Here is a 123,599-nt window from a genome sequence, read left to right as displayed (position 1 = left end):
AGAGAGAGAAGGAGAGAGAGGAGGAGACAGAGAGGCAGGACAGAGAGAGAGAGAGAGAGACAGAGACAGAGACAGACAGAGAGACAGAGAGAGAGAGAGAGAGACAGAGACAGACAGAGACAGAGAGAGATTACGCACACACAGTGTTACCAATACACACTGTAATCAGAACCATTAACAAATGAAAAGGCTATTACTGGTAGATCCACCACAGATCAAAAGGCTCTCACTTGTCAGCAGCCATGAAGTCAAACTGATAACCACAGAGAACAAAGAAAAACCACCACATCTAAACTGAGTCTGACAACAGCTCTGCAAGTCATAGCCTCATTATTTATGAGAGTTAGATAAAGATAATTCACACCAGCAAACATGTCAAAGTTCAACCCCGCCCACATATTCCAGGTTTTTGACCAGAATACACGTAAAATAGAGATAAATTCCCTTTTTGATGTCGACCTATCCGGGCCTTCATGGCTTCAATTTGACTATTTAAAGGATGTCCAATATTGTATATCCGTTTTCTGTTAGTTGTATAAACCAGTGATTGTTGTGGACACGTGGCCAATAGGAACTATTATCACCACAGCTAATTAGAAATACCTTTCTAAATACAATATTTAAACCAAAATGCATTACAAATAATAAAACTACTTCCTGTTTGCATTCCCAAAGCATTGTAGGAACTGGAGTCCAAACGTTTAAAGCATAATCATCCCACAGAATTAAAGTAACATAAAGAAGATAGTTGGGTTTTCTTTCTGTCTGGTGAATAAATAAATCTAGCAAATCTAGCAGTCACTGCTTATTTTACCAGCATGAAGATTTCAACCCCTTAATATAATGTTGCGTTGCAGTTTAAACACAATCACAGAAAGCAGATCGACCAGTTAGAGTTAGACAGTGCAATATCCATACATTAAAATGAAGGTAACTTGTTGGGTAATAAACTGCTCTACATGAGGCTCAAGGAAGTAGCCTACATTTCTGGCAGAAATATAGACCAAAGTTACCGAATCATCACATTTCTTCTCGGTTAGTATAATGAATATGAACACACTCACCTATTTGTGTTTACGCACAGCCATAAACAAAAGTAGTTTCACTAAATTGCAAAAGAAACGGGAGAAGAAAAACATTTCCTTCGTCTGAATACACGACAAAAAGAAATCGAAAGTAAAGGTTGTACAATGGGAGTGTGTGCGCGCGCGTGTGTGTGCGTGGAGTTCAGCGGCTGAACATCCATCTGTGGTTGCCCGTGTGTGTCATTTGATTTCACTTTGAGGTGAAGGCTACAACTCTCTGCGGAGATGACCTAGACACACAGTCTGACTCTTTAAAAAGATCCACCCAGCCCATAATAGCAATGATAGTTTTTTGTGTGAATTCAATAGGCAGATTATATTTAATATGATGTTACACTGCGCTGCTACAATCTTGCACTAATGTACATTTCTCAAAGATATTGAAGTGACTGTTATTTTGTTGATTGATCCGTTTTATTTAGGTCTTAATGTGTGCATAAATGTGTCCTTTGATTGTGTGTGTAGGTACATGTTTGCATAGGCCTACATATTTTTCTATATCTTTGTTTTTATATTCGGGATTGTGGGAAACGGTATTTCGATCTCTGTCTGCACACACAAACTGAAAGATTGAAAATAACGTTGACTTTGACTTGACTTTGATAAGGAGAGAGACGCCGTGCATCAGAGGGAGTTCCCTGCACAAACATCCTCGGCGGAAAATCGCACGTGCTCCACGGGCTTCTCTGCGAGTTACTCATTTCTGTCTTCATAGCTGCCGCCTGCTCTCACAGCTGTGCACTCCCCCGCCCATTGGAAGCACCATGAATGCGCCCATTGGTTGTGTTGGTGGGCGGAGTCTTCTATCTATCTATCCGGCTTTGGAGGAAACACCGTAGTTCACACAGCACCACTCCAACAATGGCAGCTCTTACATTGCGTGCTGCTCTCTTATTTATTGTCAACCTTACTATCGGACTAACTCTCGATACAATATTAGGAGACAGAGTTCAGTTTCCAGAAACCGAACACTGCAGCGAGAGAGGAGCGAAACTCCAGTACACTTTGACAGATGAAAGCAGTCAGAATGTGGCTCATCTGGAGGGTGTTTGGAAGCCGGCAGACGGTTACGAAGATCGGATGAGTCCAAACGAGTCCGTGATCTTAAACAGGAGCAACATCAACGACCAGGGACTGTACAGGTTAACCTGCGGCTCAGAGAAACTTACCCAGCTGAATGTCATCATATCCTCGGAGATATCAGTGACTGCGGGAGAGGCTGCTGGATTTACCTTCCACTACTTTACTGCAGGAAAACTCGGGATGTACAGAGTGGAGAGAAACCAACAGCTTGTGTTTGAGCTGGACCTCTCCTCCGGAAACACCTCACAGGGCTCAGGGTTTGAGAACAGAACATCTGTAGCCCCTCACTGGAGGTCAGATGGAGACCTGACTCTGACCCTGCAGGGGGTGAAGCCCGAGGACCGAGGAGATTACATTTTCCACGTCTTTAAAGTCAACAAGAGGGGACATTTTCAGGCTGTGAGGATGAGGGTCAGCCCTGCGCCGAATACAGAGGACAGGAACCCGGAACAGATCACCGTCACCCCCCAGCCATCATGCGTGAGTACAACACATACAAATCCTATTGATTATTAAATGCAGTTTGTAGATTAATTTTAGACATGACGCTACTGTGTTGTGTTCGGAGCCCCCTAAAGGGACATGAAAGAAAAAGAAAAAAAAGAGAGCCTACTAACCCGTTATCCCGACTTTTTTTTTTTAAATGAAACTAATGCTAAATCCCGACTTTTTTTTTCTTCGAGAAAGTTACTGGTGAGCCAAGTGGAGCACATGGAGACAACCGTTTCATTGCAGACTGTTGTGTTTATGTGGGGCAAATTGCGATGACAGTGCATAGCCAGAGACGTGCACACATAGACTCTAGGTAGTGCTTGAGCACCTGCCCGTTTTGCCCTCTTGACAGCAATGTGCCCTTTTGAAAGTTCATTTTTTACAGTTTTTTTTTTTTTTTTTTACAGTGTACTGTATGTGGCTCATGGTAACATCGATCAATTCTGGATTAAAAGCTTCTAATATATACAACAATGCCCCAAATGCGCGTTGTAATTTTGTCAGACATCCCCACACGGGCCCCGCGGCACTCCCGTACGTGCTCTGGCTGCAGCCCCTCCCTTCCCTGCTCTCAAAGTGAGAGCTGACAGTCAGTCAGTCAGACAGGCCACGGCGGGTGTGTGGTGCAGCAGCGCGCAGCAACACGATTAAAAGTGCCCTAGTGACGACCAAGTAACCACCAGGTAACAAATACAACGAGTGTATTGTTTAATCCCCTAAATCAGATGCCAAACTAAACTATACAGGGTTCGTACGGTCATTGAAAACCTGGAAAAGTCATGGAAATTCAAAATGCAAATTCCAGGCCCTGGAAAAGTTATGGAAAACAATATTTTTCCCAAAGTTTTGAAAAAGTCATGGAAATGTAACTAAAGTTGCGTCAAATATAATTTACATTTTATCTAATCGCCGAAATAATCTGCGGTCGCGAGCTGTTATGTGCCATCATGACGCGCATGGTGTTATTTTTTAATATATGAAGCGCGAGCTGTGTGCTCGAGTCTTCTTGCCTGCGTGATGTGAACTGAAAAGTTTTTCTGTCGCAATATCATTGTCACTATCTGCTAACGTTAGCTTTAGCCTTCGTTTTCTAATAGTTTTTTTCATAGGCTATAAACAGAGGTGGTATAAGTATAGAGATTGTAGGCTACTAGAGTAAAAGTAGAAGTACTCAGATCTTGTACTTTAGTAGAAGTACTCAGATCTTGTACTTAATAAAAGTAGAAGTACTCAGATCTTGTACTTGAGTAAAAGTAGAAGTACTCAGATCTTGTACTTGAGTAAAAGTAGAAGTACCAGAGTGTAGGAATACTCTGTTACAGTAAAAGTCCTGCATTCAAAATGTTCCTCAAGTGAAAGTAGAAAAGTATTATAAAAATACTAAGAGGCATGAAAATACATTTTGAAAATGCTCAACAGTGCTGCCAAAATTATAAACTGACTGCTACACAATTAAAATAAATGCTTTTATATATTTCTATTAGATGTAACTCTTTGGCGTTTCTGTTATTATTACCTGCTGCTTTAGTTGTTCTGACTGCTAAAATCCTCTGTTATTCCTAATTTTAAAGCCGATATTCCGTGGGGTCGGGGGGCTCGGATCCTTGTCACCTTTTTCATACCTGATGAGTTTGCATCCCTGACTACAGTTGCTTTAGCGTGTAGAAGCTAGTAAGCCTATTTGATTTGTTTTAGATAGGCATCTGCATCAGACAGCATATGGTTATTGAAATAAATATATATGCAATTACGACATACAAGATGTGCCTTTAATAAATCTCACACTACTAAGGCAGCCGGCGGTTCCACCAGGGGCGTCAATCCCGGGGGGAGGGGGGATTTCTTCCCCCCCTTAGCTTCAGATTGGACCCCTCTAGGTCATTTAGAATAATAAAAATAAATGTTAAAATAATTAATTTTTTGATAATAAATCAGTAAAATCAGGCAAAAATAAGAATTAAATAACATAACCCTAACCCTAACCCTAAAACCGAAATAAAGTAACCAAAAACCGAAAAGAAACTAACAAAATCCGCCATTATCCGGCAAATTTTTGCGCACAATTTCGGAGCGCACAATTTCAGAGCGCACAATTTCGGCGCGACCGCCACGACGACTCAGAAGGTGCCCTTTTTTTTTCTCGAGCACCTGCCTCTATAAATGTCTGTGTACGCCACTGTGCATAGCCTATATTATTTGAGATAGGCCTATATTTCGAACTCGGACTTCATTTTAAGGACAGTCTGCCTTGATCTATCAATTCAAGTCTGTGACTCTCACAGTATTCTTTTTTTCCAATTTATAGCAATAAAGTCACTCGTTATCTAGATTTTTAAAAACAATGTTTCATGTCCCTTTAGGTCGGAGCTCCGTAGTAGTGCCATATAGCGGTCTGATTGTTTTTGTCCCTCTCTGTTGCAGAAAGAGAAGATCGCTTTGATCTGTGTCTCCGTAGCTGCTGTGCTTTTGATTGCTGGAGCTTTTTACTGTGGTCAAAAAAATCCGAGAATCTGCGGGTCAAAGGTCTCTGGAGGAGCCGCTGCTGGAGGAGCTGGAACAGAACTTGAGATGCCACCTTACACCGACACTCCTGTTCCGGTAGTGAATGGTCATGCTTGATGACGGTGTTTAATGTGATGTAATAGCCTATTGTTTTCAATGATATTCACACATTATTACGTATATTCTGTACATGCTTCTCCCGCCGTGGTGCGTTTATTTAGTTGTCTGCAAAACACACTTTATTTTTCTACCTTCTCTTCCTCGACCCTCATTAAATAAATATTTAACAACAACAATACATGTAACCGGTGCGCGCTCTCTCTCTCGCTCGCGCCACACATACACACCTTATTATACATCCATGATACACACCCTCCCGAGCTTGAATGACACACAGAGACCAATCAATGGCTTCAGTGTATGATCTGTATGAAAGTGGCCATGTCGGCAGGCCACATCATGTAGACAGCCAGTCATCCTCTGTGAGGCAGAGTCAGACCCACATTTACGCAGCGTTGCGTTCACAATAGCCTATACATAAAAAAAAAAATCCTCAGGCCAGCAGGCCACTTAACAGGCCTGGCCATCGGGAAACCTCCCGGTCCTCCCGATGGCCAGTCCAGGCCTGGCTGCCAAGCATAATATCTGTTGCTTGTTTTTTTCAATAATGACCGCCAGCTGCATATTATCACTGATTTAAGTCTGAAACGTCCACATTGATCAGGATAACTCAGGTATGCAGATTAAACAATAATCATAAATGTATATAGAAAAAATGATAATAAAAAAAAACTGGTATAAAACCGGTTAAAATGTCTATTAAATCCATCACCTTTAAAGTGTATTATAATGTCCACATTCAGTATGGAATATGGTTTTCAATTATATTTACATTATTATTTATTAACTTAGTTATTTTATAATGCTGCTACTTTGTTTTAAATCATGGATGTGCACTTTTTTTATTTTTAATAACGTGTGCTTGCTTTTTAATATGTTAATCCATTCATTACAATTGTGTCTTTATATCTGCACTTTCTCTTTGCTGCAACTGTATTTCCTGCTGTGCCACAAATGAAGGATTCTTGATACTTTGCCAATAAAACAAATGTGACCATAGGTTCGTGTTTTTCCCTGTGTGTGCTGGACTGGTTTCGACGTATAAGGTTCATGGATTCTTCTCAACATTACAAATACAATATATAAAAAATAAAATCTGCAAAGCAAACTAACTGGACAATATATGCTTATTGAAAAGTCTGAAAGAGGTGAAGGTTAAACATCGAAATAAAAACACAGCTTCAGATTTAACTTCCCTTTGATTTATTCCGGGAATGTGAGTCAGAAGCCATTTCGACTCATCATTTGGTAATGATGCAAATAAACATAACTGCCCTGTTCTTCTTTTGTTGTACTCGTGCGCATTTATCAGCAACACACAATGACCTGAGTGCATATGGGCAGGATTTAAATGTTGTGCAACATTAACATCCCTCCTGTTATTTGTCAATTTATTTACAATTGGCATACCAGCTACGAATATGTGAATCATAACAGTGATTGACAGCTGATAGGATGATTGTTAATAATTGTTCATTCAAGTTATCTGCACTTATTGTAAGTCGCTTTGGATAAAAGCGTCAGCTAAATGCAATGTAATATTATCATATTAATTCAGACAAACATAGATGAGACAGTTCATTAATGTACTTATTGCAGCAGTCTGCATAGATTTGGTACCCCTGCTGGTCTTTTATTTGTTATTGTTCAGTTCAAATTCATTAAATTATGTCTGCAAGTTATATATTTCTATTTAAGGCTTTGCTGATGTGCCACAATAATGTCACCTAACGTTATTGAGTTAAAATATCAATAGTGTGGCTTTCCAAGTTAACATTGATTGATTTGACTGCGATTAAATCAGCATACTTCTGCCAGGGGATGCCACCCCTCAAAGTCTCCTGCCACCCTCTTGCCACATGAATATTTGTCTAGATCCGCCCCTGCCTACCCCACCTTTAATAACTCGAGCATAGTTATTTTTTGATATGCAAGTCAAGACCATCCACAAATACAATAATTCTGATTGAAAGCCTTTATAGTCTATTTTAAATCCTCACGTCATCACGTCAACCAAATCTACTGAGGTGAAACCAATACGTTTCAAACTGAAATACTTATTTCAAATGAACTAGGTTATTAACAGCAGCTCCCAACAACAAAGAGATCTGAGGTTTACAGAGTCAGAGATAAGCCACACCTGAACAAACATAAACGACACATGGTTCTGACTGCATGCCAACACATTGCCTCATTATTCAGTTGTCATTTTACAGCCACCGCGTGCCTAAAAAAGAGGCCATGTGTGGATCATGACACAGTCGATTTACATTGAGGTGCACAACAATGGGCAGGATTAAATACCTTTATGTATTAATTTTTTAGAAGAAAATGTCCCATAATCAGCACGCCAACCCAAATCTAATAAGGGTTAAAGGCAAAATATGAATGCGGGAAAATCTTAAGACATGTTGGACTAATATTCTTTTTTTAAATGTTTTTTAAAATTATTTATGCTTTTTAATGACTGTTTTTAAAATGCCATTTTATAATGTATTTCAACTGCACTGTTTCTTAATTATCTTAAGCACTTTGAATTGCCTTAAAAGGTGCTACATAAATAAAACGTGCCTTGCCTAAGGAGAAACGAACAGGTAAGAAACGTAATTATTTCCTTGAATCAACAAATCAAAAGGCTATTACAGCAGTTCATACAACATTACACACACAAGTGGCAGGGGTGAGTCTACCTTACATATTTCTAATGACAGAACAAAGCCAAAGTAAACAACCACACACAAACACAATATTACACAAAAGTATCTGTTTGTCATCATGCAGCCACGGCGGGCTTAAAACTAGTTTATCTTACCATGTGAGGAAGGTCGTTTTACATCAGGTAAAACATGACGTTTGGAGGTGATACAGTTAAAAGTTAAAGTTCATTTAGGGCCTTTGCTGGATCCTTTTAACCCCAGAAACTGTCTCTCCACTGGGTCCAATCTGCAGGAAGTAAGGCTAAATGGAAGCTTGAGTGATTTAATATCTTAAACTCATGCTTATCCGTGATTAAACTTCACTATATCTTCATTTAAGGGTGCTAACTCCTCACTGATCCGTTCATTTCTCCCGTATTTCCATCATGTGTATAATTACACTGGTTTATTGTTGATCTTCTACAGCTGCAAACATTTCGCAGCAGCGAGCAAACAAACATTTTCAACTTTAAAAAACACACAAAAGTCAAAGTTCAACCCCGCCCACACTGATCTGATATTCCAGGCTTTTCATTGGCCAGGATTTACATCAATACAAATACATATCCTGATTGGATCTGGGCCTATCCGGGCCTTCCCTTTGCTGCGCCTTCAATGGTGAGTTGGTCCTTCTTGCAGTAACAGATGTTACAACTGAATCTGTTGTGGGTAACATTTCCACATTAAAAATATCAAACAATGACTGGACCTATAGGCCCAAAACCTGCGTTAGTGTTGTGTACCATTCTTTACTGTTTCTGTTTCTGATTTTATGTAAAGCATCTTTGAGCACCAGGAAAAGTGCTATAAAACTTAAATGTATTATTATTATTATTATTATTATTATTATTATTATTATTATTATTATTATTATTATTATTATTATTATTATTATTATTATTATTATTATGGTGGAAGGCATTACAGTCCTGACTGCTCTGGGGACTTAGCCATTAGGCCTATAGGATTTGTTTTCTTTCTAAAAAAATGTAAATGTTGGTGAACATTTTGTTGTTGTTTGTTAGATTCTGCACAAATAAATATACCTGCTGTAAGTTATATGCTTGGTGGTTTGTTCCAATAATTGGTTAATAAAAACTCAATCAAAATGAATAAATTCCACACATTTACTTATTATAATTATGTTTTATAAACTCAATTTATTCAGGACTTTCTAATCAAATTGTTGTGATTAAAATCAATTTAATTATATTAATTGTCACTTTGTTTTTTTTTAAGTAACTATTGGTCACAGCTTTTACAGTGCAGTAGCTGTTTTAAAATGTATTCAATTGTCTTATTGTGCCCCCTGGTGCCCAAATTTGAAATACTGTTGCTGGTGTTGTGTCAAATGATGCACCCCCGTCGTGAAATGCACCCCTTGGCCTGCCGTAAAAAGCACCCCCCCCCCCCCAAAAAAAGATGCTTCTATTAATCCCACCCTCAAGAACTTTGGAGGATAGTTGTAGGACTAGTACCAATTAAATGAAGCAAGTTTCCTGTATGTGGCACGTTTATTGTCAGAGATAGCGAGGGGTGCATATCGTGGCAACCAGGCTGTTCATAAAAAGCTACCCGCAAAATAAAAATAATTATATTAATCCCACCCTCAAGCACTTGATGTAAAAATAAACAATACATTGTAAAGCACCAGTACAAGCAATATACAGACAGGACGTCACAATTAAATAAAAACATATATTAAATAAAAAATTAACTGAAAAATAAGTGACGAATGAATGCAACATCCAGGATTCGACAACCATCAAAAAGATAACATAGAATAGCGGACTATACGTTCAAATGCGCGTTCCCGTGTCAAGGGGTGCATTTCACGACGGGGGTGCATCATTTGACACAACAATTGCACGGTATAGTCTTCTTATGGAAAGTGTGTGCTTATAGAAAGTCAATATCATATCAGGTAGCCTGTTTAGTGTCGGCAGAGTTTCCGACAAAATAAGAAAAGTGCCGCTCAGAGGTCTTCTTTGTTATTTATTGAGCTTTAAAACAAATTGATAACGACATATATAATAATAATACAAGAATAATAAACGGAGACTCTCTTTTCCTCCCCCTCTTCTGACAGCCCAGCAGCTGATCTCTGAGCAGGAGGTGGGGAGTGGGAGGGGGGGCAGGAGCTCCAACAAGCCGTTTAGGACAGAGAGTGAATACACATACTATACAGAGATGCTGAAACCAATGTGAGTTTGGAACATTGCACAATATACATTTATTTTAGTATACCTCAACAATGGAATTATGATCAGTAGAAATGGCCATGACATGGGACCTTTAAAGCATTTTCAAGTGTCAAGAATAATTTACTTATATTGGATTGATTTTTCCAATTTAGGCGATATACCTCTAGTGAGTGGCCCAGCCCTTCGTATATTTTTCTGTATGTGGCCCTCGTTGAAAAAAGTTTGAACACCCCTGCTGTAGCCCTCAAACCAGCCAGTCCACCAGGTGGCGCTACAGAAGAAGAAGAAGAACCGGAAGTCCAGTGACGACAGCAGTCATGGCGTCGACAGCAGCGACCCGAGCTGCCGCTGGAGCTTCTAAAGTTGTCAAACCCATTTTCAGCCGGGACCTGGACGAGGCGAAACGGAGGGTCCGCGAGCTGTACCGGGCCTGGTACCGGGAGATCCCCAGCACCGGTATGTGGCTCTGTGTGGAGGGTAACATGATATAAACTGACAGAACCGGCGTCAAGGTCGTGTCTATGTGGAGCTTCAGCTGTACGTTAGCCGCTAGCTAACAGCAACACAATCATAACAATACACTTTGCTTCTTCTATATTTAATATAAACGTTCGTGGTGTCACTTAAGCTAATTGAATAATGAGTAGCCATGCAATGTAAGAGTCCATACCATGCAATATGTACTCCTTCCGATATTAATTCCATAGGCTATACATGTTGGAAAATACTACACTGATATTGGTTTTGAATATACTACAGGGAATCCCTCCATGCTAAGGTCCTTACTTTAATCTACAGCATATGGCTTTTACTATAAATATGACATGTTCATCTTACTTTGGATTATATCTAAAACACCTCTTAAAAAAAGGTCATTTTGAAATGTGTGTTTCCTGTTTATAGCATGTTGTGTAAACTGTCAACATTTAGATCCAGTTAATACACAAGTTACATTGTGTGCCAACTCAGCTTCGATACTAATAACAAACGTGTGCATTTTATAAAAATCCCATTAACGATGCTTTATTTAAAAGACATTGCAGTAGCATTTCATTCTTAATATGAGCATAAATAACACCTACACATTTGATCTGTCCAGAGGCACTCACCTTAGCATAAGAGTTGTAAAATATATCATAACAAACGTGTTCCTGGAACAGGTTGCTGAGGTGGGAAAAGGTGACTTATAGTTTGTCTCTCTCTACAGTGGCTCTGTTTCAGCTGGACATCAACGTGCGTACGGGCAGAGACAAAGTGAGGGAGATGTTCGACAAAAACAAGCACGTCAACGACCCCCGAGTGATCGACATGTTGGTCATCAAGGTGAAGACAGCTCCTTAAATACCATACAATCATATTTTCTTTTAAAACGATACCTATTTAGTGCATTTAGTACCACATTACATTACATTAGACTCCAGACTAACCACACTTTTTTTTGTCCTGAAAATGTACTTTGTAAATGTGATCCTAAATGTAATTTATATCACAACATACAAGTATATTTATTGCTTTGGAAAATTCTCTTTAAAACACCTGAATCTATTCAGGAGCCTAAATTACAAGATACATTCAAAACACATAATGGTGAAATGTACCTTTGCCCAATACTTTATTTGTTCTGCTAATGAACAGAGCTTGAACGCGTCATTGTGTGTCTCCTGCATTTACCCTAGCAACAGTACTCGGCTATCGTAAATAGCCCACATTTTGCCGATTTAAACACAAATGTGTCATTCTATTAAATCTGCACTGTTGATTAGCTGCACAACAAACATGCGCAGACAAATTGGTGTGAACAGGCCGTCTGTTAAACATAGCCTTGATGCAAAGAATATACTCGTCAGTTTTGAATTATCAAGTTTTTCCAAGCTCTATTTCATCGGCTGACCAGCTCCTCATCTCAGTGTTGACGGATCATTAATAAGACTTTCCCATCACAACTGAACAAATAAATGTGTGTCTGCTACTTCCTCTCCAGGGGAAGATGGAGCTCCAGGAGACGATCCACGTCTGGAAGCAGAAGACCCACATCATGCGATTCTTCAACGAGAGCGAAGAGCCTCGTCCCAAGGACTTCCTGTCCAAGTTCTACAGCGGACACAACCCATGACCCTCTGCTGACCTCTGACCCGGCTTTGCTTCGTCCTCTGTGACATATATTCCCCTTTATTGTAAATACACACTTACAAACCCACACACCTGTTGTGTCTTTTGTTCTGAAGTGTATCTTAAAAGGGACACGAAAAACTAAAAGGGTGTTGCTGTTTGCATCTCAAACGAAAACTATGAGTGTTTTGGGATTTATTTAGATTTTCATTTGGGTTATTCTTTGATTGGTGGTTCATTTAAATGAGTGTTTATGACCCAGTCTCACAAAGAAACGTGTAATGGCTACGTTGGTCCACAGGGCAAAACGTAGTATATTCACAAATAACTAGGGTTGGGAACCGAAACTCGGTTCCAGATGAGAACCGATAAGAAAATGCCGGGTACCGGGTACCCGTACAAAATACACCTTTTTGGTTCTGCTTAACGGTTCCTAAACGCGGTAGACCCTGTATTCCAGCGGGTCCGTCTGTACCGCGGCGCCCCGGTGGAATACAGGGCGGACCTGGAGAATCACAGAACGGCCGGTCGTCAGCGGGCCGTTGACGGCCGGCTCGGTACGCTGATGGCCGGCACCGCCCTTAATTTTTTTAAACGGCATCATGTAAGTTGCGCTGACAGGCGACAGAGGTCCACAGTTGCCCCGCAGCAAGGCTCCCCCCGCCCTCCCGTAGACAGTTCACGAGCTCAGTCACTTCATAACACCAAAGATGGGTCGCGGTAAACGCTCTGAAGTGAGGCTCCACTACACTAAAAAAGAAAAAGACAAGGCACAGTGTAATGCCTGTTAATAGCTTGCCACAGGCATAGCTCAGTTAAAATAAAGCACAGCTATTGTGCAATACATTTGTATTGCATGTATATTTTTTATTTGTTACAATTTCAGTTAAAGCTGAAAAGAATAAAGATATTTTTGTTATCTAAACGTTTGACCTCTTTCTTTTACAATTTTGGAATCGAAACGGGGAAACGATAAGAACCGGAATTGATAAGCAGAACCGGAATCGGAATCGATAAATTTCAAACGATACCCATCCCTACAAATAACCCTCTCGAGACGTGACATAGATACAATATTTTGTAAAAAAAAAAATGGAGCTCAAATAATCTTCGTAATATCTATCAAACCATGGATCCTACACATCCACTGGACATAAAGTACAATATACACTTCTCGCTAGAAATGTAATCAAAAAGCATTTTAACGGCCAAACTATCAACAATTTAGGATTTTCCACTCAAAATAAATCGGGTGTTCACAACGGGTTTTTTTTTTTCACGCTAGGAAAGTATGCGATCACGTGACACGGACACTGCTCATTAGAAATAAATAGGAAACAAAACATTATATCCATGTCACATCTTGAGAGGGTTATTTGTGTAATAGCTACGTTTTGCCCTGTGGACCAACGTAGCTATTACACGTTTTATTGTGAGGGTTGTGTTTAATTTGTGATCAAGCCCCATTAACTTGCAGTTAAGTCCAACATGTGCTGTTTAAATGTCTTATTCTCTTTAAGAAGACAGTAGAGTAGTGAATGTTAATACAGTAGGATACGCTCAGGGGTCAAAAACAAAAGCAGAAATTCAGCACAGATGGATGCAACTTTTAAATTGCAGTAGAAGGAAGTTCTGAAGGGCAAGTTTCTGCTCATAGACCCGGCCGAGTGTTAGTGGAAACACATCATTACCTGAAGACAAATGAGAACGTTTCTCTAAACCTGGAAATTGTACTAATATGGCGTGGTATGCACCGCAGTTTTACGAAGAAAGGTCATCTCTTAACCAAGAACTCTGAACTTAAAGGTGGGGTGGGTAAGTTTGAGAAACCGGCTCGAGATACACTTGTTGTTATATTCCATGGAATGCTCTTAACATCCCGATAGCAATGAATATCTGAAGTGCTTTGACAATAAATACATAAAGAAAGGTCATCTGTGGAAGCCGTGGCGCTGTAAAAAGCACGACCAATCATCTGAGCCGGCCCGGCTAAAGTAACTGGATGGCCTACCTGCCTGTCAGCCTTCCATCTGTGCACAAACTTATCTCGTGCCCTCATTGGTCATGAGCGCGTTCGTGTGTGTTGGAGGAGGGGCTCTGTGAGGAAGTGGCAGATTTTTTCCGGTTGTGTATTTTCAAATTCTAGCGCACTCGAGCTGGTTTCTCCTAAAGTACCTCCCCCACCTTTAAGAGCTTTCGTGCAGTATTGGGAATAGATAATCAATCGCAACAGCCCGATTCAAATACAACAACATTGAGACGGTGAAATAAAGGACACACGATGCAGCCAGAACTGATTTTCATTCTTTCTCTTGCGATATGTGAAGTTGCAGATTACATTGAAATGCCATAACCTTTAGCAGCCACATATTCAGAGAAATAAAACAAATGGTTGATTATATAACCATACAAAATCTCACATCAGAGCATCAAATGAAACAATACACATGTTAAAGCAATGCAATAAATACTGTACAGCATTCAATATTTACAGTCACCCTATAATGCTAACGTGATGAGCAGTCAGAAGAATATTAGTGGCTTTGATATGACACAAAGCATGACCAACTAAATGAGAAAAGGGCCTTGGATGAAGCATAGGAGAGCTGAAAACTGTAAACACATGGACATGTTCTTCCATCAGGATTATTGAGCTTCACCATCAAATCCAAACAATCGGAGAAATATTAAGGACCTCCCATAACTTAAATAAACATGTCATTGTACCAACATAATACAAACAATAGGACCAACACATTTTATACAGAAAGGAAATCTCAGGTACCGTAAAATAAATGTATACTTAGTGAACCAAACAGGATGTATGTACAGCTCCAGGTGGATCCTCAGTGTCTCTTTATTGCAGAACTCTCAACAAACGTTAGTCTCTTCCAGCCGTACGTGATTTCCTCAAGAGGCAGCACTTCATCACTAAACAAAGCAACACACAAGAGAGATGTAAGAGGTGCAGGGATGATGTATTCTTTTAAAGGTCACCTATTATGCAAAATCCTCTTCTTCATGTCTCTTCTACATCAACATGTGTCCCCTCTTCTTCGTGTCTCTTCTACATCAACATGTGTCCCCTCTTCATGTCTCTTCTACATCAACATGTGTCCCCTCTTCTTCATGTCTCTTCTACATCAACATGTGTCCCCTCTTCTTCATGTCTCTTCTACATCAACATGTGTCCCCTCTTCTTCATGTCTCTTCTACATCAACATGTGTCCCCTCTTCTTCATGTCTCTTCTACATCAACATGTGTCCCCTCTTCTTCATGTCTCTTCTACATCAACATGTGTACCCTCTTCTTCATGTCTCTTCTACATCAACATGTGTCCCCTCTTCTTCATGTCTCTTCTACATCAACATGTGTCCCCTCTTCTTCATGTGCTTGTGTAACCATTAGCCAATCAGCAACCAAGGTAGTCCCCCCCTCCCCTTATCACCTGGATGTCCTCCTAGAGCACCATTGTGTTCTTTTTAACCAAATCTCTCTCAGAGGGGCGTGGGGAGGGGCTCCTTATTTTCATCTAAAGTAACAGACAGAGGGTGTTTCTCAATGTCGAGGACGCTTGCTTCGTAGCACATGTCTTCCGAGTCACTTGCTTCAGAAGCGCGAGGCAAGAATCCTTCCTATCCTCGGAAACGAAGAATGGTGGAACAGGCTAACAGGTGTGCGTCATATGCGAGGCCCCGCCTTAAATGGAGCGTGATTTCCGCCAAAGATTTGGAAATTGGTCCGTGCGCAAAGCATTGTGGGGATTTTAAGACCGCGGAGTCTACACATGTGCAGCCTCGAAATATCTCGCGACGAAGTATGCTGGACATTGGATCAGTCCTTCGGCGGGACTCGATGACGTAGTATGCTTGAAATAGTGGCTCTGGAGCATCCTTCCTCGACATTGAGAAACACCCAGAGAATCAGCACTTTTTAAACAGGGCTGAAACAGAGGGGATTATGGGTAATGCTGCAATGATGTGTTTGGTATTTGGAGCCAAACACTTCAGAGAAATGTTTTGTATCTGAGACCTATAATATATTGATGAAAAACAGTATAATTGGGGACCTTTAAGTAAGCGTCTCAAGGGCTCTTTCGAAAAAAGACAATGGGATTTTTCCATTGTCTTTTTGAGGAATATCAGTTCAGCAGGATCATCTCCACCACGTTAATGATTTCTGAAGCTCCAGGAGTAAAAAGCTAACGCTATAACTACATCCTGGTCACATGCGGTCACCACCGCTAAGCTAAAGGTGGCTAATGTTCGGGGTGATGACGTTTAGTCACACTTGTTAGCAACTGCTGTTTTTAAGACATGTAAAAACTTTAGACATTCACCAGTGGGGTGTTTAATGAGGTATTTTATGTTGTAGAACAAAATGTGAAGATGTTGTAAGCTCAGCTGGTGGAAAGTCTTGAAATTAACTCGTCACAGAGATGTCCTTCTGAGTCTGTAATCTTTTGCAAAAGAGGCAAACAACATGTAGAGCAATGTCTCCACAGCCGAGTGCAACTACTCACACTGAAGAGAGAGCTTTTATACAGTTACAATGAATACACGCTTAGTCAGGAGATAACTGACCCATGACCCTATCAATAGACCCATGATCAGATCACTGGCACCTTGTGACTGATTATGAGTGCTGAGATCTACTGTCTCTTGACATGTAAGGCTTACAGAATATTATTATTTATATATAGGATGAACAATTAAACTGTCTTGTTATCTGAACATGGACTTGTAGGATTTGTTTTACTTTTTTTTGTATACGTTTTATGCATATACGTTAAATAACATCATAGGATTACATTCTCTGATAATCATAATTTCCATGACCTTTGTTTTAACCACAGACCGTATTTCAAGCTTATAACAAGAAGCTCAAAGGGTTTAATGCTCACTCATGTCTGACTTTAAGACTCCTGCACCCAGGGGCGGACTGGGACTACAAATCAGCCCGGGACTCTCGACTGGCCCACTTCGGTACCGCCGGCCCACCGCGGTGCCGCAAGTAAATACCGCAAGTAAATACCGCAAGTAAATACCGCAAGTAAATACCGCAAGTAAATACCGCAAGTAAGTACCGCAAGTAAATACTGAAAGTAAATTGTCGATGGGGGGGGGGGGGAGGGGGATGGGAGTGCTAGTGACTTACCGCAGAGGTAGACATTAAGGATAAAATGGACTTGTATTATCACTGGCCCCACCATTGTAACCACTGGCCCGGAGCATTCGTCCAAAATAGAAATCGATTAATAATGAAGAAAATTAACACATTTGTTGCAATAGTAATTTATGCACTAACTACATTACTACTTGTAGGCTACTACAACATTTGAATCATCAGTTCTTCCTCATTTTCCTCAATTGTTCATATTTAGTTTATTAAAATAATGATATTGTGGTCATTGTTAAAAAATGTCTGCTATTATTATGAGTATTATTATTTGTATAATGCGCTTTCTGCCTTCCTGTCATTAGGAGTTAGACATGTAATGGCTATGTAATTGATTAGATTAGAACCTTCATTATCCTAAACTGCTGGGACATTTCCCTATAGCCAATACCTTTATATTGTCTACTCTTCACTTACTTGTCGGCAATGAGGTACAGAGCCGACAGAAGACCTTGTTTATATTGGCATCATATTGAGAGGTGCAGCCAGTGATGCGTCCTAAAACCAGGAAGTAAACTGCTGGTTCCCTCGACAAAAAGCAATGGGATTTCTCCACAGGGTTTTGGAAAATAGCTGGAAATAAGGTCTGTGGAAAACAAACCTGTTTGATAAATGCACGTTTTGTTCAGCTGGATAATCTCCACATGTCTACCCTACTTTTATAATTTTCGAATCATAAATCTAATCGATAGATTATAAAAGGGTTTTAGGATGCGTCACTGCACCACCAGAAGCCAACTCCATCGATCAAGCTGGCTGAAACTTTCTCTCCCTCTTCTTCTCATGCTCCCTGTCACTCTCCTTTAACTCCTCCGGTGACTTTCTTTTATTTGAAGATTTTGCCCGGCGCTTGGCCGGTTACCGCTGGTATTAAAAACATTTTGGCGAATGGTTAGGTGGCGCGATAGTCTGTAGTGAAGGAGCGCGCTCCCGCTCACGGGAACCTGCTCGCGCTGCGCTCCGCAGCAAACAGCTGTTTGCTTTTCACCCAACAACGACAACCGACTCACGGAACGCTATGTTGTAGCGCTGATAAACGAAACAATTTAACTAAATTGCTAGTCAAAATACCAATACCACAGGACAATATTTTTAAAGCAATATTTTTAGTGGCCCGAGCGGGCAAGTGGAAAGTACGTTATGCTGGCCCGGTGTCTAAATAGTGCTTCCGGGCCAGCGGGCCATTTAATGTCGAGCCCTGCCGGTTACCGGCCGGCCCACATTGTCCGACCGGCCCACTTCAGTACCGGCCCATCGGGATTCGTCCCGAACGTCCCGATGGCCAGTCCGCCCCTGCCTGCACCACTCTATTACACATTACTCAAACAATCTGTGATCTCTCACACGTGTGTCTTCCTCACCTGGCGTTTGAAGGTCAACCCCCTGAAGAACTTGTTGATCTCGAAGGCGCTGGGTTTCACGGGCTGCCCGGGCTTGCTGCTCTCCTCCAGTCTGATCGTTTGTCCTGTAGTGATGGCCGCTCGGAGGCTCATGCTCTTCACTATCCGGGCGCCGGGCTCTGAGTCGGGCGTGGGTCGGGAGGAGACCGTGATGTAGGAGGCGTCCTTCTGCCGCTCTTGGTAACTCACTGCAGGAGAACATAAGAAGTAGAACGCGTCTTTAACTTGAACATTATGTCGGCATCGTTTTCAGCTGCTTGGTCATTTGAGTTATTGATGACGATTATGATCAAAAAAGCTATCCTTTAACCGTGCCTTATCATTGCACTTTGAGCTGCAGCCAGTAATTTATCGCTTTTATGAATTGTCTTTATTTTGTTAGTGTTATATGATAAATCTCTATGTGAAGCACTTTGAATTGCCTCTGTATCTTAACATGTGCTATACAAATAAACTAACCTTGGACCTTGACAACTCACACCAAAATGTAATATTGATAAATAGCACTTGCAGGTCTCCCTTGAAAAAGAGATCATTGATCTCAATGGGATTTTACCTGGATAAATAAAGGTTTTGAATTGAATTGAGCACTACGTTTTGGGGTGAACTGTCCCTTTAAAAGACTTTAACCCTCACCTGCGGAGGTGACCGCGGTGTCCGTGGTGCTGGTGAGCTCCAGCAGGATGGTGGGATATGCAGGATGCAACAGGAAGAGTTTTCTGATGAGCGGCTCGGCTGTAGCTACACCTGGAGACACCTGCACGACCAGAGGGGACAGGTGAGTGTGGGGGAAACTTCTGAAGCAATAGGAAACAGGACTCAGAGAGACACGATGGAGAGCTGGAGCTTTGATGGCAAACACTGACGGTTTATTTGGAGGTTCGGCCGGGCCACGAGTTGACCACACGGTAGAGATGCCACAATCAATTCTGAAGAGCCCTCCTGTAGCTCCAGGTTTGAACTAGTTCAGAGTGTAATAATCAACATTCTTCAATAGACTAAACAGCTGAGGACACTGATTCACATTTGTTGTCGCTTATGGCTCGGGGTCATCTACACCCCGAGAAGGATGTGTTCCAGGTGTCCCACAACAATAACTATCTCTGACCGAAAGTTGCCCGGTCACAAACTGGTAACAACAACAACATGCTAGGGCAGCCCCTCCTTATGGGAGATAGCGGCTGCCTTAGGCTGGGCATCTGCGTCAGAGGGCGAAGGAGGACATGCAGGGCAAATTATTCCCTGACAGTGAGTGTTTCATTATTGGGTTGAACTAAATAAACAACATATGGTGCAGGAATGAGTCCTTAACCCAGAAATACGTTAGCATTTTCTGGCAGACTCACGGTTGTCTTGGTCCCATTTTTCAGAGCTCTGATTGGATCGCTGGCCCAGAAGAGGAAAGCTGATTGGCCGGTTGAGGTGGAGATTGCAGAAGTTTCCAAAACTAGACGAGGACAGACGAAGTTTGCCGACCAGAGGAGACGCCCGTTGTCCCCGTCAACAACCAGCGCCTAGTAACAACAATAAGAGACAACAAAGAGGTCAGTTAGAGATGTCTTAATGTTATTTTATCCTCTCAACTTCATATTTCCAAACAAGAGCAGTTTGACAGCAGCATGTCAGCCCTTCATAAAGCTTGAGTCTTAATGTACGAATGAATGGTGTGTTTGTTTTACCGTCATGGTGCCATTTGTTGCATGCGTGATGAAAAGATCCAGGACTCCATCGCTGTTGAAGTATCCCGGGGCGGGTTGGCTGCGAAAGACGGAGAGATATATTTTAGGATCATTTCACAAAATAGCGATACACAGTGGTTTCAGTGGTTCAAACATATGATAGATTTTTTTTTTTTACTTCGTTTTTATTCCAGTTTTTGCACCTTATACACTATTCACACCTTTTTACTACTTTTCCATTTTCCATTTTCTTTTTGGTATTCATGGGTGTTGTTTTACATGGATTGTCAATCTTTTCACCCCCCATAAATGAAGACAAATGTATCTCTCTATGCTCAGTAGTGACATAGTGAGTGTCGGGGCTTCACCTGTGAATGGGATCCGAGTTGAAGGTCCACTCTTTCTTGATGTCCTTCTGCCGGAGCACGGACAGTTTGCTGGACAGTTTGCCGGACAGTTTGCCGGACAGTTTGCCGGACACCAGCGCCCAGTCACTCCGGCTGGAGTTCAGGTTGGACACCGGGTCCAGGCTGTTGTGGCTGTTCCCAAAACCGGCCACCAGAGGGAGCAAGAACTCCACCGGCTCAGATCCTCTGTGGAGAAAGACACAGAATATAGGGATTACTGTAATATCAGTTGTAAATTGTGTTATATACTTATATATTTTTAATCGCTGCGTATGCAACCTAGGAAACTGTTCCATTGTCTTAAACCACAAAGCATTTTGTTATGTGAAGATAATAAATATATTCAAATATCAATAAAAAACACATCCCAAATAATCACAAACTGAAGAAATGGAAAATAAAATCTATGTAAATAATACTCCTAAAACCTAGGAAATTGAACAAAATGTTTCCCCTAGAAAATAGTTTGACATTAGATCAATATTTTGACCACAACTTAAAAAACGCTACCAATATATTTTTGATTCACTAAGTCCCAAAGTCTAAGTGACTAAGATCCATGTGCGTACCTGTAAATGTGTATGAAGGACGAGGAGTTGGTTTTCTTGAGAGCCTCCCACCCTGGATCCCTCCTGCTGAGAGCCTGAGTCAGAGGCATCTTCCCAGTAGCTTTCATATAGACATCACGCAGAGAGATGGCCTCCACATTACCTGAGGGAAAAAGACAGTGACAAAAATCTTCAGTATTTAAAGGTAGGGTAGGTAAGAATGAAGAAACCAGCTCGAGTGCGCTAGAATTTGAAAGTACGCAGCCGAAAAAAATCTACCCCTTCATTCAGACTTCCTCACAGAGCCCCTCCTCCAACACACACGAACGCGCTCATGACCAATGAGGGCACGAGATAAGTTTGTGCACAGATGGAAGGCTGACAGGCAGGTAGGCCATCCAGTTACTTTAGCCGGGCCGGCTCAGATGATTGGTCGTGCTTTTTACAACGCCACGGCTTCCACAGATTAAATGTTTTTATGTATTTATTGTCAAAGCATTTAATCTATTCATTGCTATCGGGATGTTAAGAGCATTGCATGGAATATAACAAGTGATTCTGAAGTGAATTACCTACCCCACCTTTAATTTGTAATGTAGATTACATAAATCAATTCCCTCAAAATACCAACGACAGCCTGAACACAAGAGTGGTGTAGGAGTGAGTCCTTAACCCAGACATTAGGATTTGAATGTTCTTCTGGTTGGATGCCTGAAATAAGGTCTGTGGTTAGCACAAGCTGAAGAAGGGTTCACGATTTGTTCTAAAATACGTCAGTAAATACCCCACTGATGAATTTAAAAACAGCGGTTCTTAACAAGTGTCTAAATGAGACGATTAAACGTCATCACGCCCATCACTAACCGCCTTTAGCTTAGCGCTGGTGATGTGAAGTCATGTGGATAACGTTAGCTTTTTACTGCTAGCCATTGCATTTACGTTTCAACTACAACGCTCCCATTGGCTTTTTGTGGAGGGAGCCCTTGAGATGCTAACCTCCAGGTCGGCCTAGAGAGATACTTCCTCCCTAGTGGATTCCTTTACCTAGTCCAAAGAGGATGTAGTAAGCCCCCTGTTGGGTCTCATGCAGCAGAGGACCAATCAGCTTCCCTTGTCCGGTGACGTTGAAAGGCACGGGATGTCCGAGCGTGGCCCCCGACAGCCCGGAGATCAGCGTCAGGGACAGGTCCAGAGCCTGGGAGTGAGAAGAGCAGAACACTGAAGGCTAAGGTGTGGAAACATGAGCTGTGAAGTAATCACTCAGAGAGGGAGAGGAACCTCGTCTGCAGGCAGGGTGGCGATGAGCAGATCTGGGACGGAGTCGCCCTGCAGGTCTGGGAGTAAAACCGCCTGGGACTCAATGTTCTTCAGCAGGACGAACCACAGCTGATTCCCTGGGGGAGAGAAAGGAAATCAGACCTGTTTTAAACACGTTGGATAACACCTATCAAGTTTTTAAATACTTTATTTTGAATTTTTCTTTTAGTAACAATAAAGCAAAGACATACACCATATACAGTAGGTAGGTACCCGAAACCTTCACATGGCGTACAAGAGGAAATGACATTGACAATTCCTGAGAATAGTCTGAAGCCGCCAGTCGACAGCATCGTAGACAAAAACAAAAAGGCCAAGGGTAACATACTACCAACAAATAAAATAAAAAAGAACTACCGAAAGGAGGAAAAGAGAAAACTAAAATGTTTTAGTAACTGGGGATGGATTGCCAAACATCCAGTCGCCTCTCTTAATGGAGTACTTCTTCCCCTCCTGTGATCTTGAACCAGACATTTTGTATCTTGCTGGTCTCTCACCTGTGGTGCCGTTGACGGCCATGATGATGGACTTCCCGATGAGCAGCACCACGGGGCCCGGCTGGCTGCTGTACTGCAGCCCACACTGGATGTACATCACACACTCACGCATCTCCTTCGTCCACAACGTCTGACCGGTGACCGCAGACAGGGCCACCGCGCGGTAAACTGGACGGAAGAAGGAACATCATAAAAAGAGTGTTTTTATCTAAACACACCTGGAAGATAGCGTCAAAAGGTCTCCCTCGACAAAAAGCTGGGTCTGTGAGAAACAACTGTATGAGACTCAGCAGGAACATCTCCACATATTAACACCGCTTCATGAGTTTCGAAGTGTAAATGCAATGGCCAGAAGTACAAAGCTAACGTTAGGCTATAAAGGAACTACATCACCACCGCTAAGCTAAAGGTGGCTAATGTTGGGCGTGATGACGCTAGGGAGTCTCATTTAGCCACTTGCTAGCAACCGCTGGTTTTTTTAAACAGAGAAGTTAAGAGATATTCACCAGTTGGGTATTTACGGAAATATTTTATGTTGTAGAACAAAACCAGAAAATATATTAAGCTTGTGTTAACCATAGACCTTATTCAGGCCTCTTACCAAAGACTCGTTCAAAAACTGCTGGATAAGGGACCAGGACGTGCTAAAATGCTAAATAATGTTCATGTTTTAGGACTACACCACTCTTAGGAACATTCTGAAACATAAGGACAAAGAAGGGGAAAGAAGATAGGTGACATACTTTTGTTTCCTTGCATTGGATGCGTATCATTGGTCCATTCAGTAACTCCCAGAAACACGTCCGCCACTGAATCCCCGTCAACATCCCATAACGCCAGCGCCGGTGGAGTTACACCTAGAGAGAAACACAACAAAGTGAACACCACCTGCAGCCACTGTTTGACTGAAGCTTAAACGACTAATAATAGGAACAAATGTGTGAATCATAAGAGTCACAAACACTGATGTGGTCATTAAAAGACACAGTCCTGTCTAGTTTGTGTTTATTTTCACTCCACAATGCTCTTAGTGCATGCTGAAACAGAACATGTGGTGGGTAGACTGATTCTCACAACCCTGTGTAATTACAGTTTACAAATGAATGAGTCTGCGGTGTCTAGCCACAGAGACTCCCAGTAAGTCTTTATAAAGTGAGCGTTATGAGCATGGCTGGACTTTGAGACAATGGGGTTCTGGACACAGATATGAGAAAGGCCCCTCCACCTTTCCTACATTTGAGCAAGAACCACAGATTGTATAGTTGTTAAGCATCTGTGTCTCTTGGTAACAACCTGATGTCTCTTTGCACGGTTAACCCTTACAATTCAAGAAGTTTGGAAGGACTTTCCAGGCCCATCTCCCACAATTTCAAGGACTCACATTACTTGACACACAGGAACAGGATTCACTGAGAATGTGTGGAATGAGAAACAGCCGGATTTTCTACGTTTTTAAGAACCACTGAGGAACAAATAGTTGTTTTTGGTCACTCCATGGTGGTTTTGCATCTATTTTGTGAATGTCGCCTGTGACACTTTGGACCCCAGTGACCCCTCCATGATTAGAACTGGTGTAAGGCCACTAGGCCTATGTGTAGCCTCAACAAATATTACAGATCAGGGGGGTCCAAACTTTTTTCATCGAGGGCCACATACAGACAAATATATGAAGGGCCACTCACTAGAGGTTTATCGCCTCATCAGTTCAGTTATAAGTAGGGATGCTCCGATATCGATCGGCCGCCGAACAAGCTCATCAAAATGGCTTCACCGGTCTGGCAGTATTTTAAGGTGTCTGAAAAAGACAGTAAAATAGCGGTGTGTGTGAAGCAGAAATCCTGCAGCTCCGCCCGCTGTGACGGACCGGTGAGTGGAGCAACACACACTCAGAGTTAGACCTAACACACTTAGCTAGTTTATCTACCTCTGGAACTAAACTAGTTATACATATATCAGGGTTCATACACTTTTTTACAAATGATTTTCCATGACTTCTCCATGACCTTTACCTAATTTTCCATGACCAACAAAGTACTCTCTCAGCGGTTCCTATCTAAAACAAATCAAATAGTAGGCTTACTAGCTTCTACATGCTAAAGCAACTCAAATCTCTCACCAGCAAAATACCTCGACAGTTAAATGCCATTTTACGTTTCATTACTATACCATACAGTATTTATTATCATTATAGTATTACTATGTCGGCGATTAGATAAAATATAAATTATATTTGATGCAACTTTAGTTACATTTCCATGACTTTTCCAAAACTTTGGGAAAAATATTGTTTTCCATAACTTTTCCAGGGCCTGGAATTAGATTTTTGAATTTCCATGACTTTTCCAGGTTTTTAATGACCGTAAGAACCCTGATATATTTATTCTTCACTGTCGGGTCACTCATTACTGGATCAGTGAGCTGCATGAGACGATACTGACTGGCTGTCAGGAGAGAGGGGGATAGAGGAAAAGAGAGCGCTTCCGCTAATTTCTCCCGTGTTATTCTCCAAAGTTAATGTAAACTTGAATAATGTACTTCATTTGAGTGTAATAATTATGTTGGTTGTTGTTTGTGGAAGCGCCAGTGAATGAGCCCCATTAACTGAGTTTTACACATCACTTTAAATGGAAGATCCCCATAGTAATCTTGGGTGCAAGTTCATCAATGTTTGGGCTCAGGCTCTGAGCGGAGGAAACCCTCAGGATGGAGTGAAGGTGTGCGTGCAATATACCGGCGGGCCAGATCTAATAGTAATTCGAAATTATCCTGCGGGCCGAAATTAAATCCACCACGGGCCTTGAGTTTGACACATGTAGTTTAAAGTCAAGCTTCAGTTTAAGATTCACCCTGCAATAGATGTAAAACATGTGATGGAGCATTACTAACCTGACCATCTAAAGCTCCATTGGAAGCCATTTGGAAAAGGGCAGGCACTTTCAAAAATACTTGACAGGTGATTGGATCAATCTGTCTATCACCTTCTATCATGGGCCACTTCTGATTGGTTAACAATGGCTGGTACATGTGGAGCACAGCACTTCTGATGCCCACTCGATCGGATCGGCGAGCGGTCGGCCGATACTGATTCCGGCCATCGGCCCCAAAATTGGCGATCGGAGCATCCTTAGTTATAAGTTAGCAAAATCAATCAAATGTAGGTAATGATGCTTAATCAGCCTAAATCCCAGCTCTCCAGAGGGTTTCAATTATTTTGTGAGCAGCTCATTCCTTAAAACAGAAGCAGCAGGTTGGTTAACATAAGAGGAAATAGGAAGGGTTTATTTCAAGCTTGTTATGAAAATAAGTTATGGGCTGTTTTCTTATCAACTTAGATTTGTTAGAAAACGTTTTCAACTTGAATTGACTGAATTTGAAAAGTGATTACTAGTGATATCTGTTTTCATGTAAGAGACAAGAGGGCCATACTCCATTATACTTTTTGAATTTGCTGAGGGCCGTAGTTTGGACACCCCTGATTTAGGCAATAAAACATGGCTGACTATCATCTTTACCTCCGGCGTCTCCCAGCGCTCTCTCCCACGTCGGCCTCTTCCCCAGATCTCCCTTCCTACAGGGGATCAGGAACGCACAGAGCAGCACGAGCAGCGCCGCGCAGACCAAGGGCACCAGGAAGAACGCACTTCGGATAGCAGTCTTCATCCTCATCCTCTTCTCCTCCGCCTCAGTACTGTGAACCCCAGTCCCAGCCCCCCCTAACGTCCCGGGCCCCCCTCTGTCCTCCCCCGACCTGTCCCTCCCCGGGTCTCTGTGGCTCCAGTACTGCATGCCTTTCATTTCCTCTCTGTCCGGCCTGGATTTGCTGGGCAGTCGTTCTCTCCACTCATCGTCGTCGTACTCCTCTTCCTCCTCCTCTTGAGCCTCATCTTCGGCCCCCACCAGTCTTCCCGATCGGGCCCCCCGCAGCTTGGAGGGTCCCGAGCCGAGGCAGCCGTCCCTGCCCAGCCCGTTTCGGGGGTAGTTGAGGACGAGGTCATCCTCCTCGCTCTCGTCCTCGCTGTCGGCCTGGGTCAGAGGGTCGTACTCCCCCAGCTCCGAGCCCTTCTTCCCTGCACAGACACGTCAGAGTCAACGTCAACTTTATTGTCAGTCTTTCAGTTTGTGTGCACAGACAGAGAGATCGAAAATACCGTTTCCCACAATCCCAAATACAAATATGTATAAAATATGTATATCCTATATCAACAGACACATTTATACATATGCACAAATTAAAGGTGGGGTAGGTAATTTTGGAGAAACCAGCTTGAGTGCGCTAGAATTTGAAAATACACAGCCGGAACAAATCTACCACTTCCGTCAGACTTCCTTACAGAGCCCCTCCTCCAAGACACACGAACGCGCACATGACCAATGAGGGCACGAGATAAGTTTGTGCACAGATGGAAGGCTGACAGGCAGGTAGGCCATCCAGTTACTTTAGCCGGGCCGGCTCAGATGATTGGTCGTGCTTTTTACAGCACTACGGCTTCCAGAGATGACATTTCTTTATGGATTTTTTGTCAAAGCACTTTAGATATTCATTGCTATCGGGATGTTAAAAGCATTCCATGGAAGATAACAAAAAGTGTATCTCGAGCCGGTTTCTCAAACTTACCTACCCCACCTTTAAGATAAAAACACAACAATCAATATATACAAAATAACAGTCACTTCGATATCTTTGGGAATGTACATTAGTGCAAGATTGTCCATAGCAGCGTAAAAAAGTAATAAAAAAATAATGTTGATACACAAATACTCATATGGTCTCAATAATAGATCCCATTAATCCATATACTGATGCATTAGAGATGAGTCCTCTTACAGAGGATGCTGAGGGCGATCTTAAAAACACTTACAGTAAGAATAGGTTGTGATCCCTTAACTGTGGCTACTAATAGTTTTCCTCCTCTGTAGGTAAGGACTTAGTGTCCAATTCCACATTTTTCCAAAGTACTTCCCCTTGGTACTCAAACATTTACACTAGGAATACCATTTTACTTCCCTTGAAATTAAAATGGTTCGCTTTGTTCATATTTTAGGGATCGGGGAAGGTCCTACTCTCACAAAGTAGGTGAGTCAAAAAAATAATCGTGGTGCTGTTATCGTGGATCAACTAGGTGGTACTTTATGTTGTTGTTTTCCCATAGGTGTATTACAGGGGCTACTCCCATACATACTGTTACCTGTATCCATGTTATAATCATATATGTCACATTTAGGTAAGTTAGTGTGAAAAACAAATCTGGCATACACATTTTATGTGGGGGTCTCAAGTTTCCTGTAGATTGTTGTTGTTTACTTTTTACAGTTTAGGAGACGGGGAAGGTCCTAGACCTACGAGGCATCTCACAAAGTAGGTGAGTCACCTCAGTAAGCAGACCTTTTCCCCTTCAAAAATACTTCTCGTTATGTTTACGAGGACACGGGCGTCACCCCGCGTCGTTATTTTCCTTACTCATCAGTTTAAGGCATAAGTAGTAACTGGTCAAAGACGGGACTACAGACAAGGCCCGGGTCTTCTGGGTCACGGTGTCAACCAGTTGTTTATTGAATTCTTTGTTTTTAAATGTTCATTTTACTCAAACACATACCTATAAATAGTAAAACTAGAGAAACTGATAATGCTGCAGTGGTCTCTTAAAATACCACTATGGAACCCTGGAGCTAATTCACATCACTAGTTCCAATATATACACTTTTTTTCATGTCATTTTTGTCTCATTTGTCCTACAGTGGGGACATTTATAGCAAAAGGGACAGTGCAGCTAAAAGATTAAAATAAGATGAGTGGAGGAATTCTATATAATATTGAACAGAATTAAAAAGAGTATTTTATTTATATCTTAATATGTTTTGGCTTATCAGAATTACAATCCGAATACTTTACTTATCCAGCGGGGAAATTGTGATTTGTGACAGATTCTACCTTTTAGAATAAAATAAAAATAAAATATGTATATAAAAACATAGGAACTTAAACTAGAAATGTGTAATTTGAAAACCTGAAAGGACGTTATATAGGACACTAAAAACAATGTAATACTACAACTAGGCTTCTTATACATCTTATAATGTTTACCTTATTTTGGAGTAAATAACATTGAAATAACAAAGTATTACACAAAAGTACACTCCCATGTTTAAAATAAAACGCAGCACCATAATAAAAAGGAGTGAAAAAGCAGCCAGTACCAATAATAATTTGGAAAAATACTACAAAAAATACCACTATAAAAACACTAGTGCTAATTCACATCACTACTTGCGACGTCGTCATGTTAGTATATATATACTAACGTGTTTCCTCGTGACGTCACGTATAGTTTTTGTTAGCATTCATCGCTTGTTTAGCCTTCCAGCAGCAGCTCGGTGTGTTTAGGTCAACATCAGCTAGCAGCTAGGCTAAGAGTCAGAACCTAGGTCAGAACCCAGCAGTGACGGTTTGAATGAGAGATGTCAACACACACAAATCTTGAATGACATCATGTGCGAAAACCTGGCGAAAACATGTGCATTCATCTGGGTTTATTTCATAACAAATGCGTGCAGTGCAGACAAATCAGTGCTTCAAATGAATCAATGGTTTTTGAGCAGAGGAGCAAGACATAAACACCCAGTCCTCCTGACTGAGACATGTTTCGCTAATGTCTGTTTTTAAATGTTTTTCTGGTCATGTAGAATACACACAGAGCATCTTACCGGGTAATTTGAGGGCACGGGACAGTGCTGCAGCCATTTCTCCTCTAACGGATCCGAGAGGCAGCGACGAGAGGCAGCGGTCGGTGATAATCAACTGAAGAGAAACACCGCGCAGCAGGTTAGAGCTGCCCCGCTGCATCATGGAACATGGAGTTTTTTGTTTTTGTTTATTTTGCCATGCTTTTTTTCAAATATTTTGTTTTGTTTGTTGTTTACAATACAGCAAATGTGATATAAAAAACGAAGCAATATGCAGATGTAATTCCAGGAGATGATATTGAGGAAAATCTGTATCTAAACTACACATATAACTTATACACAAAAGTATTTTTAGTTTTCCATATTTTGCGGTCCTGACACTATACAGAACATGTTTTAATGGTAGTTTACCTTATGAAAGAGGGCAGTACTAAGAATAAAGGGACTGTTTATTTGTTTGTACCATATTTTTCTTACTTAAAATACATAGACATAGAATCGGAGGGATGAAACCCTCTTTAATGGTCACACATGTAGAGCACACAGCACAAACAGTGAAATGCGTTGTCTGCATTTAACCCATAGGAGGAGCAGTACAATCACTTATACGGTAATATAAGTGATTGTATTATCTGATAAAACAAAACTAACTAAACTATTAACGAAATTAGCCTATTTTAGGGCTATTTCTGTGAAACCTAGTAGAACATATTTAGGTAACATTATAAAACCATCTGGCAAAAGCAATGCCTCTGCTCTAGGATGTGAAGTATACAACAAGTTGCGAAGGCTACCCTGCATCATGGTGCTGTTATCGTGGATCAACTAAGTGGTATTTTATGTTGTTGTTTTCCCATTGGTGTATTACAGGGGCTACTTCCATACATACTGTTACCTGTTTCTAGTATGTAATAATCTTGTATGTTACATTTAGGTAAATTAGTGTGAAAAACATCTTGCATACACATTGTCTGCCAAATGAACTATCCCAACATAAGGTCGCAAATGTCCTGTACATTACATGATACTTGTTAGACGCTTTTATCCAAAGCGACTTACATACTCAATACTGTGGGCAATCCCCACATGAGCAATTTGGGGTGAAGTATCTCAGGGACACAACGACATGCTGTCTGCAGTGGTGTTTGAATCTGTGCCCCCCTAATCCGAACACATACGCTGTGCCACACGGCTCCTGTAGATTGTTGCTTACTTTTTACAGTTTAGGAGACGGGGAAGGTCCTAGACCTACGAGGCATCTCACAAAGTAGGCGAGTCACCTCAGTAAGCAGACCTTTGCCCCTTCAAAAATTCTTCTCGTTATGTTTACGAGGACACGGGCGTCACCCCGCGTCGTTATTTTCCTTACTCATCAGTTTAAGGCATAAATAGTCAAACGTCGAAGACGGGACTAAGCACAATGCCCGGGTGTTCTGGATCACGGTGTCAACCATTGCTCATTGGCAACATATTATTTTCACTTCCACCAACAACTCATTGTGTGTGTTAGTAATTTGTGTGAATTGATTGTGTTAATTACAAGTTTTAAAGACAGTGAAGTATATTTATTGCACATAACAATCCACATTTTTTGTGACAATATCGCGCAAAGGCTCATGGGTAGTGCAACCATTATCTCATTTGCTGTTAGTCAAGAGCAATCAATCGCAGAATATTCTTTTATCACACGGGCAGTGGTTTTGCTGTGAAATCTTAATGCTCTTCCAATCAATTTACATGTAACAGTTATAAGTGAATACATGATCAGTAAATAATGATTTTAAATACAAAACAACTAAAGTGAGTTTCGAAAACCGTGTTCGCATTCTGGCCCAAATCGTTTACCGTAGCGCCAGCGAAAATCGTATCCTATACGCATGCGCAGTGAGGCTGTGTTAGAAAATGGCAGACGTCTCCCTGGATGAAGTTATACGACAGCGCGGTATTAACCTTAAGGCACCAGCGAAACGGTAAGAAAACACATCCACGAGCTGATAAATATTTGTTTATCAAGGACAAGGAAGCTTGTAGTAACATTTCTTAAGCAATAACGTGAATTGAGAGCTTTTATTGTTGGTAAAATACCGCAAGCTAACAGTAAGCTAAAGGCTAGCTTGGCTACGATGTATATTTTAGCTGTAGGCCTTTTTCTCCGAAGCATTCACTGATAAATGTATAAAATATGAGCGGAGGTGTGAAGTAACTACGTACATTTTCAGCATACAAAGTAATTGAAACTAGCTGCACCGTTACCATCTTTGATAAAACATTATATATATATATATATATATATTATTATGAAATGGGCCAATTTGTATAATAAGTACTTTTACTTTTGGTACTTTTAAGTATATATTTGATGCCAATACCTTTGTACTTTTAATTGAGTAACCTTTTGCATGCAGGACTTTCACTTGAAACAGAGTATTCATACACTCTGGTATTTCTAATTGTACTCAATATAGGAGTACTTGCCCCACCTCTGAATATGGGTCAATTCAGGAAAATCCTACAAAACGTATTTAAGTCGCACCAACACAAACTCTTGTGACGAGTTAGCTTGTCTTTGTAGCTTCATTCGCCAGGTGTAGCTAGCTTGCAAGCTAATATGAATTAAGCTAGCTTTTACTCTAGGTACAATCACTAGGTTAAACTAGGGTGGTGGCTTGTTCAGACAATTGTTTAAAACGTATACACACTGTCCTTCCTCCACTATTGTGTGAGAAAGTACAGATGAATATATATATACTCGAATTGTTTGTGTAAATAGCAGGGCCCGATATGACTGCTCTTAAATGTGTTTTCCCTTTCCTGGGCGACAAAACACATTCTTTCAGCATTCAAATACAAATTAAAACTCTTCTATTTAACTTTTCACGTGAGTTTTCATGAACTTTAAAATGTTGAATAAAGCCCTGTCTTCAGAATCCTGGTGGGTTTTGCTTGAACATTGATTAAGTTAAATAAACTTTTGTGTTTCTGTGTGTCAGACCAATGTTTGGAAGAGGTGCAGGAGCGGTTGGCAAAAGCTTTGATGCTCGCCAGAAGATTGGGGCTAATGATGTCCGACAGCGGCTTGGACCAGGAGCAGGTAATGGCATCATTGGCTGAAATCACATGCCTTTTTTATATTAAGTAAAAAAACAAATCAAGTTTAGAGGATTTATACGTCTTTCGCTCCTAATTTTCAACATTTGATCCCTCAGGATTTCAAGTGAAAGATGCCAGGGAGAAGCTGGTTCAGAAGGATGCTCGCTTTAAAATCCGTGGCAGGGGAGGAGCAGGAGGGGGAGGAGGAGGGGGGGTGCAGGATGCTCGGCAGATGATCAACTCACGCAAACAGGGGCCAAATCTGTTCGCTGTCCCTGCACAGACAATGCCAAAGATGGCAGTAACACAACATCTGCAGGGCCAGACATTTGTGCCACAGATGCAGATACAAAGCAACTATAATCTGGCCGGTCTGAACTCGAGGCAGTTTAACCCGACTGCACAAGGACTTGGTTTGAGGGGCAGCGCGTCGCCACAGCTGAGCACTAATAAGAGAGTGATGGATGCTCGGGATAGACTGAGCCTCAAGAGGAACATTGGAGGGACACCGACACAGGCAGATTTTGAACACCCCCTCAAAATAACCAAGACCATCCAGGTAAGTGACACTCTTCTTAGAATCAAACGGCTCTTTCTATCTCGTCGTTTCCCTTCTTTCTGTGGATTGTTTCAATGGGCTAGTGTAATCTGATAGGAAATGTGTATTTAAAAGTAAGCTGTTTATGACACCAAACGAAGTGATATAGGCCTATTGTGTCTAGAATATACATGCAAGTGAGACAGCTTGCATAGACTTGATGAAGCGTAGAAGCACACTGACATGCTGTGTTCTAATATTTGATGCCTTTTATTTACAGCAACGTCCAATGGGAGTCGGATTGTCAAGTGGAATACGGTCAAATACACAGGTGGAGTGTTTTTCTTGGCATGTTTTAAGAAAAACATTGTTCTGAAAGAGAGTCGTGACTAAGATTGGTAAACATGGTATTCAAATGTTTGTTGTCTCCCACAGCCTCTCTCAGATGAGCACGATGGCCCCCACAATAAACAAGTAAAGATGGCTTCAGCTAATCATATGCTCAAGTCACGGGTAAGAGCTGCACTCGGTCTGAATCAGCACACAGACCAAATGAATGATTGTGTTTTTGCTACATGAGTGTCTGTCTCCTGCTTGAAATGAACTTCCTCTCCTTCACACAGCCTGGAACAATGGGCTCCACATTCTCCATGTCAGGTCCGATCACCAAGGTGGTTCAAAATGATTCGTACACGGCCCCCTCCCGCCCTCCTGCCCCCGTGGCCCCCACCCGACCGAACCCCAGCATGTCTGCCGGGCGGCCCTCAGCTGCAGCCCTAAAGCCCGTCTCCAGGACTCTGCAGCAGAGCTCAGCAGAAACCTGCCCCCCTGCTCCCGCCCCCCCACAGGTAAGCATTTATCAGTATGCACACCATGCCTTTATGTGAGAATTTGGTGAGGGATACTGGAACAAACTCCCAGAAACCTGCAGGTCCGCTGCAACTCTGACTACTCCAGGCTGAAGACTTTTCTTTTTGCCTCTGCTTTTATTTGAACTATTCACATCTTACACTGCACTGTAACTTTTCATGTTTTATTATCTTTGCTTTTTAATGCTTCTAATGTGTTTTATGCTCTTACTGTCTTGCATTTTTGTAAAGCACTTTGAATTGCCTTGTGTTGAAAAGTGCTATATAAATAAACTTGCCTATCTTTTGTAGATTGACCGCAGCTAAACGTAATATTCAGTGTAATCTGCATTTGGCACGTGGCAAGACGTTCAAAGCTGTAGCTGTAATGACGGCAAACATGACTATCTTTGCATTTTGCACAACCTTACCACAGTGCTTGCTCAGATTAATTGATGTCTGCCTTTTTTGTGCTTGATAATGAGATGTTATATTTTTTCCAGCCAAGTTTCAGTCCTCTGGAAGGGACCAAAATTACGGTGAACAACCTGCACCCCCGCGTCACTGAGGAAGACATAGTGGTGAGTTCATCTCAATAACTGCCAATCACTTTTTGGTACATTTGCTATTGAGTAAAGTGCTGTAGTGCTTTGATCACTCTTTTAAAGTGTGTTTGTTCTCATCCGTTCGTCCTCAGGAACTGTTCTGTGTGTGTGGGGCTTTGAAGAGAGCGCGGCTGGCAAAGGTGGGCGTGGCCGAGGTTGTGTTTGTGCGTAAAGATGACGCCGTTAGCGCATACAGGAAGTACAACAACCGCTGCCTGGACGGTGAGTGCCAGTAGCAAGGATGCACTTTAAATGGCTCTCTGGGTTTTCACTGGCTTCTGTCAATGACTAAAGGGTGGAGTTTTCTGATTTAGGACTTCATTTTCCAAGTTTGACCTACTTACAGGGTTCCCGTGGGGTCTTAAAAAGTCTTACATTTGATAATCAGAATTGAAGGCCTTAAAAAGGTCTTAAATATGATCAAAAAATTAAGAAAAGTCTTAAATATGATTTAGAAGGTCTTTTAAAAATGATGGGATTTGAAAGGGGCTTCTGTGTTGCGATCGTGTCTAAATGTGTTTTGAGGGAAATGTCCGGGCTGCAAAGTAACCAGTACGGTAAGAGCCTTTCAGTTCCCCCCAACAATCTGTATTGAAGTAAATCAACATGGAACCAGTAATCACTAACTTTGTTTCCCCCGGCCCCTTATCGGAGAACACCCAGCTAGTAACCTAGCAACCAAGCTTCAGCTAGCGGCAGTCAGAAATGAGGTATCTTCGAATCTACTTACAAATAAATATGGGGAAGTTTAAGTTCAACCGTATTTGGTTGGAAAACATCGAATTTAGTGCTTGGTTGAAACCAGTGGAGGGGAACGTGTGTGTAGCCCGCTGCACCTTTTGCAGAGAAAATTAGCGTTTGTTTTGCTAATGTAGCGTTAGCTAATGCAGCAGCTCCCGCAACAACATCAGGGGACCTCCGGGTGACGTTTGGGTCTACGTCAACCCTAAAAGCGGAGGTGCTATGGACGCTAAATACCGTAGCTAAACACCAATCATACAACAGCATGAAGACAGCAGAGCTCTGACTATAGCTCTTGTCACTCACACATACACACACACATACAGAACATGAATACATTTACTTTGTAAGTAATTATGGGACGTATTTCTTCTTTCCTAGCAATTTTCCTTCATACTTTCTTGCCGTGAAATAGGTCTTAAATTCTATTCAAAGTGGTCTTAAAAAGGTCTTAAATTTGAGTTGGTGAAACCTGCAGAAACCCTGTACTTAGTATCACAGAGACTGCCATTATCAAGCTTTATAGAGTTTGAACATGTTCTTATCTTGTCTTCTTGTTCTCCCTCAGGTCAACCCATGAAGTGTAACCTCCATATTCAGGGCAATGTCATCACTTCTGATCAGCCCATTCTATTGTAAGTGAGCCCACCAGGCTTCATTGTTCATTTCACATTGATCTGTACTTACTTCACATACTCTGTTTCCTCTGCACTCGATCTTAACTCAAACTAAACCACTCGTATATTTTAATTACAAGTAGAAGTACTCAGATATTATACTAGAGTAAAAGTAGAAGTACTCAGATCTTGTACTTGATTAAAAGTAGAAGTACTCAGATATTGTACTAGAGTAAAAGTAGAAGTACTCAGATCTTGTACTTGAGTACAAGTAGAAGTACTCGGATCTTGTTCTTGAGTAATAGTAGAAGTACTCAGATATTGTACTTTAGTAAAAGTATAAATAGTCAAATCTTGTACTTGAGTAAAAGTATAAGTACTCAGGTTTGAGTCAAAGTAGAAGTACCAGAGTGTAGGAACAATCCTGCAATCAAAATGTTCCTCAAATAAAAGTACAAAAGTATTATCATCAAAATATAGTTAAAGTAGCGACAGTAAAAGTAGAAGTACTCAGATCTTGTACTTTAGTAAAAGTATAAGTACTCAGATCTTGTACTTTAGTAAAAGTATAAGTACTCAGGTCTTGTACTTGAGTAAAAGTAGAAGTACCAGAGTGTAGGAATACTCTGTTACAGTAAAAGTCCTGCATTCAAAATGTTCCTCAAGTGAAAGTAGAAAAGTATTCTCATCAAAATATAGTGAAAGTATCGACAGTAAAAGTAGTCATTGTGCAGATTGGTCCATTTCAGAATAATATATATGATATGTTTTATAATGATTGATCATGAAAGTGTTCTCAAAGCTGGTAAAGGTGCAGCTAGTTTGAATGACTTTGTATACTGCAGGGTAGCTTGTGGATTTACTCCAGGTGGAACTAAAGTCTGATTCAACACTTGATTAGATTTCACATCTTTCATCCACATCTGTAAAGTAACTAAAGGTATTAATACATGTAGTGGCGTAAAGGTACACCATTTACCTCTGAACTGTAGAGGAGTAGAAGAACATAGTAGCAAAACATTGAAATACTTAAATAAAGTACAAGTATCTCAAAATTGTACCCAAGTACAGTACTTGTTGAGTTTATGAACTTGGTTACTTTACACCACTGGCTATACAGATAGAAAGACAGAGGCATGAAAATAGATTTTCAAAATGCTCAACAGTGCTGCCAAAATGATAAACTGACTGCTACACAATTAAAATAAATGCTTTTATATATTTCTATTAGATGTAACTCTTTAGCGTTTCTGTTATTATTAACTGCTGCTTTAGTTGTTCTGACTGCTAACATCCTGTTATTCTTAATTTTAAAGCCGATATTCCGTGGGGTCGGGGGGCTCGGATCCTTGTCACCTTTTTCATACCTGATGAGTTTGCATCTCTGATTGCAACTGTCACTGCATTTTTTTAAACAAAGATGATGTTGTTGCCGGTCAGCGTGTCCGGGACATTTCAATATCCCTGGACAAATGAGAGAAATGAATCAAACAGTATGAGCTTAAAAACAACTGATATGAAGGCATGTATGTGTTATTAAAAAGTAGGCTTTCAAATGGATCCTGTCCTGTCACTACACTCCTGCATAACGCTAAAAACAAATAAATACTAGGCAAAGAAATCAACTTAGCTCTTAGCCTACATATTGTCATCTACATTTGAACAGAATAAAAACGTGTAAGATATACTTTATTGATCACAAACTGGGAAAATAAGAGTAGAAACATCTCAAAAGAGAAAAGAAAACAGAACTAAAAAGAAAATCTATACAAGTTGACCGTGAAAGATAACAATCTGTACACTATCTGACAAATAAACACTATGAAAGGCTAAACCAACATACATGTAGGCACGTTTATTTATACAGCACTGTCAACACAAGGCAATTCAAAGTGCTTTACAAAAACGAAAGCCATTAGGAGCATAACATGTGTAGTCCTGTACCACCTCATACCAGTTTAATAACCAGCTCACAGAAACACTATATCCAGGGTTCCCGCGGGGTCTTAAAAAGTCTTACATGTGATAATCAGAATTGAAGGCCTTAAAAAGGTCTTAAATCTGATCAAAAAAATAAGAAAGGTCTTAAATATGATTTAGAAGGTCTTAAAAATGATGGGATTTGAAAGGTGCTTCTGTGTTGCGATCGCGTCTAAATGTGTTTTGGGGGAAATGTCCGGGCTGCAAAGTAACCTTGTCGGAGAACACCCAGCTAGTAACCTAGCAACCAAGCTTCAGCTAGCGGCAGTCAGAAATGAGGTATCTTCGAATCTACTTACAAATAAATATGGAGTTTAAGTTCAACCGTATTTGGTTGGAAAACATCGAATGTAGTGCTTGGTTGAAACCAGTGATGGGGAACGTGTGTGTAGCCCGCTGCACCTTTTGCAGAGAAAATTAGTGTTTGTTTTGCTAATGTAGCGTTAGCTAGTGCAGCAGCTCCCGCAACAACATCGGGGGACCTCCGGGTGACGTTTGGGTCTACGTCAACCCTAAAAGCGGAGGTGCTATGGACGCTAAATACCGTAGCTAAACACCAATCATACAACAGCATGAAGGCAGCAGAGCTCTGACTATAGCTCTTGTCACACACACACACACACACTTTTTGTCTAACACGCTAACACAGTTCAGTGACTGTTATGTTCAGTCATCGTTCTTATGTTGAACATGAATACATTTACTTTGTAAGTAATTATGGGACGTATTTCTTCTTTCATAGCAATTTTCCTTCATACTTTCTTGCCGTGAAATAGGTCTTAAATTCTATTCAAAGTGGTCTTAAAAAGGTCTTAAGTCTTACATTTGAGTTGGTGAAACCTGCAGGAACCCTGTATATGGGTTATATATATATATATATTTATGTCTTTTTGTGCTCTTCCAGGAGGCTCAGTGACACCCCGGGCGCCAGCAGCAGCGGCACAAAGAAAGACGGCCTCCCCCCCTCCCTCATGTCTCGCACCGCGGGACAGCGAGCCTCCTCTCAGCCGACCCCCGAAGTGGATCCTCAGACGATCCTCAAAGCTCTGTTCAAGTCCACCTCTCAGTCCAGCTCCTCCAGCGAGAGCCCCAGCGCACAGGCCACCGCCTTCCGCATCAAGATATAGATCCAGTGTCTGTTCATTCACACATTACTGCTTTCTCAGTGTTCTCGTACAAACGCCCACATTCTACTAATGCGAAACAGGTTTTTACACATTTGATAAACGTGACTTCTCCAGACGGGACATTTTGTGGATGCACAACATGATGATAATATTTGTTCTTGATTAGTGGAAGGAAAGTGTGATGTGATTTGTTGTTTAATCCAATGTCTTGGGGGATGCCAAATCATTATTATATTGGGATTTTTTTTCTGTCAATGCAATACCAGCCCATTTGGATACGTTTTTTTGAATACTAAATTAGGGATACATTTTGTGTAAGGCTCGTCCATACAGTTGCGTTCAGGTTTGTCTGTACCTTTTCTGAACAGAGAATTAAGCAGACATTCAATGTGGGTTAATCACAGATGTTCATAAAACGACAGGTTTTCCGTGAACCAGTTTTCAAACAGTCCTATTGTGTTTTATTTTTTATTTACCGTCTTTGTAGCATCGAGATTCCTGTGTGCTGCGTTTGTGATTGATTTTACTTGGTTGTCCAGTAAAGAAAGCAGTATGCGTATAATTCTTCCTAGTATACATTACACAAGATTTTTGTTCAAAGATTGTAAATTGCTTTCTTGGTATGTAAGTCTGGAGCGATCAGATCTGTCTGTGAAATGTCAGCATTAAATATCTAGCTTTGTAGATTGCTGTCTGAGTCTTTCCTGCCATGTGATGAAGGATGAAATGCATTCTTCTAGAAACCAGACTAAATGGTTTATTGATTAACAGCATTTATTCTTTCCTACTATCTTTTAGTTTATTTGAATTTCTCGATTCTATAAACCAACCATAGCTGTTCAATTTATATTTGTAGTTAAAAAAAAATGTAATACATCAACTTTAATATTACCATATAAAATGAAATAGCCACGAAAATGAGACCTATGCTATTGCCTAAAAATAGCATGATAGGTGACCTTTAATATTACCGTTTTTAGTTATGAGGTTAACTGGAAACTGGACTGTACTGATGTGCTCAACATTTCATAAATAAAATCATTCATCTTTAAAAACAAACGTGATATATCAATCAATCAACTTTATTACAGACGGGTCCAGATCATAGAGGTCCAGATACAAGACATTACATATAATGACATAAATTACATACACAGCATAAAAATCATAGTTTAAGAATAATTTAAATCAGTGTCCTACAAAGAGACAACGATACCAATGTCTCCACAGCTGCGATTGGTAGCGTGTAGTACCCAGGGCAAATCATTGCAAGTCTCTTCAGTGCGCATGTCACAAAACGAGATGCGTTGTGGGACATGTAGTTTATGGGGAACGTGCTTCTGTAAATCGGCATGTAACCGTATAATAACGTATGATATTATTTGCAAGCTCTTGCTTGACAAATGCCATTCTAATCCAAGCACCTTTCAAATTGCAGCTTAATAAAATGTTTTAAAGAGGATCTATATTCCTCTCTGCAGTCCTAAGGCAACTTTCTAATGTTAAGAAAGTCTTCAATGTTCTTACCTAATTTGATATAAAGTCATATGATCATAATTACAAAAATACTGTTGTTTTATATTTCTGTAAATATGGTCATATGACTGTATTTTAAAACACAGTGTATTTAATATGGGCATAGATATGTCTCATAATTATTTGTGTGAACATAAAAATAATTTGTGTGTAAATATGTGATTTGTAAATGTAAAACTCCATCCACAAATGCATTTAAAAGATTTGCAAACTCACAAATAAATGTGCAAGTGTAAAACGGATCTGCAAATACGCTAAATATTTTCACAAATAAAAAAAAGATCTGTGATTATCTCTTTAACATTGACAACTTTCGATCAGGCATTTGTGAATCCATTTTGTATTTGCCGACCAAAAATGCGCTTGCGGATCTCAAATCTCTGCTCGTGGATCTCACATTTCTGCTTGTGGATCGTCTTTTTACACACACGGAATTTTGAGACATATTTTCCGCCGGTCTCGGCTAAAATCTACTCGTGTCACTCGGTGATTTTCGGAAACCACGTGATGGCCTGCTGATGACGACATTTCCGCATGATTTCAAAGTAAGTAAGTATATAAGTAAGTATATAGAAGACTATCTATATGGCGCTGGCCCTGACTAATCACAGGTTGGCAGGGGCATGACGTTAGCCTTGTCTGATTGGTCAATCCCTCCATTTGTTTTCACCAAGGCAGCGCCATATAGATAGTCTATATGGCGCTGCACCAACCAAGGGAAGCCAGTTTCTGCTGGCCTCCTCTCGCAACAGAGAGTGCAATCTACTGTTTCACCATAACATCTAGAGGGGCGCTGTTTCACTCTTTGTAAAATACTCAATGAGAATGGGGGAGAGACGGGCCGGCAGAAACACACAACAAAGAATTTCTGAAACTAAATGAAGTGTTTTTATTTATTTATTAAAATTATAACTACAATCCAAAAAAACGGGAAGCCTGGCTTCCCTTGGCCTCCAGGAGAAAACGCCACTGCTAGTGAGTGATTCTGGGTGCTACTAGTTAACTAGTGCAGACAAATGTATGCCACTAGTTAACTAGTTATGCTTCTTTTTTGTAACTAGTTAACATGTCAGAGCTTTTGCAGTGCACTAGTTGACTTTTAGCGTCACTAGTACGGTCAGAGGGTCACTAGTTCATCAAAAAGCTTACAAGTTGGGACTGTGGGACAAGTGCTGCTCCTGGCGTCACTAGTAAGGCTTATGTGGTAACTAGTCGGACAAAAGTGCCAGTTGCTGAAAAAGAGTGAGTGTAATGTTTTATTCAACTAAAGCAGAGTGACAAACTAGTTTGATCATCTAACAAGTGAAATCAAATAGCCAACTAGTGTAGGCAGCTGCCGTGTGATATCAAGGATATGGAATAAATACTCAAATGGCTTGCCATACCAGTCCGCCCCTGGGTCTCTTCAGCAAAATCTCATGGCATCATATAAGCTTGAAGTTTCCGTAAACTTGCTTTTCTGTAGTTACTATAGTTTCAGCAGCAGATAATTTCCTATTTTTGGTAAAATATTTATGATTGCTCCTGAAATGGTAATACAGTTGTATTTGGTTTGGCATTTTCATGTAAAAAAATCTACAAGTAATAACACTTATATATACATATTTATTGCATCTGAATTACCTTTATTTTTTTAAATCTTGAATAGATCACTGGTGCATATCCCAAATATTTGTAAAATGTTTTAATAAGAAGTGGTTGATGCTTTTATTCATTAGAAGTATTTATTTTATTATTTTAAAACACTTTATTTTTCGCTACGCACTTCGTTTTAATTCTACTTCCGGTGTGAGAGGTCATTCCAAAATGGCGCCGTCCGAGAAGAAACATGCTAGTAACCAGGCTTGTGTTATTCCTGGAGGATTTACAGGTATTTATCATCACAATTCATTATATTATTATCAAATTTCCCCTAAAATAGTGATTACATCTCTGACTTGAAGTGTTCTTGCCGTTTTACACGGGTTGAGTGTGTATTACATGTTCGTCTGTTTGCCTGTTGATACAGAGTTACTGTCTAATTGTGTTGGCTTTAATTTAACTTTCCTGTGTCTCTTCTCAGTGCTGCCTGTACAGTTCAATTCAGACAGTGTTGCTCAACACAAGCTGTACGTGAAGGAGCACAAAGTCCGGTCAGACCGGAGCTCACACAGACCGATGGACCGGACGCTGTTTGTGCTCAACATCCCTCCATACTGCTCAGAGGTATTATAGAAACAGTGTGCAGAGTTTTAACAAACAATGTGTGCTTCAGAGGTGGGAGAAGTACTCAGATCTTGTACTTGAGTAAAAGTAGAAGTACCAGAGTGTAGGGATACTATGTTACAATAAAAGTCCTGCATTCAAAATGTTACTCAAGTAAAAGTAGAAAATTATTAGCATCAAAATACCAGTACCAAAAAGTACCAAAAGTAAAAGTAGTCATTGTGCAGATTGGTCTATTTCAGAATAATACATATGTCTAATATCTAATTATTGATCATTAAAGTGTTATCAAAGCTGGTATAGGTTGAAGTAATTTGTATTATTCTATTCAATGCTGTTTGTTTGTCAATTTTCTCCAGGTGTAACAACTCTTACTAAGTAATAACTGTGTTTTATACTATTATTAGTCCAAATCTGCAAAATGACTTAAGGTATTAAATACATTTAGTGTAGTAAAAGTACAATATTTAACTCAATACTGACTTGTAGTGGAGTAAATGTACTTATTTTACACCACTCTCTGCTTTTAGATGATTTCTTAATATGAAAATGTATTATCCTTTAAATAAAGTATTTCTTGCGATGCTACTGTCTGTGTTTCAGGATGTTGCCAAACAGATGTTCTCTCAGTTCGGTTCTGTTCAGTCCGTGGAGCTGATGGACAATCCGGGTCCATTAGCTCAGGACTCTGGACCCAAGATATCCAAGTTCTTCAGACCAGCTGCCAAACAGGTCAGCAGCTCTTTCTGCTCTAATGAGAAAACATCCACTATCATATACGGCATTTTTAAGGGTAATTATGTGGCTGAAACAAGCTCTCTATTGATACCAGGACAGCAGAAAGACTACATATCTTCTGTTTGCCGACAGAAAACCCTCCCATTCCTCTGCACTGTGGCCAATGATAACTGTTACGCCCCTCTCTAGGGGTAGAGAGGAACAACACACAGCAGTTGGAATTGGTAATAGTTACAAGGGTTTATTATAATTAAATAGTGGTGACAAAATAATAAAGGCATACAGCCTGACACAAACAAAGTGCCAAATACGGATTGTTTAGCAATCAACAAAAAGAGAACTCCAAAAGAGAGTTATACAGATTATACAGCGTAATAAGTATTACCCAAAAAGGGAAACAAAACCTCACGTTAAATGTGGTACAAGTAACTGAAAAGGCTGCACAAAAACACAGCTGCTGCTAATCGACGGGCGCTAACCGCTAAGCGTCCCTGGATCCTATTTACACAATCTTCCACAGTACCTAACTAAACACAGAAACGCTGCTAAACAGTACAACTTTAACACAGGACACAAAAGCACTAAACGTCAACCAAACGAATAAAGTACGCTAGAGGCGTCTGTCCCACATCACAGAGCCTCCAGAGTGGTAGTTGTCCTCAGGCTTTGTAGTCATCTGCAGCAGGTGTGCGCCGGCTGTGCGCTGCGATTGGAGCGCGTCGGGCCCGGCATGCTCCAATCACAATCCCCAGGAGGCGGACCAGGAAATGGGCAGCCAATGACGTCAGGGCTACCGCACAGCTCATTTACATGTCACACGCACCGCTGAAAACACTCACAGACAGATGACTGAGCAGATAGAAAACAGAGTCCGTAACAATAACAAACACATACAAAAAACATCTCTTAGCTATGTAGCATTTGGCTCTTTGGAAGACAATGCACTTAAAATAGTTTGTCTCATTGAAAGCTGGAAACTTTTTGTTCTGAGTTTATCTCCATGGTTGATTGCGTGTATTGTAAGTCACTTTGGTTAAAAGCATCAGCTGAATTCAAATGAAATGTTTTGTGTTTGTTCCTTCCAGGGTTTCAAAGTGGGCTACGTTGTGTTTGAAAACTCCTCCAGTATAGCAGCAGCTAAATCACACCCTCATAATGTTCCTCTGGTGGTCTGCACAGAGAAGTGTCGGGTGAAGACAGGAACACAGAGTGAGTGCAACTGTATTTAAATATCATTTAATGTTTTATTTTATTTTTGATATGCACTTTTAATTGCCTTGTGTTGAAATGTGCTGTATAAATGACCTTGTTTTGCCTCACTGTGATGAATGTAACGGCAATTAACTTTTATTTTCAGTACCTATTAACCTGTTATTATCTAGATTTAATTATTTGGTCTATAAAATGTCAAAGAAATAGTGAAAATGTTAATCCCAGTTTCCAAAAGCCTGTCTAAGGTTGTCTTGTTCTGTCTTTCCAAAACCCACAGATATTGAGTTTGATATCGAAACAGAGAAAAGCAGGACATTTGGCTTTTGAGGCTGAAAGCAACGGTGTTTGCATGAACAATGACTTCAAGGATTAATCAAATTAGTAAAAATAAATCTTTAGTTGAACACAAAGTCCTTGGTTAACCAATCTTTGCAGGTGTAATTAATCAGTTTATTAATAGGGCGGTTTGCGTTGCATTTCCATTTTTTATAATAAGTCTAGTGTTTATCGAGCACATTTAAACACAAATAAAATCCACCTCTTGACTCATTCCTTTTATTTGTTTCTCTTGTTTACACCAGAATGGATTCAGCAGTACACAGAATCTTTCATTCGTACGGATAACCTGCAAAAAATAGTCGACTCCTTCATGGAGGGCTACGACAAACGGAAAAAGGAGGTGAGAAATCTGCAGCTCATAGTGTCTCAATCCCATCTATCCAACATGTGGACTTTAAAGAGCATGTGACAGCATCCCAACAACTGTTGTGCAATGAAATATTGGGCTACTAGTAATCTCGAACCGTCAGTTTAAAAAAGAAAAAGCGATACCGTTCCGTTAAATATCAATAATTTCGAACATCGCGGGGAAATTCCTTCGACTCATTTTGAAGTTTTGGGGGAAGCCGGAAGTGACGTCATGCGGGAACGCTTCACTGTGCGGCGAGAGAGCCAAACACGGACAAAGTGTGTTGTCATGCGTAGAAATGGTGAATTACTGAGTTTAGGCACGTTAATAACGTTTTAATGAAGTTGACTACAGTATATTCATATTTGTCAGTGCTTTCATGTCAATTCGGCGAACATAAACATAAATGATCGTGGTGAAGATCATGATTAAATTAGGATTAAAAATCGGTAGTGAGAGCTACTGAATTTCCTCCCGTGGGATGTGATATAAAAACAAATCGATTATTTTTGTAGTTGTAAACTCAAGTGGATGAATCTACATTTATTAGTGCTTTCATGTCAATTCGGCGAACATATGATACATTAAATGATCGTGAGGATGATGATTAAAAATTGTTTGTTTGAGCCGGTCTGCATTTCCTGATGAGAAAACAAACCGATGCTTTTTGTAGTTGTAGTACACCAACATGGATTAAACGTGTGTTTTTTTTACCACAATGTTGGGGAAATTAATGGATAAAATGCACGGATTATTATTATTATTATTCCCACTCCGATCGGGACACTAGGTCCACCGTTTCCCCGCAGCGAGGCTCCCCCCGTTGACAGTTTACGTGGGGTGCAGTGTCGGACTGGCCATCGGGACGAATCCCGATGGGCCGGTACCGAAGTGGGCCGGTCGGATAAGTCACTAGCACATCCCCCATAGGCGGCGCGTGAGGCTCAGGTTTGGGAAGGCTAAATAACTTTTTTTACCTGACGCTGCCCGCCTCCGGCGTCTATAGAAAAGAGATCAACTCAGTGTGCGGAGTTTAAATCTCTCAAGTCATATTACAGGATAAAGGAAATACAGTTTAAACTGCCGTATGCAGAGAAGACGCCGACGTGTCGCACTTATCATTCATATTACATCATCAATCAGATCATCGATCATATAATATCATAATATATCATATCTTTCCTTATCTGAGTCAGCTTCTCCAGCCGTATCTGGCCGTGCAACACTTACAGTGTCACATACTGTATGCAGAAGTATTATTTTAAGCAACACATTATGTTGACGAAACACTCGAGTCAAATGTAATTAAAGTCAGATCCACTCGTGTCTTAGACGTGAACGCGCTCTCAGCTGGTGAGAGAAACCCTGGCTTGATTTACCGAGTTGATAACCAGCGTCGTAGGACCGCTTAGCGAGATCTCGTTTGTTAGTTTGTTGTTGTTAGTTTGTTTGTTACTCAAACATATCCAGGGTCTGTTGAACTGGCTTCGTAGTACAGGGCACAGGTGGCTAGCAGCGCTAATGTCAAAGACACACACATTGCATTATATTTGTATTTTACGAGGATGCAGTGACACACATATTTACATTTACTATCTACAGCACCCGCCGCCCCTGACATCCCCCACTCCCCCCGTTGACAACTTACTAGCGGTACCGAAGTGGGCCGGTCGAGAGTCCCGGGATGATTTTTAGTCCCAGTCCACCACTGGCTACATGACCGTATGATCGCCCATATTGACGCACCTAATTCCTAAACTTCTAACAGATACAATAAACCGATCCTTCAGACTCATATGAGCTCTCAGACACGTTCAAAATTAAACTGTCTGAGCTGTCTGAGCTTGCTGCTGTGTGCGCCATCGTGCGTTTACATGCAGATGCTGGGATCCTGAACGGTGCAGCTGGAGCGCTGTGCCCGCAATGACGTCACACATAATTTGGCGGGACTTGAAGAATCCCCGAGAAGATCCAGAAAATGGTCAACATTGAAGGGCAGATTAATGGTTATCAAAGTACAAATATCCAAAATCAGTTCAGTAACGGTTTTCAAGGGGACAATATTTACTCAAATTGATGGGTTTGGATGATGGGGGAAACTCGTGTCACAGGCTCTTTAAGATGTGTTTTCTGTCTCTTAGGAAGAGGAGAAGCAGAAGGAGGAGGCCAAGCAGCAACAGGAGGATGAGGAGGGCTGGGTGAAAGTCACCAGAGGAACGAAGGCCCGCCCCCACAGCGAAGCAGCCAATAAGAAGACTCTGCAGACGGTGATCAGGAAGAACAAGAGGAAGGAGCTCATGAACTTCTACACCTGGCAGCACAGAAACACCCAGAAAGAACGTAAGTAGACAACGATACTCTACCTGCCGACTATCGTAGGAGATAAAGAAGCTTTTCACAATAAAATGCCTTGTTGGGGCTAACTATGTATATTCTTTATTTGTTTTTCAGATATTGCTGAACTAAGGAAAAAGTTTGAGGAGGACAAACAGAAAATAGCTCTCCTGAGGGTGCAGAGAAAGTTCAAACCTTACTGAATCAACTTCCTTTCATTCCTCGTTTCACTGCTTTAGTGGGTTTTAGTTACTTTATAACCTGGAGCATTTCTTTGTCAATAAACTATTAAACTGACTGACTTATTTTCATCATTATTGAATTAGTGGCACCTCACAGGAGAAGAATTACATTTAGGAAATAATAGGCGCTTTCACACCGGAGTACTTTTACCCGTACTTTTCCCGTTTAGTTCCGATAGTTCCTGGGATTTTGCGTTCACACCATAGACTGTATATATAACACCAAAAAGAGAACTTAGTTCATGAGAACTTTTACCCCCTTTTCAGTGCCTGCTAGAGAGGTGGTACTATCCTGGGGAGGAAAAAGTTCCAATTTCTGATTGGCTGGGCGAATTGCAAACCACGCCCCGTAAAACTCGGAAACGTTTTTTGAAGCCGCCATTGTATTTGCTGGCATTAGCATTATTAGCATAAGCCCCGCGCACCAACGGAGAGAGACTAACTTATGGCAACACAAAAGAAAACATGGGAGCGGTGGAGATGAGGAGGTGTCGGCGTTCTGGCGATTTACTCGGAAGGCTTCAGTAGAAGCTGCTGGGAGTCCCAGCAGCTTCTACTGAAGCCAGTCCCCAACTCCGGGCACTTCCAGCCGGGGACTTTGGGCGGCAGTATACGCGGTGAAGTGGTTTGCGGCCTGCCAGTAAACCCAAAGCAGAAGAAGAAGAAGTGATGTCAGCGGCTTCATTTGACTAATCTTCCTTCAGGGAACTTATTCCGGTGTGAACGCGATCTGCTCTTAGGCTGCGTTTCACTTCTCTTATTTTTTATTTCCTCGCTCCTCGGTCTCACCGGAAGTTGATTTGTCTGCGCCATCTTGAGTAGCGTCCCAATGGCCTTATTTTTGCCGGAGGAGCGATAATGGAGGAGCTATAATCGAGGTATCACCAGACCATCCTTCGATGAAATCCTCAGATACTCGCCCCGCCCCCTTACTGTGTATCGTTCACTGATTGGACGAGGCAGTGCATGCACTGATCTGATGCTTCTTGACATGAGCAGTTTCCCAGCGGAGTGAAGAAAATACATGAACCTCACGGGAGTCACTCAGTTTATACCGTGTTTTGTTTCAATTAAAGTATCATTTAGTTACAAATATGTGATATATCTGAACAACAAAGTGGTCAAAAATCATTTTATTCATTTTTTGGAAACATTTTCATGATCGCTTTTTTCGTTTTACATATCCAAACAAACAGTGTGCAATCCAATGAATGTTAATCTAACTGGGTTTTGATAGATAACATCTCTTTCTTCTCTCAATTATTTTATTTCTATTGTGCACTCTAATCAATATTAATCCAACTAATGTTCGTTTATACATTTTAAGAATGGCGTTTATCTTTTTTGAGAATGAGTTATTTGATTTTATTTATTTGGGTATAACAGATGATACAAATGTTTGTGTCAGTAAATGTGTGCTAACAGAGGCGGGGGTGTTTGAAAATAAAAGGGACAGAGCTGCTGTCAGACGATCAGCTGTGCGGCGTCATCACAAACGGACATCGCTTCACGTGACGCTCCGGAGGAAAGGACGTCCCATTGCTCTTAAAACTAATTTCCCTGCTTCTCGTGATTTCCTTAGAGGTTTCTCAATACTCTAATTTCCCCTCCTTGACTCCTATCCTCGATACTTAGTCCCGCCCACAGGAGATGCGAGCGGAGGACTGAGGAGGGGAACCGAGGAGAGAGGAGGGGAAGCAGCAGGCAGGTGGTTAGAGAAATGAGAACTCGGCTGAAGTCGAATAGTCCATTTAGCTTAGGAACCTTCCTAACGGAGTGAAATGACCCGGAAGTCCCTCAGTGGCAGCCATGATAAGTGCTGTTCGAATTCTCTAGAATGATAGGTGTCACTATATGCCATACATTTTTGCACACATTCACAGTAAATATGTATTCAGTATGATAGCGGTCTAACAGAAGTTAAATCCATTTCTCACTTATTCTGACAATGTACTTAACCCCAAACAAAAGAAACCAATAAAAAGAGTTGTTAAATAGTGAAGTCACGTTGTAATAACAATAACTCATCTCTCGTTTTATTTTGAGCTTTGTCAAAAGCCACTGTGTCAATGTTGTCCTACTTGGGTTGCCGTCCGGAGTTGTCGGACCATATCGCACATGCGCACTGCAGATCGGGTAGTGACAATAGGAAAGGAGGTTTAAAACTTCCTTTATAACCTCCTTTAGCTTAGGAACCACTGGACCTCCCTAACCGAAAGGAGAGGAGAAAATGCTGCCCCACAATGCATTGCAGCCGCAGCATTTGCGTCACACAACAGTCGGCCGTTCACGGAAACAAACGATTATGACGGAGAAATTATATCATGAAAGTTACGGTGCTTATTAAGCTTTTTAAAACGTATGTGGTAAGTTGCCAAAGTGCTTTGTTTTGAACGTTCATCAGTATTATAATCAAGGGAGAAATATGAACGTTAGTTTTTACTGAAATGATCAAATAAAGTCAACATTTCACAGTGTTTACTGAGCTGTGTGGGGTTTGTTCAACTTTTAAAAAGATGTTTGAATGGTGATATACACAGTGATAGATGTTAAGGACTAACGTTTATAATAAATACATTTGTATTGATTTTAAGATCTTTTCATAGTTCATACAATCATACGTATTGGGATCATTTGTATTAATGTGGACCGGAGGGAGAGGGTGGCGAGCATAAGTTTCACTTTCCTTTTTTATTTCAATTCCAACTTTGGTCATGAAGAATATGTTTCTCTGTTGTCCACGTTCATAAAGCATAAAGCAACAGCATCAGAGCACGGTGCAGAGTCTCTAGATTAGTTTACAGTAGTCCCTCGTTCTTATTAAACATCCATGTTGTAGTCCGCTGTATAGAAAACTGTAGTTTCCATAGTTTCCCCACAGCAGCAGACGCACAAAATGACGTCCGCTGGCGCATCATAAACACGTCGGATAGTGAAAGTGCATTCGGATACTCTAAAGCAGTGGTTCCCAAACTTTTTGTGCCCAAGGAACACCAAAGGACAAGTAAAACTCTCAAGGCACACCTATTGTGCAAAATAGCCCTTATAGCACGGGTTATCACTCATATCATGTAAAATATCTGTAAATGTGCATAATTATTTACTAATGCCAAATAAAATGTGACAAAGACAACTATATTACTCATGAAATATTTATTAACGAAAAATTTCAGAAATTAATTTGAAACTTTATCAAATTAGGCTTCATCAAAGCAGCAACACACTCATTTAAACCAGACAGGTCACAAAATAAAAAATGACGCAAAGGAAACTCAGCAGAAATTCAGCACAGAGAACTGTCAATGCAAGGAAGCTGCATTGTCCATGGTCCTGAACTACAAATGATAAATGTAACATTTCAGCAATCAGCATTGAAACATGTGCTATTGTAAATATGTTTGCCGATTTACAAATTAGTGAGATACATGTGCCTGTCGGGGCGCGCAGATTTTGTTAATCCTTGGTGGCACTGAGGAGAGAGCCACTCGCAAGTCCTGTTCAACAGAGTGCCGTGACCTCCTGTTGTTCTTCATGTAAATCAGAGTAGAGAACGCCAACTCCAGAGATGGGGTAGTTACTATTTTTTTTAAAAATATATTACTTTAAAAAAAGTAATATATTACACTACTTCGTTACTATCTACATAAAGTAACTCGTTATTTTACTCATTACTTTACTCGCCGAGCACGTACGAACTGCACATGCGTGAGTGGCAATAACTTTCCTTACCAGCAGGCGGCGGTAGTGTGTATTTGTCATTCAAAACAGGCAACAACCGGAAGACAGAAGAACAGACTACGTGATATAAACAAACAACAAATAGCGTGTGCGGTAGCTTCACCTTAGCATGTGATCTTTGCAGGTGCTTGTTGAGGTTTGACGTGGTGTTTACAGCAGTGGATAACAGCTTCTGGCCTGGACACAGTTTGCACCTCACAGTCACATTCCTGTCTATTCTTCGGACGAACTCAAAATAATGGGCATACCTCCACCCAGGGCCGGACTGGGACAATAAGTCAGGCCGGGAATTATACACCCAACCAGGCCACTACCAGTTTTATTTTGTGTAATTTTCCTGGATTTATTTGTCAATATTTACAGCGTTGCTGCCCATAGTGATAGCCATAAACTTTAAAACTACCCCAGAATAAACATATGGACATGGGTTACTATTTTTTTTTAAAAGTGCAAATCTATTTAGGAACCTATCCATGTGAACATATTTTAAGTGGAGGTGGACCTCAAATCCTCTAGGGGGGTCGGGGGCATGCTCCCCGCGGAAGATTTTTTTTTTTTAATGTTGGACTTAAATGCATCAATCTGGTGCACTTTGAGGGGGAAATAAAGAGACTACATCCATATGAAACAGAACTGTATACATTTAAATAATCATAACATCATAAGAACATGGCCATAACCAATAACATACCATATCCAATATGAAAAAACATTGAAACTTGTTTATTTATTTGTTTTTGGTTCATTTATAGTTAACATGGCATAGTGTGTCTGCTCCTGAACCAGCCTCACCTGTCTCCCTCCTCTCCCCCCCGCTCCTCTTTGAGGCAGCAGCAAAGACTAGTTTTAGCTCTCAACAAGTTTTTAAAGTTTATCCTACCTTTTTTCACCTAGTTAACTTTTTTTTTTGTATTATTCATGCATATTTTACTAATCACTCCCTCTTCAAATGGAAATATGTGTTTACATAAATGGTGACCAAACCGTTTGAGACCCACAGTGAACTTAGACTAAGTTAACTATCTAAACACTCAGAGAGTCCTTTACCTCACCTGAGCTGTAGTTATCAGTCTCTCAGTCTGACAGGAGAGGACTCTCCTCCACCTTGTTGACAGCTCATTCCGTTAGCGCCGCTAGCTAGCACCGGATGCTAACAACAACAATACACGTAACAAGTGCACGCGCTTTCTCTCTCGCTTGCTCGCGCCACACATACACACCCTCCCGAGCTTGAATGACACGAGACCCAGTGCTTGAATTGGAATGAAAAAGGTGCCAGTACTCTAAAATCAGCAACTTTTTCAAGTCAATTTTATATATACAGCCCACAAACAAGAATTTGGCTACTATAATGCTGGTGGGTTTGTCTCTTTACTACTGTATATTTTAGAAAGGTTCACTGTACTTAACATTTGTTATGATAGGCAGCGGATATGGCTAAAGCTCAGTAAGGTCAATATTAACTGAAAATATAGCAATCAAAGTCTAGATCTTCTGCTGAAGACACATGAAGCAGAGACCTTTCAGGTGAGAGCCCCTCTGGTGGTGTTCAACATTAATGACAAGGAAACAAAGCTCTGGTCAGAAGCATTTTTTATAAAAAGCTTTAACAAAATTAAGTATTTCTGTACATTTTGAATGCAATCTAACTTTCCAACTCAGAAAACGAAAAAGTGCCAAAAGTCTTCTCACATGGCTGAGCTGCTTTGCAATATACTTCACCACTGAAGAATACAAATATGTATAAAGTAAACTATGATGCAATCTAACTTTCCAACTCAGAAAAATGATAAAGAGCATGAACAAAGAACATGTAAAAACAAATGCAAAATTTGCACAATCTAAAATGAGAAACTGTAACTGCAAGTAACAAAGTCTGAGCCATGGTAAAGAGTTACATTGAACACCAAGCTGATCAGATAACTCCCTGGTTGGTCTGAAGTCCTTCTATCTCCAGGATCTGTACAAATCGGCACATTATGCCAAAAGTCTTCTCACTGGGTGAGCTGCTTTGCAATATACTTCACATTGTTAGAAAAGGCTCCAGAAGGCCTTGGGGACATCAGTATCAGGGGTTTGGAGCTGGACAGGCTCTTTCATCAGCACTTCTCCTTCCCTTTGCCAGCCAGGACCTCACATACTGTTCCGGATTGAACTGTCCTAGTGATGGTCCATTACATTTAATGAAAACCAGGCTGGACAGTCGGCTGACAGAGAGAGCATTCCTTTTTGCAGTAAGGATATCGTTCATGCAGCTGAATGCCCGCTCACACTCACTAGTGGGACCTCTACGTCCCCATACTGTACGTCTAACTCCTCTTCAGGCCAACTTCCAGGATGGATAACTTTCATGTCCTGGATTAGCTGATTGTCCCGGGCCTCCCGGCCATGTAATGGGATTTCTCTTGTGCTGACATGAGAGGAGGTTGTGGAAGTCATTCTGTGTCTCAGATTCTCTACCATACTGCGGAAAAACTGACCTGCATGAATCTGTACAAGCCTGCCATTCTCACGCAGGGCAACACCCTTGAAGGACTTCTCAGCTAGAGCTGTATGAACTGTAGTCATGTGTGGGCCAGGCATGGTGACCATGGATTCAAAAACTCGTATTTCTCGAGTTAAGAGCCTATCTGCTGTAGGCAGTATCATCTCTCTTTTTTGGAGTTGCCGAGAGAGGTCGCTGAGCTCTGTGAGCGCATCGTACATCAGTCCCAGATTGCTGACAAACGTTGCAGATGTGAGCACATCATCCAGGCCCTTGTACTTTGCTCTGTCTCTGGAATCCCTGCTCGTGTCGTTTGCAGCATTTGTGAAGTGATCATGAAGCACTCGGTAGTTTTCCCAGACTGCTCTGACGCTCCTTTCACTTGAAGCCACCCAGCGGATGGACAAAACACGCCCTATCACCAGGAGACGCTGTCCGACTGCTTGCGCACACTGCGCTAACTGCCTCTGATTTTTGGGGGAGGCATGGAACAAGGAATAGAGTTTGTCAAAAAAGATCTGGAAATGATTGAGCCCTGAGACCTCCTTGACCACATCCCCAACTGCCAGCTCTAGACGATGATTGGAGCAGTGCCACACAAACAGGCTTGGGAATTTACTACACAACTGGGTAGCAACGCCTGTTCTCTTCCCTAGCATGACTGAAGCCCCATCACATGCAAAAGAAACGAAACACTGACCTAAAAAGTCCTCGTTAAAATCTCTTCCAAGACACTCCATTAACGCCTTTGTGATGTCATCAGCCGTTGTTCCATCCAACTCGATCAGCTCCCAAAAAAACGTTTCGGGCTCAGCATCAGCTAATGCTGAGCGTAGACACACAACAAGCACCGTTTTACCACTAATAGTGGTAGATTCATCGACCAAAACACAGAGTTTTCTTTGGTTTTCTGTAATGTCTTTTGCCATTTTTTTCTTCAGCTCATGAGCTATGTGGTCGATGATTTCGCCACAGGTTTTATTGGAGTGCAAAACCCTGCCCACGTTCAGCCCATTCAGTTTCTGTACATTCAAATCAATTGGCATGTCTGTGAATGGCCGGCTATGTTTGCCAATTTTATATGCCGTTCGAAAAACTCTGATAGTGGTGTCTAATTCAGATTTATGCATAGACTGCACTTGATGTTGAATAGTTTCACATGAAGCAGATGTAAGGATGTCAGCAGCTTTTACATGGGCTTGTGATTCTTTATGTTCTTTGATTTTTTTTCTCAGGCTAGCTTGTTGTTTGCCCTTGTCAACACCGAAATGAGACACTGCACACTCACCCCATTCAGTTGACAGTTTCAGTCCTTGTCCAGTGTGTATTCCCAAAGATTTGACATCTCTGCATATCCGACATCCTAGCTTCTTATCTTTAAGAAGGAGCCATGCATTGGTCTTGCAAAAATATTGCACCTGGTCCGTTGTCCAGCAGTCAGGTGCATCGCTTTGCCCGGTGTTGGTGGTGGCAGTTGCGCCAGCAGCAGCTAACGTTAGAAGCTCTGGAGGAGGCTGCGGAGCTAGTGCTAATGCTAATGCACTAGAACTTGGAGCAGGAGGATCAACCAAAGAAAGCTCCTCATCAGACACAATTTCCAACACAGGCACAGCATTCTCTGTATTTGAAGTTTCTTCCGGCGACAACCGCTGTCTTTTTGCACTTTTATTAATCCACGCTAACATTTTAGAAATGCTAATTTGTGACGTGACTTGCTTTCCTTCTCTCGGGGGCGTGCCTGCTCTGTTCTATCACTCTACATAGCCACCCACTGGGTGGGAGTTGCACTGCATAAACACAACACACGTGCATCTAGGTATGTAAATTGTAAAGCATTAAAACATGGTTTTACTAACAGTTTTCAGTATGTTGTTACTTCGGCATTATTATTATTATTATTTTGAAACGTGTATTACTATTAAATCACGGTCAAATAGGTTAATTTTGAGTCGTTTCCACCACAGTATTTACATGGAGAAGATAAGCCCCGCCCCCTCTCCAGCACGTTCTGTTTGAATGACAGGAGTAAACAGCTGACAGCCGCTGTGAAACTCCAGCGGTTAGAGCGATGAGAATGTCCGTTCGGCACCTCATGACGCATCTACTGAGTACCGGGCGGCTGTATATATATATATGGATGTATAATAAGAACGGCGGGAGAGTGTTGAGTACTGGCACGGTGCATGAGTACCGGAGTACCGCCAGCATGCCGGTACTGAGCAAGAAGTGCCGGTACTCCATGGGTCAGAACCAGAAGTGCCGGTACTGCGTACCGGTGAGTACCGGCCCAATTCCAGCACTGACGAGACCAATCGAGGGCATTAGTGTATGATCTGTATGAAAGTGGCCATGTCGACAGGCCACATCATGTAGACAGCCAGTCACCCTCTGTGAGGCAGAGTCAGACCCACATTTGCGCAGCGTTGCGTTCACAATACATACAAACAATTCCTCAAGCCAGCAGGCCACTTAACAGGCCAGGCCATCGGGAAACCTCCCGATCCTCCCGATGGCCAGTCCGGGCCTGCCTCCACCCCTCGAAAGTTATCGCTGACTCAGCAATGTTTATGCAGCACTGCACATGGAGATGTGGACTCACAAGTCGCGCAGATTACGTACATATAAACCTACAAAGTACTGATATAGTAAATAATTTATTTTTTATTTTTGTGTAGTTGTATATTGCAATAATAACGTATGGTTGTCACAAAATCCCGCGGCACACCGTTTGGGAACCACTGCTCTAAAGTACCGGGTTGCGTTCCGATAATCCAAAAATCAACTCTTAAATTCTAACCCTATCTCCTATTCCTCGATGTGCATTTAGAGAAATGAGATGTCCTCAGGGTCGGCTCTAGAACAACTTGAATGGGGGGGCAATCATTTACCAAGGGGGGGCACACACTGCCGTCAACAACCAACACACAAACACCAACTTCAATTTAAAAAAACATGCTGTAAAGTCTATTGTCTTTCACACACATTGCAGGGGTGTAGTGCTATTGTATAGTGCACCTATGACTTGTGCATACATGCACGGTTGTGGCACGACCACCAAAACAGAAACATAAGGACAGAGGGTGTTGTTTTCTCATACTGATATTCTGCACAAACTGTGCTGTTGTATTTGCTGTAAAGTGTCTTTACTGTAGGTTATTTTTTTAATTATATGTACAGCACTTTGGCTCGACCAAAAATCGTTGAAAAATGTGCTATATAAATAAAACTTGATTTGATTTGATATGGACATAGGCCACCATATAAAAAGTGTGCAAATGTATTTAGTATCCTATCCATGTGAACATGTTTTAGGTGGGGGTGGACCTAACCAGAGGGTCTGGGGGCATGCTCCCCCGGGAAGATTATTTTTAAAATATTGAAGTTAAATGCATCAATCTGGTGCACTTTGAGAGCAAAATGAAGAGATCTATGGATACATCTCTCAACATCCATATGAAACAGAACTGTACACAGATTTACTTTTTCTTTATGGATATTTCACTAATCACTCCCCTTTAAACTGTATTCTTGTGTTACTGTCCTATAGTATTTCATACCCGTTTTTCATTTATTCTCTCTTTAATAACTATAATGATCATATAAAGGTGTTCCTCGAAAATACTTACATAAATCGTGACCAAACCGTTTGAGACCCACTGAGATAACTTACACTAAAGTGAACTATCTAAACACTGAGAGAGTCCTTACCTCACTGAGCTGACGTTATAAGATCCTCTCAGTCTGACAGGAGAGGACTCTCCTCCACCTTGGTGTAGAAACAGCCCTTTATATCCGTTAGCATAGCTAGCTAACCAGATGCTAACCACAACATTCCACGTTACCGCTCGCGCACTCACAAAATGCGCTCGTGCCACACACACACACAGAGCTTGAATGAAACACAGAGACCCATGTACTTGTACTGTACTGTATATCATATTATTTTCGATGGCTTTACTGTATAATCAGTGTAACAGACGAACAGATCGCCACCGGGCTCTCATCTGAACACACAGCCACGTAATGATAACAAAAAAAAGGTCGGGGGTCATTGGTCAAGCAACACACCAATCAGAGAGCAGCAGTGAGCACACCTCAGGCTGTGTTTTATATTTGTATTATTTATTTCTGATGTATTTCACACAAAAAACCTTTAGTGGAAACGTTTTCACTTCGCCTATATGATAAAAAAAAGAAAAAATCGGCAAAGTGACAAGGCTTGCCCACCCTGCGTTGGGGGGGCACAGTGACTCATTTGGGGGGGCATGGCCCGCGAATGACCCCCCATGACGCCGACCCTGGATGTCCTTCAACATGGCGCGCTGAAATCCATTTCCGGGTCACTACCGGAGGACCGAGGAGTCGAGGAGGGGAAATTAGAGTATTGAGAAACCTCTCTTGGTCTCTCCATGCTAGTCGCAGGGAAACGACGCAAGTGAGGGACACAAGGAATCCATTTAACCGAAGTGAAACGCAGCCTTAATTCCATGGGGGAACTAAGTGCTGGGAACAAAGTACTGCAAAGTAGGCCTACTTGGTGTGAAAGCGGCTAATGTATTTCAATTGGGACCAAGTACCAATTCCGTTTTTTATAAATAAATCTGTTATCGGCAAGTAAAAACAATATTTGGGCTTGGATTTTATAAAAACTAAGTAGCCATAATGCTTAACTACAGCGTTAGATATTAAAAAGGGGAATTTTGGAAAATCGTTGTTGTACTTTTACAACTTTTCATAAAATGGCAATTTGAAGTTTTATTAAAGAAGGGCAAATTCGCAATAGAAACAGGATTAAAACCGGGTGGTGCGCCTTCTTGTTATAGATATAGACCCCTCTCATTGCCATTACTCCTTTTTGCCAATTGGCATGAAAACAAACACACACATTCATACCAACATTCAAGGCCTTTCATGCCAAATGTGAGCCCCCTATAGGACAAGAGATGGCTGCCAATGTTTGGTTACATATGGCTGCTGGGTGATGCTAAAAATTAGGTAATGTTTTGGTTTTTATAAAATAACTCATTAGCCATAGTGTCTTAATATAGCTCAAGATATTACGATCAATTAAAAGCACAAAACTCGACTCAATGCCAACTACATACGATTAAATGTTTTTTTATTGACATTGTTCACTGTCAACTTGTTCTTGGACACTCTTTGATTCTGGCTTCTGCCTCTTTCTGGTGCAGGACCACACAGTGAACGTCAGGATGAAGATCAGAGCAACTCCGACACCACAGAGAATATACATCGTCACCTGAAACACTGAGAAACAGAGGGGAAACGATTTCATATTATACTGTTTTTCATCTATATATTACAGGTCTCAGATATATACAGAACATGTCCCTGAAGTGTTTGGCTCCAAACACCAAACAGATCATGGCAGCATTACCCATAATCCCCTCTGTTTCAGCCCTGTTTCCAAAGTGCTGATTCTCTGTCTGTTACTTTAGATGAAAATAAGGAGCCCCTCCCCATGCCCCTCTGAGAGAGATTTGGTTACAGAGACCTCAATGGTGCTCTAGGAGGAGATTCAGGTGATATCGTTATGACATCATAAAGTGGCCAAAATCTGATCAGCTCATTTTCAGACAGGTTTTCACATAAATGGATCAGGACAAAAAGAGAGAATCTTTGTTCCTGAAACTTTTAGAATCTCTTTTCACAGAGGGGACACATGTTGATGTAGAAGAGACATGGAGAAGAGGGGACACATGTTGATGTAGAAGAGACATGAATTAGAGGGGACACATGTTGATGTAGAAGAGACATGGAGAAGAGGGGACATGTTGATGTAGAAGAGACATGAATTAGAGGGGACACATGTTGATGTAGAAGAGACATGGAGAAGAGGGGACATGTTGATGTAGAAGAGACATGAAGAAGTGGATTTTGCATAATAGGTGACCTTTAAGTATTCTGTTTAGACGTGGTAACTTCAGTGTAGATCAGGACTTACTCTTATTCTGTCTGGCACACAGACTCTCCTCTGGCTCGGTGCTGTTCTGACCCAGCAGCAGCGGTCCTAAAGAGACCAGCTGGACCTGGTCCGACTCAGCGTCTCTCCTCTGTCTCTCCCCCTCAGAGGCTGTGGGAGCAGAGGATAACGTTTACCACATTTACACACCTCATGTCAGGGCTGTAATATAACTAAGTACATTTTCTCAATACTGTACTTTGGAGATACTTGTACCTTAACAGAGTTATATTTTATTTATGCGTTTAAGCTTTATTTAGTTTTTCATCTGTAGTAAAGCAAACATTTCCCAAATTGAGATCAATAAAGTACTTATCTATCTACGTACGTACCTATCCATCCATCTACGTACCTACCTACCTACCCATCTGCGTACGTACCTACCTACCTACCCACCTATCAACGTACCTACCCATCTATCTATCTACGTACCTACCTATCCATCTATCTACGTACCTACCTATCCATCTACGTACCTACCTACCTACCTATATATCTATAGTCCCTGGAAAGAAGTATATACAATTATGAGAAATATGCAAAAGTATGCTCACGATACAGGATATGCTAACAAAAACATATATATTACACAGCACCAGTACAGAAAGTATCAATAATTATTTTAGCACTAATTGAATACATTTGTTTCCGTCTCTATGCATAACAAGTAATTCTATTTTGGTATTAGAAGTATATTTTCAAATGTTTCATTACTTTTGCTGAAGTAGTATTTCTAACTCTGGACTAATTTCGTTTTTTTCTTACATTTTTTATATACCATTTTTACTACAATTTACAAATTAGTATTGCCACTTTTACCCTTTCCACCCTTGCCACATACAAACGGCAAATATTGTAATGTACTCACAGACGATGGAGCATTTCTGTGCACAGTCGACATCATCCATGCAGATTTCCACCCAACAGAAGAAGTACATCTGATGGACGGAATATACATGTTTTCAGATATATACTTTTGTTTTTACATATTTAGAAACGTGGATGTGATAAGCTTACCTCCTCCACATTGGGACTGCCGGTATGAGGGTCTAAGAAGGCAAACATCTCTACATCAAACCTCCGGACTTGGGAGTGGCTGGAGGTCTTCTGGTTGTTTTCAGGGATGACGCTCCTCATTTTGTCCAAAGGGTTGGGACATCTAACCAGGAGGAGAAAATATTGCACATCATTTCAATATTTCACAGGGATATACCAACATATTTGAAAGTGTGGCATAGAGGCTTTTAGGCTCCACAATTATTCCACATTTTATTGAAGTTGCAATATGGACTAGTGCAATATTCAAATGGCAGGAAGCACAATATTGTTGAAATACTTTGTTTACTTCCTGAACGAAGTGACATCACTAAGTAACACTTAATGCTTCTATTGGCTAGCGCTCCAACACATTGTACGTGATATGCTAAGGCGGGGGACATATCTAAGCTGGTTGACCAATCACAACAGAGCCGGCCAACTAACCAATCAGAGCAGACTGGGGTCTGGTTTCAGACAGAGGGTGAAAAGAGGTGCTGCAGCACAGACAGTATGAGAAAAATGCTTTTTGAACATTAAAGCATGGAGACATGTTCCAGTAGAGGCACAACATACTGATATACACCTGAACATAAGCAGGAGAGGACTCTTTAAAGTAGAGACACTACATACTGATATACACCTGAACATCAGCAGGAGAGGACTCTTTAAAGTAGAGACACTACATACTGATATACACCTGAACATCAGCAGGAGAGGACTCTTTAAAGTAGAGACACTACATACTGATATACACCTGAACATCAGCAGGAGAGGACTCTTTAAAGTAGAGACACTACATACTGATATACACCTGAACATAAGCAGGAGAGGACTCTTTAAAGTAGAGACACTACATACTGATATACACCTGAACATCAGCAGGAGAGGACTCTTTAAAGTAGAGACACTACATACTGATATACACCTGAACATCAGCAGGAGAGGACTCTTTAAAGTAGAGACACTACATACTGATATACACCTGAATATCAGCAGGAGAGGACTCTTTAAAGTAGAGACACTACATACTGATATACACCTGAACATCAGCAGGAGAGGACTCTTTAAAGTAGAGACACTACATACTGATATACACCTGAACATCAGCAGGAGAGGACTCTTTAAAGTAGAGACAATACATACTGATATACACCTGAACATCAGCAGGAGAGGACTCTTTAAAGTAGAGACACTACATACTGATATACACCTGAACATCAGCAGGAGAGGACTCTTTAAAGTAGAGACACTACATACTGATATACACCTGAACATCAGCAGGAGAGGACTCTTTAAAGTAGAGACACTACATACTGATATACACCTGAACATCAGCAGGAGAGGACTCTTTAAAGTAGAGACAATACATACTGATATACACCTGAACATCAGCAGGAGAGGACTCTTTAAAGTAGAGACACTACATACTGATATACACCTGAACATCAGCAGGAGAGGACTCTTTAAAGTAGAGACAATACATACTGATATGAACCTGAAAATGAGCAGAATATGTCCTCTTTAAAACCAAGCACTTCAAATGGTCGAAAGCGAATGGACTTGCAGGATGTTTGTCATTATAGTTTGTGTCTTCATGGCTGATTGCACCTATTGTCACTTTGGACGAAAATAAATCAAGTAATCTAAATTCATGGATCAAATTCGACAGCCCTATCCTGCATGCCTCTTAATATTTCCCAATCTCCTCTGATGTCACGTCTGAACTCCTCTCCACCTTACCCGTCATAGAGCAGCGTCCACACAGATTGTCTGGACGCAGGATAGGCGAAGCAGTCCCTCACTCGTAGGGAAAGAGTTGGGTCTAGTGACGGCTGGGCGATGGAGATCTCCACGTACAGAATTTTGCGCAGCGGAAAGGACACAGGAAGCTGGTCCTCAGGGAAGAAGGATGTGAAGGATGCATCTAGAGGAGCACATAGTCACAAACACAGTCATGAAGGTTTAGTTCAATTAATTTCCTTTTTTTTTTTTTTTTTTAAATTGGGTTTTTTCAACAGCATAGTTATTCTATCAGAGCATGTATCAAAAGTAGGTAAACAAATCTACACTTTATAGAAAAATAGGTGGAGTAACAATGTAAATACTGCTTAATACCAGAGCAAACTAAATCCCACACAGACAGAAGACAAACAAAAACGGACAAACAACAAATAAATAAATAGAAAACCAGTCAGTTAAAACAAAAATGTCAATAATAAACAATAACTGTCAGTACGACGGCAGCACCTCCTCCCCACGACAACCCGTCCAGTGTTGGGACCCCTCCAAAATGCAAAAGTTGAATCAGGAATGACTGGGAAGCTCAATGCATTTCCATACTGGACATTATTACCTTGGGCTATCCTCATCTGCACTCCGATGGTTCCCAGTCCGACCACAGTGGGGGGGTTGGTCACCGGAAACAAGGAGCGAAACACATCTGCACGCTTTAGATCTGAGGCGTCGTACTCACACTGCACCTGGAGACTGAAAGTACCAGAAAAATCAGTCACAACAGGAAAACTTTACTTGCACTAAATCATGGGAAGATTGTGAGGCTTAGACTAAAAAGCCACACAGACGTAATCGTTGTTTAACCTCTTATCGTTGTCGTTTTGTGACTTTGTAGTTTTTGTGCATCAATCTTTTTTATAGCCCAATATCACAAAGCATGCCTCTGTGGTTATTTCCCCCTTTTTTGTAGTGGTTTTAAGTCTTTTTGTGGTTGTTTTTACCATTTTCTTAGTTGTTTTATGTTTTTTCCAAGTCTTTTTCAGTTTGTATCACACTCTTTGTAGTTGCTTCGAGTCTGTGGATTTTATTTCCCCCCTTCATAATCTTTATGAGTCTCTGTTGTCTCTTTGCAGCAGTTTTGCATTGGTTTATTTGTAGTCTTTTTAATGTCTCTTTGTAGTCCCATCATGTTTCTTCGTGGTGATTTTGAGTGTCTTCCTGACAAGAGAAGCTAACATGTTTCCATCAGCCTAACAGTAGTGTGCAGAAGATGTTAAAAACAAACCTCACCTAAATGGAGAATGATTGATTGTACTTTTCGTGTGCAGCTCTTCCACTTCCACCTCATAGATCGTCACATCTGCATCCACCTAAACGCCAAGCAGAGAAGAAAGGATACAGACTCAAGCAAAAACAAACTTCTCCAAGCCAAATGCAAAGGTCATGCAACATAATCCAAATTAGAACCGAGAAAAGTCTGCTATTTTGTCCTAATTCTAGATATCTTAAGTTGGAATCAAACGGAAGCATTACCCTTAACTTTGCCCCACACTCCGTGAGTCTGATCTTGAAGACAGCTGTATCTGGTGTGGTGATCACAGGGAAACACTGAGGCTGGTCCTTCACTATGAGGCTGCTGGGATCAAAGGTCTTCTCTGTGTCTGAGGCCGCCACGGAGAAGACAAAGTGTCCGTCCACAGAACAGGCTGAGGGACACAGGGACATGTCAGCTTTACAAACAAGCATGCAGAGGTGGGAAGTAGTGGAGTACAAATACTTCGTTACTGCACTTAACTAAATGTTTCTGGTATCAGTACTTTACTCCACTACTTATTCTAACGACTTTTTACTTTGACTTCTTACATGTTGAACTCAAATACCTGTACTTTCTACTTCTTACATGTTGAACACAAATACCTGTACTTTCTACTTCTAACATGTTGAACACAAATACCTGTACTTTCTACTTCTTACATGTTGAACACAAATACCTGTACTTTCTACTTCTTACATGTTGAACTCAAATACCTGTACTTTCTACTTCTTACATGTTGAACACAAATACCTGAACTTTCTACTTCTTCCATGTTGAACACAAATACCTGTACTTTCTACTTACATTTTGAACACAAATACCTGTACTTTCTACTTCTTACATGTTGAACACAAATACCTGTACTTTCTACTTCTTACATGTTGAACACAAATACCTGTACTTTCTACTTCTTACATGTTGAACACAAATACCTGAACTTTCTACTTCTTCCATGTTGAACCCAAATACCTGTACTTTCTACTTCTTACATGTTGAACACAAATACCTGAACTTTCTACTTCTTACATGTTGAACACAAATACCTGTACTTTCTACTTACATTTTGAACACAAGTACCTGTACTTTCTACTTCTTACATGTTGAACACAAATACCTGTACTTTCTACTTCTAACATGTTGAACACAAATACCTGTACTTTCTACTTCTTACATGTTGAACACAAATACCTGTACTTTCTACTTCTTACATGTTGAACTCAAATACCTGTACTTTCTACTTCTTACATGTTGAACACAAATACCTGAACTTTCTACTTCTTCCATGTTGAACCCAAATACCTGTACTTTCTACTTCTTACATGTTGAACACAAATACCTGAACTTTCTACTTCTTACATGTTGAACACAAATACCTGTACTTTCTACTTCTTACATGTTGAACTCAAATACGTGTACTTTCTACTTCTTACATGTTGAACACAAATACCTGTACTTTCTACTTCTTCCATGTTGAACACAAATACCTGTACTTTCTACTTCTTCCATGTTGAACACAAATACCTGTACTTTCTACTTACATTTTGAACACAAGTACCTGTACTTTCTACTTCTTACATGTTGAACACAAATACCTGTACTTTCTACTTCTTACATGTTGAACACAAATACCTGAACTTTCTACTTCTTCCATGTTGAACCCAAATACCTGTACTTTCTACTTCTTACATGTTGAACACAAATACCTGAACTTTCTACTTCTTACATGTTGAACACAAATACCTGTACTTTCTACTTCTTACATGTTGAACTCAAATACGTGTACTTTCTACTTCTTACATGTTGAACACAAATACCTGTACTTTCTACTTCTTCCATGTTGAACACAAATACCTGTACTTTCTACTTCTTCCATGTTGAACACAAATACCTGTACTTTCTACTTACATTTTGAACACAAGTACCTGTACTTTCTACTTCTTACATGTTGAACACAAATACCTGTACTTTCTACTTACATTTTGAACCCAAATACCTGTACTTTCTACTTCTTACATGTTGAACACAAATACCTGTACTTTCTACTTACATTTTGAACACAAATACCTGTACTTTCTACTTACATTTTGAACACAAATACCTGTACTTTCTACTTCTTCCATGTTGAACACAAATACCTGTACTTTCTACTTACATTTTGAACACAAGTACCTGTACTTTCTACTTCTTACATGTTGAACACAAATACCTGTACTTTCTACTTCTCTCATTTTCCAAACAGCTGGTTCCTTTAGTCTGAATGTGTGTTTGGTGGCGTGATCATTATTCTTTAGAGTCATTGCGTGCCTATTGATTTGAACACGATCCGTGTATCCATCATTTCCTGGTCTTCTCTAAAGAAGAGGGACCAATGGAAACGTTGTCATGTTGCCGTTGTTCAGCATGGAAACATTCATTAGCTAACAATGACATTATTGTTCTATTAATATAAAGGGAGGTCAGGTACTCTTTAAAACAGCTGCTAGTTATGGGTACTTTTTACTTAAGTACATTTCAAAGCCTCTTTACTTTTACTTGAGTAAAGAAGTTTAGTCAGTACTTCTACCAGAGTATTTTTAAACACGAGTATCTGTACTTCTACTTGAGTAAAGGATGTGTGTACTTTTGCCATCTCAGCAAGCATTGTCAACATATGGACTTATTTTGGTGGGAAATGACACCATTATTAATCCTCATGAACAGCACTTCACTTGTACAAATGGCCACCTTACCATTGAGTCTGTAGTAGCAGGTTACATCTTCAGCGTCGTAGCAGCATCCCCGTTTGATGCAGGCCTCTCTAGAGATGCTTTGGTAACCACAGTCCACTCTGAGAACTCGTTCTGTGGCACAGTCTCCAGGGAAAGCTAGAGGAGAGGATGCATTAGTGTCTGAATCTGGCACAGTGAATGGTGTCATGCTAAAACGCCAGGCTAAGACCAGGATTCAACGGGAAATGTGTGGATTTAAGTGATAGAAACGGATGAAAAATGAAGGCTGACTTCACTTATAGAAAATATAACTGTCAATATGATTGTTACACTCATCAGCTGTCTCCACTCACACTCTGGGATGCGTTTGGTCCTCTCGTTGTGTCTCTTTATCAGAGGACAGCCGATGGTTACATTGAACCACCCGTCCTCTCCTGTTAGCTGAACGTTCAGAAGGACGATGACTCTGCTGCCCTGAGGATCAAAAGTCATGTCAATGTTTACGTTAAGAAGCCATGTACACATGTTGCGTTATATGCAAATATCTTTGTATATAGTAGATTGTGTCTCTTTGTAGTCGTTTTGAGTCTCTTTGTGATTGTCTGTGACTTTAAATGTCCTATTTCCTGTACATTTTTAAGTCGACATAAGGGTAATATACAAATGCACTATGGAAGATGATTAGAGGCACCTAAACATTTTAAGAATTAAGAACAAAGCCAGAAAACAGACTGATAACTCGGATAGATTTTTCACATTATGTAGCCCTAATCCTCATCCATAGTGCATGTGTATATTCCTTCTTTTGTAGACCTCTCAATATATAGAAAATAGTGCACTTTGAGCTTGAAATATCCATAAATGTTTCACTATTTTTACCAATCAATAGTGTTGTATTACTTGCAGATATTGTAGGAGAGACATAAGAGAAACACAACGTTGAACACATCCAAAATACAGTCCCTTATTTTACCTCAATCTGTGCATAGCAGCTGTCATATCTGCTGTAGAAGGCCAGGCTCTGGTTCCTCTTTCGGCCCAGTCCCACCCCACAGGAGCCCTCAGACTCAGGCACTGGGATGGCGGCCCCTGTCTTATCTAATAAAACAACAACAGTATTGATAATGGTGGGGGTACTTAGAAGTTAAATGATTGCCAACCATATTAACAGAGGTGAGAGAAGTACTCAGATCTTGTAGGCTACTTGAGTAAAAGTAGAAGTAGTCAGATCTGGTACTTGAGTAAAAGTAGAAGTACCAGAGTGTAGGAATACTCTGTTACAGTAAAAGTAAGTACATTGCATTCAAAATGTTCCTCAAGTAAAAGTAGAAAAGTATCAGCATCAAAATATAGTTAAAGTAGCGACAGTAAAAGTAGTCTTTGTGCAGATTGGTCCATTTTAGAATAATATATATGATATGGTTTATAATGATTGATCATTAAAAAGTGTTATATATTCAAGTAACTTTACTTGAAATATAATTCTAAATTATAATAATAAAGATAAGAAGATCACAAGATTGTATAAAAAAACATAACAATAATGTTAATAATACAACATAAAGTTTAGAATGTATATTGTATGCAAATAATTGCATATATGTTTATTTAAGTACAGTACTTGGGTAAATAATTCTACTTAGGTACTTTACCAGCACCAGACACTTTTTACACTGCTATGGACAATCTTGCACTAATGTAGGCTACATTCCCAAACTTATTGAAGTGACTATTATATTGATTGTTGCGTTTTTATTTGAATGTGTGCATATGTATACATGTGTCTGTTGAATGTAGGATATACATATTTTATACATTTATGTATTTTTGTATTCGGGATTGTGGGAAACGGTATTTCGTTCTCTCTGTCTGTGCACACAAACGGAAAGATTGACAATAAAGTTGACTGACTGACTGACTTACACCACTGCATTTTACGGGTGGGGAATAGAGTCCTGCAACGTATAATCCAATCTCACCTTTAACGTGCACATTACTCCTGACCAGAGGACCAAACACAGCTCGGATCCTCCGGTCAGAGCAGGTGACTCTGGGCACGTGCTGCCCCTCAGGTGTTTCGCTCAGCCGGATGGCGGAGGAACACCAGCAGTGCTGCGTCATCATGGCGAAAAATAAAGTAATCCAACACAGTTTCTCACAGTGATAATTCATCTTCTTGTGGTTTAGGTATGTTGAGATATACGGGTTTTTAAGTCCCGGAAATATCACGTCCTTTCTCCGACGCTGGGAAGAGGTCACGTGACTGGTGTTAATTAGAGTTAATTAGTTTGAAGCTTGTTGGGTTTTCTACCAGAGCGAGAGATTCAGCACGTGGCAGTATGTGCTTATTTATATTTTAAAAGTTGAAATGATGTCAAAAAAGAAAATATTAATACATGTCAGAAAACTTTACTCAAAGAAGTGTGTCTAAGAAATATGAATATTATCTTTAAAATATAGTTTCATACCAAAAACTATATATTTGAAAAATAATTACAAAAATAATAAGTGTTTTGATTATAATGTATGTATGTATTAAAAAAAATATTTACATTTGTCACATAAATTTCTATACAAAAAAAGAATTAATATTGAGAAAGACAGAAAGAGCTGCTGGGGTTAAAACTGCTTTGCAAAGTAATTCATCACGAGTTGGTTATTAATAAAGAAGGTCAATGTTTCAATAATTAAATAAGATTAAATAATACATATCGTGCTGGGGACATCTTTTGTCCCGAGGGAGCCATTAAAGGAAATCATTGCATAACTTAAAGGTCTCGCTAACCTTACCCCATCTCCCTTTGGCAGTTCTTACTCCCATATGATTATTACAACCTGTATTCACTGCTGCATCAATGAGTGTCTTTTTATACTCTGTCCTGACACATCTGTGATTTCAATGAACACTTAATAAGCTCACATATTAAATTCCAACGTGAACCCTAGCCTTCCTCTAATTTATAAATCATATTGGTTACATTTTATGGGAATAAGATGGTTTCAATCAACTCATAGACACCGTTACTCTATAATAAATTATTTCTATACGACTATGGGGATACCAGAACATTAAAGATTCAGATTCAAGATTCAAAGGCTTTATTGTCATAGCGTATACACTAGCGTATTTTTGGCAATACAATGAATCTGATGTCTAAGGCTCCTCGAACAATGCAAAGTCAAATAAACCTACAAAATGAAATAGTGCAAGAAGAAATAGGAATACAATCCTGCAAGAGAATTGATTGATTGATTGATTGATTGATTGATTGATTGATTGATTGATTGATTGATTGAAAAGTTTATTAACAGCTTGTATATTGGGTACAGTACAGTACAGCTCAAAACATACAATTGTTAAGGGGATGCAGACCAGAGAAAGACTTTCGTCTTGTTTACATCAGGGTCCCCCATTTCCAATTCATCTTGTCATTTAAGACATATAAGACATATTTGACATACAGATGGCTTATTTACAATTTACATACAGGTGATTTTTTTACATACAGATTGCTTGTTTACAATTTTCATTTTAGATTTCGTTCTAATACATCCTAACCGGACATTTAAGACATACCAAGTCTACAGATATACAGTTAGTAACAGAGTCTAAAATGCGAGTATATACATATATGGGGGGGGGAAGCTGTCCATTGAACGACAGGTTGAGATTTGTACCATTACCGGGGTCAGTTTTGCAATGCTCTCCCCCGAAGGTGCTCTTTAAGAGAGGTTTTGAAGGTAAGTATAGTTTTACTTTCCTTTACAGTTGTGGGAAGAGCGTTCCACCTTGATGTGGCATCATTGCGAAACGTGTATTCCCCCCTTTTTTGTGCCAAATCTGGGTTTCACATGATTTGTGGAGCTCCCTCTGGTGTTATGATCATGGTATTCCTTGACCTTTGGGAAGAATTTTGACATGTACATGGGTACCATAGAGGTGTAGTGGATCTTGTAGACCAGGCCCATTGCAAGTAGCTGTACTCTGTCGTCTACTCTAAGCCATCCTAGGTTGTCAAAGTGGGCAGAGGTGAGGTGGGTTCTAGATGAAAGGTCAAGCAGTAGTCTGACCAGTTTATTTTGCGATGTTTGAAGTTTTATTTTTAGCGCCTTGGAGGTGCTATGTTACCATGACGTGCAAGCATAGTCATAGTACGCTTGAATGAGTGCTCCTGCCAGTTTTCAGGGTGTTTTTGTTTACCAGAGAGGAGATCCGGTATAGGAATCTAGTTCTTTGATTGACTTTTTTTATTACATTGGATGTACAAGTGACACAATGGTGCAAGTAAAAGGCAGAAATATGTCAACTAAATGCATGTAAAATATAAAAACAGACATGATGAACTCCAATGGAAGTCAACACTATTATTTGACCCTCCATCACATGTCCAACAGTGATCTAATGGACAGTATGATGACTCGGCAGCTCTTATGATAATAGGGTTTAATCTCCACTCCACGGTCAATCACGAGTTGTGGCACCGTGTCGTGACGTAGGCCGTGACGTCAGTTTGTTGGGCTTCCCTGGTGGTCAGACTTTAGCACAGAAGCAGGAGATCAGAAAACGTCTCCAAAACATGGCTCTGAATCGGAATCACTCGCAAAACGGCGGCGTTTTGATAAACAACGGAGAAAGGTACGTGTGTTACACTCCTCGAATTATGTTTACTGAATTTATCATCTAGCTTTTGCCTCTTTTTCCTGGCTTGTTTACCTTTCTACTTTCCCAGTGCGTAGTCAACATTATGCTAGCCGGCCTGGCTAACATTAGCATAAATAGCTAACGCATTTGTTCCACTGTTGACGTTTGCGTCAGCGGTGTATGTCATGTCCGGACAATTGAAATATTGTTATTAGTGTTTGAATGCGGGCTTTACAATATTAACTGGCTTTATAGCCTCTGTATATGTTGACAGTTGGTTTAGCTATTTAGCTAGAAGGCTAACTTGTTACGTTAGCCTACTACAGAACCGGAAGTAGCGTTAGCTTTCCTTTGGGTGTTGTTGACATAACAGTTATCCAATGTATTGGATAATATGGGTTAGAAGCAGCGGTGTAATGTTACTAAGTATATTTACTCAAGTACTGTACTTGAACTGTACCAAATTGAGGTACCTTTTACTTGTCTTGGGTGTTTTCATACTGTGCTACTTCATACTTTCACTCCACTACATTTTTTTTAAAGCATTAGTTACTTTGCAGATCAAGAATGTGAATATAAATCAAATACTTAATTAGCTTATATCACTAGAGGTTCAGCTACCCAGTATTATATGAAGTAATACAAATAAACCCCTCTTTTAGCAAGTGCAACAATGAAGAGATGAGCAAAGTAATGCATCAATACTTACAATAATTGAAAATATATGGTGCTTAAATGGGCCAATCTTCATAATGAGTTATTTTACTTTTGGTACTTAAGTATATTTTGATGTTATTACTTATTTACTTTTACTGAGTATTCCTACACTGTGGTATTTTTACTTGTGCTTAAGTACAAGATAAGAGTACCACCTCTTGGTATATATCTAATTGACGTTTAATGAATTCTTCTTGCTTTTATCAAGGTTGTCTTGCTCCACGTTAATTCATTCATTTGTGTTTCCAATCTATAGAAGTCATATATTTTACTTTCTTTTTCACAGCCAGGAAATTATCAGACTGTTGTGTGAAGTGTGTTAGCTGCATGTTTTGAAGTACAGTAGTTTCAAGCATTGCTCACATGCAAATTCTTACATCATCGTACATTAGATATTTTCCAATGACTGCCTAATTGTTTGACCTGCTGCTTTTCTTCCTTTCACAGTGTTTTAAGGGAATGCAAGAATGTGGAGCTGTCATTCAGCGATGTCAACTGCAAGACAGACCTGCTTAAAGGGACCAAAAAGGGCACCGTTTATCTCACACCATACAGGGTACAACCAGAAATACATTAAATATATGTCATATGTTTTGCTGTGGAAAGTGGGCATCATGCTGTAACTCTCCTCACCTGATCTCTCGTCTCTTCCCTTGTGTAGCTGCTGTTTGTGTCCAGTAATACCAAGGATTGCATGGGGTCAGCCATGTTCCCCTATTATCTGATGAAGGGCTGCAGCATTGAGCAGCCAGTCTTTAATGCAAACTACATTAAAGGGACGGTGTCTGCTGAGGCTGGTGGTAAGTGACCTTTGATTTTCACTCAGAACCACAAAAATATGATAATATGATATGATAAAAATATGATTTCTGTCATGAATTGAATTGTCCTATCGGGTTTGACTACGGTCGCATTCACACCAGCCTTGTATAGTCCGGTTGAATCGAACCCTGGTGCGTTTAGCCGCTTGGTGCGGTTCGTTTGGGTCGGTGTGAACGCAGTCCGAGACCTCTGAAGTGAACTGAACAACCGGACTCTGGCCCGCCTAAAGAGGTGGTCTCGGAGCGCTTGCTAGCGAACTCTGGAGCAGTTCATCGCTGGTGTGAACGCAGTCCGAGACCTCTGAAGTGAACTAAACAACCGGACTCTGGCCCGCCTAAAGAGGTGGTCTCGGAGCGCTTGCTAGCGAACTCTGGAGCAGTTCATCGCTGGTGTGAACGCAGTCCGCACCAAAACATAGGAAGCGTAGTATTTATGTGTCACAAGAACGCGGATGTCTTCAAAATCGTTAGCGAAAGAGTGAAGCAGAATGAAGTGTTGAACAGTGTCGTGTAAAGTAAGAAGAACTATCAAACAAAAAAACTATACATAAAAGTCAGAGCCACCTGTCGTCGGTGAAACCCCCTCCTTACTGCAGAACGTCTCATTATATGTGTTATAATGTTTTTTATTGCACGTTGTCTGATTATATAATCAAAGCGAGTAGTCTACGCCCAGCTGCAGTCTTTCTTAACCATGCATGGCATCCATGAAAAGTTTCAGTCTGGCTTCAAACCCATGCACAGCACTGAAACAGCCCTTTTTAAGAGTTTTTAATGATCTGCTCCTAGCCGCCGACTCAGGTAGCCCAGCTGTCTTGGTGCTGTTAGACCTGACAGCTGCCTTTGACACCGTGGACCATAGCATCCTGTTGTCACGGCTCGAACAGTCCGCAGGCATCACAGGCTCTGCCCTTGCATGGTTCAGGTCCTACCTGACAGACCGTAGCTTCTCTGTGCAGCTAGGTGCCTTCTCCTCTGCTAAAGCCCCTCTTACCTGTGGGGTTCCCCAAGGCTCGCTTCTGGGCCCCATCCTTTTTCTACTGTACATACTGCCCCTAGGTTCAATTCTCACAAAACACAACATCCCCTTCCACTGCTACGCCGACGATGTACAGATCTATCTGCCACTCATTTCAAATGACAACTCATTACAGCTATTGATGAACTGCTTAGCAGAGATCAAATCCTGGCTGAGCCAACATTTCCTCAACCTCAATGAGAGCAAGACTGAGGTTATCTTTTTTGGAGCCCAACCTCCAGCCTCCCAGGTTGATATTCTGGGCTCCCTCAAAAATAATATCCTCCCCTCTGTCACGAACCTTGGAGTGACCTTCAATAGCGCTTTTAAATTCGATAAGCAGGTCAGCAGCGTAGTCAAAACCTGCTTTTTTTAAATACGACTATTGGCCAAGACCAAGTCGTTTTGATCTTTTAAAGACCTGGAAAGGGTTATTAACGCCTTTGTTACCTCGAGGTTGGACTACTGCAACGCTCTGTATGTGGGTATGGACCAGGCGTCAATTAAACGCCTGCAGCTAGTGCAGAATGCAACTGCACGTCTTCTCACTGGCCACAAAAAGCGTGACCATATCACCCCAATTCTGGCCTCACTGCACTGGCTTCCAATTCGGTTCAGAATTGATTTTAAACTCCTTTTATTTGTTTTCAAAGCCCTAAATGGGCTGGCTCCGGCTTATATAGCTGAACTCCTCCATCGCTACACCCCAGCCTGAGCTTTAAGGTCAACTGATCAGCTGCTGCTGGTAGTGCCCAAGACCAGGCTCAAAACCCGAGGGCACCGAGCCTTCGCAGCAGCTGGCCCTAGGCTCTGGAACACTCTGCCCCTCCACGTGAGGTCGGCCCAGACCCGAGGGGTTTTTAAATCTACGCTTAAAACACACTTCTTCTCCCTGGCCTTTTAGTCAGAGCGGAGCACGACTCCTGACTTTCCCCTGTGTTTCTATATATCTGTTGTAATTTATTGTCTTTTATTATGAATGTAGTAATGTGTTTTTAAGTGATTGTAGTATTTATTACATGTACAGCACTTTGGCCCGACCAAAAATCGCTTTTAAATGTGCTTTATAAATAAACATTGATTTGATTTGATATAATCACATCCGCCGTTGCTGTTGATATGATCTCCAGATTAACAGCAGCATGAGAATAACCTGCCGAAAGTGCCGATGCTCCGTGGCGGAGGCTCCGGTAGAAATTGCCGGGATTTGCGTTTTTACCCCCTTAATGTCTGACCAATGGTTGAACAGCATTTCCGTGCACATGACTTGTGTTTAAAGTTTATAGTCCGTTTGAGTTTTGCCCGAACGCAAACCGAACCTTCTGAAAAATGAAACAATGTAACAAACTGTGGTCTGGTGCGCACCTGAGAAGCGACTATTAGGTGTGAATGCGACCTAAATGTATGTATGCTGCTTTTTTGTATTGATGTACAGCACTTTGGTCAACTCTGTTGTTTTTAAATGTGCTATATAAATAAAGTTGGATTGGATGAATGGTCGGACTGAAGCTTTCTGTATTTTCTATTAAAAGTTGTTGTGTCTCCTCAGGTGGCTGGGAGGGCCAGGCCAGCTTCAAGATGTCATTCCCCAGCGGAGGAGCCATAGAGGTGGGACAGCATCTCTTCAAACTGGCCACTAATGGTTTGTATGATACTTATCTAATGTTTTACAATGCTTAATATTCCTTTACTTCTCCTACAAGGTTATCTACAAGGGTTTCAGACTATATCTACGATTGAAGGTGCTGACAGTCAGACAACCAAAACATTGCTATCAGTGTTCTCCCCACTGTACCTGACCGACTAGCATTAGCTCGTATCTGCCCTTACCCAATCTTTGTATTTCTAACCTCCTCATCCACCAGCTCAACTTGAATTTTAACGCAAAAAGCAAATGTAGGAAAAACTTGGCCGTCTTATTGTTCTCTGTCTGATTAATTATTATGACTTAAGTCAATTGTGTAAAGTGGAACAATGTGTTTAAATGTAGGTTGTTCAAGAAATGTATTCTGGGTAAAATACAGGTGACATTATTCCTGCTCTAAACCTACCATATTAGTTTTCATGGATAGATTATCATTTAAAATCTAATTATCATGAGTTTAGCCTTAGCATTTCCTGGTTATGTTATACAGTCTCCAAAGCTGCGTCTTGTTTGGCTTTCTTAGCGTGAACACCCTTTACGTCCTATCATCTGACTCACAGCTTGTTCCCCATGGTAGGAATCCCATCGTGCTTTGGTCATGAAATAAGTCTCTTCCTTCACACAATGAATGGCGGCTCTGTTAACCGATAAAACCCACACTCTTTGGTATCCCTGTTGCGTAACACCTTTTCTCCTCCTCCTGTTTCAGCTTCTCGCGCGGCCCCTGCACAAAACGGTGCCGCCTCCTTCGGCTATCCTTCTCCTGGCATGACGAACGGCTACGGCCCAGCTCCTCCCGCTCCCCCCGCTCCTCAGGGGTACACCTACACACCCTCTCCCCAGCAGAATGGGTTCTACCAGGGCCCCCCCCCTCCAGCTGCCAACATGGGCTACCCCATGCCGATGCCTGCTACAGGTACACAATTCAGTCCTTTGCAGTGTGATGTTTGAAGGTTTGTCAAACAGCTTGTGTGCATAACTTAAATAATATGAACTCAAGGTCTACTCACTAGTTTTTTGTTTAGTTCTTGTTCTAGTTCTTTCACTCTCACAGTGAATACCTTTTTAATTGGTGCTGCAACAATTCATCTTGATTAATTGTTAGGTATACAACATGTCAGATAAAAGAAAAAGTCCATCCCAGTTCCTCAAAAATCCAATTGATGTCTTGTTTTGTCAGACCAAAACATAACGATATTAACTGTCAAATAAAGCAGAGACAATCAGAAAATCTCAATATTTGAGTTACTAAAAAAACAAATGTAATGACATTTTTGCATGAAAAATGAGTTTGATCATTATCTATTATCAAGATATCTGGCTAAATTGTTTCTGTCAATCAAAAATAGCTGCAGCTCTAATTTGAATAAACAGTATTGTGTTTTTCTTGCAATACAATCACCTCTTTGTTTTAACCTAGAACAAGCCCTTCATAAAGATACAAATAATAATAGTTTGCCATATTTTTTCTGGTTATCAACTCATCCATTTGTCCAATTATTGTTGCAACCGTTCCTATAATGTAGAACAATCCAGTATATACCCATCGTTTCTTTTAGCCTTAAGCCTCCTCCACACATATTTTTACATTTCTTTATGCAATTTCTGTGTCCAATGTCCTCGTAAAACCCCCGGCTCGAGGCCCTGTTGTTTTTTACTCATTTCCCCAAACAGACTGTAACCTTCTTTGTCCTCTCTCTGTGTTTCAGGAATGTACCCGGCTGGTTTTGACTACATGGCCCCGCCTCCCCCGTACCCTGGGCCTCCCCAAAACTGGGCTGCTGCCCCCCCCCAGAACTGGGCCGCAGCACCACAAGCACCTCAAGGTCTCCTACCATCTCCTCCTCTGTTTATTTCTGAATGTATGATCTCTGTATGTCTGTGTCACTGCACCCGTCAGATTGGATCCGTCTGCCTCAAAGTGAATCACTTCGTAGCCCGCCACCTAAAAAGGGGTTCTGATGTCTCATCCGTTACACGTCCAAACTCTACATCTCCTTGGCCCACTTAGTTCCTCTGCACCTTGTGGATGTCAGGCTCCCCCTGCATTGGGATGGGCTTAATACACTCTTTCAGATTGGCGTATCTTTATTTTAGGAAGAGCTCGAGTTCTCGGGGGTTTGCCTGCAGGCTTTTGTCGAAATGATTCCTGGAGCTTTTTTGTGCTTCACATGACTAATGCGCCCCTCGCAGTGTTTTGGAGCCGCAGCATCTGTTCCTAAATACGTCCAGTAGTCATCGCTGTCCGTCCTAATCTCCCCGTCTTTGTCACTTCTCATTTTCTGCACAGGTAACTCCAAGGCGGCTGAAGCTGCGGGCTCTGCGTACTACAATCCTAGCGACCCTCACAATGTCTACATGCCCATGGTAAGGTGTTCTCTTGTTTTTCTCCTCAGTTAAAAGTTGTGTAGAAGTGAACAAATCAGGTCCTATGTCTTGCCCTTACCACTTCAACCTAAACCACAGAGTAACTATCATGAGGTCATGGAAAAATGTGAAGGAGAATTCATCAGGGTTTAGGAAAACAGACAAAATGGTGATTCACCAGTCGATGTTATCGATGTGCGTCTGCTTTGGCGAACACTACAATTTTCCGTAGTTTGACTACTAGAAATGTGTCTAAATACTTCGCCCTTTCAGTCTTCATCTATAAAACATTTATTCGGGGAACCATTACCCCTTGACTTTCCCATGTTGTTTTAATTGGGGCTTTATAAACACGGACAGAAACATACAGTTTATTACCATGGTTATTTCTTTCATGCTAGCTCTTATTGTTTTTACATAATTAACATGTGAAAACCGCTTGGAAACATCAACATGCCCGTAAAAGGTCAAAGACAAAGCAGACATTTCTACAAATAACAAAACAAAAAGAAATGTCAGTTCAGCTTACTGAGGCAGTTGTAGTTTGTAATCCTGGTTTCTTGTCCATTTCTCAATTTTTTTTTTCAACCTGACTCGATTACAAAGGTTTTTATACATTTATAGGACAGCATTATCTCCTCTCCTTTCGTAAAGGATGCTCCAGTGTATCCTACGCTAAAGGAGATAATAAAGGAAGCATTGAAGCTCCTTTCCTATCATCTAAAGAAATCAAAACAGCTCTTATCATGGCTGCCACATTATGGCGCATTTCCACTGCAGGGCCTCGCACGGCTTAGTACGGTATGGCTAGGCCTCGTTAGGCCTTCGTAGGCCAGGCTCACTTTCTGCTGCGTTTCCATTACAGTTTAGTAGCTGGGGCAGTAAACTATAGTAACTCAGTGTAGGCGGAGCCGTGACGTCATCTTCAATGAGAACCACAGAAAACCGTTAGCTGTTAGCACTCAGAGCTCACAGCTCCTCATATCCATGGGCGTCGCAGCCATTATATGAGGGTGGGACAAGTCCCCCCACCTTTTAAAATGATTAGTTTAGACCCCCCCCACTTTTACCATGTGGAAAGTCCGTGAATCGGTCTCTCCACTCGCCACTCTTTGTAGAGCGCTGTGTCAGTGCTTCACTATCAAATCCATTCCACTTGATTTTTGAGAGAATGCCAAAATCAATGAAACTCCGTACCATGTTTTCACTGCTACTTTGTACCAAGGCAGATTCTCAGAGCCGTACACATGCTGCGTTTTTTTGTGTAGCTGTGTCGTTAGTTATAAAATAATTTCCACGCTGCGAGGCTCCAACGCTAACAGTTCACGAGCGTGCTCCACTAGCACCCGGATATAAGGCGCTGTTATTAAAGAGGTGGAGGGAGAGTCCTCTCCTGTCAGACTGAGAGGCTGATAACTACAGCTCAGTGAGGTAAAGGACTCTCTGAGGGTTTAGATAGTTCACTTTAGTCTAAGTAGTGGGTATCAAACGGTTTGGTAATCATTTATGTAAATAAGTATTTCCAAGGCACACTTTTATATGATCATTTACTAACCGGTATCAGTATGTTGTTGGTTCGGCATCATTTTGAAAGGTGTATTACAATTAAATCACGGTCAAATATGTTCATCTTGTTGTAGTTGTACTTGTAGCCCCCTTGCCAGCGATTCTCTCACTAGTTTAGCATACTCAGCCCGACTCAGTCCGGTTGTTGGCCCGGAAAGAACCTGGATTTTGGAGGGCCAGAAAAACTGAAACAGTACCCGTTAGCCGGAACTACCTCAAGATGCGCCAAGATACCCTGAAATGTCTCTCCGTTAGCAACCTTCCTCAGAGAAAAACTGTATTCAACCGCATCCTAACCGTTTCCTTTCCCTCACAGGAGCGACCTCCACCATACGCACCTTACCCAAACTCTCCTGAGAAGAAAAGCAACTGAAGCAACATCACTTCAACCACACTCCTCCTCCTCCTCTTCCTCTGTATCTGAAACAAACCCTAAAGCAAGGATGATGGATACTCAGAAAAGAAAAAGCAAGTTAACAGACGGTTCAAAGATGTCAGCGATAATCCACTAACGACATTTTACAAAATCAATCACATCTTTAAATACCAATTTACTTAAGTTCATGTAAAATGATTGACAACTTGTAACCATAGCTAAACTCATTAACATTCTCAATGATGGGGTTTACTTCTGTCTAATTCTCTAGCATGTAGGGAAGAGCGGAAAACAGAGTGCATTATGGGGAATGTATTTTTTAAGACGGATTTATTACCAAAACATTTTCTAGCAATTTCTGGATTGCGGTTCCTGTAGTTATTAACAATAGCAACTATTATTATTATTATTATCAAATAAGTATTTTGCAGTATCATTGTAGGCACAGTGTTCCTATACAGTTATGCATCAAAATACAATATAAATATGTGTTTAGTGATATGATTGATTCCCATACTGTGACTAAATGTGATCCTGCACTATATCACAGTCCAAATAATTCCATTAATTCTCAATTTAATATATGAAGTAGAGGTTTTTGTTGTGAAAAGGAGCAGTGCATTGTTGGGAAAAAGGGGGATCATTTTACATAACAAGTCTATGTATGTGCAATATATTTCAAACTCTCTTAACGGGGTCAGAAACGTCTGAAACCAGAACTGTCTTTGTGTAATTGCACTAGTGTGAGGTTACAGGGCCCATAGGCTCGCTGTTTGAACCTCTGAATGCAACCCATTAACTCTGGATCGAAGTGTACTCCCCCTCATTGAACATCAGTATACAGCCGTTTTATTTTGCACACAGTTGAAGTGGATTTGTCTTGTTTTAGTTTGCTTGAATTAACCAAATGTGTGTATATTAATATCTCTTTTGCAGTTCTTTTTTCCCTTCTGCTGAATTTTGTCTGTCGATTTAAATCTAATAAATAAATCATTTATTGAATTTTGGTATTTTTGTCATTTATCGGACAGTCTTCAAACGCTGACATTTGTTTGTATATATTATATATAATATTACTAGTGTTTTACCTTTTTTATTTTTGACATACTTGTGCTTTATCTGAGTATTTTCTATTTTATGATGACATATACTTCTACTCCACTACATTCATTTACCACACTTAGTTACTAGCTGCTCTTTACATATAAAAACATGCTTTTATGATATAATGCGCTACGGTATTATTGAATTACCCAGCCATTACCCCGGCTCAACATGACAAACTACAACATGACAAACTACAACATTACAAACTACAACATTAAACGATCCCACACCACTCCGCTCCTCCGCTCCCTTCACTGGCTTCCACTAACTGCTTTGATCCACTTCAAGACACTGGTACTTGCGTACCATGCTGCGAATGGATCTGGCCCTTCCTACATCCAGGACATGGTTAAACCGTACACCCCAGCACGTGCACTCTGCTCTGCATCAGACAAACGGCTCGCTGCACCCGCACTGCGAGGGGGACCCAAGTTCCCATCAGCAAAAACACGTGGGTTTGCTGTCCTGGCTCCAAGATGGTGGAATGAGCTCCCCATTGACATCAGGACAGCAGAAAGCTTACACACCTTCCGGGGGGGGACTGAAAACTCATCTCTTTCGACTCCACTTCGAGCGATAGAACTATTAACAAAGCACTTATATTCTAATAAAGGACTGGCTTATCTAAAGCCAGTTGAGTAGCACTTGAAATGTTTTGGCTCTATGAAACCTGATGTACTTATCATTCTGTTTTCTTCAAGTTTGTATCTTCTTGGTCGAATGTACTTATTGTAAGTCGCTTTGGATAAAAGCGTCAGCTAAATGTAATGTAATACCACATGTATTTATCGGTGATAAAAACAGAATGATATTTATAATACTGTTAAAGGGGGTGCTATTATGTTAATTTCCAGGTTCATATCAGTATGTAGTGTCTCTACTTTAAAGAGTCCTCTCTTGCTGATGTTCAGGTGTATATCAGTATGTAGTGTCTCTACTTTAAAGAGTCCTCTCCTGCTGATGTTCAGGTGTATATCAGTATGTAGTGTCTCTACTTTAAAGAGTCCTCTCCTGCTGATGTTCAGGTGTATATCAGTATGTAGTGTCTCTACTTTAAAGAGTCCTCTCCTGCTGATGTTCAGGTGTATATCAGTATGTAGTGTCTCTACTTTAAAGAGTCCTCTCCTGCTGATGTTCAGGTGTATATCAATATCAGTATGTAGTGTCTCTACTTTAAAGAGTCCTCTCCTGCTGATGTTCAGGTGTATATCAATATCAGTATGTAGTGTCTCTACTTTAAAGAGTCCTCTCCTGCTGATGTTCAGGTGTATATCAGTATGTAGTGTCTCTACTTTAAAGAGTCCTCTCCTGCTGATGTTCAGGTGTATATCAGTATGTAGTGTCTCTACTTTAAAGAGTCCTCTCCTGCTGATGTTCAGGTGTATATCAATATGTAGTGTCTCTACTACATGTCTCCATGCTTTAATGTTCAAAAAGCTCTTTATTTTTCTCATACTGCCTGTGCTGCAGCACCTCTTTTCACCCTCTGTCTGAAACCAGAGCCCAGTCTGCTCTGATTGGTTAGCTGGCCGGCTCTGTTGTGATTGGTCAACCGCTTAAAGATATCCCGCCCCTTAGCCCCTTTATCACGTACAGTGTGTTGGAGCGCTAGCCAATATGTGTGTTTTCAATACAATGTTTTACAGATTAAAGAAATAAATACAACTAGAATTATACGTACTGAATAATATATTTATTATATTATGAAACACTATCAAACCTGAACATTATATTCACTTTTCACAGGTAAATCACACGGCACAGATGTATCGCTTTACACAATAAATAAAGATGGCATTGTCATGCACTAAACACAAAATATTCACAACACATAAATGCTTCCTGGATTCACATCTGATCACAGAGTGTATAACAACATATAACTAGCTAGCTGATTTCCACTCAATTCATAAAGACTAGATCTACTTTATGGCTCAAATCCTATTTCTTTCCCAATCCTTACTCAGGAAAAGGAAGTGTGTTTTTTACTCCCATTTAATAATCTATCATTCTATATATATTCTCTGTAGACGTTCAACATTGTAAACCAAATGAAAGATGTGCAAAGCCCTACTGTGTGAAATTTAGCGAGATGAGAGCATTACAGGGACTATATGGACTTACGTGCTATTCTAGGACCGAAAAACTCCATTTGGTTGTATTGAAATGCAGATTAAATTACTCGCTAAAATACATTTCTGCTCAACAGAAGCCTATAATCTCTATCTATCCATTTGGGTTATGGTTTGTCAAGTGCTCTTACCAATCAAATACTGTTCGAGCTACAGGAGTGTCGGCAGTGAAAGTGTAATGGAGGTTAGATCAAGGACTCGGCATCAGATTTGACTCAGATTGGATTGATTGTCTCCTACGGCTCCTCCTGTAGAAACCACACCTCGTTTCGGCGTCCGTAAGGCTTCAGCGGCGGGTCGTAGCTGCAGCAGAAATACTGCTTACGCTGGAAGGGAGCCGTCTCACCCAGAGTACGAGTCAGACGCAAGGCCTCCACTCGGTACTCACTCTCCGCCGCGAAGCCTCCAAACTGCCGGCTGAAATGGAAATAGAAATCTTAAAAAGGTGGAGGATTACAGTGTCTGTTTCAGAATCAGAGGAACTGTATTTGTGCCACTAGTTAAAGGGGTCCTATTATCATCTTCAGGTTCACATGTGTATTTAGTGTCTCTACTGTGACATGTCTCCATGATTTAATGTGCTGCAGCACCTATTTTCACCCTCTGTCTGAAACCAGAGCCCAGTCTGCTCTGATTGGTTAGCTGGTCGGCTCTGTTGTGATTGATCAACTGCTTAGAGATGTCCTGCCCCTTAGCCTATCACGTACAATGTGTTAGAGCGCTAGCCAATAGAAGCGTGAGTGTCACATAGTGATGTCACCATGTTAGAGAAGTAAACAAAGGAGTCCAACTTTCCTTAGGACCTATTTGACACCCTGTTCTTTTTCCTGTAAGCCACTTGAGATAACTGTTGAGAACGTTGTCTCGTCTGCGTCTTCTGCACAACTTGCCCGTATCTGTGACTTTTAACAGGTTGGCACCGTGGGAATTGTAGTCTTTGTATCTTCTATGGACTACAGAGTTTGCCTCAAGGTGGGGATATTATTTGACCTTTTACACTTAACAAGAAAATGTCATTAACGGCTCTATACCTTGTATATATTCAAAGGTCCCCTATTACACTGTTTTTCATCAATATATTACAGGTCTCAGATATATACACAGATCATTGCAGCATCCCATAATCCCCTCTGTTTCAGCCCTGTCTCCAAAGTGCTGATTCTCTGCTCTAGGAGGAGATTCAGGTGATAAGGTGTGGGGGGGTTACATTGGTTGCTGGTTACACAAGTCAAAACATAGTAATGACATCATAAAGTGGGCAAAATCTGATCAGCTCATTTTCAGACAGGTTTTTATAGAAATGGATCAGGACAAAAGAGAGAGAATCTTTGTTCCTGAAACTTTCAGAGTCTCTTTACACAGAGGGGACACATGTTGATGTAGAAGAGACATGAAGAAGAGGGGACACATGTTGATGTAGAAGAGACATGGAGAAGAGGGGACACATGTTGATGTAGAAGAGACATGAAGAAGAGGGGACACATGTTGATGTAGAAGAGACATGAAGAAGAGGGGACACATGTTGATGTAGAAGAGACATGAAGAAGAGGGGACACATGTTGATGTAGAAGAGACATGAAGAAGAGGGGACACATGTTGATGTAGAAGAGACATGAAGAAGAGGGGACACATGTTGATGTAGAAGAGACATGAAGAAGAGGGGACACATGTTGATGTAGAAAAGACATGAAGAAGAGGGGACACATATTGATGTAGAAGAGACATGAAGAAGAGGGGACACATGTTGATGTAGAAGAGACATGAAGAAGAGGGGACACATGTTGATGTAGAAGAGACATGAAGAAGAGGGGACACAAGTGGATTTAGCATAATAGGTGACCTTTAACCTGAGACTTACAGAGCGTAGACGGTCATGCCGGGCCGGTCCTCCACGGTGATGGCGGCGTCGCTGGGGGTCGGGGGCTCCTGCTGGTAGCTGGTGGGGATTCTGATGGCGACCACCAAACGGCGAGACAGGACACCGTCATTTCTCGGGTAAACTGTGACGATGATGGGAGCAGCTGTACCGATGGCAACAGCTGAGAGGATGAGACAGAGAGGGAGTTTAAAAATGTAGGGAACGTAGAGGAGAGAACACAGCTATCCTCCTTAAAGGCAGGCAAGGCAAGGCAAGGCAAGGCAAGGCAAGTTTATTTATATAGCACCTTTCAACACAAGGCAATTCAAAGTGCTTTACAAAAAACGAAAGACATTAAGAAAATGGCATTTAAAATCAGTCATTAAAAAGAAAAGATAATAAAATAAACATTAAAAGAAATAATACATGGATAAAAGTTACAGTGCAGTTTAAGATGTGAATAGTTCAATTAAAAGCAGCGGCAAAAAGAAAAGTCTTTAGTCTGGATTTAAAAGTAGTCAGAGTTGTAGCGGACCTGCAGGTTTCTGGGAGTTTGTTCCAGATATTTGGAGCATAATAACTAAACGCTGCTTTTCCATGTTTAGTTCTGACTCTGGGGACAGAAAGCTGACCAGTCCCTGAAGACCTGAGAGATCTGGATGGTTCATCATTTAGCAGGAGGTCAGAAATGTATTTTGGGCCTAAACCATTCAAAGCTTTATAAACCAGCAGCAGTATTTTGAAATCTATTCTTTGACACACAGGAAGCCAGTGTAAAGACTTCAGAACAGGAGTGATGTGATCCACTTTCTTAGTGTTAGTGAGGACTCGAGCAGTGGCGTTCTGAATCAGCTGCAGCTTTCTAATAGATTTTTTTAGTGAGACCTGTGAAGACACCATTGCAGTAGTCGAGTCTACTGAAGATAAAAGCATGGACAAGTTTTTTCCAAATCTTGCTGTGACATTAGTCTTTTAATCCTAGATATATTCTTTAGGTGATAGTAGGCTGATTTAGTAACTGTTTTAATGTGACTGTTGAAACTCAGGTCAGAGTCCATGACTACACCTAGATTTCTGGCTTTATCTGTTGTTTTGAACATTGCAGACTGAAGCTCAGCGCTAACTTTTATACGTTCTGCCTTGGCTCCAAAAACCATTACCTCAGTTTTATCTTTGTTTAATTGGAGAAAGTTCTGACACATCCAGTCATTGATTTGTTCAATGCACTTACTCAGTGTTTGAATTGGAGCATAGTCTCCTGGTGAAATTGTTATGTAAATTTGTGTGTCATCCGCATAGCTATGCTAACTTATTTTGTTGTTTTTCATTATCTGAGCCAGTGGTAGCATGTAGATGTTAAAGAGAAGAGGCCCCAAGATGGAGCCTTGAGGTACCCCACATGTCATATTTGTGGGGAAAATAACCACATGTAAAGTGAAATAACCACATGTAAAGGTCGGGGTCTGTGTTTTTATAAGACCCTGGCTTAGTTTTCAGAGTGCGCTTTCAGTCGGTTTATATGTCTGTTGACCTACAGTGGGGAATTACTCATATTATAATGTATCCTTTAATACAGATAATCCATGTTAGGAAAGCCAGGTTATACTGTAACTATGACAAATACCTTATAGATACTAACACACCACTGTACAAATTGTAATATACATTTTATACAATGTAATGCATTCTTACTTTAACTTCAGATGTTAATCGAAATATCGTTTTTTATTGTATTTCATATTTTATTAGATATTTTACTTATCCTTTACATAAATATCTTAATATATTTAAAAACAAATCTGAACTTTATTTCAATTTTAAAAAGGAGCATATCTGGAGAGACTCAATTTCTATGGAAGCCTGTTTGCGACACAGGAAAAAATAAAATAAATCCTGTAAGTCATTATAATGACTTAGCTATCTCATTATAATGACTTACTATCTCATTATAATGACTTACTATCTCATTATAATGACTTAGTTATCTCATTATAATGACTTACTATCTCATTATAATGACTTAGCTATCTCATTATAATGACTTACTATCTCATTATAATGACTTACTATCTCATTATAATGACTTAGCTATCTCATTATAATGACTTAGTTATATCATTATATTGACTTATAAGTTTTGGTAATATGAGAGGATAAATCAGGCCTTGTTTGGATACTGAATATATACCAAGGTCAAAGCATACACTGTATTATGACTCCTAATCAAACGTATATCTTTACAATCATATATTTATTTGTTTGTGACTGTAGCTGTACCCACTGGATTGTTTCTGAGTGTTTTCCGGACATCAAACACTTAAACACAGCAACATGTATACTGTACTATCACTGAAGCCACAAGAAACTCAGCTTTATTTCAAACATCAGCCAATTATAGATCATTTAAAAAAGGATTTTATCATCTGCAGATGAGTGCGTGTTGGCCTATATAGTGTCTATAAATGCCTCTTTAAATAGATTACACATAACATTGACCAGCTTTTGTGTTAGTTTGCTATACCATAGTGCTTCAGGTGTAGATTATACAATATATAACATGTCCAAATATGAGAGAAGGCCTAGGTACAAGGAAACGTAAAAAAAAAAGAAAGAGTCTGACTGAGAGGCCAAACAAACGTCAGGAGAGAGAAAAGTGAGATTTGTCTCAAGTCTTGAGGTAAGCAATGTGTTTCAGTATAATGCCCTACAGACCATCATACAGTTACAATCATTAATTCTCTATATACAAACTGATTTACATACACTGTACTGCGCCTCAGTTTAAAAATGTCAAAACTAAATGTGAAATCAAATATATGGTGCAATTTATTTTTAGAGGGAGGACTCCACGAAGTTTAATGAGGTGGGCGATAATGGACATTATGGCTATTGATGATGGCCTGTTTCCTCTTGCATAGTACGTCACACACATTATCAAATATCTACAACAGTGAAACTTTTCCTGTTCGATCAAAACACTTGCAAACAATTGGCTAAACTACATCAGCTCATTTTTTGAAGATATTTCGTGGAGAACGGAGATGGCAAACTATCCGAGTGGACCATAGTGTATCTTTATGTATATATCCTTTAGGCCTGCATGTTTGAGGATCACATCGACTCTGTTTACTGCGTTACATGAATGGAGGAAGTCTAATGTGGCACGGTGACTCAAATGAAAGAAAACAAAACAAAAAGGAAGCAAGGACAAACCAGCGCTCTACCCCTCGTGGCTCCACTGTCTCTACTGTAGGCTATTTTTATTATATGTACAGCACTTTGGCTCGACCAAAAATCGTTTATAAATGTGCTATATATATAAAACTTGATTTGATTTGATCCACTGGAAGTTGGCACCGTTTTTACTGTTACCTTCTTAGAAGACAAGGTTGAGCTCAATAACACGTCAAGCCTATCCCACATCTCTCCGAAACATACGCTGCGCCACCTAAATGTGTGTCTACTGAGGGAGGCCTGATTTTAGATATTAAGTCAATATAATGAGATAACTAAGTCAATATAATGAGATAACTAAGTCAATATAATGAGATAACTAAGTCATTATAATGAGATAACTAAGTCAATATAATGAGATAACTAAGTCAATATAATGAGATAACTAAGTCATTATAATGAGATAGCTAAGTCATTATAATGAGATAACTAAGTCATTATAATGAGATAGCTAAGTCATTATAATGAGATATAAGTCATTATAATGAGATAGCTAAGTCATTATAATGAGATAGTAAGTCATTATAATGAGATAGCTAAGTCATTATAATGAGTTACATGATTTTTTATTTATTTTTTCCTGTGGCGCAAACAGTCTTCCATACATTTCCCCTAAAAACGTAATTAATTAGAACAAATTAAATAAATAAATAAATACAAAAATATATATATAAAAATGTCATTATTATTTTGTTTTGTATTGGCTCAATTGTTAGTATCTGTGGCCTGCATTACATTATAAAATCCTTCTTTGCCATTACATGAATTGGTACTTTTGTTTCATGCATCTCTTGTAACACTTGTCAGCTTGAAAGAGGACCAGGAAAGATAACATGGATGTCGATGAGTATTAAGATATCTGAGCAGAGTTTAATATCAGATTTCACCTTGTTCGTTGCTCCCTCCGATGTACATGAGCAGCTTCCTCACCAGCTCGCCCGTCACCTGGTCGAAGGTCCGCCCTTCAGAGGACACCACGGCGTATTTGGCGCCATCGTACCGCCGCACCTCGAAGCTAACTCCATCCTGGGAAAGGAACAGAAAAATCAGGGGGTGGATTTACCATCAGCAGGCCGAACACAGCTGAATCATTAAGGCATGCACACATCGCTTTGAGGCACACACACACACACACACACACCCACACAGCAACTGAGTTGTTCTCTTTACCAGGGAAGGCTTTAGCTCAGAAATGATTCACCCCTGACACACTGATGTTGACAATCTAAAAGCCTTGAACCTGCGGGGGTTAACACTCGGAGGGGTTGTGTGTTTTTGCGCGTTTGACTGCACACATGTGTGGGGTGTGTGAAACCGATGTGGGCAGCCAAAATAATGAGATGCAGATGAAACGTATTTACACTGATTTGATTTGGTTTCTTCTGCTCGGCAGGGTTCAGTCAGCCTGCAGAGAATAATGGGCAAGAGATGTCTTACATAACAGCGCGCAAGGAAACACACACACACAAACACACACACACACACACACACACACACACACACCACACACACACACACACACACACACACACACACACACACACACACACACCACACACACACACACAACACACACACACACACACACACACACACACACACACACACACACACACACACACACAGAGAAATACAACGCACAGACTCGCTGCATTAAAATGATGCAACAGTTTTGCATTAAGTATGATTAAGTGGGGCTAATGTAGAGCACGGTCAGTCGACTCTAATGCAGCTGGGCAATAACTTTAATATGTTTTGAAGGAATCTGTCCGCTGCAGGTTTCACACACAGCTGCTCGTTCCATTCATGTGATTGAGCTCTGTGTGTATGACATTGTGATATGGTTTTCCTAACAGTGTTTACTGTATGTAAGAGGCAGCTGTTAATTATACGGTTTGTTTTTTGCAGAGGATGTGGTTTTGTATATCTTTGAAATTGTAGCTGCAAAGAAGACAATAATGCAAATACACTCCAGGCATAATTCCTTCTGCATATTGTGGTTTTCACGTGGGCTTCCTACGCGTGTTTTCTCATACCTGAGGGAAAACAGAAACCTAAAAATATCATGCAAATGATTTTGTCTTTGTCTTGTATATGACCGGAGGAAAAGTGGTGGGACGAGAGGAGGCGGACTCTCTGTTTTCATCCATGTCCGTTGGTGCTCAAATGTCAAGGTTGATGGACAAATGTTTCCCTGATGTTTTGTGATAAGAGAATTCAGTGGAGTTGCTTTTATTTGTTCCTGTTTTTCCTTGTGTAGCATATACGTGGGCTGCGACTGTATTTCATAAGTCAACCCTGTGCTGCAGGACGACAAAACGATGACCTTTGAATCCTTGAATCTCTGAATAATGCTCTATTTTTCATACAGGGTGTTTAAATGTCCTCCAATGGAGTGCAGGAATGAGTTAGCATTTGAGCACTTCTGGTTCCCTCGTCTCAAAGTCAATGTTTTTTTAATGTGTTTTTAGTTGGATGTCTGAAATAAGGTCTCTGATAAGGTCAAGCTGATGAAGCTAAAAATGGCGGTTGGTAACAAGCGGCTAAATGAGACGACTAAATGTCATCATGCTAAACATTAGCCACCTTTAGCTTAGCAGTGTTGAGTGAATTCATGTGACTGTGATGTAGTTCCTTTATAGCCTTTTGGGGTTTGCATTTACTTTTTGAAAATCATAATTGTTGTGTTAATATGTGGAGATTATCCCGCTGAACAAAAAAAGTACATTTCATAAACGTGTGTCTGCTACAGGACTTATTTTCTGCAATATTCTAACACCCAATGGAAAGATCATAGCTTACTAAGTTTTGCAATGCTAACTTCTGGGTCAGACTACCAAAACACGTCCTCTCTGCACCACTCTATTTGTATCTCTAACAACTTTTATCTAACTTGTCCTATTCGAAACCCATCACAGTGGTAAACAGAGGTCATGTTACAGAAGATAGAGACTCAGAGAATACAAGATAACACAGAGTTCTCATTAAGCTTTAACTTGTGACAGGTACACAGGCTCCTGCTTAGTAATTACAAGCTTTGCACTCTGTACCTCTTGTCAGTGGGGCTCACTATTAACATTATATATGGGTGATACTGACATAAGGACAAAGCACAGCCTGACTTTAGTTAAGCCTTGCAATTATTGTGTCTGTGCCTGTGTGTGTTTAGCTGGCACCTTATGCCATCTTATACGACGATAATAACACCGTGCCTGAGGAGAGCACACAGGGGACCGATCAACACTGCGTGACTGTTACATCCATTTCATGAGCTGTTAAAAGAATCCTCTGCATTCATTAGCAAACTTCTAGCTGCTGTTATTCTGCTGTTTGACTTGCCAACTCCTCTGTATCAGTTTTAATTAAGAGTGTTAGGTGTCACAGTCAGGAGAGTGCTGCATAGATCATGTGACCGGCTCTGATTTCAATACCGACTGTTCAATGAAGGCAGTCAGATCCAGAGATTTAAAGACATTTGACCTCTCTCTTTTAATCAGGGTTGGGAGGGTTAAATGTATTCTGTTACGATTACCAGGCACCTGTAAAAAAAAAAAACAGAGGTGGAAGGAGGACACGGATCCTTTCTTAAAGGGGCCCACTACGCTTTGTAGGGTTTTCCCTTTCCTGTAGTGTGTTATAAAGGTTTCTGTGCATGTTAATGGTCTGCAAAAACTAAAATCCCTGGTGCCTGAAACGCCTCCATTTGACTCCCTTGTTTACTTCCATAACATAGTGACATCACTATGCAAAACCTGCTCTTCTATTGGCTGGCACTTTGAAACATTGTACGTGATAGGCTAAAGGCCCGGACACACCAATCTGACAACAGAGAACTGACACAGACGGACCCCGACTGTTGCGTCGTCTCTGCGTCTTGGCCATGTGTCGCACTGGAACACACCGCAAAGACTTCAGCCGACGGCCAAGAAGCACGTACGCACTGCGCATGCGTGAGTGGCAATAACTCTCCTTACCAGCAGGCGGCGGTAGTGTGTCTTCGTCATTCAAAAGAGGCAACAACCGGAAGACAGACTGCGTGATAACCGAGAAGAACAACAGACTGCGTAATATAAACAAACAACAAATAGCGTGTGCGTTCCATTTTCACTCTACAGCGAGAAGCTCACGGGGCTTTCCCGAACCTGTGTCGAGAGCTGGAGTTCAATGAAGTCTCAGATTTGCCTTCTTAATAGTTTGTTTGGGTCCCTCACTTCCGTTTAGCTTCTCATGCACTGATTCGCTAGCTGAACAGCCAATCAGAGTGATTTCTTTCGCCGACTGCCTTTCGGCCGAAAAGGCGTCACCAATCTGAGTAGGGCGTGTCGACGCTCATCGTCGGCCTGACGCCCACCGACGCCGATAATCGGCCTGGTGTGTCCGTGCCTTAAGGGGTGGGACATCTCTGAGACTTTGACCAATCAGAGCAGACTGGGCTCTGGTTTCGGACAGAGGGTGAAAAGAGGTGCTGCAACAAAATAAAGAGCTTTTTTTAACATTAAAGAATGGAAACATGTCACAGTAGAGACACTACATACTAATATGAGATCTGAAAATGAGCATAATATGTCTTCTTTAAGTAATTGTCCTTATGTTACTAAATGAAGTAAAGTAATCTAACCTGGTTACTTTCCGTTAGATTACCTCAATATCAAATGCAATACAAATAATAAATACAAAAGAAAATAATTATTAAGATGTTTTTACTTGAGTGTATAATGTAACACAACAATATAATGTAACCTTAAACTTTTGTAATGTTTTATTAACATTGTCATCCCCCATTTTTAGAAGTGTAACAGTAATCTGATTAGGTATTTTTTATGAAACTGTAGGGTAACCTTTTGTTTTTATTCTTATTACGTTATCCTGTTACATGTTACTCCCCAAGCCTGCTTTTAATAGACACTTGGACGAAGTGTGTGTACCGTGGTGACCTTTGACATCGTGCTGCATTTGGATCAGTAACAGAAATGATCACTAATTAGGATCTCCTTTGTCCCCTTTTAAAATGTGAGCACTTGAAATCATCAGTTATTTACGAATACTTCTGGCTTCGGACAAAAGATGTTAGTATGCAGTGTCAGAACAGATCTGCTTTCCAGTGTGTGTGTGTGTGTGTGTGTGTGTGTGTGTTAAATCGTGTCACTTTGGGTCATTTGATTCCCTGCCTGTCTGGTCAGTTTGGCAGAGAGGCCTCTCAGTCTGTGTGTCTTTGTAAGCTGCTCTTCAGGGTTAAACACACACAAAAGCTGATTTAAAAATAACAACAATAGAACATGCAAACCTTGACATTTCATGGCTATGTGCACATTTACAGTAGTGCATTGTGGGTCAACAGGGCACGAGAGAAGAACCTCAAAAATGCCTGTAGGGTATCACATCGGTAAACAACACACATCACTGAGCTCACTGGAATCCATCCACTGTGTGTGCATACATTACAAAAGGGACCATGTACATAACAAGGTGGCAGTGGGGGTGTTGACAAGGAAAGTACAAACGTCTCCTTCAAAATATTTATGGTACAAGAGAGTGATGCAGGAATGAGTCCTAGAATCTGTAAATGACTCAGCATTTTATCATGTCCTCATCTGGAAGTGAAGGTTTGTTTGGAGTTAGAAGCTTGAAATAAAGTCTGTGGTTAACACAAGCTGAAGAGGTTGTCAAGTTTTGTTGTACGACATCAAATACACCAGTAAACACAACACTGGTGAAAGCTTTTATGTGTCTTCAAAACTACGGTTGCTAACAGGTGGCTCAATGAGAGGACTAAACGTCATCACGCCGAACATTAGCTGCCTTTAGCTTAGCGGTGGTGGCGTGAAGTCATGTGACCGTGCTGTAGTTCCTTTATAGCCCGACATTAGCCGCCTTTAGCTTAGCGGTGGTGGCGTGAAGTCATGTGACCGTGCTGTAGTTCCTTTATAGCCCAACATTAGCCACCTTTAGCTTAGCGGTGGTGGCGTGAAGTCATGTGACCGTGCTGTAGTTCCTTTATAGCCCGACATTAGCCGCCTTTAGCTTAGCAGTGGTGGCGTGAAGTCATGTGACCGTGCTGTAGTTCCTTTATAGCCCGACATTAGCCGCCTTTAGCTTAGCGGTGGTGGCGTGAAGTCATGTAACCGTGCTGTAGTTCCTTTATAGCCCGACATTAGCTGCCTTTAGCTTAGCGGTGGTGGCGTGAAGTCATGTGACCGTGCTGTAGTTCCTTTATAGCCTTTATAACATTAGCTGTGGACTTCTGCCGATTTATTTAACACTTAATCTATTATACAATTGGTGTTTATATGTGGAGATTATCCTGCTGAACAAAACGTGTAAATATCATAAACGGATGTTTGCCACTTTCTGAAATATTCCACAATCCAATGGAAAACTCCCATTGGCTTTCTGTTGAGGGAGTGCTCCTTGCGATGCTAACTGCCAGGTTGGCCTACAAAGGAATGTCATCACTGACACACTCAATTACTAATGAGGGAACACAGTTATCTTTACATCCTGATAACGTCATCCTGTTACATTTACAATGTCACTTCCCCAGCCCGTCAGTGTCAGTGTATCAGTGTACACTCTAACCCAGGGGTGTCAAACTCAAATACACAGTGGGCCAAAATAAAAAAATGGGTGCTACTCGAGGGCCGGACTGGTTCAATGTTTATTGCAGAACTTACTGAAATGAATTTATTGCACAGATTAAACCTGGAACTAACAAAGCTTAAATGATTGCCTATAAAAACAACATTAAACATTAAATAATCAGTTGCATTCATTTCTTATGGCTCTATCTGCAGCTTTTCCAGAGTCATTTCTTATGATTACATTTTTCCACAGGCCAACAACAGCTTCAAAAAAACTATTTCCCTCAAAGAACAAACCAAACATGCCCTGTTGCTGCTGCCAACCTCCTGTCCCTCCCCACCCGGACCAACCTCAAGTCCTGGGGCGGCAGAGCCTTCTCCGTTGCTGCACCCACCCTCTGGAACTCACTACCCCAATCCATCAGAGATTCTTCCTCCCTCACAGCATTCAAAGCATCACTCAAAACCCACCTGTTCAACACTGCATTCAACCCCTGACCCCCCCCCCCCCCCCTCCCTATTTTCTGTTTTGTTTATTTATTTTATTTTTTAATTCTCTGTCAAAGCATCTTTGAGTTTCCTGAAAAGCGCTATATAAATCCCATGTATTATTATTATTATTATTATTATTATTTGACTCCCGGGCCTTGAGTTTGACACATGTGCTCTAACTCCAGAAATCTGAGCTCAGAGGTTAACCACAAACATCTACAGTGTCACGCTGGAGCACTTACCATGTCACACATGAAGTACAGTGGTGGAAAGTACATTTACTCAAGTGCTGGACTTAAATAACCTGTAACTTACTGAATGTTTTCAATTTATGTTACCATATACTTCTACTCCACTTGATTTCAGAGGCAAATATTGTACTTGTTACTCCCCTACATTTATTTAACACTCATAGTTACTTTTTTATAAATATTAAAACATGATACATGCTTATATGTTATGATGCTCTACTTCTCATCCACCCAGTATTTGAAAAGTAAACTAAACTTGGATCCACATTGGCAAATTACAAAAATACTCTTAGATACTTACTTGTTAGTAATACAACTGGATAATATAACATTCAATACTGAACAGATACTGTAAAAGGAGACATTATTTATAACAAGTAGGCTACTTTAACTGTTGATACTTTAAGTATATTTAGCTGATAAAATGTATTTCCTTCTACTGAATGCAGGACTTTTACTTGTAATGGAGTATTTTGACTTGAGGAAAGGATGTGGCTCCTGGCTTTGGATGTCATGTTATAATGTGTTTCTGCTCATACTTTTAATGTTTACTTTGAATTGCCTTGTCTTGAAAGCTGCGCCAAACGTCAAATATCTGAGTGCTCCTTCCATCTCTGCTGAAGTGTGTGTGTGTGTGTTTTTATTTTAAGGTTACCCAGGACATCACCATCTGTATTGCTGATTGGACCTCTGGCTGCTTTGCCCCTTTGCCCCCCCACTGTGCGGCTCAGCAGGCATCTTTATAGGTCAGAGGCAATTAGCTGCCCGGCTGTCACTTCCTGTCAGAGGTTGTGACAGCAGCAGGAGAAACGCCTCAAAGTCCCTGACAGGAACATTTTAAACACAATTGCCATAACATAACCATGTTAAGTGCCGACTTAAATATTTACGCAAGCAGAAGAGGAAACCATGCACATTTTACAAAACAAAACACAACAGGATTACTGAGTGTAATCAGCCGCGGAGAAAAGGGTGTAAGGTATCATTTGAGGAATTACCTGTAAAAGTAACCTAATCTGAGTATCACAATATAAAAGTAACATGATTCCTTTCCAGTACTTTTGGATTACCTCAATATCAGATGTAATGCAAATAAGTTTAAGAGAAAATAATATCATACATATAAAGAACATATATCAGGTGTCCATCTACTGCAATGACAAGAAGAGGAATGAACGTAAATGAAAACCAAAAGCAGATTCAGGCAGCTTTCCAATTAATGGACTACAAATGAGTAAATTGGCTACAGTATGTTTTCACTTGAAGCATGCGCCTTATAATATATATAGTTTTGTAAAAGGTATTGTAACAATGAAAACCTGATAGTAATCCCCAGTTTTTTTTAAATGTTTGCATGACAGTAATCTGATTACGTCCTTTTTTATGTAGCCTAACTGTAAGGAATCACAGTTACCTTTTTTTAGTCCTATTTAGGTAAACCTGTTACATGTAATCCATTACTCCCCAAGCCTCTTGGTACTATATCATTATTTATTTTAAACGTATTGTCACATTGTCATGCTGCTAGTAATGCCCACTTTAATTGATTGAACCAGTAATCTGATTACATTTGACGTAAGGGAATACGGTTACCTTTTTTGTATCCTGATGCAGTTTAACATGTAATAACAAGGTGGTTTGTAATATATTTATTTTACAATGTATTGTGACATGGTAATCGTGATTATAATCCCATTATTTTGAAATGAACCTGTACTTTTATTATAAATTGTCTTTCAAGGTGGGCTACCAGTAATCTGATTACATTTGTATAATGTTAGGGGAACACAGTAAAACAAATTTGGTATCCTGATAAACTAACTCCGTTTCTCCCCAACCTGTTCGTAGCCTATCGTTATTTATTTTTAAAATACCAGTAATCTGATTACATATTTTTTGATGTAAGGGATCCTGATTACGTAATCCTGTTACCTGTAATCTGTTACCCCCCAAGCCTGTTTGTAATATTACGTTTTTTATTTTTGAAATGCATCACATCACGATAATCCTGATAGCTATCCCCTCCTTTCTTTGAAATTGTACCTGTCAGTCATGTTTTGAAGTAAGGAAATACGTCTACATTTTTAGTATCCTGATAACGTAATCGCGTTACATTGATCCCGTTACTCCCCAGGCCTGGATAGCAGCTATATGAAGTTGTCTGACCGGATGTGTGTTACCTTGATCTCGCTGCTCAGCAGTTTGTATTCCGTCTCCTCGGTGTTACCGAACAGCGAGTTCTTCATCATGCCAAACATGTCGTCCCCTCTCCCCTCTCCGATCCTTTTTTGTGGTTTCTTGTTTATCCTCCTTTAGAATCGTCCTTGCAGCTATTCCTGCAAACCGTTTACTCTCCGATTGCTCCTTAATGTGAGCATCCAATTCTTTAAAGACCCTGGATAAACACGAGGTAATGGTATACAGATGTCCAAATGCGTAAAGTGCGCACGCCTTATTGTCTCCAGCGAGCTCTCAACAGATGCTTTTATTTCAGGCAGAAGTTCCTGAGATGCTGCCTGACTCCTCCAGAAGAGGACCAGCCCCTCTCTGACAGGAGAGCCCGCCCCCTCTGCTCTCCTCCTGTAAACTATGCACATACCATAATAATACACCTTATTGATCTCCAAGGGGAATAATTGTACTCCTGACTACCTCAATGCATTTTAATTGTATTTATTTAATTTATTTAAATAATTGTATTCAATTTTGTTGCATTGCACTTTACGACCACACATAATTTAATATTATTTTAAATAAAACAAATGCAACTACTTATTACTTTCTACCTTTTATTTTGCATATTTTTTTATGATGTGTGCATATGATTATTTTAATTTTATTTCATAAACAGTTTTATTCTTTATTATTCTATAAATAGAGGTAAATCATTTTAATTTTAATTTCTAAAAAAAATGCAACTACTTTTGCACAATATTCTAAATGTAACTCTAAATTAAAAATATATATTTAGCTGTTTTTATTTGCAGGAAAATCAGTCTATTATAGAGTATTCTAACTTATTCTGCATATTTTGTACTGTGTATTATTTGATACCCTACACTCATAAATGCTGACATAAAAATGTTTTTCCCATGGTGCATCAGATCTACGGGGAGTCACCTCCTCCGAACCCCCCTCCCCAAAAACAGTGAATCTCAGAGCCGCCCTGCTTCGGTTTCTCTCTCATTCATCTTGTCATGGTTTCCTGCTCCAGGAGGCGTTACACAGCGGGGAGCGAAGACGCACACATCCTGCTTTTTACGCAGAACAAATGTTGACACAAGCTGTTGGTTTGTCAGAATGCATTGGACTTTCTGTTCTTCCAGGACTGAGTGTGTGTGTGTGTGTGTGTGTGTTTGGGTCTTACTCCCTGTGTCACTGTGCGTTGCTTTGCTTCAGGGTTGGTCTATTTAAATTCACACTGAAGGCTATGTTAGTCACCACTGGAGAGTAAGGAGAAACAGGAAGGGCAGATTTAATGAAAAAAGTGTGATGGACGACACAGGGCGAGGAGCTGAGGTTCTGTTTGTCTCTTACTCCACTATATTGTAGGAGCCAATATTGCACTTTTTACTCCACCACATTTATTTACTTTCAATGCAGATGATAAGATAATTCAAAATATGCATCATCAACTAATAAGTAAACATTGACACCCTTGTTGTCCACCCTGACACACTCTCATGAGAGTAGACGGCAGCCAATAGAAAGGCAGTATATGCTTCAGTGGATAAGTCTGATGGGAGAAACTGTAAATAATCAACTGTGCAAATTGCTGTGACAATTAAACCACCATGTGAATTCATCATTTCCCACTCCAAAATTCTTCTTTGACAACATTGGATTAGTTAGCCTGCCATATTTTCACTTAAAAGTGAAGCGTCAGGAAATAAAACCCTCTCTCTTTTCCTCCGTACCCAAATCTCTAAAAACGGGGGAACAACGGAGCTGATCCAGATTTGCGTCCGATTTGACGTAATATCTGAAATGTGGACCCACGGCCCTATCAGCAAGTTGCTATCAGAAACAATGCCCGACTGTTTTGGACGTAATATGGTCGGTGTTTACATTAGCATCGCTAACACTCAGAGCTAACCTGTACTGGAGAGCATGTGTGTGAAGAAGCAGGAAATAAAAAGGAACTCACCTTGTGGTATAACCGGCAAGAGAGAAAGCCTTTGAGCTCCATACCGTTTCAGAGATAATCCTTGATAATCCATGATATGGCGTTTCATCACCGCAGCATTTAGTTTAGACAGTAGCTGCCGGGTCCCGCATGAGCTCAGCCCCCTCCTTTATTATCAATTTTTTTTTTTTTAGCTTTATACCCAAATCACCACTTTTGAAACAGGAAGTGAAATAGAGGGATATGAGGCACGGCTAGAATGGGTGATCTGTTTGGTGTTTTGAGCAAAACACTTCATAGACATGTGTTTTATATATCTGAGACCTATGCTATTGCCTAAAAATAGCATGATAGGTGACCTTTAAAGTAACCTTAGATTAAAAAAAATATATGAGCAGGTTGTATGTCAAACAAACTCAGTACTTTCTAACATAATTATATATGCATTTACTCTTGTTTATTAGAACATGTCTTGTCTGTTTACTTTTATTTAGAAATAACAAAATAAGTATTAAAGTCTATGTGTGAGACACACTTTAATTCTTACACACAATTTATATTCTACTCTGCTGCCACTTACTTTTAGGAAGGCTGCTACCTATTTCTGTTCAATGGTTTTGTACCCTTCTGATTGTCTTTAAGGTAGTTCACCTCACTTTTACCTAATAATTGAATCTGACTCAAACGATACCTGCTTAGTTATAAGAAATTATGAAACCATTATTGAATACCAAAGTGAAAATGTATTGAAATAGAACAACTCAATAAAATGTATTCTGGATAATCTGTGGCCATGTTTTTTTAAATAACTCAGAAACAGTGACTAATATTTATATTATTTAATGTGACAGATGAATAAAAAAAGAGTATGTTTGAACGGTTGCCGAAACACCAACAAAAGCAAGTGACAACCAAACAGATTTTTAATCATAACATATTTCAGTTGCTTCAAATACTCAAATGTTACTCATATTGGTCGAACAACACAACAGGAATAAGTGAAATTGCCTCAAAGCAGTCCATGATGGCACAGTCTGCCATCCAAACAGTTATCCCTTTACAGATTGCTTTTCATGTGGTGAATTGCAAACGACCAAAGCTGAGATCTCAAGGATTTTCTCCCGCTGTCCTCACTTCTCCCAGCCTTTCCCCCCCGGCTGTGTGGGCAGCCTGAGCCCCACCATGGCAGCTGCTGACTCCTGGCTGCATTCGCCCTTCGCGTGGTACAGTTTGTGCAGAGCCAGGTGAGTCCTGGTGGAGCCGAGCAGACACAGGTAGGTGTTGGAGTCGTGGTGCGCCTCCTGCTGGGCCCGGCAGTACCTTTCACCTGTTATCTGTGTGTGGGGGGGGGGGGAAATGTTAGTGAAGATCAAATGAAGATGGTAGCATAAATAGATAACATACACAGGTTTGCAATAGAGTGGTGTGGGATGTCCTTACACCTGGGAATGAGTTAGCATTTTAGCCCCTCCGGTTCCCCGTCTTGAATCAATGGTTTTCTGAATGTGTTTTTGGTAAGAGGCCTCAAATAAGGTCTGTTTACACAAGCTTCATATTTGTTTAAGACATAAAATCCCCCACTGGTGAATATTTGAAGCTTGTACGTGTCATAAAAACAGTGGTTTCTAACAAGTGTCTAAATGAGACGACTTAACATTATCACGCCGAAACATTAGCTGCCTTTAGCTTAGCGGTGGTGACGTGAATTCATGTGACCGTGATGAAGTTCCTTTATAACCTAATGTTAGATAGTTAGTTCTGGGGATTGCATTTACGCTTAAAAAAAAAATCATAAAGTGGTGTTTATGTTGAGAATATCCTGTTGAACAAAACGTGTTTTCTACAATATTCCTAATTCAAATTGAAAAATCCCCCTGCTTTTAGTCGGGTGAGCCTATAGGATGGTTTTAGTTCGGCCCGCAAAAATACTTCATCACTGCACCACATGAAATCAAGGTTATGTAGAAAAAGCCATAAGGTCTAGCTGGTGGGCAACATGGAGTTTGCATGTCTCCAGACTATGTAACATAAACTAACTCGCCTATATACATCGCACGCTCTCCTGCCACTATGTTTTCTTCCTTCATCAACCATACATTGACAGTGAGCATTGGGTGACAGTCCCTCTATAGACATTAACGTATATACATTAAAATGCCTGGGGGTGTTTTAGGGGCTTGGACAAATACACAGTGACAAGCAAGAGTTGCTCCAAGCTATTTTGCTCCAGTGACTGAACATGTTTTCGACCAGCCTGGTGAGACATGGTCTGCCAAGCATTAATAATACAAGCTTTAAGCCAATATATGCTACAAAAACACACCAACATTTAATATGAAATAGCAGCTCGTCTGTGTTTTGGGTGAGAAACGAAAACCAAGTGGGAGGCCAAACACTAAATCAAATCAAGTTTTATTTATATAGCACATTTATAAACGATTTTTGGTCGAGCCAAAGTGCTGTACATATAATAAAAATAGCCTACAGTAGAGACACTTTACAGCAAATACAACAGCACAGATTGTTCAGAATATCAGTATGAGAAAAAAACGACACCCTCTATCCTAAGATAGCATGAGGACAGATTAGTTAATTGGAGAGTAGTTCTACTACTTCTACATATGAATTACAATTAATACATATATAGTTCAATTCATTATTGTAATTGCAATGTGGTCATGCAAGAAGGACTAAACAAATCCATTGCTAATAACTGATAAAAGCGTTTTAACAAGGATCTATTTAACCCCGCGGATAACACAACATCCTTGATAACCAAAAATATAACTTAATGATTTATATGAAATATATTTAGTATATTGCTGTTAAAATGTAAAGTATACAAACGTAAATAAACTACAATAATTGACACAATGAATGGCTTATTACTCCTATGTAAAAGGCTGCACTTTGGCGCGTAGGAACTCATTTACTAAGCTTAATAACTATCAGGAAGTTTTATCACCTGTGTATTAATACTGAGCTATGCTAATGCTTGTTAGCGGCTAGCTAATGTTAGCATGTCCTACAGTAACCTTGTGGTGAACTGTTAACTGTCAAATATGATTTAAAAAGACAATAACAAAGCCCCACAATCATATTCAGTTGAATATACTCTATTCCTACTTCTGTGCCCTATTAAACACCATTATATCATTTTAACTAGCACGTAAAACAGTGATTACAGAGTTATCAGGTTAGCTCACGTTAGCCATGCTGTTTTGGATGACAGTTTGCTAACTTTAGCTTAAACGCAATTGGTGTGAAACTCGCCTTATTCTTACGGAACTGGTCCATGACATAGTTGTAAGCCAGAGACTTATTATAGGTCGGTCCTATGCTGGCACGCAGTTCTTTTAGTATTCCTCTGCACACTCGTAACGCTGGTGCCATCGCTGCCATCTTTACACCGTGTTGTTATTGTGTTTTATTGTGAAGCCAGGCTCACTCAATCCAACGCAGAGCAACCGATCTAACTACCTTACACCGACCACGTGGCGGCGATATGTCCCACTAATAAATCCACGAAGACTCAAATGATGCTTCTTCCCCAACAAACATGTTCCTGCCCTATTTCTAAGGTAACGTGAATTTAATGGACTCCAAACACTTGCTGTAAGTTATTGTGTTAGTGTGCAGGTATTTGTCTTGTGTGTATTTATAATCCTAATGTTTTACCATCTCTCTAATGGTTGTAAAAAGTGTTCAAAGTTACCCTGCTTTGGCTGTGGCTGAACTGATAGATCAACAGGTGCTAAAGTATGTAGGACTATTAGATTGAAAGATTCAAAGGCTTTATTTTCATATGCACAATAGCTATAGCATGGTTTTTGGCAATGGACATTATCATTTCCTGGCTCCTTCAACAATGAACATATAATATACTCAAAAGAATAAGGTAAAACTGAATGCTAAATTAAATACTGTATAGTAGAATGAATACTGTGTACTGTAATAACATATGTGGATAGAGAAATTAACATGTAAGCTCATGAAATTACATTGATAAATAATCAGAATTAATCCTGGGTTTTGTGACAATTGCACCATTTAAAAATGTAATAAATAAATAATAAAATAATTTTAATAAACAATCTATACACACATAAGAAGTTAAAGTAAGAATGTCAAAAGTATTTATATAAATAAAAGTCAAAATGTGCACATTTTAAAACATGAATTGTTACTTCAGCACCATAACTGTCCAGGAGTTCTTCTTTATTATACATTTTTTATTGTATATTCTAATTCAGGTTCACAGATGTTGTCTAAAACTCTGAAAAAGGTCATGCAGAGATGGTTTATTGGGTCGAGGAACCACGTGGTGTGTCCATCCAAATCAGCCAAAAACAGTGGAAATCTGCAACGACTGTCCTCGGTCACACTCAAAGCCTCCCTGACATGGATTCCTGCTTCTATTGTAAGGTAATTTCTTAATGTGCTTATTCTTAAGTAAGATTTCTGAGGTACTTTTGCCTAAGTATCTTCTTTACTGTCAATTTATGCTTCTACGCCAATTAAAAAACGTTTTAAATATTATGTTTTGTTATCAATAAGATTTGCCAACAGTTTACAGATAATTTTTACATAGTATTTCAATTTTACTTACGAATCTGAATACTTCCTCCACAAGTGTTCACGGTTCAAATAGTAGGTGTTTCTCAATGTCGAGGAAATGTTGAGGCTGCACATGTGTATCCTCCGCGGTCTTAAAATCCCCACAATGCTTTGCGCACGGACCAATTTCCAAATCTTTGGCGGAAATCTCGCTCCATTTAAGGCGGGGCCTCGCATATGACGGACACCTGCACACCTGTTAGCCTGTTCCACCATTCTTTGTTTTCCGAGGCTAGGAAGGATTCTTGCCTCGCTTCTGAAGGACCTGACTCTGAGGGACATGTCCTACCAAGGAAGCGTCTTCGACATTGAGAAACACCCACTGAACATCCTGCGCTCTTCACTCATCCTGACACACGCCACTTGCCATTGTAAATACAATTGGGCTTGAGTTTGATTGCGAGCTAAGTGTCTGATTAACGGGTCGGCTGAGGAGAAAAGGGCACTGTGGAGAGTAGTGTCTCTACTTTGAAGAGTCCTCTCCTGCTGATGTTCAGGTGTATATCAGTATGTAGTGTCTCTACTTTGAAGAGTCCTCTCCTGCTGATGTTCAGGTGTATATCAGTATGTAGTGTCTCTACTTTAAAGAGTCCTCTCCTGCTGATGTTCAGGTGTATATCAGTATGTAGTGTCTCTACTTTAAAGAGTCCTCTCCTGCTGATGTTCAGGTGTATATCAGTATGTAGTGTCTCTACTTTGAAGAGTCCTCTCCTGCTGATGTTCAGGTGTATATCAGTATGTAGTGTCTCTACTTTGAAGAGTCCTCTCCTGCTGATGTTCAGGTGTATATCAGTATGTAGTGTCTCTACTTTGAAGAGTCCTCTCCTGCTGATGTTCAGGTGTATATCAGTATGTAGTGTCTCTACTTTAAAGAGTCCTCTCCTGCTGATGTTCAGGTGTATATCAGTATGTAGTGTCTCTACTTTGAAGAGTCCTCTCCTGCTGATGTTCAGGTGTATATCAGTATGTAGTGTCTCTACTTTAAAGAGTCCTCTCCTGCTGATGTTCAGGTGTATGTCAGTATGTAGTGTCTCTACTTTAAAGAGTCCTCTCCTGCTGATGTTCAGGTGTATATCAGTATGTAGTGTCTCTACTTTAAAGAGTCCTCTCCTGCTGATGTTCAGGTGAATATCAGTATGTAGTGTCTCTACTTTAAAGAGTCCTCTCCTGCTGATGTTCAGGTGTATATCAGTATGTAGTGTCTCTACTTTAAAGAGTCCTCTCCTGCTGATGTTCAGGTGTATATCAGTATGTAGTGTCTCTACTTTAAAGAGTCCTCTCCTGCTGATGTTCAGGTGAATATCAGTATGTAGTGTCTCTACTTTAAAGAGTCCTCTCCTGCTGATGTTCAGGTGTATATCAGTATGTAGTGTCTCTACTTTAAAGAGTCCCTCTCCTGCTGATGTTCAGGTGTATATCAGTATGTAGTGTCTCTACTTTAAAGAGTCCTCTCCTGCTGATGTTCAGGTGTATATCAGTATGTAGTGTCTCTACTTTAAAGAGTCCTCTCCTGCTGATGTTCAGGTGTATATCAGTATGTCGTGTCTCTACTTTAAAGAGTCCTCTCCTGCTGATGTTCAGATGTATGTCAGTATGTAGTGTCTCTACTTTAAAGAGTCCTCTCCTGCTGATGTTCAGGTGTATATCAGTATGTAGTGTCTCTACTTTAAAGAGTCCTCTCCTGCTGATGTTCAGGTGTGTATCAGTATGTAGTGTCTCTACTTTAAAGAGTCCTCTCCTGCTGATGTTCAGGTGTATATCAGTATGTAGTGTCTCTACTGTGACATGTCTCCATGCTTTAATGTTCAAAAAGCTCTTTATTCTTCTCATACTGCCTGTGCTGCAGCACCTCTTTTCACCCTCTGTCTGAAACCAGAGCCCAGTCTGCTCTGATTGGTTAGCTGGTGTGATTGGTCAACCGCTTAGAGATATCCCGCCCCTTAGCCTATCACGTACAATGTGTTTGAGCGCTAGGCTAGCCAATAGAAGCTCAAGTGTTAGACACGTTTCTTTAAGCCTTTGCAGACCATTTACTTGCACACACACCTATATAACACACTACAGGAAAGGGAAGACCACAAAAAGCAGAATAGGGCCTCTTTGTCATCGATAAAAACCAAACTAATCATGCAGTATAGCGTGATCTGTGGCAGTAAATACAGTAATGCGTTTCCTGGCTTTCCTTATGGCCGAAACAGGAACACACATGTATCTAATGTGGAGAAACTCTGCAGTCTTTACCTTTTCTTTCTTTTTATCAATGTGTGTTTTTCACCTCCTATATCTCTCCGTGAGCTGCTTTGATTTGGACACTCGAGCGCGGCCATCTGTCACCATGGCAACACTGAGTTTAGCTGAGGGCAAAATGCAGAGGAGAGGATCCGTCTGCTTTCACAACACCGCAGACGTTGTGAACCCAAATTCCTTCTTAACGTCTCATTTGAAAGCACAGAGAGTGTGAAGCGTTGACGGTAGCAGTGGTTCGTCACACACTGATGATAAACACACACTTTGTATTTGAGTTATTTAGTATTCTGTTGGTGGATTAAAGGGATATCTGAGTGACACTGCAGAGACGTTTCATCTAAGAGGGCATAACACGGGTTGGTTATTGATTGGTTGGTTATGTCCCATTTAGCTGGGAAACTGCAAGTAATTTAACTATAATTATGCAAAGGTGGATGTTAACTCTTAACCATACAGTCTATGCTCTTAACACATCCTTTTAAGCTTAGATGTCTCAATGGAAACATCGATTTAATGCAAATGTATTGGTGATTTGAAGGCGATTATGGCATGAAACATAGCTTTTTGTCAGGTTATGGATTAGGGCTGCAACTACTTCCATTATTGATTAATGTATGGATTATTCTCTGGATAAATCGATTGAATCGTGTGATGAAATGTCCATCCCAGTGTCTCAAATCTAAGGTAATGGCTTTAAATGTCTTGCTTTTTCAGTCCAAAGCCCAAAGACGTTTTGTTTAATACCGTTTGTTGACGATCGTGCCGGGAAACGTAGCTTTCTGTCAGGTTATGGATCAGTCCAGTAACTAACGAATACTTGCAATATCGTTTAATATGACGATTATTTTTTATTATTATGTTTAATTGCGTTATAAAGTGTCCGAAAATAGTAAAACATGTCCATCCTCGTTTCTCAAATCTGGCTTTTTTTTTCTCCAAGATATGAACTTTAATGTAATATTAAACTTATATCCATACCTGAGAGGCAGGGAAATCACTTTTACAGATGAATTCATTACCGAAATAGTAATAGGCAATTATCTTTCACTTGTTGCTGCTATATTTTATGACCACAGACCCAGTTATTTGGTAGCATCCTATTTCTACATCAAAAATGTTGGTTCTTTAGAGTAAATCCTAAGGCTGATTGAGTCGTGTTTTTTAAGTATGGGAACCAAATACTATTGGGTATTATATTATAAATCGGATTTTAATTGGATATGAAACAGAGGAAAGGAGCAGGAAATCTCCACATTTTAGATTTGAAAATACACAACCGGAAAAAATCTGCCACTTCCTCACAGAGCCCCTCCTCCAACACACACGAACGCGCACATGACCAATGAGGGCACGAGATAAGTTTGTGCACAGATGGAAGGCTGACAGGCAGGTAGGCCATCCAGTTACTTTAGCCGGGCCGGCTCAGATGATTGGTCGTGCTTTTTACAGCGCCACGGCTTCCACAGATGACATTTGTGTATGTATTTATTGTCAAAGCACTTAAGACATTCATTACTATCGGGATGTTAAGAGCATTCCATGGAATATAGCAACAAGTGTATCTCGAGCCGGTTTCTCAAACGTACCTACCCCACCTTTAATGTGTGACAGTGGCTTTGTCCTTACTTTAACGAAGTGTCGGAAGATGTTCAGACTTCATGCCAATACATCACAAATCACGTCATAAGAAAGTAGAAAAACCTTCGTTATTCCAACACCACATGTGTATTTAGTAAGTAGTGCTTTTAATTATCATTGCGATTGACAACACTACATATTCCCAGCGTTCCCATCATCAGAGCCTGTGTATTGATGACTGTAGGGGGAGCCAGCCTCTTATCAGTTTCACACACCGGCGTGTTCCTCGACATGTGTTGCACTCCCTCCTCCTCCTCTTCCTCATCTCTCTCTTTCACACTCTTTCAATGAATACTAATGCAGCGAGTGGGCCCTCCTCCCATCTTTTTTCGCAGGGATGGGCGGGAGAGAGAGAGAGAGAGAGAGAGAGAGAGAGAGAGAGAGAGAGAGAGAGAGGGGCTCAGTATCCTTCCTCATGAGGCAGGCAGCGCTTCACTACAGCAGCAGCAGAAAGGTCTTTTTGTATCTCCTCTTCCTCACACACCCCTGCTGCAACACCGTCTAACCTGTGTGAGTCAGACCAGAGTTCAGAGAGTCTAGAGGAGGAGAAAAAGGGATTTTCTTTTTGGTGTGTGACAATCTGGATGGGAAGTGTTTTTTGGGAGGAGAGACAGAAGAAAGGCAGCCGGGGAAGGGGAACAACTGGCACTCGCCAATCCCCCCTTCCGCACTCAGACTGGAGACAACGGAGGCCACTGGAGTATTTGCTTTTATCTTTCGTTTTTTGTTCTTTTTTTTCCTCATCGCGCTCCTGGGAGGTGCTTTGCCTTTTCATTTGCTCGCTCTCTCCGTCCTCTGTCTCCTCATCTATTTCGCCATTTACCTGGTCAACAATTTCTTCTATTTATGAGCCAGACAAGGAGGGAGAGAGAAAAAGAGAAAGAGGAGGGGGACTTTTTTATTTTTTTATTTTTATTTTCTCCCCTTTTTATTTATTTAATTCAGTCTTCCCTTCCCTTGTCCATCGCTCTCACTGCCTTTGCAACCCACGCTCCCTCCTCCCCTCCCCTCCCCCCCCCCTCCACTCCACTCGCTGTCCACCCGTAACTTTGTCTACTTCTCTGGCTCCCCCACTGTTTTAATTTCCTCCCATTTAAGGACATTAATTTCTATTTATTCACTTTTGTACCTTTTCTTATTTCCTATTTCCCCCTCCTCTTTTTTCCTCCCACCTTCCTCCTATGCATCTTTTTGGGGCGCTTCTTTATTCTAACCATAGGTAGGTCTATTTAGCGTCTGTCTCTGTGTCTTTCTGTGTATTGTCACACACACACACACACACACACACACACACACACACACACACACACACACACACACACACACACACATACACACATACACACATACACACATATACACATATACACACACACACACACACACGGTCTACAATCTGTGGTGTAACCATGGCTCCCCCTCCCCATCAGCTGATGCCTTGCCTCATGCCATGTCATCTTCACGTCACCCCGCTGCATACATTTATCTGTGCTTCCTGACTTTTCTCTCATGTTGTCAACACACCAAGTGACTCATCAAGCAGACACCTTCTCCAGCCGCCATCGCGGGAACACACTTCATATCTGTGTGGACTTTAAATGTCTTGTTTCGTCACCCAAATAAAACCCAAAGATATCCAGTTTAAAATGACAGACAATCAGCACATTTCCACACTTGAGGGACTGACAATGCCATTCTTTGCATGACAAATGTGCTTTTAATCATAAATCCATTAACAAAATAACCTGGATTGTATTCGTGATTATCGATAAGAAAGACAAGAGTGTATTTTTGAGCTTTTTCTAAGGATATAGCCTCCTATTTTGTATATTTCTAAACCAACGTTCCTGCCAAAAAGTGACATGTTTGTGACTGCCTCATTTCTGTGTTGTTGCAAAAAGTCTTCCATTAAAAACGTGTGAAACACCCCTTTTTTTAAATACACACCGTCCTCCACACATGTGTCCTTTTGTTTGCCATCTTGCTGCTAAAACACATCTGAATTTGGGAAGAAATGCACATTGTTATGAAACCCAGGTGCGTTTCAGTTCCCTCGCCTGAGGTGAGGTCAAAGTGAGGAAAGGCTAAATTGTTGAAAAAGCAAATTTGTAATCCAGCGCTCGTCCGATTTCTGTCATCTGTGTTTTTACACTTCCTGCCCTCTTTCCCTCCCTCCCTCCCTCTCGGTCTCCTCTCTTTCTAAACTGACGCTCATTTCCGCAGAGAGACACACACAAGCACTCAAAGAGAATGGACTAGACAAAAAGAAAACCTGGCTTCATCATCCAAAGGATTTTCCCCGTTTGTTTCCCCCGTTCACTTTATTTTTTCACCTTTTTAATCTCATTTCTTAATCTCATTTAATTTCACTTTCCGCATCATTTTCTCCCATCCTTCCACCCCCCTCTGTATCCACTCATTGATTTATTTCTCATGTTTCATCCGTAGTGTCAAACATGTCTTCACCTCTCACACGTCATTGACTTGCTTGCATTATTTTGTGACATACTTTGAGCAATTCCTCGCCTCGACTACTTCTATTTATCGAAATAGTGTCGGGGAATAATTTTGCATTTACGAAAAAACTAAGATAGGCTGGCTGTAAAGTGATAATCTGGTGTGTGTGTGTGTGTGTGTGTGTGTGTGTGTGTGTGAGAGGCATTAGACAGATGCAAACACAACTCATTCCCTTGTTCATCTCCTCTTTATACATATTTCTTTACCCTAAAGGAGATTTCTCCGCTTCATTACACGAAGATAATGACAAGTGGGACTTTTTGAGCGACTCTGGATATAGCTGCTTTCCCGTGGAATTACCCTTTAAATCCTGGATTTGATTGAAAAAGAAAAAAAAAATTAACATTTAGTAAATCTGTCCTAAATTCTGGACCCTTTTTTTCTAATGGACTGAAGCTGATTTCCATTGTCGACCATTGAATCTTAATGGGATTTCACTAACGCGGATTAAAGACTCAAGCAACTTCTTTGTCTATGAGTTGCTGTAATAGCTACGATCCGTACAATTTCTCCGGCCTACAAAATCCATTAGTTAATATTCTTATTATTAAGGGGTTAAATAGGTGAGTACGGTGCTTTAAATCCACACATGCTATTGCTGTTGCATGTTTTGGATGATTAATGGATGTAGATTTCACTATAGTATTCTTTTATATAATTAATACACTATCTCTGCATGTGTGTGTGTGTGTGTGTGTGTGTGTGTGTGTGTGTGTGTGTGTGTGTGTGCGTGTGTAATGTACGAGGGTTAGGTGGAATATGAATGGGGGATTATCAGTAAATTCCCTCAGACTTCATCATTTATTTTTTTGTATTTTTTTACAATACATTTTATTCATTAAAATATTCCCCTCCATCCTCCTCCTGGACTTATTTGCCGCACTCCACCTGACAGAGCAGCCACTTCTGCCTATCAAATCATCTGCTCGGTACTGCTCCACGCTCTTAATTAAAGCTGAGGAGTGTGTGTATGTGTGTGTGTGTGTGTGTGTGTGTGTGTGTGTGTATGTGTGTGTGTGTGTGTGTGTGTGTGTGTCTGTGTGTGAGGAATATATAGGCAGATCAATAAGGTAATCTGCATAAAGAGACAGACTGCATTGCCCTTTTCTCAATGCAATTATATTTATCTTTCAAAGAAACACAAAGTGCTTCACAGCGGGAGAATATCTTTTAGTGTTGTGTGTCTGCAGCAAAACGCCACTCAGCCCACTCTCTACACACACTCACACACACTCTCACACATTCTCTACACACACACACACTCACACACACACACACTTTGTCCATCTATCCATCATAGGTGCATCGACGATTGACCCCTTTTCTCTGATTAACTTTCCCATCATTTGGCTGACAGCACTCTGGATTTATACAGTGTGTGTGTGTGTGTGTGTGTGTCACTGCACAGTCAAGGTTACAGGCTCTGTACCTGTGAAACCCACCTGGGACCTGCTCCCTTAACCCGGGACCATTACCCATTCTGCTCGGCACACATGTGACCCCTGTAGTGGATCTACAGATGGGCACTTAAGCTCAGGTAGTTGCTGACAAAGCTGTCAAAGCTGCCTGCTGCAAAATGGACGTCTGCCTCTGACACACGGCTGTGTTTTACTGTAACCGTCACAAGGACAGTACGGTCTTCATGAAGAGGAGACACTGGCTTTGTGATGTAATGGTCTTGATAATGGGGTAGGGGGAGGCAGAAGCAAAACTGGCGTTGATGGGATGGGTTTGTCCCATTTTAGCTGGAAATCTGTAGTTGTTTGACTTTAGTTATGCAAAGGTGGATGGTTTATTTTTAGCTAATCCTTTGAGTGTTTAGAAATATCTATTGGGTGTGAATATATTGGCGATCATTGTGGGAAACATATCTCTTTGTCAAGTTTTGGATTAGGGCTGCAACTGCTACTTCCATGATCGATTAATCTGTTGTTAATTTTCTAGATTAATTGATTTAATTTGCATTGTAAAATGTAGAATGGATGGTTAGGTTTTAACCAATCCTGTGAGTGTCCAAATGAAACATCAAATGTATGCATTCGTTGGCGTTTATGGCGGGGAACACGTTTTTTTTAGAAGGTTTTGGATTAGGGCTGCAACTATTACTTTAATTATCGATCAATCCGCCAATTTTCCGCACATTTTGTTTTTAATCGCACTATAAAATATCTGGAAATAGATCCTTTGAGTGTACAAACAAACAACTTGTAACCATTACTTTGATGCAATTATATGAGGAACTTAATGTATAATGTAATATCCTTGACTGTAGTAGAGGGATACAGAAGCAAAACTGGTGTTGATGAGTTGGTTTTGTCCCATTTTGCTGGAAAACTGTAGTTGATTTGACGATAGTGATGCAAAGATTGACTAGTCCTAGGAATGTCCGAAAGAACCGATTGGAAACTTCACTTTGATGCTTTCGATGGCGATTATGGCGGGAAACGCAGTTATTTGTCAGGTTTTGGATTAGTGCTGCAACTACTACTTCCATTATCAGTTTATAAACATCCCTTTGATACAAATACGGTGGTTATTTGTCGGTGAAAAACATCGATTTGTCAGTTTTTGGATTGGGGTTGAAAGTTACGATCACCTCCATTAACGATGAATTGGCCGAAGCTGTAGAGAAATCGATTTGATCGCGTTGTAAAATGTCTGAAAGTAGATGCTTTTAACCGATCTTTTGAGTGTCAAAATGAACAGTATGGAAACCTCACCTTGATGCAACTGTACAGAGGTGTTCTGTTGGTGACGATGGAGGAAAGCATAGCCATACATTGTAAGGTTTTGGATTAGGATAATTTCCATTACCGATGAATCTGCAGATTATTTTCTAGATTAATCCATTTAATCGTGTTGTAATCTCAGAAAATGGGTGTTTTTAAGTCTTAACCGATCCTTTGGGTGTCTACACAGTTTAGAAAACTCACTTTGATGCAATTTTAATATTGATTTGTTGGCGAGTTCGGAGAGAAACATCGTTTTTTGGTCAGGTCCAGCGTTTGGCCATTATTTCCATTATTATAGATAAATTGATAAATCGATTAAATGAATTATAAATATCAGAAATAGATGGTTACATTGTAATTGATCTTTTAGTTGTCTAAACTATTTAGAAATTACATTTTTATGCAAATAAAAGAATGGCGATTTGATGGCGATTATGGGTGGAATCGTAGGTTTTTGCCATGTTATGGATTAGGGTCTGCAAACAACTGTTTTCTAGATAAATTGATTTAATTGTGTTATATAATCTAAACAAATAGTGAAACATGTCCATCCCAGTTTCTTAAGTCCAAGGCGATGACTTAAAATGTCTTATTTTGTGTGTCAATAACCAGAAAGTATTGATTTCATTTAAACAAGAGAGGCTTCAAACGTTTTCTTTGCCATTTTTGCATGATAACATTACTTTTAAAGTATTAATACATTGGCAAATAAGCAATAAGTGATTATTTTTCTATTATGTAGTTGACCATTCGTTTCTACTCTACTCTCGATTGTATTTGTGATCATTTATGAGAAAAACAAGAATGTTTTTTGACCTTTTTCCAGGAAAGTAGCATCCTATTCCTAGTATTTCTAAACGAACGTTCCTGCCAAAAAGTGACACGGTAGTTAATGTTTGTTCTTTAGTGTAATATCCTAATTCTGAATGAATAATGTTTGTGTAAGCATGACCACCACATTTTTATTGGTGACCGGGGGGCACGAGCACATATTTCAAGCCTGCTGTCAATTTTTAGTGTCTGATGCCAGAGGCTTACGTGGAAAAAGGAGCCTGCCAAAAGTCTCCAAACAGAGCTTAAGAGATTTCTCAGGCACCGTGTTTGCAGTCGTCATTGATAAACAGGCCAGGAGAGGAGACAGCAGGGTATAAGGAGATTCATAATCCCATCCCCTCTTCCTACGGATTCTCTCTCCGTCTTTCCTTCCTCCGAATGTGCTACACCTAATGAGACGACAATACGACTCCTGTGTCTGCCTCTGAGCGTCGGACTTAATGAAACCGGCAATATTAGATATCTTATCTTCAAGTAACTTCCACTCTAGGGATCGCTGTGTTTTTAAAGCAACGTCAGAAAACGAAATCATGTACAAATGATTGGAGTTAGGGGTTAAAACTAGTGCTGTCAATCGATTCAGAAAAATAACAATTAGTTGCTAGTCTATGCTAGTTTTTACGTGTATATTAACGGGAGATAAAGTAAATACACGTGTGGTGATGTGATAAAGAAAGGCATGACAAATTGTTACGGAAATCAGAGGGTTTTCTAACATGATTTCGGAATTATTGGCATGACACATTTTCGACATCGACAAACCAGCTGTAAAAGAGAGATGCTCTGATTGCCCTCTGTATAATGTGCGCTAAACATATGGTCGAAGTAGTATCTGTAAAGTGATTGCCCTCTGTTTAATATGTGAGTTATACAGGGAATATTCTCTGCCGCTATCATATTGCAACCATTATCAGTGGTGACCCTGTTGGTTATCTCCCACTCTTGTGCATCTTAAGGAACTGACGCGTGGTTTGCCAAAATGCCTTTCCTGCGTTTCGCCCGTTTTGTAGTGACGGTTCTTACTGATATCCAGCGGTCTCCAGTCAGTAAACACATGTAGCTTGTGCCGATTTCTCCGCTTCCTTTGCCTTTTCACTGCCATCAATTCACGGTAAACTTAGGTGTTGGTATTGCCAGAGCAACTTTAGGTCAAGGTTGGTAATGTGAAGAAGTTTCCAGATTAATCACGAGGGTTCACAGCCCTTTTAAAAACCTCAGATTCACATTGTGTGTATCTCCATGTCCATCATGTTGTTAAATCGGTCCGCAGAGCATCATATGACACTCGTGACTTTCTGCAAAGTGTGCGTCTGAATCCTGTTCGGCCAATAGAGAGCGAGCTATGTGGGGCGACTTAAAAAAAGAAGTACATCTCGATTTCATTGGCAGCACATTCACTTGAAGCGAGTGGAATATGGGTCATGATCTGATATAAAAAGGGCTTCTCAATAATTCATCGGAGCTGATTAAGAGGACTTGTATCGACGGAGACACTGTCCATGAGAAGATGTGGGAGTGTGTACAGGAAAGCAACATTTAGCACCCTTTGTGGGATTAGTGGAAGCTAAGAAATCCTGGGGCTGCTTTGATGTTTTAATCTACTGTACGTTCACCTCTTCTGTTTCATGAAGGGTTGCAAAAAACACGTGACAAATCCGTGATTACTGCGTGTGTGTACATGTTGTGCAGTTTGCGCGAGGGCCCATCAATCTATTAAATATGAAAAGTACAATCTGTTACCCCGCAGAGACTCGTTTATTATTCATCGACATATTTCAATTAATCATTAATTTACCTAAGTATGGCTCTTCAATTCACACCCTCATATGGACTCTGTGTGGGGTTCATAGCGTTTGTATAATCTGGATTAATAAAAGCTATTTATTATTCTTCTGATCTAGTACGTGCTGTAGTTGGGCGGTTTTCGGGGGGGGATGAAGGCAGAGACAATTTAGTACTACAGCAAATTTGGGAGGAAATGTATTATTTATAACACTGGGCTGGATTCTCCTCTATCCTCGCTCACACACACAGTTCACTAAAGAGAGATGTGAGATGCATTTAAACAAATTAATGAGGCGTTGTTTTTACAGAGTAGAAATCAGAAGTGTAAATTAACTAAATTCAGTCTCTCAAAATTAAGTATTTCCATTTTATGATAATTTGTACTTCTACTCCACTACAGTTCAGAGGTTAATCGTGTACTTTTACTTAATACCTCTAGTTACTTTACAGATGTGGATGAATGATGTGAAATATAATCAAGTGTTAAATCAGACTTTAGTTCCACCTGGAGTAAATCCACAAGCTACCCTGCAGTATACAAAGTCATTCAATCTAGCTGCACCTTTACCAGCTTTGAGAACACTTTCATGATCAATCATTATAAAACATATCATATATATTATTCTGAAATGGACCAATCTGCACAACGACTACTTTTACTGTCGCTACTTTCACTATATTTTGATACTTTTACTTGAGGAACATTTTGAATGCAGGACTTTTACTGTAACAGAGTATTCCTACACTCTGGTACTTTCACTCAAGTACAAGATCTGAGTACTTCTACTTTTACTCAAGTACAATATCTGAGTACTTCTACTTTTACTCAAGATCTGAGTACTTCTACTTTTACTCAAGATCTGAGTACTTCTCCCACCTCTAGCAGAAATAGCTTTATTCAGATTGAGTTAGGCGTTTTAAATTCACCTCATTGAATCATTATTCATTCTGAGGGGGCAGGTCAGAGGTTGCAGAGAGCATTATGGTTTTTATTAGAGTCGAACTGACTGTGACCCGTTTCTAACCCTTCGTCCTCCATCTTCTGCTTTTCCAATAACAGACTGGCGGACGTCGGAAAAACAAGCGACGCCAAACGTCTCTTCGGAGGAGCGAAGGGGAGAACCCTAGTGAAGCTGCTCCTGTGGAGTACAATTACCTCGAAATTGCTGCTTTACCCTCTTGACCCGTCGAGGATTTTACCTAAAACTGCTGTGAGTTTCCTCCCCTCCCAGTGCCAACTCTTTGTTCCCAATCAACTGAAAGGATTACGACGTGGAGGAGAGATTAAAACGTTCATGGACATCTGAATTTGCTTCAACAAAAGCCAAATAGAGTGGTGCAGTGACGACGTATGTTTGTAGCCAGACAGGAATTTAGCATCGCATGGTTCCCTTGACGAAAAGCTAATTGGATTTTGGAATATTTCCGAAAATAAGATCTGTGACAAGCAAACGTTTATACTTACACTTTTTGATCGGCAGGATAATCTCCCTATATCAACACCACTTTACTTTATGAAGCTGAAATGCAATCACCAGAAGCAAAAAGCTAACGTTAGGCTATAAAGGAACTGCATCACGGTCACATGACTTCACGTCACCACCGCTAAGTTAGCTAATTTGGCGTGATGACGTTTAGTCGTCTCATTAAGACACTTGTTAGTAACCACCCTTATTTATGGCACATACAGTAGAACCTTCAGAGGTTCACCAGTGGGGTATTAACTGAGGTATTTTATGTCGTAGAATAAACCTGAGAAATCTCGTAAGCTTGTGTTACCTACAAACCTTAGTTCAGGCTTCTAACTACACACAAAACCAGAACTGATTCCTGATTCCTACGCCACCCTATCACGATTTCATTCATTAATCATGGACACCTTATTAAAGCCATTACATCAAGAATAAATCTGAGAAATGTTGACTTCAAGACGAACAAATCTAACCAATAACACATTCAAAAACATTGGACTTTAAGACTAGGGGCCCCGGAAATGCAAACTAATTTCTGGGTATTAGAACTCATTCCTGCTTCACTGTCTTAGGTATCCTGATAAAGACGTATCATTCATTAAACATGGACACCTTATTTAGGGCATTAAACCAAAAACAAATCTGACTTGACTTCAGGACTACAGAATCAACCAAAAACGCATATAAAACCATTGACTTTGAGAAAAGGCAACCGGAAGTGCTAAAATGCTGACTCATTCAACTCATTTCTGGGTTTAATGACTCATTCCTGCACCTCTCTATTTGGTATCTTGATAATGAGGTGTCATTTATTAATCAAGGAAACCATCTTGCTGGATAGACATCTGAAAGTTTCAGCAAGTCTTCTGGGTTTCATTGTGCTTCGAGCCTTTTAAAAAGAACAATTGCTAACTTTTCTGCTCATTCTTTCTGCATCTTGAAATCAATATTTATGTTGTTTTTCTGTTTCTCTCTCGTTCAGTTCAGCCTCCCTCAGTCTGAGGCTATGAGAGGGAGAGAGGAGTCCCAGGCCGCACCATCATGCTACTTCTGAGACGCCGGGATGAGACTTTGGCTGGCAAAACACAAGGTAAGACAGCTGTTTTTATTTCAGTTTCCTCGCCTCGTCCCCGCAGAGCGCCGCTGAAAACATCCCGTCTAATCTCACCTGCGTGTGTTTTCCGCCTCCCTAAGTGCGAGCCTTTCCTAAAAGCTCGGTGATGGATGGTGTACAACTTCCAAAGGCTTTTCTTTGCTCTGTATCTCACGTCAGGCTTGCTTAAGGGTCAGGATGGTCAGGATAATGGTTCAAGGTGGAGCTTACATATGAACGCTTTAATCCCAGGGGTTTTTAGCACAGTGTGCACTTTGATCAGAGGCATCAGTGGACGTTCAACCCCGACCCCATCGACTATCGGCTTAATTTGGCTCTACAGGCATTGATCAGGTAATTAAAGGATTTGTAGAATGAGATTTTTGTGGTGGAAGTGTGTGACCGCTTGTGTTTGTTCTCGATTTGAGAGAGAGAGAGAGAGAGAGAGAGAGAGAGAGAGAGAGAGAGAGAGAGAGAGAGAGAGATTAGAGAGCTAGCTAGAGAGATGGTAGAGAGCTAGATAGCTAGAGATTATCTAGATAGCGCGGAGATGAGAGAGCGATAGTCTCGCTAGCGACTCGATAGCGATCTCGATCTCGCCGTCTCGACTATCTCTTCTCTCTGATGCTCTCATCTCGTCGAGAAACGTTTTGTGTGATAAGGTAAAAGAAGACATAACTCTCTTCTCTGTCCCAGGACAAAATTACACAACGTAAATGTATTCGCCACAAGGGCCCATGAGGGACCATTATCATATCAGCAGATTCCATCTTTTCCTCGTAAATTCATCTCCTCGGTGCTCAGCTTTTCTTTTGCGTTTTTTAATTGCTACTACAACCTTTCTTCCTCTTCCTCTTCCTCCTCTTTTTATCCCATGCACTATTAACAACGGTGGAAATACTACTCAGATACTATACTTAAGTATAAGTGGAAATACCAAATTGAAAATATAAGCTGTTTCAAGTAAAAGTCCTGAATAGAAATCGTGCTTCAGTAGAAGAACAGAAGTGTCAAAGTCCTCAGTGTGCATAATGGCTCTTTCCACAGATTATAATATTAACCTGTTTTGTCACCAACAAATACTGGTCATCATTTGTATGTTGTAGTTTGTCCATTTAAAGTCAATGTACTTACAATTTACTTTTAAAATACTGTGTAGATATGCAGTACAGTACTGCATATTTTCATACATCATGTCTCTTAACACATTCGGGACCTATTTATGTATAAAAGTGGATTCAGCATAATAGCAGACCTTTAAAACTGATAGTGGATCTTTTGCCTCTTGTTTTTCAGAGTAAAAGTCATTTTAGTGGCTAGTGTATTTCAGAATAAAAGCACAGAGAGAGTCTTGAATATGATTTTCCTCTCAGTCTGAAATGTAAGTCGCTTTGGATAAAAGTACCTAAATAACATGTCAGTACAAGGACCTCAAACATGTAGTATTTGAGTACATGTAATTCCACCTCTACATAATCAGGCTGACATTAAGGGACATTCAGAGACTTGGTGCAATTTTGTCTGCAGTGAAATTGACGAATGAATAAAAACGTATCTCATCGCAGAATCAGCTAATCATTTTTCTTTCGTTGAGAAAAATGTGTTCTTGTTTCTTCTGGGATGCACTGGTTGCTGTGCACTGTACGAACGCTGCCACCACACAGCCTCTCCTCACTGTGACTCTGATCCAGGGGCAGAGCGGCTCCGTGATGAAACCCTCGGCCCTCCGTCTGCAGCTGAAAGTCACACGGCTCCTGCTGACTCTGCTGCACATCGCTCTACTATTGCCTCGCGTCATAAAACATTACCATATAGATGAATTAAACGGCGGTGGTGGTGAATCTCATTAACCGCCATACCTTCTTTGAGAAAACTCTTATTAGTCTGCCTATTATGCAAGTATTACATAATCTGTTTAGGAATGAATAATAGTTAAGATATATTAAATAACAATGAGGTTTTTTTTCTAAAAGCGTTATCTCCAGGCCTCGCATGCCGAACCTAAATGGGATTTTGGCCCGTCATTACATCACAGACACTCAGCGACATTGATTAAGTGCAGCGTGGCTCATTTTTCAGTCAAATCCAATTAACAACAGACTGTTATTTAAACGCCACATCATCAATTATACCCAATACACAGAACTGACTATCCCCTCTGTGATGGGTGAGATAAAGTCCCCTCTCTCCTTCCTGCTGAAAGTAATTAATGGAGGATTTCTGTATTGATGTGTAACAGTGAGACAAATGAGCACCTCTTGGGTATTTGTCTTCCTCCTCCTGTAGTGTTTTATAGTCTGGTGTTGCATTCTAACACCAAAGCAAATTCCTTGTATGTGTAAATGTACCTGGCAATAAACTTGATTTATTTTGACTTAAATGTTCAAAAAGCTCTTTATTTTTCTCATACTGCCCACCTCTTTTCACCCTCTGTCTGAAACCAGAGCCCAGTCTGCTCTGATTGGTTAGCTGGCCGGCTCTGTTGTGATTGGTTAACTGCTTAGAGATGTCCCGCCTCTTAGTCTATCGCGTACAATGTGTTGGAGCGCTAGCCAATAGAAGCACAAGTGTTACAGGGTGATGTCACTATGTTACAGAAGTGAACAGAGGAGTCCAATGGAGGCGTTTCAGGCACTACACACACTACAGGATGGGAACAGCGCAGAAATCATGATAGGTTTAAGATGGATAGGTTGTTTTTTTTGGCTTATTTGGGGGGGAAATTCTTAAATGGCACCATTGTACATTGCGATGCCTTTTTATAGAAATAGAAAATAGGACTTTTTTTCTATTTTCCTCAAACTGTTTCTCTAAATTAGAGCAAATTCAAGAGGGTGTGTTAGGGTGTTGTGTTGTTTTGTGAACACATCTTGTTATTCACCATAACCCATAGTTCATAGTGTACACACAGACAGTTCATTCCTGAAATAGAGCTATTGATATTGATAGGAGACAGGCAGAGTAAGTGTTTGTTTCTGGGTAGTGGAGGATAGAGAGAGTAGCAGTGAGTTTTTTAAGCTTGACTTCTTGTCTGTAGGCATATCTCATTAATTCAGTAACTCATTCTTATTCAAAGAACTTTTGAGGCGCAGCGAACTCGCCCCGGCACGTTTTCTCTCTGTAATGAATCCCAATCATATTGTTGCACCTCGGCTTCACTGATGTTCAATTATCTCGTAATTGAATAAACTCGTAGCGTGCAGCAGCGGGGTGAGTGTAAGTCTCCGGCAGGTCATTTATCTCACAGTATCATTTGATATTAATTGAATCTGGACAGGGAGATCACGTGTCGTATCAGGCTTGACCTGGAAAAACACGGCTAAGATCTGTGCGGTGGCATCGATCGGGGTTCAAAACAGCGGATCAATACAGCCCCACTCATCCTCGTGCGCAGCAGCTGAGCACTAACATAAGTCACCTGCAAAAGAGCCCGCAGATCCACTCATTAGCTGCAGAGCTGCACTCCCAACATTTGCTTTGGTAACATCTGTTATTTTCTGGCTCGTCGTCGGATGCTGCCGTGCCGAGGCTTCAGGTGCCGTCTGTGTTTGGGCTCCAGTTGTTGGGTGGATATAACACCAAAGTCCATCAACAGGAATTTAATCAACTGCAATTTTTCCAAAAATGTGTAGGTCATTTTTTTAAGATGTCAACGTAAAGCAGTTCCAGCCGCTTAAATGTGAGGATTTGTGTTTGTGTCTTTCTTTTATGGAATAGTTATAATAACAAGAAATGTGGGTACGGCACCTTTTAAAGAAGACATATTGTGCTCCTCTCAGGTGTATATCAGTATGTAGTGTCTCTACTTTAAAGAGTCATCTCCTGCTGATGTTCAGGTGTATATCAGTATGTAGTGTCTCTACTTTAAAGAGTCCTCTCCTGCTGATGTTCAGGTGTATATCAGTATGTAGTGTCTCTACTTTAAAGAGTCCTCTCCTGCTGATGTTCAGGTGTATATCAGTATGTAGTGTCTCTACTTTAAAGAGTCCTCTCCTGCTGATGTTCAGGTGTATATCAGTTTGTAGTGTCTCTACTTTAAAGAGTCCTCTCCTACTGATGTTCAGGTGTATATCAGTATGTAGTGTCTCTACTTTAATGAGTCCTCTCCTACTGATGTTCAGGTGTATATCAGTATGTAGTGTCTCTACTTTAAAGAGTCCTCTCCTGCTGATGTTCAGGTGTATATCAGTTTGTAGTGTCTCTACTTTAATGAGTCCTCTCCTGCTGATGTTC

At 40.5% G+C, this 123,599-nt stretch overlaps 10 protein-coding genes and 2 non-coding genes across 18 annotated transcripts in view; 6 read left to right on the top strand and 6 right to left on the bottom strand.

Annotated features, from left to right (window-relative positions):
- Window positions 1-1,924: 1,924 nt before the first annotated feature.
- On the top strand, window positions 1,925-5,687 carry LOC117542517 (the record flags this gene model as incomplete). Its single annotated transcript, XM_034210232.1, is given in 2 exon segments — window positions 1,925-2,648; window positions 5,082-5,687. Coding segments are annotated over 2 exon segments (922 nt in total), but the record flags the coding sequence as incomplete, so codon positions are not given.
- Window positions 5,688-10,471: 4,784 nt separating this feature from the next.
- On the top strand, window positions 10,472-12,381 carry ndufa6 (NADH:ubiquinone oxidoreductase subunit A6). The gene is made up of 3 exons (XM_034210229.1): window positions 10,472-10,638; window positions 11,390-11,505; window positions 12,164-12,381. The coding sequence occupies exons 1-3, from the start codon at window positions 10,500-10,502 to the stop codon at window positions 12,293-12,295; spliced, it is 387 nt and encodes a 128-aa protein (XP_034066120.1). The 5' UTR covers window positions 10,472-10,499; the 3' UTR covers window positions 12,296-12,381.
- Window positions 12,382-14,573: 2,192 nt separating this feature from the next.
- On the bottom strand, window positions 14,574-30,140 carry fam234b (family with sequence similarity 234 member B). Its single transcript, XM_034210210.1, has 13 exons — window positions 30,021-30,140; window positions 26,831-27,385; window positions 24,062-24,175; window positions 23,319-23,486; window positions 22,783-22,898; window positions 22,549-22,699; window positions 21,526-21,667; window positions 20,918-21,142; window positions 20,550-20,628; window positions 20,217-20,384; window positions 19,507-19,627; window positions 18,832-19,058; window positions 14,574-15,222 (listed from the first exon to the last, which is right to left on the bottom strand). Exons 1-13 carry the CDS (start codon window positions 30,055-30,057, stop codon window positions 15,220-15,222), a joined length of 2,106 nt encoding a protein of 701 aa, XP_034066101.1. The 5' UTR covers window positions 30,058-30,140; the 3' UTR covers window positions 14,574-15,219.
- Window positions 28,640-28,793, bottom strand: LOC117542521. Its single transcript, XR_004568450.1, has one exon. It is a non-coding gene; the product is annotated as a U12 minor spliceosomal RNA (small nuclear RNA).
- A 1,091-nt stretch (window positions 30,141-31,231) lies between the features above and the next one.
- On the bottom strand, window positions 31,232-31,385 carry LOC117542522. The gene has a single exon (XR_004568451.1). It is a non-coding gene; the product is annotated as a U12 minor spliceosomal RNA (small nuclear RNA).
- A 427-nt stretch (window positions 31,386-31,812) lies between these two features.
- On the top strand, window positions 31,813-40,229 carry poldip3 (polymerase (DNA-directed), delta interacting protein 3). The gene is made up of 10 exons (XM_034210234.1): window positions 31,813-31,969; window positions 32,990-33,090; window positions 33,206-33,648; window positions 33,908-33,958; window positions 34,063-34,140; window positions 34,251-34,475; window positions 34,979-35,056; window positions 35,173-35,302; window positions 36,390-36,456; window positions 39,323-40,229. Exons 1-10 carry the CDS (start codon window positions 31,902-31,904, stop codon window positions 39,543-39,545), a joined length of 1,464 nt encoding a protein of 487 aa, XP_034066125.1. The 5' UTR covers window positions 31,813-31,901; the 3' UTR covers window positions 39,546-40,229.
- Window positions 40,230-42,813: 2,584 nt separating this feature from the next.
- rrp7a (ribosomal RNA processing 7 homolog A) lies at window positions 42,814-48,556 on the top strand. 2 transcript variants are annotated; one of them, XR_004568448.1, is made up of 7 exons: window positions 42,814-42,951; window positions 43,144-43,286; window positions 43,890-44,018; window positions 45,110-45,233; window positions 45,818-45,967; window positions 48,039-48,264; window positions 48,376-48,556. XR_004568448.1 is itself a non-coding variant. In XM_034210224.1 (7 exons), the coding sequence occupies exons 1-7, from the start codon at window positions 42,888-42,890 to the stop codon at window positions 48,459-48,461; spliced, it is 843 nt and encodes a 280-aa protein (XP_034066115.1). In that variant the 5' UTR covers window positions 42,814-42,887; the 3' UTR covers window positions 48,462-48,556. The 2 variants fall into 2 exon arrangements, 1 of the variants encoding a protein (XP_034066115.1); XM_034210224.1 differs by having other exon boundaries at window positions 45,818-45,915; window positions 48,066-48,264.
- Window positions 48,557-59,842: 11,286 nt separating this feature from the next.
- Window positions 59,843-69,673, bottom strand: LOC117542498 (zona pellucida sperm-binding protein 1-like). Its single transcript, XM_034210208.1, has 12 exons — window positions 69,481-69,673; window positions 68,475-68,599; window positions 67,855-67,975; window positions 67,523-67,657; window positions 65,012-65,184; window positions 64,769-64,848; window positions 64,098-64,231; window positions 63,485-63,668; window positions 61,724-61,865; window positions 61,575-61,644; window positions 60,689-60,817; window positions 59,843-59,991 (listed from the first exon to the last, which is right to left on the bottom strand). The coding sequence occupies exons 1-12, from the start codon at window positions 69,671-69,673 to the stop codon at window positions 59,843-59,845; spliced, it is 1,635 nt and encodes a 544-aa protein (XP_034066099.1).
- Window positions 69,674-71,980: 2,307 nt separating this feature from the next.
- wbp2nl (WBP2 N-terminal like) lies at window positions 71,981-81,655 on the top strand. Its single transcript, XM_034210235.1, has 8 exons — window positions 71,981-72,137; window positions 73,308-73,416; window positions 73,522-73,660; window positions 76,249-76,341; window positions 77,054-77,260; window positions 78,054-78,170; window positions 78,635-78,711; window positions 80,594-81,655. Exons 1-8 carry the CDS (start codon window positions 72,079-72,081, stop codon window positions 80,648-80,650), a joined length of 858 nt encoding a protein of 285 aa, XP_034066126.1. The 5' UTR covers window positions 71,981-72,078; the 3' UTR covers window positions 80,651-81,655.
- Window positions 81,656-83,431: 1,776 nt separating this feature from the next.
- On the bottom strand, window positions 83,432-98,843 carry LOC117542503 (heme-binding protein 1-like). The gene is made up of 4 exons (XM_034210218.1): window positions 98,486-98,843; window positions 89,872-90,010; window positions 85,751-85,931; window positions 83,432-84,309 (listed from the first exon to the last, which is right to left on the bottom strand). The coding sequence occupies exons 1-4, from the start codon at window positions 98,561-98,563 to the stop codon at window positions 84,129-84,131; spliced, it is 579 nt and encodes a 192-aa protein (XP_034066109.1). The 5' UTR covers window positions 98,564-98,843; the 3' UTR covers window positions 83,432-84,128.
- Window positions 98,844-101,255: 2,412 nt separating this feature from the next.
- Window positions 101,256-103,865, bottom strand: fmc1 (formation of mitochondrial complex V assembly factor 1 homolog). Its single transcript, XM_034210228.1, has 2 exons — window positions 103,705-103,865; window positions 101,256-101,765 (listed from the first exon to the last, which is right to left on the bottom strand). The coding sequence occupies exons 1-2, from the start codon at window positions 103,831-103,833 to the stop codon at window positions 101,562-101,564; spliced, it is 333 nt and encodes a 110-aa protein (XP_034066119.1). The 5' UTR covers window positions 103,834-103,865; the 3' UTR covers window positions 101,256-101,561.
- Window positions 103,866-109,347: 5,482 nt separating this feature from the next.
- Window positions 109,348-123,599, top strand: part of LOC117542502 (glutamate receptor ionotropic, NMDA 2B) — a 221,566-nt gene continuing 207,314 nt past the window's right edge. The window contains exons 1-3 of one of the 6 annotated variants that reach the window (XM_034210217.1): window positions 109,348-110,152; window positions 117,862-118,012; window positions 119,256-119,363. In XM_034210217.1, coding sequence (XP_034066108.1) covers window positions 119,337-119,363 — 27 coding nt within the window. In that variant the 5' untranslated portion in view covers window positions 109,348-110,152; window positions 117,862-118,012; window positions 119,256-119,336. Of the gene's footprint in view, window positions 110,153-111,151; window positions 112,014-112,190; window positions 112,380-117,861; window positions 118,013-119,255; window positions 119,364-123,599 lie in introns of those variants that run through there. The other 5 variants (XM_034210216.1, XM_034210211.1, XM_034210213.1 and 2 more) reach the window with 5 other exon arrangements.

Source organism: Gymnodraco acuticeps, unplaced genomic scaffold (genome assembly GCF_902827175.1).
Source record: "Gymnodraco acuticeps unplaced genomic scaffold, fGymAcu1.1, whole genome shotgun sequence".
NCBI classification, from domain to species: Eukaryota; Metazoa; Chordata; class Actinopteri; order Perciformes; family Bathydraconidae; genus Gymnodraco; species Gymnodraco acuticeps.
This window is presented reverse-complemented; position numbering and strand designations above follow the sequence as displayed.

Coding starts and splice junctions, on each gene's coding strand:
- ndufa6 (XM_034210229.1), top strand. CDS start 10,500: ATGGCGTCGACAGCAGCGACCCGAGCTGCCGCTGGAGCTTCTAAAGTT. Junction 10,639..11,389: donor CCGGGAGATCCCCAGCACCG/GTATGTGGCTCT, acceptor CTCTCTCTACAG/TGGCTCTGTTTCAGCTGGAC. Junction 11,506..12,163: donor TCGACATGTTGGTCATCAAG/GTGAAGACAGCT, acceptor CTTCCTCTCCAG/GGGAAGATGGAGCTCCAGGA.
- fam234b (XM_034210210.1), bottom strand. CDS start 30,057: ATGGCTGCAGCACTGTCCCGTGCCCTCAAATTACCCG. Junction 19,628..20,216: donor AAAATGGGACCAAGACAACC/GTGAGTCTGCCA, acceptor CTGGTCGTGCAG/GTGTCTCCAGGTGTAGCTAC. Junction 19,059..19,506: donor CACCGCGGTCACCTCCGCAG/GTGAGGGTTAAA, acceptor GTTCTCCTGCAG/TGAGTTACCAAGAGCGGCAG.
- poldip3 (XM_034210234.1), top strand. CDS start 31,902: ATGGCAGACGTCTCCCTGGATGAAGTTATACGACAGCGCGGTATTAAC. Junction 31,970..32,989: donor CTTAAGGCACCAGCGAAACG/GTAAGAAAACAC, acceptor TCTGTGTGTCAG/ACCAATGTTTGGAAGAGGTG. Junction 34,141..34,250: donor ATCATATGCTCAAGTCACGG/GTAAGAGCTGCA, acceptor TCCTTCACACAG/CCTGGAACAATGGGCTCCAC.
- rrp7a (XM_034210224.1), top strand. CDS start 42,888: ATGGCGCCGTCCGAGAAGAAACATGCTAGTAACCAGGCTTGTGTTATT. Junction 43,287..43,889: donor TCCCTCCATACTGCTCAGAG/GTATTATAGAAA, acceptor TCTGTGTTTCAG/GATGTTGCCAAACAGATGTT. Junction 44,019..45,109: donor TCAGACCAGCTGCCAAACAG/GTCAGCAGCTCT, acceptor TGTTCCTTCCAG/GGTTTCAAAGTGGGCTACGT.
- LOC117542498 (XM_034210208.1), bottom strand. CDS start 69,673: ATGAATTATCACTGTGAGAAACTGTGTTGGATTACTTTATTTTTCGCC. Junction 68,600..69,480: donor GAGTAATGTGCACGTTAAAG/GTGAGATTGGAT, acceptor TTGTTTTATTAG/ATAAGACAGGGGCCGCCATC. Junction 59,992..60,688: donor GTGTGCCAGACAGAATAAGA/GTAAGTCCTGAT, acceptor TCTGTTTCTCAG/TGTTTCAGGTGACGATGTAT.
- wbp2nl (XM_034210235.1), top strand. CDS start 72,079: ATGGCTCTGAATCGGAATCACTCGCAAAACGGCGGCGTTTTGATAAAC. Junction 73,661..76,248: donor GGTGTCTGCTGAGGCTGGTG/GTAAGTGACCTT, acceptor GTGTCTCCTCAG/GTGGCTGGGAGGGCCAGGCC. Junction 76,342..77,053: donor CTTCAAACTGGCCACTAATG/GTTTGTATGATA, acceptor CTCCTGTTTCAG/CTTCTCGCGCGGCCCCTGCA.
- LOC117542503 (XM_034210218.1), bottom strand. CDS start 98,563: ATGTTTGGCATGATGAAGAACTCGCTGTTCGGTAACACCGAGGAGACG. Junction 90,011..98,485: donor TGCTGAGCAGCGAGATCAAG/GTAACACACATC, acceptor TTCCTTTCCCAG/GATGGAGTTAGCTTCGAGGT. Junction 84,310..85,750: donor GGCATGACCGTCTACGCTCT/GTAAGTCTCAGG, acceptor TTTCCATTTCAG/CCGGCAGTTTGGAGGCTTCG.
- fmc1 (XM_034210228.1), bottom strand. CDS start 103,833: ATGGCAGCGATGGCACCAGCGTTACGAGTGTGCAGAGGAATACTAAAA. Junction 101,766..103,704: donor ACCAGTTCCGTAAGAATAAG/GCGAGTTTCACA, acceptor CCCCACACACAG/ATAACAGGTGAAAGGTACTG.